Source organism: Euprymna scolopes, chromosome 12 (assembly GCF_053919585.1).
Source record: "Euprymna scolopes isolate OS-2025 chromosome 12, ASM5391958v1, whole genome shotgun sequence".
Lineage (NCBI taxonomy): Eukaryota > Metazoa > Mollusca > Cephalopoda > Sepiida > Sepiolidae > Euprymna > Euprymna scolopes.
In genome coordinates, this window is record NC_136493.1 from 146,571,448 (window position 1) to 146,693,343 (window position 121,896).

Here is a 121,896-nt window from a genome sequence, read left to right on the forward strand (position 1 = left end):
TCTTGTTTTTCGATATTCCTTTAACGTGCATTGCTATTAGCCTTTTATAAATTATCTATACAATTTTGTTGAGATGATATTGTTTTGATGCATATTTATAAAATTATTAGATGTAAATAACTCCCAAAACTTGCAGTATTTTAATACACAAGGATTTACTTAGAATTTGAAACCTTGACTTCCTATTTGAAAGTTTAAACACTTTTAAATTCTCTTCAAATTTCAAAAGGTCACAAAGTAATTTATTCTTTTTTTCAACTATTAACATGGTTGACTAGTTTATGAATACAAAAAAGTGGCATTCACCCTAGGTTGGTTGAACTGACATCTTTCAAAGGAGGAAGTTTCTAAAGAATATCAAATTCACAAGCAGTCTCCAGTATATCCTGATCAAAGGAGATGACGATGTTAGATTTTTGCAGTTCTTGCAGCAAAGTGTTGATGTTCTCCTACATACAGCGCCTGGTATTCCCATATGATCACCCAATCAATATTATTTAAATTTGGTGATTCAATGAGAACTGGTGTGTCAATGTGATTCAATGCCGTGTAATAAATGGAAAATACATTGTGATGAATTTAATTTCATATTGAAGTTATTTTTTTAAATAAGATTTTTAGTTTTCTTTAATTTAATATTTTTTATTTCAATATATATTGACCTTATTGTAAAATATAATGATTCAGTATGTAACTATAAAAGTTATTGTAGTGAAAATTGTAGTCTGCATGATTAGCGCGGGTGTCATTCGCTTAAGAAAAAGAGAAAAAGTCTTAAACTCAAAAGTTTGACCGACACGAGACAAAAACGTATCTTATGCAAATTGAGATGTAGTCGGGTTTGACAATTATAAAAAGCCAGCATTTCTTCAGTTGGGAATTTCTGTTTTAGTTGGCTTGATCTTGGTATGGTGTACTCTGCAATCTGGTGTCAATTGAAAAAAGCTTGTTTGTGATAACGTCGAAAAGGGAACGGGACTGATGTTTGTTACGTGTGCTTTGATGTTGCGAACTTAACAATCTGAAAATCATTCTTCTTTTTGTATAACTCGAACCTTCAACAACAACAATTAGAAGCTATTTTGGCATGTAGAAACAACGGAATATTATTGAGAAATACCGTTGTCAAATTACAGAGAAGAGTAAAGTACGATTTGAATCAGGTTTTAGAGAAATGGCAACGTCAAGTTTTGGCGAACAGTAAAGTACGATTCAAGTTGGATTTTTTTTTTTTTTTTTTAAAGTCGTTGTGTTTAAAAGAACTTAAAATGCAATTCGGTCAATTTGTATGTAAAAAGTTATCGCTTTTAAATGAAGAATTTGAAATGAAATTCTGTTGTAGTTACTAAAAAGAAAAAAGTTGTTGCTTTTAAACAAAGAAGTTAAAATGAGATTCGGTTGTTTTCTTTCTGAAAAAGTCATCGCTTTAAAATGAATTTAAAATGCAATTCAGTTGGATTTTCTGAAAAAGTCATTGTTTTAAACAAAGAATTTTAAATGCGATTAGGTTGGATCTTTTAGAAAAAAGACGTTGTTTTTAAATGAAGAATTTAAAATACGATTCGGTTGTATTTTCTAAAAAAGTTGTCACTTTTAAATGAGGAACTTAAAATCTAATTAGAGCCATATTTTTTTTTTTTTTACATCAGCATGTAATGAGGGCTAGCTGTGTCTAGCCGTGTGGCATGGGTTAGCTGTGTCTAGCCGTGTGGCATGGACTAGCTGTTTCTAGCTGTGTAGGTAGTTGTGTCTGGCTGTGTAACATGGGTTAGCTTTGTCTAGCCGTGTAGCATGGACTAGCTGTTTCTAGCTGTGTAGGTAGTTGTGTCTGGCCGTGTAACATGGGTTAGCTGTGTCTAGCCGTGTGGCATGGACTAGCTGTTTCTAGCTGTGTAGGTAGTTGTGTCTGGCCGTGTAATGGGTTAGCTTTGTCTAGCCATGTGGCATGGGCTAGCTGTTTCTAGCTGTGTAGGTAGTTGTGTCTGGCCGTGTAACATGGGATAGCTGTGTCTAGCCATGTGGCATGGACTAGCTGTTTCTAGCTGTGTAGGTAGTTGCGTCTGGCCGTGTAATGGGTTAGCTGTGTCCAGCCGTGTAGCATGGACTAGCTGTTTCTAGCTGTGTAGGTAGTTGTGTCTGGCCGTGTAACATGGGTTAGCTGTGTCTAGCCGTGTGGCATGGACTAGCTGTTTCTAGCTGTGTAGGTAGTTGTGTCTGGCCATGTAACATGGGTTAGCTGTGTCTAGCCGTGTGGCATGGACTAGCTGTTTCTAGCTGTGTAGGTAGTTGTGTCTGGCTGTGTAACATGGGTTAGCTGTGTCTAGCCATGTGGCATGGACTAGCTGTTTCTAGCTGTGTAGGTAGTTGTGTCTGGCCGTGTAACATGGGTTAGCTGTGTCTAGCCATGTGGCATGGACTAGCTGTTTCTAGCTGTGTAGGTAGTTGTGTCTGGCCGTGTAACATGGGTTAGCTGTGTCTAGCCGTGTGGCATGGACTAGCTGTTTCTAGCTGTGTAGGTAACTACCTACACAGCTAGAAACAGCTAGTCCATGCCACACGTGTCTGGCCGTGTAACATGGGTTAGCTGTCTCTAGCCATGTAGCGTGGATTAGCTGTGTCTGGTCATGTAGCATGGGTTAGCTGTGTCTGGCCATGTAGTGTAGGTTAACTGTGTCTGGTCATGTAACATGGGTTAGCTGTGTCTGGCCATGTAGCGTGGCTTAGCTGTGTCTTGCCATGTAACATGGGTTAGCTGTATCTAGCCATATAGCATGAGTTAACTGTATCTGGCTGTGTAGTGTGGGTTAGCGATGTCTGGTCATTTAGCATGGGTTAGCTGTATCTAGCTGTGGAGCTCCTACTTCTACTAAGGAGTACCCAACAAAGACGGATACTACCTAGCTGCCCTGTTTGTGATCATGAGATCAGGTAAGAATGTAGGGAAAATTGTAGTGTGCATGATTAGCATGGATGTCATTTGCTTAAGAAAAAGAGAAAAAGTCTTAAACTCAAAACCTGACCGACATGAGACAAAAACATGTCTTATGCAAATTGAGACGCAGTCAGGTTTGACAATATAAAAAGCCAGCATTTTTTCAGTTGGGAATTCCTGTAGTGGCCGGTTTGACATTGGTTTGAATCTGGTGTCAATTAAAGAAAGCTTGTTTGCGATAACATCATAAAGGGAACAGGACAGATGTTTATGTGTGTTTCGATGTGGTGAACTTGGCAATTTGAAAATCATTCTTCTTGTGTAACTCAAACCTTGAACAATTAGTTACGTTGTTGTGAGAAGTACATGTACACATGTAAAGTTGTCTCCTCATTTCAAATTACTAGCAGACTTATTACACTTTTCAGAATTTTTCAAGATTGTCAATATCCTATCAAATCAGCGCTGTTATTAATCGTTTGATTTTCCCAAGTTCAGGTGTCATTTGTTATAAACACATTATGTATATGAGAACCATTTGTATTTCAGGATGAAGAATTGCACTATGATAATATTAACCCTTGTTGCCCTTATTGTCAGCCCAAAAAGAGTAAGTATATATATATATATAACGTGATTTTTGGAATATGATGTTTTTCGTTTCATCATGAGTACATACATCATGCAGATTTTTCTTTAAGTTTTGTTTTTTAATATAGGTAAAATTCTGAACAAAACCAATAAATGCTTTTCCATCAGTCAAATATGGACAAATACATTCATTATATTTGCTTTTTTACACTAAGTAGAAAATGTATTATTTAACAATTTTAAACAAACTTCATTACATTGAAACACTAGTAGATATGAGAAAATAACACTAGATGGTTTCAAGAATTTTAATGTTTTATGTTGGTATTATTGTGTAGCATTTTTATGTTATTAACTAAAATTAGAGGCCCAACAATTAATCACAAAATCAGTCACAAATGTTTTAAATTTCTAGCATAATAATGATCACTAACAAATTATTAGATGTTATTATCATTTGAATTATGTGTGTGCATGTCATTATATATAAGACGTTTTTTTTTTTCTTTTTTCCTTATTGACCTGATGATGTGATAAAATTATATTTAACTTTGAATTGCCAGCCTTCATTCCTTATATATTTGAGATTTGACAAAAAAAGCTCTTATGAATCATCTTTAATAAATGACAAATTTGTATAAACAAAATGTGTTTGAAACGATGTTTAAGATACAAATATTTTTTTAAATTATTAGATTTTCTATTGTTATTTATGTTGGTAAAATATCCATTATCAGCATAAGTTTTTTTTTCTTTTGTAATTAGAAATGTCCTTGTCTTGTGATATTATCAAGGCATTGGTCAAATGTTGTTGCACGTTGTGAAGTGTGGAAAAGTTATAAATCTTTTTAATCTGAATCTGTTTTGATGTGCAGGATCATGGTAATGTAATGAGATTTGGCAACAAAAGATCTTAAAAGCATCTGAAGATGTGTTAAGATTGTATTTAACCATATGGGTTTAATTTCCTGATAAAATCTGAAACCATTAGTATAAATGGCTAATCAATATATAATTCTAGAATATTATAGATAAAAAATATATTATGCATTTACTTGTTTTTTAATATATATATTATATCATAACATGTATACGAGGGACATTCCAAAAGTTAATTCTCCTATTTTTTAACTCAAAAAGTTGAAGAGCTATGAAGACAGGAGTGGTGCCATAAAGCTGAGTGACCTTTTGTGCTCCAAAATTTAGTTTTCTACATAGTCACCAGCATTCTTGATGCACTGTTGCCAGGAATTCAATGATACATCTTTACTTCTGATGCATGTCAACAGGAGTTGATTTCTTAGATTCTCACACCGTTGATATCTGAAATAAAGAGATGAAACTTTCAGATCATGAATGCATAAGTTCAGTCATCATAACAAAGCAATTTGTAATCCATTTGAGCAAAATAAAAAAATAGGAAAGATTACTTTTGGAAAAGTTCTCAAATATATACACAATCATTGCTATTCAAATTTGAACACAGAATTGTTTATTGTCTATGTGAATTGGACAAATGGAAGAAGCAAATTAAATATGTGAAGAAGAAACACAAACAAATGATTGGTTTCATGCAGATCAATGAAAGTTATAGATCTGAATTTGTTAATTGGTTAATATTTGTTTGCTTTCTCACATTGTCTTTCACTAAGTTTACTCCTCACACACACATATATATATGTGTGTGTGTGTGTGTACATATATATATATATATGTATATATATATGTGTGTGTACATATATATATATATACACTTTTGAAATAAAATTTTCCAATTTTGTATTGAAATATAAATATTAACAAATTTCATTTAGATAGCTCGATAGTGCAATACTAAAGCTATAAATACTTTTATGTTATATCACTTTACTCAAGACAGTCATTTTCCATTATTGGTCGGCCATTGTATTTGTAATTTTAATAATACCGCATGGTCAAGTAATAAGGAAACAAAAGCAAATAAATAAAAATACATCAGAAATATGATCATCTAAGGTTAGTGCATTTCTTAAAATAATTGTACTGTAAATCATATAAAATATTTGCATTGATAATTCTGGATTATGTAGGTGGCGCTTAACGTATGATGATAGGATGTAAAAAAAAACCTTCCAAATTATAAATATATCGAACTGTCTGTGAGGAGGACTACATCTAGGTTGATGTAAGTTTTTGTTCTTTGGCTTTTACACTGATGAATGCCCCACTGATATAAAAATAATAAAAAGCATATATGCAAAGACTTATGTATTAAAATATCAGTATAGGGTCAAAAAATTGTATGCTAGTATAGTATAGTAAATAAATTGAACATATTTTTTTATGAGCATAAAATTGAGTGTCTGTTTTTAATAAAGTGGTACAATATAAAAAGTATCTCTCTCTCTCTCTCTCTCTCTCTCTCTATATATATATATATATATATATATATATATATATATATATAATTATTTACTATAATAATTATTAAATACCTACAGACTCTAGTATTACATCCTTTCAGGAATCATCAGTGTAGGGTGTCGTGATTAACACCAGTCGAGAGATTTGAACCTGGCAACGAAGCTATCTCTGACTCAATTAGCAAGGACCAAATCCATTCGGCCATCGTCAACCACAAGAAATATTGTTGAAATTTAAACATTTATTTTTAAATGTTTTTAACGTCTGTCGGAGTGATCTAATGATTATAATATGATCTACGCATGTGAGCTAAAGTGAGCAACTTTATTTTAACTGTAAAGTACTCAACGATAAGAAACGATTTTCTGAAAATGGCTGACATAATTATTTACTATAATAATTATTAAATACCTACAGACACTAGTGTTTCATCCTTCCGGGAATCGTCATATATATATATAGAGAGAGAGAGAGAGAAAGACACATACACCAAGATAAATGAACATTAAAAGTATCATTCACTAAATTTCTTTTTCTTTCAGATAATACATGTGAGTTACTGACTAAAAGTGACTACTTATATAATGCAACCAACAATTGCAGATCGATAGAAAAAGTCTCCATCAACTATTGTTCTGGTTCTTGTGGCGACAGTTTCACTACTCCTGTATTGTTAAGTAATTACGTTGAGTACGTTCAAAGTGAATGTAAGTGTTGTCAAGGAAAAATAGCAAAGATGCTTACTACTCCAGCGCTTTGTGGAGATAACCAAGAACTTAAAGCAAATCTTTATTATGCTGACATCTGCTCTTGTCATTGTCACATGTGCAAATAACTGAACACGAAGTATCGCAACACGAAATGACAAAACATCAAATATCAGAACACGAAATGATAGAATACAAAATAATCAAATATCAGCACATGAAAACAACAGAACACAAACATCAAACATCAGAACACGAAATAATCAAACATCAGAACACGAAATAACCAAACATCAGAACACGAAATAACCAAACATCAAACATCAGAACACGAAATAACCAAACATCAAACATCAGAACACGAAATAACTAAACATCAAACATCAGAACACGAAATAACCAAACATCAAATATCAGAACATGAAATGATACAGTATGAACTACTAGTAATTATCACAAATTTAAATCCAACCAACAAAACACTAATTTAAATTTACTCTGGCATTAATACATCAACGATTACTATTCTTTTGCACAAGACAGGTTCTGACAATTCACTTTTTTTATTGTGAATTTAATGTATGAGAAATTCATTATTTTTTCATAAATTTAAAAGGTATTTTTGTTTTAGGGTTTATTGTTTTGGCAGCAAAATTAAATATTTAAATAAGCAAAACCATAGATATTGTCTTTTTTCTGCAAAATATATGATTAAATACTTTGGCAAAGGGTATTTAAATATTTCAAAATATAGAACTATTAAAAACCTGTAAAATACTAATCTATAAATTATAACTATAAATTATTCCATGATTATAAATTTTATAAAAATTATTTAAAAAAATATTTCCAATTTTAAATTTCAATTTTTAGATTTCAGCATATGGATTTCATTTGGATTTACAAATAATAAATAATCAAACATCTATTTTTACTATGTTGCAAATAAGTAGTAAACATCTTAGTTGAATTATTGATTAAAAATGGAATACATTTTAATCCATATATTAAATATCATAACGGTTCATACAGAAAATAACAAACATTCAAAAAAATATGTGCAATTATTGCAAATTATTTAGACATAAATGAAAAATCTGTAGCTAGTAATCATTGTGCAACAGACTAAATATTTCCCTATGAAATATTTCCCTATGAAATATTTCCCTATGAAATATTTCCCTATAAAATGCATGAATAGTACTCTGTATAATGTCACTCACTTGTAGGATGACAACATTTTCCTGATAATTACTTAAAACGTTTTTTTTTCAAAATATTTTCTTTGTAACAATGTTTGTCAGTTCACTGAAAACTTTGAGTGTGATTAACATTCTACAAAATATCCTGTACATCTAATAAAGTCTATTTGAAATATTTATCATTTTGTTTTTTATATTCAATTCTGTTTGAATGCTTTATTCAATCCATTTGAATTGCTTTATGAAATTATTTATTGAGTTATTAATTTAAAAATTTTAGAAAACCAAATCTATCTATATTTCTATAAAAGTGAAAGTGTCTGTCTGTCTATGTGTGTATCTGTGTGTGTACATTTCCCTACGCAATAACTCTGTCAATTTTAAGTCTACAGACTCGAAACTTGATATACAGGGTACTGAGATTTTGGAAAATCGATGTGATCGGTTTTTGGCCAGAGATTTGGCGATTAAGGGGTCAAAGTTCAACGATTTGACCTTTGAGAACCCTACCAAACTCCTCCAACAATTTTCGGGCTAAACACTTGAAATTTTAGATATACGTTTATTGGACATGGATCTAACTTAATAACTTAATTTGAGCCCAAAACAATAAATTTTAAGGTGTCATAATAGGGGTCAAAGTTAAAAAAATTGACCTTTTTTTTTTCTTTTTTTTTTTTTTGCTCAGCATACACCTTCAAACACCCAGGCAACGCCGGGCACCCATGCTAGTAATGTTATAAAATATTTTATTAAGTGATTAAAATCATTTTTGTCTACTGAGACTTTCAGTGTAAGACATCTTTTTTCAAAGAAGACTGTTGTGTTTTTTCTCTCCTTTTTGCTGGTGGTATTAACTGAGGGGTCAGCCCCTTGCAGAGAGAGAAAAGGATATATCCAGTGTTATTGACAATATTTTTGTCACTCATGCATGCATGGTTGGCGCAAATTTTAAATAGGAGCTTGATCACATCTTTGAAAATATTTTTTCATAAGGTTAATTTGAAAATTTTAGAAAAAAATATTCTTTTTACAAAAATTTAAGTCATTTAATAATATATTTTATAAGACTATTTGGTTTTCTAAAATGTTTAAATTAACCTTACAAAATAACATTTTCAAAGATGTGACTAAACTTCCTTATTTACTCAGTTGTTTGAAAATACACTTCAATTATTGTAGTGATGTAAGTTTTGAATTCCTCAATGCCAATGTTGTCGCCTTGTGTAGCAGAGTTCCGGGCGATGCCAGAAGCCTTGCTCAGATAGATGAAGATGAGAGAGAATGAGGTATGGTTAAGGGGAATTATGCTCAAACTTGGTCAAGAAAAACAGATGTCTGTAAAATTCTGTCCATCAGGAAAATATCTGTTTCAATGAAAAGAAACTATAAACTTGATTATGGAATTTCTTTAGAACAAGGGAACTAGGGAAGGAGATTGTTTTTCAAGTTGGATTTAGTAAAAATGGATTTTAAATAACAAATGAAATCACAGTTACAAGGAATCTAGATTTAAAAACTACACTTTTGTCATCAAATGTAGAGAAAAAACTATAAATCAAGAGAGGATTATCTATTTAAGATGTTATATATATATATAAAATGCCTGACCACCCAGCAAGTGACTGATAAGCCAGTTTATTTTAAAAATGAGTTAGAAATGAAGAAAAATAGGAAAGAGAATTGAAGAAGGACATGGTTAAGATAGAGAAGGAAAAGAGATTCAGAGGAAAAGAGAAAGGCTAATCTTCAAATGACAGGAAAACAGAATGATCTCAAAGATCAAAGTTTTTAGAAATAGAGGACATCGCTTGCTGGCCATGAAGCCAGACACATCAGCTGGCAGCCCTCAAAAGAGTAAAGTGAAAAGAACAACTTTCCTCCTCCAGCCAAGAAAGTTAATTGAAGAGTTTCATTTCAGTTGGAGTATTCTGCATCCAGAAACATTTTGTTTTTCTTAAATCCAGGAGAAGAGGGAATTTAACTAATACTTTTTTTTATGTATGAACTGTATCCAAAATGATTTTCTGCAATAATTATTTTTGTTCATAAGAAATGATCTCCAGAGTTATTATTGATTGCATATTGGTTTGAAAGTAACCCAGTTGATTTTAGATCTACCCTGAACCTGACACCAAGTTTCAGCTGAGGAAAGCAACATGCCAACCATTCACCAGAGCACCTATCAGGGATGAACTCAACCGCAGTATCTGACGACGAACGGCCAGCTGAAAATAAAAGTATTGCTATATAGACTTTTGGTTGTGCATGTTTCGCATGCCCAGAGTATCGAAGCGGTAGTTTCCAATGACCAGTAAGCATCTGGTTACATTTTGATGGGTCCACCACTAGACAGAGCTAAGAGTGTAGCCACCAGAACTTAGGGTTAGTATGCATTTTCTTGCCCTTGTGTACACCCTAACCCTGCTGCGCTGCATCTATGGTACTGTGAGCCGGGATCAACGAACATACCCCCGGGTTATATTACATTTATGGTGCCGTGACCAGGATGTTCCATTTCAATGAGAAATGCATGAATGAGTAACAATGAACACATTTTTTAAGTGTCTGGAACTCTGTTTTTTTTTTGTTTTTTTTTTTCAAAAAACGATTAAGAGAAAAAAAAAAGGACAGAAAATTTGTTAAAAAAGATTGAAAGAAAAAGGATTTGGAAATAAATAAAATTGAAAAAGAAAAAGGATTCAAATTGAACTTTTAGGGCATAGCTTAGACCCTTCGGTCAGAAGCCAGCCCATCAGTTGCAGAAAGAAAGGGTGCAGCAGGAAAGAGGTAGGACAATTTATTTTTGGTTCCCTATTACTTTGCTTATTGTTCTTTTGTGTGTGCTTGTTGTCAGTGTAGTTTTCTAGATTAAATCTTCCGTAACGAATGTTTTCTCTTAATATGCAAAGTATTGTTGATTTTTCTCCCATCTCTCAAAAGAAATGTGAAAATACTCAAATGGTAGCCGAGAAATGTGTGTTTGTTTGAATCGTGTGTCTGAAGACAGTTGTATCTATAGGGATAGATATGGAAAGAGAAAGAGGAGATATAGAGAGAAGAAATAGGTTGATATGTCGCTGTACAAGAATGTACGAGTGCATAAGTTGGCATGAGTGAGTAAACGAAATGGGAAAGAGAAAAGGAAATAAAAACAGGAAGCCTCAAGGCATAGCAAGACCAGTATGGAGCAAGGGAGGAGATATGGATTGGCAAAGGGAGGTCAATCCTGGGAGCACACATAGGTTTTGGTGATCAACAATGAGTGAATGGACGGGGCATAAGAGTGTTCTTCACCCATCATGAATAGCAGTAAACTGTCAGGTTAGATAGAGATGCAGGCGAAAGTCGCATAACAAGGATATCAAAGAATAGTAATTGAAACCCCGAGCATCAGCCTCGTTTTGAAATTTTAAAAGAAAAAGAAAATCGTTTTAAAAAGGAAAGGAAAAAATAAACAGAAACGAGAACGACACACAAACAGGTTTTGAGAAAGGAAAAAAGCCAGAAAGTAGAAATGAGTAAAGAAAAAGAAATAAGAAAGAGGGTGATTTTATTTTTCCAAGAATTTCTTAAATGTGGTCAGTTTAGAAGATGAAGAAAAGGGGGCGACAGTCTAGAAAAAAAATTACTTTTTTCGTATATCTATATAATTATAAAACTCAAATGACCTTGTAACAGGCGTTGTAACCCAACATCCGGTTTACGACTTACAGTTGTGCATGCGTACACAAACATAAATTCATAACAGCGTAAATAAATAATCAACTCGACAATAAAACATATTCTTTTACAGTGTTCATTTTCAGCACCCAATTGTTGTTTTTTCTGTCGCATTTAAATTATCAAAATAAACAATTGTTAATATATTCTGCTTTTTTTACATTGTTCATTTCCGCTTTGTTTTAATTACTTTTATTGGCCTTATTATTAGCATGTAAATTAAATATTTGACCCAATAAGTCATGAATGGTTGTTTAAAACAAATGAAAAAAAGTTATATTTTATTTTCATTTTTTATTTAGAAGTATGGTTAAAAACACACTCCATGGCATTCTTGACATGGGGAACATGTTTTTAACTATTCTGTACTTTCAACTAACAATTTCATTTAAAAAAGATATATCAAAATTTGAATTTAACTTGAAGTATTATGGTATCTGGTCAGTGAACATTTACCTATAAATTATTTTCCAAACGAACAATAATAAACAGAACGACTCATAGAAATCTATCTATATATTTTTTTTATTTTAATATACTTTCATAGAAATGTTTCTGTTATGTCACAAAAAGCTATTTTCTTTACATCACAAGTGTCACGCTCATACATTAATTCCATAGCTAATATAACATACTGACCCAACGGGTCATGGGTAGTCTAGTATTTTCTTAAAATCGTGGTCGTTGTTGAATTATGATCTGATCCATTGTGTAATTGTGTATGGGTTGTCAAGAGATAGAGAGAAAAAATAAGGAATTTCACGAAGTTCCCAGACATTTGGGGAATGTTGTGGTCGGTGATCATCATATGTTGACGAACTGAGATGCAAAGAAAGTTATGTTTGGAGACGTGGAAGTGTGATGTGCACTGGCCGTAGAGTCATGAAGAATTAAGTGGTCAAAGGTTTGATGGAACATTAGGCATGTCGCCATGATATGTGAAGAAAAATGCACCTGCAAATGCAAATATGAAAGAGATGTAATCCCCGCAGAGGGGTGTAAAAACTGCAATGGGCACTGTTTGTATACGTCATGAAGTTTGACTAAAGAATTTAACGGGACACAGAGTGTGTCTCCGTGAGATGCCAGAGAAAAAAGGCATGCGAGAATACAAATATTATAGGGATGTAATGCAGATTTGTTCTCCATCCAATCCGCGATGCATGGCCAACCCCACAACCAACTGATGGACGGAGAATTTCTGAAAATAATGCACCATGAGAAAGAGAGGTCAAACCAGTGAGAAAAAGAAACTTTTGCCGAGATAACCTGAAGAATGATTGCGAAAAGAAAATTTGATGGAGTGATGATTTACCTGAGATTAATTGTTGTAAGACATTTAAACCATCAAATTAGAATTTAATTCTAATATTGTCTTGGCACATAGTTGTTATGCCGTTGTAGAGCGGAGTTTCTAAAGAAGTAAGAACAAATTATTTGAAGGGAATTTTAAAACACTTAAACTGTCGAATAGTAGGTCATTTCGCCTAAGAATTTTCATAAAAGATGAAATCAATCGCATGGAAAATAGCTTAGAAGCATTTAAACTGTCGAATAGAAAGTCTTTAAAAAAATGATGGTACTCATGTTGCTCTGATTTTTATGTTTATAGATAAAGGTATTGCATTTTCAGTTTTTAGGTATTTTTGTAAATGAGCACTCCACTGGAGTTGTAACCAAATGTTAATGTGCTCACCACACCGTTTGGATTCAAAATCGATGGTACTGATGGCAATTTGATCGTTGAGAACTCTGACCAAAAAGAAACAGTTTATTTGAAGACTAAATTTGGAAAAGAGGAATATCAGAAAAAAGGGAAATGTGGATCTGAATTTTTGTTTTACCCAATGAAATGTGGATCTGAATTTTTGTTTTACCCAATGAGACGTGAGAATATTAAAATTATTGTTTTTTTGTTTTTTTTTGGAATAGCGGATGAAAGAATTCCCCAGTGTTAGATGTGATTAGAAATCAGGTAACCACAAACCACTGACAGCAACACACCTGAGCGGAGCAGGGATGCCAATGAGTGCTGTCTACCAAAACCTAGATAGCATGCATGAGCTGCAACCATCGACAGAACTCAGAGTGACATTGGGAACCTCAAAATTTGTCTCTAAAATCACAATTGGTAAAAAAAAAAATAAAGGAAAAACAAACAAAATTGTAGCTGAACTAAAAGTCTAGAAAACTAAAATTAAAAAAGTGAAAAGAAAATGTTTTGCTTGCACATGGCCTAATGGGTTGCAGTTGTAGAGAAGGACAAAAAAGAAAAAAAAAGAGAAAAGAAATACTGTTTTGCATGTATGTGGTTTAGTCACTTTAAAAGGATTAGTAAAAAAAAAAAACAAAAAAAAAACACGATAGCGTTATGAGTGCATACTTAATTATTAAATGAATGCCATTTTCTCTGATGATAGGAACTATGAACTACATACAAGCTTATATCCAAATATATACACTGGTATCACCAGAACATTCTTTGTATGCAAAATGGACTATTAATACAAGAAAATTTTTGTGTGCCTTATTGGTTTTTTTTGTATAAACTTTATTCTCGGGTCAGGTTTCTGGTGCAGGTCGCATATTTGCCAATTATGATTTACTGACAAGGGAAAGGATAGGGCGGATGTAGCCAGGTTCCGAGCGATGCCAAGAACCTTGCTCAGGTAGATGAGGATGAGAGAAGATGAGGTATGGTGAATGGAGGTTATGCTGACGCTTGGCCAAGAAAAACAGATATCAATAAAATTCTGTCCATCAGAAAAATATCTGTTTCAAAGCAAGGAAAAAATAAACCTGATAATGGAATTTATTTGGAACAAGGGAAGGAGGTTGTTTTTCAAGTTGGATTTGGTAAAACTGTATTTTAAATAACAAATGAAATCACAGTTACAAGGAACTTAGATTCAAAACCAGACTTTTGTCATCAAATGTTTAGAAAAAACTATAAATCGTGGGAGGATTATCTATTTAAGATGTTATGTATTCAAATGCTGGACCATCCGGCAAGTGACTGATAAGCCAGTTTATTTGGGAAATGAAGAAAAATGGAAAAGAGAATTGAAGAAGCATATGGTTAAGATAGAGAAGGAAAAGAGATTCAGAGGAAAAGAGATTCAAAGGAAAAGAGAAAGGCTAATGACAGAGAAGAAAACAGAATGATCTCAAAGAGTTGGGTGGTTGGAATTAGAGTTTAATAAAAATCATTGTATTTTTAGAAATAGAGGACTCTGATTGCTGGCCTCAAAGCAAGACAAATCAGCTTTTTGGGCTGCCAGTCTCAAAAGAGTAAAGTGAAAAGTCAATTTTCATCCTCCAGTGTTAGAATTATTTGTACTCAAACTTTGTAAGGTAATTTGCATAAAGCCACTTATGCAAATTACCCACTATTACTTGGAGTTGCTTGCAACAATAAAAAAGAAAAAAAAGATTAACAGCGAGCACTTCTCAGAAATTACTCTCTTTTTCTGCAACAAACAGAAACTCCTCCAGAACAACTGTTTTGGAAACTTTAAGCTTTACTTGTAAATATACGTTATTTTAAATACAAGAATTTTATTGTGTTATTCTTTCTCAAAATTAACCAAGTTGTTCGGATAACAAGGAACCAAGAAAAGAGAGGTGCGTTAGAAATAAAAAAAATTTCTAACACCAGCCAAGAAAGTTAATTAAAGAGCTTCATTTCAGTTGAAGGATTTTGCATCCAGAAATATTTTGCTTTTTTTAAAATCCAAAAGAAACCCGAATAATACCTATTTTTTGTGTACGAACTGTATCCAAAAGTATTTTCTACAATAATTATATAAGAAATGATCTCCTGACTTATTATTGATTGCATATTAGTTTGAGAGTAACCCAGTTGATTCAAATCTACCCTGAACCCAACGCCAAATTGCAGCTGAGGAAAGCAGCATGCCAGCCATTCACCAGAGCACCTAGCAAGGATGAACTCAACCGCAGTATCTGACAACAAACGGTCAGCCAAAAATAAGTGTTGCCACACAGACTTAGGGTTGTGCAAGTCTTGCATGCCCAGAGTATTGAAGCGGTAGTTTCCAATAATCAGTAAGCGTATTGTTGCATTTTGAGGAGTCCACCACTAGACAGAGATAAAAGTGTAGCTATCGGGACTTAGGGTTGGTATGCATTTTTTGCCCTCGTGTACACCCTAGCCTTGCTGAGTTGCATCTATGGTACCATGAGCCGCGATCAACGAACACGCCCCGAGGTTATTTTACACTTGCTGCCATTAAGGTAGACACAATAGTATGATTAACAAAAAGTACATTAGCAAAAATATGTTGCAGAAATACACATCCTGATTCTGAGGCCATAACTGCTACAAATCGCTACCCAATAACATGTTAAATGTAACTATATTTATAGTCTCTGGGCAAGTTCATAATTACCAAAATAGGATAGGTATATCAACTAACCTATCACAATTACTTCAGAAGAAAAAACAAAAACCGCTGTTGACTGATTAATATCAACTGCTATTATTAAACAGAAGAACATTGCCGCTATCGACCAAGAGAAGTCTATAAGGTGTATTTGCGCAGTGTGGTGATGTACAGAAGTGAAAACTGGCCAATGAGAATTGAGGACATATGTTGCATGGAGTGAAATGATAGAAGAATGGTGTAATAGACATGTAATGAGTCTTAGACAGGGTAGGATCTGATGAGTTTTGAGGAAAATTAAATCTGAACTATATAGAGAGATTTGTGTAGAACAGGAGATTTTGTTGATTTGGTCACATTGAAAGAATGGAAACCAAAATGCATAATCACATCTTAGTCGAGTGCAAAATGAAGAAATGGTGGCTCAGACCGTTTGTACATGTGGTGAGAGTTGATGATGACATCGTCATGAAATTTACTTTTGCATTAGAAGTCACTGGGAAACAGCTGAAAATGAAATGGGCCCTGCTCAATGATCTCTGTAAAACCAGCCTTCATCTGGATCAAGTCTTTGATCATGTCACATGAAGATGAAAATCCATTGCAGACCCTGCCATGTATCAGGATTTACTGCGTAAAGAAAAAGAAGAATGGAAAAGTATTCTTAGTTGTAGAACAGTTGGGGTAGTAAGGTAAATTGACAGGGGAAAACCAAGGAAAATATGGGAGGAAGTGATAAGGATAGAACCTAGATTCCAGTAAAGCAACTGGCCCTGATGGCATCCCAATTATAGTGTTAAAAAAGCTTCAACCAGAACTCGCTCCTATACTTACGAAACTATTTAAGCACTGCCTTAAGGAGAAGTGCTTTCCGACTCCCTGGAAGACCTCATCAGTATGCCCTGTATTTAAGAATTCAGGTTATAAGTCATCTCCCTCTCAGTACAGACCAATAAGTCTCCTGTGTGTTATGAGTAAGTTGCTGGAATCCATATTAAATAGAGAAATAGTCAACCACCTCAGCAGGAACAACCTTCTTAGTGACACACAATATGGTTTCTGCTCTGCAAGATCTACCGCAGATGTGCTGACGGTTATATCCCACAGGATTAGTGAATCTCTTGACAAAGGCTTCCTTTCTAGGGCAATTGCTCTTGACATATGAAAGGCCTTCGACAAGGTATGGCATAAGGGTCTACTTCACAAGATTTCCAGCTACGGTATAACTGGAAATGTTTTTTCAATCATTAAATCATTTCTCTCCGATAGGTTCATAAGAGTAGTGGTAAATGGACAAAAATCGGAGGCCTGCAATATAAATGCTGGAGTCCCTCAGGGGTCAATCCTGGGCCCAACTCTCTTCCTGATCTACATCAATGACCTCCCTAAACACATACTTAAATCGTTCGTTGACATCTATGCTGATGACACGACCATCTACGGCAACACATCAAAGGCTGTAAATGACAAAGTTCTCTCTGATTCTCTCTCCTCTGATCTCGAGCGCGTGGTTTAGTGGGGGAAGGCGTGGCTGGTTACCTTTAATGCATCCAAAACCAAACTCCTATCCTTACATCATCAACGCTCTGATCCCCATCTGGCATCAATTGTGATGGATGGCTCTCGTCTGGGTGAGTTTTGACAAGCTTCTGGGCTTGACCTTTACTCCTGATCTGAAATGGAACACGTACATCAAGTCTGTTGCCAAGGTCGCTGGAAAGATGGTAGGATCCTTCTACCGCTCCAGAAGATATCTCACTACTGATGCAATTCTCTATCTATATAAAAGCCAAGTACATCCAAGGATGGAATACTGTTGCCATATCTGGGCAGGAGCTGCTAAAAACAGCCTATCCTGCCTTGACAGAGTACAAAATAGACTTTGTGGCTTAGTGGGGGATGCCCTTTTCTCTACCCTGCAACCTCTCTCCCACAGAAGAGACGTTGCGAGCCTATCCTTGTTTTATCATTATTTCCATGGCAGGTGCTCATCTGAACTCCAATCTCTGGTCCCCCCTTGCCAATCTTTCACAAAAAACACCCGTCTAGCTGAATCCACTGTGAAAAATTTCCCCCACTCTTTATCTGTGCCTAAATCAAAACGTGGATTCCATGAACAAGGCTTCTTTCTTAGAACTGCACGCCTGTTCCGTTTGCCTGCTTCCCACCGGACTACAACTTGGATGTGTTCAAGTCCAACGTTAACAAATTCCTAATGAACCACCCCCTTAAGTAAGCACTTCAACAAATCTCCACACTAACGTAATGTACTTGCAATAACCCTTATCCCTGAGTGGCTTCTGGGCCTTGATAAGTGGTGATCACTGTGTAAAAAAAAAAAATTAAAAAAAAAAGGTTTGGGAGAAAGATGGGTAAATAAAGACCTGGCCAGAGATAGGTTAGTCTGGAAATCAATTTCTCAAAGCAGTGCAATACATGCCAACATGTAAAACAAATGTTAAGCTGAATATAATGATGATGATGATTATTTAAATGAATCAAGATTTCAATGAAGCTGCTTTATTTTTACCAAAAAAATTACTTTTATTGCTTCTACTACTAACTATTTGATATCTTGTCAATTAATTATTAGGTGCTTATGCAGAATAAGGATCACACTCTTATCTGATTTTTTTGTCAGTTTACATAAAATGTCGAAAGGTGCCGAGTCAATAAAATTGCAGCAGCCAAGATCATTGCTTATTTGCTATTATTATTTATTAAAAACAATTTTTATCTTGATTTGAGCCGAGAAAAAAATGATAAAAAAATCCAAATTCTTTTTTATTTGCCATCAGTTGTTTGTTATTCAAATAAAAAGTATTTATTCATAAAACTTACCTTACAATGATTGTTTTTTTTTTATTATTTGAATTTTAAAAATTGTCCAACAATTATTCATTGTATTTTCTTCATAATAACAAAAAAAAAAAATTCATTTTTCAATTAAGTTTTTGTTGTATTACTAGCAGGGAGACCTGATGTTGCTTGGGATTAAATGAGGATCAACGAATGTTCTACACTTCCAATATTTTTATCGTCATTGAAATCAGTGAAATCGATCCTTCATCAATCAAATCAATCATTTGCTTGCTCTAATCAAGAACCAACCACAGTGCAGCAGGAGAAAGCTTCACATGCCTTTCTGTGGTAACCTTATCTCAAATTCATTCTAGTCTACATAGCACTTTAGAGAATTTACTGTTGATTTTATGAAATTATTTTTATATAATGATTTGATTTAAAATTCAGAAGTCAAGTACAATGATTCATTTGTGTTCTAAACATTTATTTTGTCTTATCAAATTATTTATTGATTTTATATGCCAGGTCCTTCTGTTTGTGATAAAACTCTTCAAATGCATTTGCGATATTAGGCTGTATTAATTTTGGTAAAAATTGAACTGTTCTTTCTTTAATGGAATTTCTTCGATTATTGATTTTTTATACTTATCGGAGTTATTCCGATATAAAACCTATCTAAGAACACTTCCAGGCACATGAGATATACGTGTGTGAAATTTCAAAAAAATCGGCCCAACCTTTTTGGAGTCCATAGGGAACTCACACACACACACACACACACACACACACACACACACACACACACACACAAAGTGCCTCTCATATATAAGTACAGATCTATGTAATAAACAGAAATGATATACCATACTTTGGGGTAATTGCGCCAAGTTTGGGGTAATTGCACCAACTTTTGGCAAGCACGCATATAAAGAGCACTATTTTTTACTTGGCACAATTACCCCCGGATTTGGCACAATTACCCCAAAGTATGGTATTTTTAATCAAAAAGTTGGCCAGCTTTGCGAAAAAAAAAAATCCTTCCAGTATTTTCCATAAACAGGAAAATGACAAATTTAATCAAATGAAGTGTTGATATTTGAGTAACATACATGTATTTATATATGAATTATTCGGAAGTTGGAGTAAGACCATCTGTTATATTCTCCTTCATCCTTACAATGTTGAATGTTGATATTGTAGAAAGAAAGATTAACTATGTTTTCAATTTTTAGTTTTTTTTTTATTGCAGTTATAAATCTATGTGATGATGTGCAATGCTGTTTCTATGGTCATTTTCTCTTTCGTCTTCTATTCTGGCCATGTTGTTGTCTTCTGCAGTGCTGACTGCCGAGGGGGCGAACACAGTGACACACGAGTAAAAAAAAAAAATAATGCAATGCAAAAGAAAACACAGACTTCAATGCATTCCATAGATATCAGTTGGGTATGTGACACTATTGCGGGAAAATGCTCTCTCAGCGTTAATGTCCACATCTTAGTCATTTGTCGAGGTCTCTTTGTTGTCTGTTGACATCAGATCGTCTCAATCTGCTCCATCCACTTTTCCAAACTGAAAACTGCCCTCAACTGTCACAAACTCAAAACTGTCCATAAATTGTCCTTAACTGTCATAAACTTTCTACTGACATCACTTCTTATATCTGCGCGAGCCTTTTCTAGTCTCACACAAAACACACGTTCACATTTTAAGCTATATTAATTGTTGCATACATACGCGCACACAAACATACGCGCCCACGTCCACACACGTACATATATTCACGTTCGCGTACATACACTCACATTCACGTGTATATACACACACGCTAACGTACACACATGTACTCACACACGCACACATGGACGACGGCACTTCCTCTTTCAAAGGAAATCCACACATGCGCAAAAGACACTCCGGAAACGAGTAGAAAAGAAAGAGCAATAAGCGGCTCCTCCTTTTCGGCCCAGCTTTCGACCGCGCGTACCTCACGCCATTTATTACTATGTGGGACAAAAAGCTAACAGACCGTATGTACACCTTTACATTCTTTCTCTCTCTATCTACTACTGGTCCCTGAGAACACCTTCACGTAGCTGACTGCTAACTGGCGTCAAACCTTTATGCTTTTCTTTGTCTACACGATGGACTGCCATTTCTCGTTCTATTACATTACTCACTTCTTTTCCCACGCGCGAACAAACGATAGTGATCCGAATGTCAGATGAAAACACATTTCCTTTTTCCTTCTACAATACCAGTCCTCTACAAACGATGGTTACACCTGCGCGGACATGAACACATGTTATATCTAAAACATTCTTTCAACAGTAAATAAACAACGTTTATCTTATCCATCTATTGAGTTTTTGTTTCCTTCAATTCCATTCATTTCATTATTTTTCTTAGTTAGGGTATTATTATATCCTGGTCCGCAATATGGATGGTGACCCCGTTATTTAAAAATGAAATGGATGATTTTGAACGAAGCACTCATACACACACAGACTCTCTCTCTCTACAACAATAAACCAGCTAACAACGAGAGACGCACGGCAAACTATAGACTCTTTCTCACCAGTTAACAGCGAGAGACGCACGCCAAACTAAACACGTGTGGTACCCTTTTCTTTCATTTGTTTCTTTCACGAAAGAAATTCCTGTTCGTTTAATTCAATTTAACACGTCGTTCGTTTCTTCCTCGAGATAATTCATTTTCCCTATTTTGCACCACCACCACAAAAATGTGACCGAATGCGAGACGAACAAGCATTGCCTCCTATGCCACAAGTCCACAACAAACTGGCGCCCGACTGACGCGAAACGAACAAGCATGGCGACCCTACCTTTTTGAAATTGTTTTGAGCGACACGCGCGTTTTATTTGATAAAGAAAAAAACGAACTTTTCAACAAAAAAAAACAAGAGAACTGCTACTGACAAGGACCTCAACGAACTACAATGACGAAACCCTTCGTCAAACTTGGCAGAAAATAAACACGGAGCTGTCGACTTCATAGCGAATTTAAAAAAAAATTCGAGCTTGAAAAACATTTTTCACGGTTTCCTGACATTACCCTGCAACAAACGCGAGGAGCAAAATCACATAGGCCTATGCATATTCTCTCCCGTACAGCAGACACAACAACAAAGAAACAATTACAGGACATCCCTATCAACAATACGAGTTGAGATGCACCATGCACGCTGATAAACTCACAATTTCGTTGATAGCCGGCAACCGGACACTATCGTTCAACCACGAACGAATGCACAACAAACACCTGTACAGACAATGTACACACACTACCACAGACTCACATGTGAAGACAACGGCAACCAAATTTATTGTTCAACAAGAACGAATGCGCAACTAGCGCCCGTCCAAACAATGCACACACTACCGCAGACTCACATGCAAAGACAATGGCAACTGGACACATGACATCACCACGAAACAAAAAAATTTTCCTTCCAAACAAACAATTCACTTCTCTGTCCAAACAACTCGTTCCACATGTCAGCACACAACAAAAACCAAACAAACAAACAAATGTCAGCCTAAAAAAAGAGAACACCTTCGCGTAGCTGACTGCTAACTGGCGTCAACCCTTTATGCTTTTCTTTGTCTACACGATGGACTGCCATTTCTCGTTCTATTACATTACTCACTTCTTTTCCGACGTGCGAACAAACGATAGTGACCCGAATGTCAGATGAAAACACATTTCCTTTTTCCTTCTACAATACCAGTCCTCTACAAACGATGGTTACACCTGCGCGGACATGAACACATGTTATATCTAAAACATTCTTTCAACAGTAAATAAACAACGTTTATCTTATCCATCAATTGAGTTTTTGTTTCCTTCAATTCCATTCGTTTCATTATTTTTCTTGTGGCGAGTTAGGGTATTATTATATCCTGGTCCGCAACATATCTTTGTTCTGCTTATCAACATATTTCCTCTTTTTTATTACTTCCTCACACTTTGGGGAGGGGGGTTGTGGTGGCCAAACAATCTGTAGACGGTGTTTGAACGTCGATGTGTCATCTCTTGTGGTAATCGGCAACGTGTAGACAGTGGGTCATCATTTGTGGGAGAATAGAGTTATTGATCTGTAGAGATGACGTTTAATATTTCGTAGAGACTTATGTTGAAGGTTGCCACGTGTTGAGGATCTGTATTTTGCATGTTGCAAAAAACAGTCAACAATAAAGACCAAGTTTACTGAGTAAATCTGAAGAAAATTGAAAGAAAGAACGTTAAAACACAGTTAGAATATATACAAATCAGATGTCTTATTTAACTTGAAATATGCGAGAATAATAAGAGCGTGTTTGTATGCATGTGTGTGTGTGTGTGTTTGTATACATGTGTGTGTGTGTGTGTTTGTATACATGTGTGTGTGTGTATGTAAGAAAGAGCATGCATGAAGTTGAAAGTGTTTATTGTGCTGATAAGTTCAGTGTCTGGTTGTATACGAGAGTTTGTTAATATAAACACATGTATTTACATTGTATTTTTTTTAGTTCTTACTAAACACATTATATTTTTTTTAGTTTTTACTAAACACATTATATTTTTTTTAGTTCTTACTAAACACATTATATTTTTTTTAGTTCTTACTAAACACATTATATTTTTTTAGTTTTTACTAAACACATTATATTTTTTTAGTTCTTACTAAACACATTATATTTTTTTTAGTTTTTACTAAACACATTATATTTTTTTAGTTCTTACTAAACACATTATATTTTTTTTAGTTTTTACCAAACACATTATATTTTTTTAGTTTTTACTAAACACATTATATTTTTTTTAGTTCTTACTAAACACATTATATTTTTTTTAGTTCTTACTAAACACATTATATTTTTTTTCATATTACAGTGGGGTAAACATTTATTCTAGTTTTGTAAAACTCCAGTCAAGTTTTTTTTTCTATTTCTAAATTGTAAAAATATTAGTAATCATAAAATAAAACTGGAGACACTTAGTATTTTCAGCCGAGAATCGATCCTTGAACAGCTCAAATATCAAATTACAAGAATATAAATGTGCTATCAATATAATCAACGGGAATTTAAATCTACTTTTCGAGAAATTTTTATCCCAGCACCACCATTTTCCGCGAAAATCCTGCAAAAAAGATGACCTCCCACATAATAGTAACATTCTCTGATAATGTTTCTGCTTCCTGGAACAATCTACCAAAGGGGGTTATAATAATGCCAACCATATCCAGGTTTAAAGTGCCGTAGACAAACATTCAGATTTTATTTTTACATGGCTTGTTGCAGTTTACTATTTTAGTAAATTTGAATTTTTTCCCCTCATATTCAAGACTGCTTGCCATTGAGACATAAGGGACTACTGTGAATTAGCGACTATATCTACAGGAACACTCTAAGTAGGAAGTTGAGCAGCAAGATGTCTGTTCACATTACACTTAAAGTTTTGCATGTTAGTACACTTTCGGGAGCAGTATACCGGGAGGGAATTTCGAAATCTAGCAGTTTGAGAGAAGAAACTTTCAGGAATCAGTGGACAGTGAAGACGTGGGATTTTGCTGTTGGTCAGAGAAGTTGAGGTATTTACGTTGAGGAAGTACCAGTGCTATGAGTTTGTTGGAGTATGTTCTATTAAAATACCTGCAAAACAAGCAGAGGGATGTAACCTTGCAGCAATGAGGCAGGGGTTGGAGCTTGTGTGCCTAATGTGACCCAACCCCTGTGAGAATGATTTAACAGTAATACTTGCTATAACAAAGCTTAGTTAAAGCTTTTGTTATGTGAAAGAATACCAGGCAATTCCCGATTGCCTTGCTGGCTTCCCCTTGTTAGTTGGTGACACAACTCAAAACACAAGGGAAAAATAGCTGCAGCTGAACGGATGTGAGTTGATAATAACAATTAAATAGTAATACTATTTTGCCAATGAATCAATAATATACTGGGGAATGGTATCAGATTATTGTTTTTGTTTGGGTTTTGGGTGATGATGACCTCTGGGTCACCCATCACAGGACCTGCTGGCATGAGAAATTCCTTGATGGAAAATTACCCATGGGAAATGCGTACATAAAATTGGCAATTGACTAATAGGAACAAGCCTAAGCATGATGGGGGATATCCCATTGGCTGACGTGTATGCACCAAGAATGTCCGACCCTCTCTGTTACCAAATATAAAATGATGTACATGAGAAATTTTGAAAGAAGAAGTTCGGGACAGTCAAGTAAGAAATAGTCGAGAGTGTTCTCTCACTGCCAACAAAAAAGAACTCCCCAGATTGAGGCACATCAACTGCGTTTCTAAGCAAGAAGAACTCCCATCTTACCAACACCCAACGACCACTTGCACTCCGTAACCATAGCTAACTGCAAACTTCTCCAAAAGAAAAAAGAAAAAAAGTGTATCTCAGAAAGAGACAGGGGAAGCACAATCTGACATGCGCTGATAATTTTCAATGAGACTGTTATCCGATATTCAAAACAAAAGGGTTTTTTTTTTTTAGGGGCGAGTAATGGACGCGTTCCCAGTATATGGAAAAAAAAAGAGTATTTCTCTAATAGACCGTTGGGTTGACACTATACAAATATTTATCTATCTTTTGTTGCCAGGGCATTGTATATTTGTACAGCTTTTTTTTTTACTTTGTAATTATTTAGTTTTGACAGTATAATTCTTGTATAGAGTTATATAGGAGTTGGTCCTCGTTTTCTTTTTTTTTTTTTTTTTTTTTTTTTTTTTTTGCATGACTTTCGGAGTTAACATGCTTTAATTTACAAGACCACCAACATCAAGTCTGGGGATCATCTCGTAGGCTCCTTGTGCAGAGAGTGAAGGTCCTAGAAGTGATCAGCTAATCCTGTCCTTGCGCGGATCAATCATGGCCAAACTATTGAGTGTGTGAACTATTTGGGTGACTAGATAGCTGTTGAACCCTGTCCAGGTGTTCTGTAAATTCGGATACACCTAGATTCAAACTTTTATACCAGTGAACACCTGTTAGGGTTTCCGTTGGCTTATACTACCATATCCAGGGTTTTTTTGGGTTTTTTTTTATTCACGTTCACCCCTAACAAGGCATATTGCCACTTAGACATAAGGGTCTACTATTTGGGACCATACCTAGGAAAGATTAACAAGATGTTGGTTTATATTACATTTTTTTTTTACAAGGAAGTCACCACTTATCAAGGCCCGGAAGCCACTCAGGGATAAAGGTTATTGCGAGTACAGTAATCAATGGGACAATATCGTAGTAATCGTTAGTAATGGAGACTTGATAAAGTGTCATTACTTAAGGGGGCGGTTTATCAGGAACTTGTTTATGTTGGACTTGAAGATATCCAAGTTGTAGTCAGGTGGGAAACAGGCAAACGGAAGAGAGTTCCACAGGCATGCACTTGTAAGAAAGAAGCTTTGTTCATGGAATCTACGTTTTAATTTAGGCACAGATAAAGAGTGGGGAAAATTACTGACAGTGGTTTCAGCTAGACGGGTGTTTTTCGTGAAAGATTTGCGAGGAGGGGACCAAAAATTGGAGCTCAGACGAGCACTAATAATGATAAAACAACGACAGGCTCACAACGTCCCTTCTGTGGGAGAGAGGTTGCAGGGAAGAGTAAAGAGCATCCCCTACTAGGCTACGAAGTCTATTTTGTACTCTGTCAAGGCAGGATAGGTTATTTTTAGCAGCTCCTACCCAGATATGGTAGCAGTACTCCATCCTTGGACGTACTTGGCTTTTATATGGATAGAGATTTGCATCAGCAGTGTTGGTGATGTAAAGATAGGAGCTTGGTTTTAGATGCATTAAAAGTAACCAGCTACCTCTTCCCCCATTGTACCACATGCTCAAGATCAGAGGAGAGAGAATCAGAGAGAACTTTGTCATTTAAAGCCTTTGATGTGTTGCCATAGATGGTCTTGTCATCAGCATAGATGTCAACAAATGATTTAAGTATGTGTTTTATATTTAAACTTCTGCATATCAATAGAGTTAGGGAAGCAGGTAGCAGGACGGAGATTCCAAAGTCTAGCTGTTCAAGGAAAGAAACTATTAGCGTAGAAAGCTTTCTGGCATTTAGTGACCTCAACAGTGAAGGGGTGTGATTTTGTTGCTAAGCAGGTTTGTCGGGGATATGTACATTAAGAGGGCACAAATGCAACGAGTTCATCAGAACATATTCTGTTAAAATACTTGTAAAACAGGCACAGAGATGCAACATTGTGGCGATGGGACAGGGGTTTGAGCTTAGTTGACAAAGTGAGACCTATTAGATTAAAGACTCTTTTTTAGATCCTATCCAAGAGGTATGGTGAGCTACGATGTTCACTCTTTCGCTGCCGGAAGTTCAAGTGCCTCGAAACGTTTTCTGCCATTTTAGTTTTCCTTTTTTTTATACACACTTTTGCTGTGTGTTGTCTTTTATAATTTTGTTATGAAGATAGGTTTTTATGTTAAAAAAAAATATATTTTTTTTTTTTTTGTGAAAATATGTTTTTGTTTCAAAAGAATAATTTTTTTTTTTTGTTTGAAATATTTTGTTTGTTTTCAAGAAGAAAAGGAATATATTTGTAGGATTGTATTTTTGTTAGAAAATAAAAATTTTTTTTTTTTTTTGAAAAGTAGATTTTTATATTCAGAAGGATTTGTTTTATCGTTTTCATAAAAAAAAAAATTTTTTCCTTTTTATTTTTGTTGTTGAGTTTCCGTAGTTTTTCGCGACCTTGGTGAAATTGTTTCTTGAGTTTTTATTTACTTTTGTTGAAATTCACATCAAAAGTTGGTTATTTGAAGTATTAGAAGGCAGTTTTTTTGTTTGTTTGTTTGTTTGTTGTTGGTCCGTGGTGAATTTGTAGTGAAATTATTTCTTGGGTTGTTTTCATTTTGTTTAGTTTCGTTGAAATTCACATCAAAAGATTGGTTACTTGAAGCATCAGAAGGTAGCCTTTTTTTTTTTTTAAATAGAATTGTTTGCGTGTTCAAAATAATCACGTCGGTGGGTCGCCAGTTTGGCCTATTCCTATTTTTTTTATGTTGTTTATGTATTATTAATTAATGTTATTATTGTGGGGAAAAGAAGTAAAGAGAGCGAGACAGAGAGTCGAATTTACGAGGTTCTTTCGTAGAAAATATATCAACATAACAAACAAGGTTAACTCTCAATTTATAAAAGGAAAAAGATTTATTACATTTTAGGAAATATTTTCATTGAAAATAATAGTTCATTTATGAGTGAACAAAAGGGGGAAATTAGTTTGAGATTTCGAGGAAGTTTGAGTTGATAATTCAAGAGCCGTGATTAGTTCATGGGTCTGTAAATCGAAAAGAAAACTTCCTCACTCAACTATATAAAATAATTTTCACTGAAAGTTTTTGAGTAGAGTTAATTAATCACTCTGGAAGGTTCATTGAAAAATGTGAGAAGTTTTAAAATAATTATTTTCATAAACTTAATTTCAAGTGAGCATACGATAATAAAAGGGGGAATGCACAAGTAAGTTACTGTTTCTGTGTCTGTGTGTTCGCCTACATTGTCTGATTAGCTGACTGTTATGTTCAAAGTGTTGTCGTGTTAGAGTTGAGTTGCAGACAGTAGTGATATATGCCTTTCAACACTATCTCTGAATTTTTGTTAACTGTTTTTTTTGGAAAATACAGAGCTCTTTTAAAGATTCTCATCGGCTCCCACAGACACCGAATTTCCGACAGCTTGGAAAATTCTCTGATTGGTCAGAAAATCAAAACATTGAATTTTTAAAGTAATTTAGTAAAAAGGCGCCTCTAGCCGCATGCGCAGAAAACGTTTCGGGGTACTTGAACTTCCGGCAGCGAAAGAATGAACATCGTAGCTCACCATAGAGGGAGAGACTAGTGGTAGATGCACCAGCCCATTTTAATACCAATAATGATGCTCAGAGCATGGTAGGTATGTGACAAGGACTGTGAACTGGACGACGTCGGGTTGTCTTGCTTGTTGCAGATCAGTCTCCTGGGTGGTCCTTTTAACACGATTTCAGGAGATTTCGTGTTGTTGGATGTAACAGTGATGATGATGGTGATGATGATAAAAAGAATAAATTTGGCAATTGGGGTTTATTTGAGGGACCACCAGAAAATCAAGTCAAGTAGGTAAACTGCTGAGTGCGTTTAATTATTGGATTGACCATAAAATCACTTTGGAAAGAGGGTTAACTATGATGACCGATTCACTTATCCTACCTTATCCATATTGTCTTTGGGAAACCCCTCCCACGAGTGATGGTAAAGGGCACAGAGAGAGACAGAGAGGGAGAGAGACAGACAGATAGAGGTAGAGACAGAGAGAGAGAGAAAGAAAGGCAAAGCCCCAAATAGAAAGGGGGCATAAACTAGAAGTTATAGATATAATATAAAGACATGTTTTTTAGGGAGTAGAGGAGAATTCATTGCTGAGGATAGTTCGTTGACAACCCAGCCGTATCCGACGTCTGACGGTCTGGGTGAAAAGAATTAATTTAAACCATTAAAATCCTGCACCCAGAAGTCAGTCTGATTTACCAAGCTTATGAAAGCTAGCTCATGTCCTTACTGAGACTATACCTGTAACAACGTTGAATAATTAATGTTACTAAAAAGACTTTGTGATTTCTTTTGTTGTTTGCCTGGGGTTGTGAAATGAATTCTTCTCTAGACCGATGTTTCAAGATGCAGCAGAGAAGAACGATGCACCTGCCTGTGAAAGAGGACCTCCTCCCCAACGTCCAAAGTCAGACGACCAGCTGAAGTATCCTCGTGGTAATGTTACCGACCAGCCATCCTGAGAGCAGGGCTGCCACATGAACTTAGGGTTATGCACGAGTTGCATGTTCAAGTAGAGAATCGATGAGTTCCAGCAACCAGCGAGCGTCTGGCATAGATATTAAGGTCCTAACCACTAGACGAAGAAAAGATGAAGACAAAGATAAAAACTAGACGATCAAGCCACAACAAGATGTTATTCATAAGTTTTCGCCAGTTTAAAGACTTTTAATTCGCAAGGAGTTGGAGAGTTAAATACTCTTCAAAGCTTTTGAAAAGTTTTGAAAACGATTAAAAGTCGGAAACTTGAAGGGTCCAGACGCACAGTTCATTGAATTTTATTTTATTTTTAAAAATGTAACCCCAAGCCGTTGGGAGTGGGGTTACCTTTAAGGTGTGGCCCAACTCTGCTCCCGGTGACGGGCGACACAGCCAATAGGGTTATAGGTATAGCTGCTGCCAAGCTAGTCTTGCCCATGCCATGACATGCTATATGAAATAATGCAGCAACCCCATGACATCATCCATTAATGATGTTGGATATCATTTTTTAAAATTAATAAAATTAACAAAAAATATGCATGTTACATTGTAGATGGATGTATGTGGGATGGTGGTTACATGGGCTAGTATGAATCTTTGAATCAGGCAAATTCTGACTGGATGTAAAATTAAGAAAATGGTTGTAGAGATGACCAGTAATGGTGGATAGAGTCCTAATCTGATCTTGCATATGGATGTGTGGAAAAAAAAGTCCTAGGATTGCTTATTCCTGATTATGGAAGAAGGTATATTGTGGATGGGCATAGGTCGGAGAGCAGTTACATGAGCTAGTATGAATCTTTGAGTCAATGGAATAGTGCCAAAGCAAAGTGACAGAAAAGTTTGCAAAAACAAACCAGTTCCCAGGGAAAGTGACAGGCAGAAATAACCTGTGGGATAAAATTCAATGTATGAGGTCAAAATAGGTTAACGCCAAATAGATCTGAGGAGACATGAAGTAATGAGGTCATGCACGTCGATTTGACAGATAATGAAGGTTTTAGAATTAGTTCCGTGTCGAAGTCTAAGCTAATAAAACGATGTAATATGAACAAAGCCTCATGTGTTCACTCTACTGCCCGTAACGCCCCCCCCCTTACTTGTTGTACTTCCAAAGATACTGTCCAATATACTCAGCCCTGCAACAAAAGAATTTTCCTTCCAAAACAAAAATCACAAACCCACTTTATAAACAAATAATAATGTTTATGGTTTGGGATGTTATAAATGGTACTCCCCTTCGCAACGTTGAATGGCAGACTTGCAAACCGATGAAACACAAAAGTCCCATTACACAAAAAAACATGCCTGCTTCTAAATCATCATCATCAGTTTAACATTTGTTTCACAAATTTTCCCTCCTCCTCTTCCTGCTGCTGCTGGTTACACATACTTGATAGAGTTATAGTGTTAGAATCTCATTCATCACCCCAGAAGAGTTCAAGTGAAAGAGTGTTGCAATTTTCGACATGAGTGAAACAACTTCAGCATCTTCCTGGAAAGGGTAGCACATGAATATAGCAATAGCTCGAGTCATGCAAAGTTTTGAAAGTTTCAAACTCTAACAGACAAGTGCCAATTTTCTTTATGTAGCGAGCACTGTCATGTTGCGTGCATGACTGCTCATGTCTCCAGCTCTGCCACAAGGTTCTGAAAGTTTGCCAGCACCAACGTCTTTTTTTTAATATCATGCGATCTACCCACCATGTCTCTGTGATCGACGTAATGGGCACCCCTGCTCTAATAGTATCACCAAGGTAACAAAACTGCCTCATCCTCAGACACTTTCCTCACATTCGTTTCTATCTGTCTCCATTGTCTTAAACACAAACGGATTATCATCTCTCAACTTAATGGTAATTCCACTGCACTTCTTGTGAACCGAATGCTTATAAGGAGGACCACAAAGAATTCAGTTGCTCGCTTCCCAGAAACTCTTTCTGGATGTTTTCCAACACTACAACTTCTGATCATAACTTTAGTTTTGGTAACATTCATTACAACATTCATTAACATTCATTACAACATTCATTAACATTCATTACAACATTCATTAACATTCATTAGCAGAAACTTATAGAGAAACTATCTCGTGTTCAATGTGATTTTTATAAGATTGACTCCTGTGTCATGAAATTTGGTCTCCTTTAGAGAGTATATTTAACAGAATGATTTTTTGTTGTCAACAGGAACTTTTTACTTTTTTCTTACTCTTCTTCACCTCAAACAAAACACTTGGGCATAAGGTGCTACTAGTTGGAACTAAAGGCACTGTGTATGGAATTAAGCAGTAAGATCTTTTTGCACATTACATTTAACTTTCTGCATGTTAGTTCAGTAAAGGAAGCAGGCAACAGGGAGAGAATTCAATCTAACAGTTTGAGAGAAAAAAACTATTAGAGTAGAAAACTTTGTGGCATCTGGGGAGCTACACAGTAAATGGGTGGGATTTTGCCACTCGTCAGGTTAGTCGGTGATGGGACAGGGATTAAAGGTTGGTCAACAGTGCTGCACCTATTATTTTGGAGACCGTTTTTTTTTTACCGTTTCTAAGAGTGAGAGATTAGTGATTAATGCACCAGTCCAAATATGGTAACAATCATGCAACTCAAGGCATGAGTGAATGGAAGCTTTATAGGATATATATCTCTCAACTTATTTAAGAACCGAAAAATGTAGGCAGCTATTACCATCAAGCTAGCCAGAAAGAAATACCTTTTTCAAATCTAATAAATATCTTTCATCAGGAAAAAAAAACCAACATGTCAAACAGCGTTAAAGAAGTTAATTCGATTGGTTGCTCTTGAAGAATGTAACTCACAAACTGTTGCATATTAGGGACCCTACATCATGTAAATTTTTACCAGGGTCAAACTGTGCATGTTAACTCAGATCTGTAAAACAGAATTGTTCCCATGGTTGAACAAAAGAGTGGAAGACTAGTGGTGGATGCACCAGCCCAGATGTGGCAACAATACACCATGCGTAAATGGTGGCTTTATATTATAGTCAAGTGTGAGTAAAAATATAAACAACTTTATTGAATCGATTTAGTTTTTATAAATTAAAATATGATTTAAACTTAAGTTTAATTAAATAAATTTACATTGAGTAAAGAAAAATATAGAATTTTTTTCTGAAAAAGTAAAGTCTATGATTACAAAAAAAAAAAAAGAAGGATAACTTAACTTTTTTTTAACTCTGCTGAAACTTTTGATTATAGATTCAGAATAGATAGCACAGTGTTCATCTTACAGCTCAATCATTTGAAGATATTGATCCAAGCCAAATACTAACAGGCTGAGTTTTATTTTTTCCAGAAAATGGAGAGTAGAATATGGACTATGAGTTTATTTTGCTTCTTTTAGTCCTCACATTCCATGAATGATGTTTCTGACAAAGGGGGAAGAATTGCTGTTTTCTGGATTGACCTTTGTCTTAAATTGATATTAGATTGAAATTTTTAATCCACTCATAGTATTCTGCATCATTGAACTATCGATCAATTAATCAAGCACTTTTTTTTCATAAATGGAAATCTAATTTATAAAACTCACTATGTCTATCTGTCTGTCTCCATATTTTCAAACTTTATCTCTTCCGAAACTAAAAGTCACAGAGCGGCGCTAGGGGCCTCAAATGATTTGATTTTTATGGACGGTTCTCTTATGGGTTGTTAGTTGGTTAAAATAGGTTCAAAGGGGTCAAAAATGAAAAAAATCATTATAAATTTTGTACATTCATTTTAGTTTAATTTTAATCAGTTCATATGCGTGTCACGTTGGTACAATGGTAACGTCACCAGCTTTGAATGATTCTAGCTGATGGCACCCAAATATGTTTTTTTTTACTTTTGAAATCACGACTCTATAAAAATATATACAAAATCTGGAAAAATTAAAATATCATATTTAAGCATATTTTACGACCGGGCAAAACTCCCTCCCTGCTAGTTCTTCAATAAAACAAACAAAAACACATAACTTGTCAAAAAACATTTCATTAGCATTTTCCATTTTTAGACTCACAATACACGAGCAAATAATTAAAATAGTGAATTTTATTCATCATTAATTTTAACATTATATGATTTGTTGGATGAAGAGAGTTGTGAAATCTTTGGCTGAACTCCTCATTTCTGTTTCATTTATGGCTTGACCAAGTCGGAAAATGCTGGGTCATACTTGGGCCAATATTCAGGATCCATTAATGAAGCCTTTGTTTGAAAGATGTCCAAAAGTCTACGATTGACTGTTTTGAATCTAAAAGAAAACAAAGAACAAAAAAAAAAATTGATATTAGTGATGTGTAAAAATGAAAAACAAAAAGTCGGGGTAAAGAAGAAAATGGCCATTATTGCATTCTTAGTTGAAATTTTTTTTTCATTTATGTTTTTTTTATTGCATCAAATAAAAATAATCTAATTTACAAATAGATTAGCTTTTTCATTGGTAATTATGGTTGATTGTTGGGTTCTTGTATAAAATTTACCTTATATTAAAAAAAAAAAAAAAATGCAGAAACATCTGTATGATGTACACACTTGTGATGGAGTGAAAACATCATATTACAAAAATCATGTAAACTCATCAAATAGTTTTTCTTAACTAAGAAAATCAAATTTTATGAGTTAACAAAAAAACCCTCTCTTATGCTGCCATCTGGAAAAAATAAATGCAGATAACTCCACAATAATTAAAACTTGCAAAATCAGTCTTGTAATACTTATGATTGACTATTAATTGCTTAGATCGTTTAAAAATGATTTTCGTCATAAAAATAAAACTACTTGATTAATTTATATGATTTTCGGACATGATGTTTTCATGTATGTACATCATAAATGTATTTTTGTTTTTTTAATATAGAGGGAATTCTGGTCAACCACTGATTATTGTTCTACACAGGCTGAAATGCAATCAACTTTTGTTGAAAGTCATTTTCTTAATTGAAGCAAAATTTTTATAGATTGGATACCCTTCCATTAGCCACACCACAGAAATGATAACCAGAGTTTTTTTTTTATTAAGACACCATTTTTAGGTGATTGCCGATCAAAGCTAAAGAGCGTTTCACTTGTCTTTTTGGGTTTCTTGAAATTTGTTTTCCAATTAAAAAAAAAAAATGATAGAATTATTCACTAGTTCTGTGCTCTGGCACCTACTGCAGAGTTCAGCTTCTGTTTGCAATATACCAAGAGTGAATTCCAATCACATTGATTAATAGTGATATGCAACCAGTAAACTCGCACCAAATACAGTTTTCAGTTCTCATTCATTTCTTTGATATGATCCCCCCCCCCATCCACTAATATCTTGAACTTCTACATTTCACAAACATATTAACCAGGTAGAATGCCAACGGAGAGTGAGAATACATTTTTATTTCTTCATTTCAGTTTGTGAACGAACAACAGATAAATGATTTCAAGTGAGCAAAATAACTAATGATTAACAAATATTGGATTTCGACTACAGTGATGATATCACCATTTTAGGTGAAAACTTTGCCGACATTTAATCAGCCATTGATGTAATTACAGAGCATCTAATGAAGGAATGACAAAAGTCTATATTCCAAAGTTCATGATGTTGACCATCTTACAATTTATTCCTTTAATTCAATTGACACTTACAATTCTTGTCAGTAACTGTTTTGTAGCACAAAATCAATCACTTAATTATTATATCAATCAGTGAATCTATTTTGCCCTTAACTCATCAGAAGAAATAGCAACAATCAAGCCACCAAAAGGAAATAAAATACGTTTGAACATGATTTAAAAATCCGAAAATTGGAAGAGAAGTTGCAAATACCTTATAGAAATAACCAGAAGATATATTTGAAAATGGTATGATAATGCAATAATAATCAAGCCATATGCTTAAAATAACAAATTGACTCTCTCTCTCCTCCAATCTCTTTGAATTTACAGATGATTGTATGAACATGTCTAATAAATCATTTGTCTTTGAAGATCCTGTGTTGAATTTAATTAATGGATTGTTAAATGATGTTTTAGAAGTAAATGATGACAGGGTCTCTCGATGACGACCCCTACCCCCTTGGGTTATGTAACAAATGTGTACATACTTGTTGCCAGTGATTCGAAGCAAAAATTTCCAGTAAGCAGGTCGAATTGATTGTGGTTCAAAAATGGCCTTGAAAGAAAAAAATATTTGAACAAAAATCAAATTATTTTAAAAAATGAAATAAAATCAATATTTGATTTAAAATAAAAAAGAAAGTTAAATGATTTTCAAATAAAGATTTTTTTTTTTGTTATAAGTTAAAACAACAGCAAAAAATGGCAGCATTGAACCAATCAGAGTTTTTCCAGGTAAAGATTAATCTAGTCAGGATCAACCAGTTGTACTGGTTACAAAGTCAACTGAATTTCCTATTTACATGATAAGAAAAACAGTTATTCTTTTTCAAATTAAATTGCAAGTTTTGTTTCACATCAACCTTTTCATTCAACAATATTGTCACAATAATTGTGAATAACATGATTAATTTTTTACCCCCCAACAAAAAAATTAACCCGCACACATTATTAAATAAAAGGTTTGGTTCAAAATTCTGTACAGCTTCCGGAGTTTGACTATTATGTATGCTAACCCTTTGTGCAGTTTATCTGCTCACCTGCTTATAAACCAAGGGCCAATCAAATTCTGGCCTTATTTCAGACAATGCAACTACATTAACATTGTACTGAGACAGTTCTAACAAAAGCAGAATCTGGAAAATCTAGATATTTTGGCATTCAATCTTTTTTATGTACAAATGCAGAATAAGATCCCTTCTCAATCATCAGAGAAAGAAAGCTCAAATTTTTCAGCCATATAATCAGGGCTGACAAACTAGAGAAACTGTTATGGAGTGGCAAAATATGCGGAAACAAGAGCAGGGGAAAGACAACGTACAACATTCACAGGCAGTTTAAACAACAACAAATAAAGAGGGCACCAAAAATGAGTTCATGAAAAAGACTGAAAACAAGGAAGAATGGAGAGTCAAAAAGCTGCTCAAGGATAAGGGTTAATGAATTTGTCAGGCAGATGATGAGACAACTTTATAAGAATTGATATGGATGGTTGAAACTTAGACGAATTTGGTTGTTTAAGAGGACAGCTCAACAAGAATTTGTTTACATTAGACTTGAAAATTATCATGTGGTAGTCAGCTAAGAAACGGCCCCTGTAGTATTTTTTTTTCATAGACAAATAATTCTTGGAAAAAACTTTACTTATGGAAGTTATGTTTAGTTTTAGAAACACACAGAAAGGAAAACTATTTAAAGTGGTTGCAGCTAGACAAGTTCTTTTTTACAGGGAGGGAACGATAGATTGGAACTCAGTTGAGCATGAAAGTAGAGTCGTGTTTCTTCATTTAATCATCATTTGCATTTTTTTTTTTTTTTTTTTTTACACAGTAGTCACTACTTATCAAGGCCCGGAAGCCACTCAGGGATAAGGGTTATTGCAAGTACATTACGTTAGTGTGGAGATTTGATGAAGTGTTTACTTAAGGGGGCGGTTCATTAGGAATTTGTTAACGTTGGACTTGAACACATCCAAGTTGTAGTCAGGTGGGAGGCAGGCAGAGGAACAGAGTTCCACAGGCGTGCAGTTCTAAGAAAGAAGCTTTGTTCATGAAATCTACGTTTTGATTTAGGCACAGATAAAGAGTGGGAAAATATTTTGACAGTGGTTTCAGCTTGACGGGTATTTATCGTGAAAGATTTGCGGGGGGGGGGGGACCAGAGATTGGAGCACAGATGAACACTTGCCATGGAAGTAACAATAAAACAAAGGCTTGCAACGTCTCTTCTGTGGGAGAGAGGTGGCAGGGAAGAGAAAAGGGCATCCCCCACTAAGCCACAAAGTCTATTTTGTACTCTGTCAAGGCAGGATAGAAGGTTTTTAGCAACTCCTGCCCAGATGTGGCAGCAGTATTCCATCTTTAATTTACTTGGTTTTTATATGGATAGAGAATTGCATCAGCAGTGAGATATCTTCTGAAGTGGTAGAAGGATCCTACCATTTTTCCAGCGACTTTGGCAACAGACTTGATGTACATGTTCCATTTCAGATCAGGAGTAAAGGTCAATCCCAGAAGCTTGTCAAAACATGGAGTCTTCCCAAGACGAGAGCCATCCATTTCAATTGATGCCAGATGGGGATCAGACCGTTGATGATGTAAAGATAGGGGCTTGATTTTAGATGCATTAAAAGTAACCAGCCACCTCTTCCCCCATTGTACCACACGCTCAAGATCAGAGGAGAGAGAATAAGAGAACTTTGTCATTTACAGTCTTTGATGTGTTGCCATAGATGGTCGTGTCATAAGCATAGATGTCAATGAATGATTTAAGTATGTGTTTTGGGAGGACATTGATGTAGATCAGGAAGAGAGTTGGGCCCAGGATGGACTCCTGAGGGATTCCAGTATTAATACTGTGGGCCTCTGATTTCTGCCAATCAACCACTACTCTTATGAGCCTATCAGAGAGAAATGATTTAATGATTGAGAAAACATTTCCAGTTTACCGTAGCTGGAAATCTTGTGAAATAGGCCTTTATGCCATACCTTGTCAAAGGCCTTTGATATGTCAAGAGCAATTGCCCTAGAAAGGAAACCTTTGTCAAGAGATTCACTAATCCTATGAGATATAACCATTAGCACATCTGCTGTAGATCTAGCAGAACGGAAACCATATTGCATGTCACTAAGAAGGTTATTTTTGCTGAGGTGGTTGACTATTTCTCTATTTAATATGGATTCCAGCAACTTACTCATAACACACAGGAGACTTATTGGTCTGTACTGAGAAGGAGATGACTTATCACCTGAATTCTTAAATACAGGGCATACTGATGAGGTTTTCCGGAGAGTTGGGAAGCACTTCTCCTTAAGGCAAGGCTTAAACAGTTTTGTAAGTATGGGAGCAAGTTCTGATTGAAGCTTTTTCAACACTATAATTGGAATGCCGTCAGGGCCAGTTGCTTTACTGAAATCAAGTTTCTTGATTAGCTTGGCGACCTCATCACAGATATTTGTATGTTGCATAGCGTGTTCTGTGTTATAGGAGAAAATACGGGGAGTTGATGGCCTTCGTCGCACAGCATAGAATTAGCTGCAAAGTTCTTTTTATTGATTAAAAAGAATTAACTGAAATTATTGAATGTCTGAAATCTGCTGACTCAAAGGAGATGAAAAAAGAAGAGAAATGAGAGAAAACATCTTGTGATTTGTAAACCGCATTATTTTTGACTGAAGCAACAAGTTGATTATTGTTTTATTCAATGAAATTGAGCTTTAATGATTCGATTTGAGTCAGAGTGTAAATGCTTTTCTGATCAAGTTTCAAACCTTTCTTATTGTTCAAATAGTCATGGGAACATGTCACAAATGTAACATGTATAAAATACTGGTTTGGTTGCTTGTGGCAGATGTGATGATCCCTGAACTCAGATCGACAATGGAAGTGGCCTCGACTTACCTTATTCTCACGATGAAGAGGGCTTTCTTTTTGACTAGCGTGAAGTTTGAAAATTAAAGAAATGTTGAGATCGAATGTGAAGACTAAAACATCTAGTTATTTGTAAGCCATACTATTTTTGACTGAGGCAACAAAGTCAATTGTTATTTTCATATTAATTCAATGAAATTGAGTTTTAATGATGACATTGAAATCAAAGTGTAAATGGTTCCTTGCAATATGTTATAAGTCAATTCACCTTAATAAGAAAATAAAGATGAGTCAGCGAATTATCCGTATTTTTCATTGGTTAAACAGAATTAAATGAAATTATTTAATATCTGTAATTTGCTGACTTAAAGAAGATGAAGAAAAAAAAAGTGAGAGAAAAAGTCAAGTGATTTGTGAATTATTCTTGAGCCAATAAATCGATTATTATTTTCATGTTAATTTCAATGAAATTCAACTCTCGTGGTCCAATTGAAGTCATAGGGTAAACGGTTCTGTGATCAAGTTTCAAACCTTTTTTGGTGCAACTTTACTATAGTGTGTTGTCCGACCCAATCATGTATTTTTGAACAAAGGTATTTCAGGGGAAAACATTACATGCTTATGTGTCATGTCGAAATTTGTATAAATTCCAAAAATTACAAAAAATGGTCTAGTCGTAGATGTGCCAGAGCTGACTTTTTGAAAAAGCAGTGCAGTTTCTTAAGAAAAAGCAAGATGGCCACCCTGAAAAGTAGTGTATCGATTATCTCCCTTTGATTTCGAGTTACTGAAGGGTTAATTTATACTGGAAAATCACAAATTTGAAAAAAATCTGTTTTTACTTATAATTATTTTTCTACCATTTTTCATAATTTTTGGAATTCATTAATTTCGGCATGACACAATGTTTTTCTTGGAAATGTGTTTTTTCAAGACACTATAGTAAAGTTGCACCTCTTTTTTTTAAGTTCAAATAGTCTAATAGTTTGTAATGCAGGTAAAATATAGAAAACTCTGTTTTTACTGAGGTAAAAAAATACAATAATTATTATTTATCTGTACGAAATATCTTAGCATATTAATTGCTAATTTAACTAGAATATAGAGATAACCTTTCTTCTTAGTGACTGAAAATTTGCTTAAATGAGGAAATAGTTTTATAAAAAGCAAACAACTCACTGCATGAAAGAGGACGGCGGTTGATAGCATATACAGAATTTTGTCTGCACTTGGTATATGTGGCAACATATTGATTTCAATTCCTTTAAAGTAGAGAACCTGTAAAAGATAGAAAAATCATTTGCATTTAAATATAAGTTCATATTCATGCTTTCGTATGCAGCCATTTTCCAGTGAGATGGTTACAAAGGTGTGCAGATATCTGGTGATGGCTAGGGCAAACTCCATGTTGCGAAGAAGGTGGGCTCTCTCTCTACCTTGCTAGAAAGCTATTTACGCCCGAAAGTATCTTGTACCTCTATAATGCCATCATTCGCCCATGTATGGAGTATTGTTGTCACATTTGGGCTGGTGCATCTGCTGCTTGTCTCTCGCTCCTGGACAAGGTTCAAAAGAGAATTGCCAACCTGATAGGTCCTGAACTGTCATCTAAGCTTCAACCTCTGTCCCATCGACAAAATGTTGTATCCCTCTGCCTGTTCTACAAGTACTTTAATGGTGAATACACTGATGAACTACAAGCACTTGTACCCCCCTCGACGTAAATACCCCCAACAAACCCGACAAGCAGCAAAATCCCACCCCTACACAGTAGAGATCTCTAGATGTAAGAAAGCCTTCTACTTCAATAGTTTATTACCCAGGACTGCTAGACTAACTCCCTTCCGGGATTTTACTTCCGTAACTGTACTGACATGCAGAAGTTCAAGTGTAATGTGAACAGACATCTTTTTTTATTTATTTATTTTTTATTACATTTTCATCCCAAAACAAGGCACTTTGCCACTTTGGTGTAGGGGGCTACTATCAGGGGCAACAACTACTGGGGTACTATGTAGGGATTTCTTGCTGCTCATCTCCCTTCATAATATCCCTGCAACTTATGTCCCTGACAGTAACCCCCTACTTCAAAGTGGCACTGTTTCTTGTTTAGAGTGAAAATGGAATAAAAAAATTAAAAAAAAAAATCCTAATATTAAAGAATTTAAAGGAAACAAAGAGAGAATTTGAATATAATTGAATATTCCTCCTCTCCTCTATCTACACACCATTTGATGGTTACGTAGTGATCTTGAATGTGAGTGAACAAAAATAACATTTAAAAAAAGTAGAAATTTCTATGAAAGATTAGAATAAGAAAATGGAATTTTTTATTAGAGGGTGAAGTTGAATTAGAATTAAAGCTGTGTGTACAGGAAATCTAAAGTGAAAAGAAATGTCTTCCTCTTTGACTGGTGAGCTGATAAGGTTCTAACACCTTTTTTTTTGATGCTCTGTCTTCATTCAAACTTCCAGGAAACGCATAAGGTGAATCTGGTATAGCGCGTAAAAAATAAACTTTCAAAGCACACGACGCCATTGAATAAAGATGTTGTTGATGTTTTTCTTTTATTCTGTAATATTATTACCATTAAAAAGAGAAAAGAAAACAGAAACGTCAGCGGCTTCATCACCATTACAACTACTTTAACAACTAAACATCACTATCTAATGAGCCAACTATTTATGAATCATGGAGACAAACATCTGTTTCTGTTGACAAAGAAAATGATTGACAATCCCTGCAGATTGAAGAAATCACAGACACCATGCTACAAGTACTGCTATTGAGATAAAAATAAGACAATGTTTAGTTTTGTTAAAAAGCTCTTTCTACACTTCCTAATTCTGGGAAGTAAACCAGAGGAAGCTCACATCATGTGTAAAAAAATAAAACATAAAAAAACATGATGCGATTGAGTAAAAATGTGTTGGTATTTTGTTTTCTTTTGCTACTTGGAACATTCCACATAAGGTTAATTTAAGCAAGGAAATTGAAATTTCCATTAGAAGTCAAGTTAGAGTTAAAGCTACATGCCAGGATATGACGTCATGAATTGGAAATCTAAAAGGAGATATGGTGAAGAAGAAAAATCTGTTTCAGTCTATAAGCTGACTTTTTTCAAAACTCTTCTTTCCAGAGAGTGAGTGATAGGAAACTCACAAATTGTGTAAAAAATAAAACATCAAAGTTCATGATGTCACTAAGCAAAGATATTGATGTTTTTCTTTTATTTTATTACTGTTCTACTATAGCTATTTTAACAGTAATCTCTGATCACATATCATGCACTGGATAAATTGGGTGAAGTCAAGGCTGTAGCCCTTGATATATTCAAAGCCTTTCACAAAATCAGGCATGAAGGGTTCTTAATAAAAATCAAATCATACAGTATTACAGAATGAATGCTAAATATAATCAGATCATTCTTAGACAAAAGAAAATCCAAATTGCATGTTAATGTGCCTTGGATTTCTATTATTTATGATATTCATAAATTACCTCCTTGATAAAATTGTGTTTGAGATGGATATATTTGCCAATGATCAAATTCTCATTTGGCCAAGCAAGACAGACGCAAAACAGTGTCTAAAATGAATGATAAATAATAATTTTTTAAATTCATCTCAATTCCTGAAATGTATACATGCTACCTCGCTAAATTTTGTTTCTCTTGTTTTTCTCTTTGTTTCATTTATATTTATTTATTGTGCCTTATTTTTCTTGTTTTTGCAAACTTTCTCTAGTCGTAAGATGAAATTTGTTACCCCCCCCTCCCTTGTATGAGTTAAACAGCTTCACTCCTGCTATACTCCAAGTAAACTAGCGATAAAAGAAAAGCCTGGCAAAATGTATTTCAGAATCTTCCACAAACTGGGATTTTTTTTTTTTCATTAGAAGAAGATAGGAGTTTATTTAAGTAATAAACTTAATATCTACAATTACTATGAGCTCGTTTGTATTGAAAACTGTGGCGTTCCTGCTAGCTATACCAAACCACTGAATAAAATTTGTCTTATTTTCAATTAATTAATTGTAACTGAAATTCAGTGTCCTTAGTTATGTCACTAGGACCATTTCTCAATAGATACACAATGATTAGAGCCTGACCTAATTGACTGTCTTTAACTATGAAATCCGACGCACCATGTATTAAGTCTCTCTAATTACGGTACAAACACTCCTGCTGGTTTGCTACGTATATCCAATGTACATTTTTCCTCCAAGACGACTGCCTCTGTCTGATCTGCATGTTAAGAAAAAAAAAATTCTCTCTCTAACAAAACTATTTGACACTCGAAATTTTAACAATTAATTTTACTGTATTCTGTCAGGTTAATCCTCTCTTGAAAACTAACAATCAGCTCTACTCCCCAAGGTGCCACTAACACTCATACATTACACACTTCTTGGGGGATTCTTAGCTTTCAGCCCTTAACCTTCGCATGCTGACGGATTGGAAGTCATTATCACTAAACATCTATACATTTCTACCTCTAAGGCATGCATTAGCTTATTCTTATCCAGGTAGATACTTACTAGCTACAATCTGTACATAGATTTACGGATATCTACATTACATAGCAACAGCTGTCTCTTCCTTAGCTTTGCAATATTAAATACAAAACTGAACCAATACTCTGTAATGCAAAATACAACTTCCTGATTTTTTTAAACGAAAGCTGAAGATATCTTCATTAGAAGAGGAAACATACTTAATACCTACAACTTCCATATATTCGCATCTGCTGGAAATCTGCCCATATATCTATTTACTTTATTATACATACTGAACAGGCCATAGCTTATAATTTACTTCCAATTATACCTGTACTGTATTGTACTTCATATAAAAAATGACGTTACTTGTATCTACATTGAAGATACATCTTAACTGTCCTGCCATCTGAAATATCCAGAGCTTGGGCAACAAAATGTTTAGTGAATTCTTAATATCAAGCATTCTGTAACGTGTTATCCTATTCCTAAGCCATAAATATAGCTGCTTCCACTGCATGAACTCTTATTCACCCCCTCCTCCAGTAACAATGAAATAGCAATGTCCCTTAATCACTTTGAGGAGTATTATTTTACAGTAGATAACCTTTACAAACTAACCCTCCCACCGGGGTCGCAGAAATACCTGGATTAGGACCCAGGTGCTGGGCAAACCCTCTCTAGGAGAAGGAAAACTCTGAAACTAAACCGAAGGGAAGGGAAGCCCCTTCAGTCTTGAATGACAACCTTCCTAGAGCTGGTGACTCAAACAAATTACCGGTCTGCAAACTTACTGCTTAAGGAGTAGATAGGCACTGTCTATTGCCCGGCTTCCATACTCCTTCTTTGCCTATTAGCCAGGCGTAGAGGTCACATTTTTTTTACCAATTACAAGAAGCCTTCTCAACCACCGATAGCCATGATTAATAATACTCTACCTGAGAAGTCGTCCTTCAAACTCCTCGTCTCAATATTCACAGGCAACATGAGTTGGAACAAACACATTGAGGACATGCAAAGGCTGCTGCAAAGAAGGTAAGTTCTCTCTACCGTGCTAGAAAATTACTCCTGAGAGTATCTTTATAAAGTCACCATTCACCAATGCAAGGAGGATTGTTGCCACATCTGGACTAGTGCATCTATCACTAGTCTTGGACAGTGTCCAAAAAAGAGTCTTCAATCTAATAGGTCGTACACTGTCAACTAAGCCCTATCACTGCAATGTTGCATCCCTGCGCCTGTTTTACAAGTATTTTAATGGAATGGGCTCTGATGAACTCGTTGCACTTGTGCCCCCTTGATATCCATATGATCTCGACAAACCCATTTAGCCCCAAAGTTTCACCTCTTAACTGTAGAGGTTCCTAGATGCTGGAAAGCCTTCTACTTCAATAGATTATTCTCTTGAATTCCCTCCCTGTTACTTACTTCCTTGACTTTACTGACAAACAAATGTTTAAATGTAAACCAACATCTCACCCATCTCCTCTAAACATGGTCACAGATAGTTGCCCCTTACGTCCACGTGGTAATATGCTTTGTTTGAGGTAAACATGACTTTCAAAAAATGCATAGAAACTTCAGCTGCTCTATCATCACCACAACTATTTTTATAATCAAACATCACTATCCATTGTGTCAACTACTTACAGCGTGTCCATGAGAAATTTGGTTGCTTTCTGTTGATCATCTGATGGGAAGTGAAGAACTCCCATGCAATGTTACACTTACATGTATTGAGTGTGAAAATGTATTTGAATTAAACCATTAAACCAAAAAAAACAGTTGGTAAAAGTAAAAACATAAAAAAAAAAAACTCACATAATTCATATAAAAGGCATCAACCTAGTTTTAATGTGTGGAAAAAATTTCTAAGATTTTTTTTACAGCCGAAAATAATCTTACAACTCATTTGCACATATTAAACTTGTTTTTTTATTCGCTAATTTTTGAGTGTTAATTATGATCTACTTTTACCGTTTAAAAGCAATTAACAAATAATCACTTCAAAAATCATGTATAACACGGAATACAAATGGAAAAAAAGGATAATGATGAAGAAAGTATAATGATACAGTTATTTATATATGTACACACACACACAAATTTTCATGTGTTAAAACTAAGAAGCTTTCATTCATTTTATATAAATTATGTGTTGTTTGTGATGCTGTTTTTTGATAATATGCAAAAACTTAGTAATTATCTGTATTTTTGAAATGAGGTGTTTTTTTTTATTGAGATTGTCGGACTGACTTCCTCATCTTGGTTGTTATTGTCACAACGTTTCGGCCGTTTTGCCCTCCGGCCTTCGTCAGGTGTTTTGTATCGAACTGGGGAACCGTTTGTTAGGAGTCTCGAACCCAACCCTTTATTATTATTACGGGGGTACCGTGTTCGGACTCCAGCTAGGCTTTGGGACATAGTTGCTGATTTTCTGTTTTGAATGTTACTTTTTCACTGCCTTCATTCAGGATTGAACTCAGCACCTTTGGGTAACTGTAAACTTTGATACAACGTCTAGGACCACTCGGCCATATGTCACTAGGACAATTCTTAGTTGGTTTTTGTTAATGTTAAACCTATGTTGTTATTCAAGGTTTTCTCTCTCTATCAGAGGTGTCCAAATTGCATTCAGCTCTATGCTTGGTTTGCTCAGTAGGTTGTTATGTCCGAACATGTGAGCTATTTCTTTAAGTTTTCTCACTTTCCAGTGGGTTTATATTTTTACTGAAAATGAAAAATCTAAGGCAGAGTAAAAAAAATGTAGTGTGCTAAAAACTTACTTCAATCAGTTTGGAAGAAAGATAAAGAGCAACAGTTGTGCTCTTGTACCACAACATTGACCATCCAGCCACAAATCCGGCAATCAATCCATTAAATCCGCTGTCTTTCTTTCGGATCCATCGTAATGCACAGTTGATACTCTAAAATGATTGCAAAAGAATAAACTTGGGAAATTTATTCAAACTTTAATTATTTTTAATTATAAAATTAGAATATTTGAAATTTTGGATTATTCAGGATAACATACTCATCTGGGATGTCATCCTCATAATGTTTTGAATCCCAGCCATCTGCATTTTGTCCAACCCAGGAATAAATAGAGAATTTCAAAACTGAACTAAACTCAACCATTTATAATTTAATTGGGGTACAGGGGAGCGGAAAAAAGGCAGATGACCCCCCCCCCCGCTTTCCAAATAAATAAACTTTCCCTTGCACAGACAAAATTTTGCATATATAAAATAAATATATAATTAAACATTTAATAAATATTAATTAATTATTTATTAATATTAATAACAATATTTAATTAAAAATATTTAACAAAATATGATTTAAATTTAAAATCTTTTTCAATCATTAAATTTTAAAAGTTTTATATATTTAGAGCATCAGGAAGTTTCGCTGTCAAGCCGTATGAAATTAGAATGGTCATGAAATAGAAGCCAACAGTTAGGATATATTGTACTCACCCTGAAAGCTGCACAGAAAGAAGCAAGAAAAGCACCAAAGCTGAAATTATCGGAATGTATAACAGATTTGACTAAAATGTTTGGTTGTAGAAAATTGTGAAAGAGTGCTGGTAATAATTTAATGGCCATTTGGAGTGAATAACCGATTCCAAACATGTGAATGAATCCCTGAAAGAACAGAAAAATAAACATTAATTGATTGAAAAATATAGTCAGTCAAATGTTCGGTTCCCATCCAGAATACCCCTCTATTAAAATTCAAAAATAAAGAAAAATCTGTATGATGCATGTACTCGATGAAACCAAAGTATCATATTCTAAAAATCAAGTAAATTGAAAAAATCAAATTTTATGAGCATTGAAGAAATGACTTTGTCATCTACCATTTTGAAAAAAAATACCTAAAAAGCAAGAGATAGCATTACAATAATTCAAAACTGGCGAGATTTCTGGTATAATACTTATGAATGTCCAATAATCGCTTAAAAATGATTTTCTTTATAAAAATAAAACTGCTTGATCAATTTACATGATTTTTGGAATATGATATTTTCATTTTGTCATGGATATGTACATCATAAAGATTTTTCTTTATTTTTGTTTTTAATATAAGGAGGAATTCTGGACAAATGTTCAAGTGATACCTATACTTCATACGTATTTACCATTTCATACTTGAATGAAAAAAGACAAATTGTTTAAAAAAGAAAAAAAATGAAACAAACTAAATGGATTGTAGCCAGAAGGGAGAAGGCAATGAACAATAATGAAAAGAATCAATTTCTTTCATGAAGTGCAATCAACTGAGCTTCAATTTATGGTTCCTCCCCTTAAAACATTCACAACAAAAACTCGTCTAGCTACAACCATTGTCAATAGTTTCCTTTTCTCTTTCTCTCTTCCTAAAACTAAACAAAACATCCATCAGTGAAGTAAAAAAAGTTTCTTTCCTAGAACTGCCCATCTGTGGAACACAATACTGTGGGGCTACTTCCCAACTGACTATAACATGGTCATTTTCAAATCCAATATAAACAAATTCTTGTTGAGCTGTCTTATTTAATAATGAAATTCTGCTCAATCACCAACATTGTTACCAATCATCATGGTGTTGTCTAACCATCTTCCTTACATTCATTTAATCTTCATCCTTAAGTGGTATTTAGGCCTTGATTTTTGGTGACACCTTAGAAAAATAAATAATAATAGAGCTAATGATCTGATCTGTACTGGAGCAAAAAAAAAAAAAAAAAAAAAAAAAAAAGAGAATAGCAGGAAAATCCGAGAATATAGTTTCTGTAACAACCTCCTATTGGTCTTATATATTATTTTTATTTTTTTGGAATCCTTTGAGACAAGGCTTCATAATTTGCGCATTCATTTTTTTTGGTGGACTGTAATCTTCATAGTAGTTGTTGCTTCACCACATTTCATATATTTAATACCATTCGGTATGGACCCGTCTGAGCTCCATTCTCTGGTCCCCCCTCGCCAATCTTTTTCAAAAAAACACCCGACTAGCTGAAACCACCGTCAATAATTTTCCCCACTCCTTATCTGTGCCTAAATCAAAACGTAGATTCCATGAACAAAGCTTCTTTCTTAGAACTGCACGCCTGTGGAACTCTGTTCCACTTGCCTGTTTCCCTCCTGACTTCAACCTGGATGTCTTCAAGTCCAACGCAAACAAATTCCTGATGAACCGCCCCCCCCCTAAGTAATGACACCTTATCAATTCTCCAATAATATTGCTACACTATCCCTTTGATTACTGTACACACAATAACCCTTATCCCTGAGTGGCCATTGGGCCTTGGTAAGTGGTGAACTCCATGTAAAAAAAACAAAAAACAAAAACAACAATGGAAGACCAGATAAGAACACAAAAGGATTTATAAGACTACAAAATCCAATCTTGATCGCCCTTTGGGGCCCGTGGCATAGTGGATAGAGGTGTTGAGTCTCTACGGTTCAAGATGAGCATTGTCTGAAGATAGCGGTTTCAACTCTACCCAAAGCCGGCCAGAGGTTTAGTTGGTCAAAACGTGGTGAGACGACAACAACAACTACGGAAGGCAGTAATTACTGAGGATACAGTTACAAAACTCAGCATTCCTATCCCATCATGGTTAATCATCTGAAGAAGGCCAAAGGATGAGTTGGCCAAAATATACTGAAACAACAACAATGAAGATGAGGATAACAGTCTGTAAATACACTCCTATTGGTCGAATTTCTCTCAAAGGCTGAACCTACAATTCCTAAATACCATCCTCTTTTCCAGAATTTTTTTTTTAACAAGATAGCACATAATTAAATTATCACACAGTGTAAAGACCCAGGAAACGACAATTCTTCACCCTTTGTCAGAAATATTTATTAGTTCATCTGATTTAAGTACACAAAGAACATTATTATCACCATTTATGAAATTTTAAAATCAAGAAAAAATAATTATCATTGTTTATTTTTTACTCATGAGTCACCATTCAGGGCCAGAAACCATTCGAGGATAAAAGTTAATCAGATGGATATGTAGATTTTAACAGATGAAACTTGATGAATACTATGAGAGGATTGAAAACCTCCACATATCACCCAACTAAGAACAACAGCTGACCCAGTAAATAGCAATTCTTTCTCTGCTGTCAGAAACATCCATAATATCATCTGATTTAAGTACATAAAGATGATGATGATGATGAGCAACAACAACAATCATCATCATCATCATCATATTGAAATACACAAAAGACATCACCGTAAAGAAGAAGGGCAGAGTAATCATAGGTCGAAACATATACAAGATGGAACGATAAAGTTGTCGCCTTAAGGAAAACACTACAGCTTTATTTTAAAACTTTTATTGAAAAAATCAATTCAGGTAACTTGATTATGTAGTAAAGCTGACATCTATTCAATGTAGCCGCCTTCAGCCTCCATCGTCGCCTTGATACGGGTCTGGAACTGGAAGCATGCCTTTTCCACAAGCGCTGGCGGGAGCACGGCAAATACTCAGCATATGGCTGTGATCAGGCTGGTTTTGGTGCTGTGGGAGGTCATGTTGGTGATGTTCTCGATGTATGACTAAATGAAGTAGTCCAGCGGGTTCAGGATTGAGGAGGAGGGGGGGCAGCGAAAGAAGGGTACAAAGTTGTAGCACTCTTTCTGATGCATACCTGGATCTCTTTGAACTTGTGGGCGGGCGCTGAGTCCTTCTGATTTTCAATATGGTTACTAGTTGTACCAAATTTTTTAAATTGTTTTTAGTTGCACAAAATTTTTTAAATTGTTTTTAGTTGCACAAAATTTTTTAAATTGTTTTTAGTTGCACAAAATTTTTTAAATTGTTTTTAGTTGCACAAAATTTTTTAAATTGTTTTTAGTTGCACAAAATTTTTTAAATTGTTTTTAGTTGAACAAAATTTTTTAAATTGTTTTTAGTTGAACAAAATTTTTTAAATTGTTTTTAGTTGTACAAAATTTTTTAAATTGTTTTTAGTTGAACAAAATTTTTTAAATTGTTTTTAGTTGCACAATAATCAACTTACTTTGATGACATAATGAAAGCATCCAAAACTATGTTTGCAGAGTTGGTGTTTTGAGCCCTGCCGAATGTTCTGTTGAAATTGGTTGATAATGTTCACGTACTTGTTGGTGCTAAGTCTCTGCGTACTGCTTTGGTCTAGTTCTTCGGCGGGATCATTATCCCCACTAGAATCAGCATGTTCCTCAGGACCTACAAAAAATCTTAAAATCAAAATTACTAAAAATTTCAAATTCTAACATTTCAAAACTAAAATGAAAAAATATTTATCAGGTTGACAAGTTCTCGCGGTTTTTAACTTTGAAATTTCGGCTCAAACAAAAATTGATTGATCAAAATAAGCACCATCAAAATCAACGCAAAACAAGCAGTAACAAACATTTTGCATTCTAGTGGCAATGAAGTTGCTGAATGCGTTTTTGATATCACTTAGGTTTTTGAAGCATTTCTCATACTGAAAGTTGTCGAGATGCCTGAAAAAGTGGTAGTTGGTAGGTGAGAAGTCTGGAAAGTATGGTGGATGAGGCGGAGTTTCGGAGCTCAATTCGTTCAACTTCTGCAGGGTCGATTTAACAATATGCAGTTTGGCATTGTTGTGGAGGAGAATTGGGCCTTTTCTGTTGACTAATGCTGGGTATTGTTGTCGAAGTTTCTGATGCATTTCATCCATTTGTTGACAGTACTTCACCGCCATAATGGTTTCGCCTTTATTGAAAGGACTGTAATGGATAAGACCGGTCGCAGGCCACCCAACAGTCAGCATGACCTTCTTTTGGTGCAACTCTGGCTTCAGGAAGTGTAGTGGAACTTTGTCGGCATCTCTGAGCATCGCCGGTTGTCATAAAGAACCCACTTTTCATCGCAATTCACAACCTGGTCAAGAAACGGGTCGTTCTTGTTGCGTAAAAAAAAATGACGTGTTTCTTTTGCTTGTAGTTCAATTTGTGAGGCACCCATTTATCATGTGTTTTTGTATTTCCAATCTCTCTCAAGTGGTTAGAAATTGTTGTATATGTTATGTCTAATTCAGAAGCAAGTTCTTGAACAATTGTGCATGGATTGGCTTTGACTAAGGCTCTTAATTGATCTTTCTCAACATCCATTGGCCAACCACTACACTAATCATTGCCACCACAAAATTTCTTAAATCACCATTGTGCTGTGCATTCAGTAGTGGTTCTTGGGCCAAATGCTCTGTTGATATCATGAGCTGTTTCAGCAGCTTTTCGGACTAGCTTGAATTGAAAAAAGAAAATTATGCGAATTTGCTTTTTTTCCATCTTGTATTCAACGTTCTGAAAAGAAGACATAATTGCTTTGAAACGGTTGTCATTTAAACGATTAGAAAGAGTGAAAAACGCTCCATAAAATGATATATAAAGTAAAGGTATTATAACGAAAACTTATTTGAAAACGCATCATTTGAAATTAAAATTAAAAATTCCGCAAGGATCTTTCTTGTCCACCTAATAGAAACTAAGGGGCAGCCCCACAAAAGTCGCAGCTCCAAATGGGGTCTTACTACTTGATGTCTTTTAAGGTCACATCCAGGGCCGTTGTATTTGAAAGGAAAATTCATTGGAATGCAATTGAATACAGTTGGAAATGATTAAATAGAGTGAAAAAGTCTCTTTAAAATGATATATAAAGTAAAAGTATTATGATGAAAACTTATTAAAAAATACATCATTTGAAATCAAAATTAAAAATTTCGCAAGAACTTTCTAATCAATAGTTATTTGTGCATCTTTTTTAAGATATTTTGTTAAGTAACTAAATTTAAACATTCCAGGGGGCTAGGAGAAATTTGTTTGAAGAGAGGCCTTGCCACCCAGACCTAGGGTTAGAGATTGGACAAAAAAGTTTTGTCGTAGCAGTGGTGGGGGCTTGCACTTAAACTTAGGGTTGGGGTAGTGCAAGTAATTATTATTATTATTTTTACTAAATTTTAAGCATGCCATCCCTACACACGCATTAAAAACCATACAGAATTTGTTTCACATAGCAAAAAAAAAAAAAAAAAAAATGGAGTTAATAACATTGACCAGGAAATGAGGGATCATTTTACATTAAATTTCTATGCAAAATAATGGTTATTTTTTTTTCTTCTGAGTATTCACACATAATCACCTAAAAAACAGTAGAATATTATTTGTGGAGTGGCGTGTAATTTACAAATTTACCAAATATTTATTTAATAAATGTTCTTAACTTCTAAAAGTTAAAAAATAGATCAGAGACAGGTACTTCAGTTAGTATATATATATCTACTGTGTGTGTGTTTTTCTCTATGGACTCCAAAATGGCTATTTTTATGAAATTTCACACAAATGTGCTTTATGTATCTGGTAGTGTTCTTAGATAACTTTTGTATTGGAATGTTTTCAATAAGTATCGATAATTGATAATTGAAATAATTTGATTAAAGAAGGAACAGTCGATTTTGACCAAAATTAACACCTTATACAACCTAACATAACAAGTGCATTTGAGAAGTTTTATTGACACACAAGCAGAAAGGCTCGGCATATAAAATCAACAGTTGGTTCTTTGACATGACAGGAGTGCGTTTGAAATGAATGTTTCTAAAGCACAATTGAAGCATGATACTTGACTTTTTCATTTAAAACTTAAATTCAAGCCATTACCACTACACAAGCAGAAAGTCTCAGCATATAAAATCAACAGTAGTTTCTTTGATATGACGGGTGCGTTTAAAACTTTAATTCAAGCCGTTGAATCAACAGTAAGTTCTCTTCAGTGCAATGTAGACTATAATGTATTGTGGACTAAGTCACTGGGGGAGAGGCATGTGAAGCTTCTTTCCGATGCACCACGATGGATCCCCAACAAAAGTAGGCAATCGATCGATTTGATTAAAAAAATGGACGATTTCACTGATTTCGATGACAATAAAAATATGGGATTGAATGATGATCAATAAATGTTTCACACCCAAGTGCTTCAATTATACTTGAAACGGAATCATTCATTTCAAATGCACCCCAGTCATATCAAAGAACCTACTGTTAATTTTATATGCATGACATTACTGGTTATACAGAGGTAACGGCTTGAAGTTTAAAATGAAAAAAGTCAAGTATCATGGTGCAATTGTGCTTTAAACAGAAACATTCATATCAAACATGCCCCTGTCATATCAAAGTACCTACTGTTGATTTTATGTGTTGGTCCTTTTGGCTTGCGGTGTAATAAAACTTCTCAAATGGACTTGTGATGTTAGGATGAGCAAACCACCTATTCTCTTTTCATCGGATTATTTCGATTATTGATACTTATTGAAGACATTCTGACACAAAACCTATCTAAGAACACTGTCAGGAACATAAAGTACCTTCGTTTCAATTTTCATAAAAACTGGCTTAGCCGTTTTTGAGTCCATAGGAAACGAACTCGCACACATGCGCAGACAAAGTTCTTTTTATAGATACATACATACCAGTAGACTGTCCTGTGTTGCCCGGTCATAAAATACACTTGATATTTTATTTTATGCACACTTTGTACTTATTGCTATAGAGCAATCCTTTACTGATGATTATAATTAGTGTTGGGACGATTCCTAAATTTTTCCTGATTCCAAATCTAGGAAAATGTTGATTAACAATTCCGATACCAAGTACGATTCCGATTCCTGTGGAATTGTTGTTTTGAAATATACCATTATATAATCGAAAGTTTTTGTGTAGCGAAAAAATTTGATACAGCGAAAAAGTGGAAATACAATTAAGGGGATTTTGAAAATGATTTGATTTTTTTCGTAGAATTTCTTCCATTGAAGATAAAAGTCCAAACAAATATTTTAACCATGAATCAAACATGCACCATGAAATTAATAACAATCAATTTCAGGAGTTATTTTATATATTAAAAAATATAAAGAAAAAGGGCGGACGTATACGAATGCTACACCTGTAGTGAAATACGCATCGGCTCCAATGTTGTACATTGTTTGACTGAGGGAGAAATTATTTTTACAAGGAAAGAATTTTTGCGTGTGTGACCTAATTTTTTTTTTTTTTTTTTTAAATTTATTTTGGCTTGAAATTTGCGCATGATTTTTGTTATTATGATTTTATCTGTATTTTTTTTTAATGTCCCCCCCCCCTCCCGTAGTTTATATAATTATTAACAGGAAAATTGATGAAAGTCAAAATGGAATCCGCGCTATTTTTAAATATTATTTTCAAGTTTAATTATGTTCACGGGACTGTAAACCATTCATAAAATTTTGTGGATCCGCTTACTGGTGTTTGCACCAACAATATAGAAGCCGACTGTTCTCGCATTAAAAGAAGACTGAAATACATATCGGGATCAGTAGGAGAAATGAAATGGTCTGATATCTATGAGACCATGTATAGAGAGGCTTATAACATGAAAAGTGAAAAAAATAGATAATTTTGAAACACTTTTAGAACATGAAAAATATGGTAATTAAAAAAATAATCCCAATAAGCTTTGGGTAAAAACATGTTTTGAACAATTGAATTTTTTTTTTTATTTTTGAATGAAAAATAATTATTAAACAAAAATAGTAGTGTACTCGTTGAGTAGTTTTTATTTTATTCAAGAAAATAAAAGGTACTCATGCACTTATTGAGCCGTGCTGAAATAATGACATTATTTAGAAAGCCATTCTTAACATGGGGACGGGAGGGTGTTGTGTACATATTCTGTACTTTCACCTAAAAATTTAATAAAAACAGGTATCTTAAAACTTGAATTAAACTTGAAAATACTATTCAAAAATAGTGCAGGTACTTTCACCTAACAATTTAATAAGAACAGGTATCGTAAAACTTTAATTAAACTTGAAAGTACTATTTAAAAATAGTGGGGATCAATAAGTGCACTAGCACCAAAGAAAATTTCACTGTGTTTCGATCTACGACATTCCATGAGAGGTACGTGCATGCTAAAACTTTTTGTTTATCGTCACAAGTGCTAATTTGGACTTTTAACAATTTTCCTTTTAAAAACAATTAGAAACTCTTCAAACATTGGGCAAGGCACTTAAACCATTAAAAAAAAAATAAATAAATAGCGGTAACATAAGTGCATATGCACCAATTTTTTTTTTTTTTTTTACTTTGCTCTCATTTTGTTTGTTTGTTAAATCCGGCAAAAACAAAAAATAAATAAATAAAAATAACAAAAGAATACAAAAACAATAATAAGAAAAGGGTATTGTAAAACTTTAATTAAACTTGAAAATAATATTTAAAAATAGCACGGATTCCATTTTGACTTTCACCAATTTTCCCGTTAATAATTACATAAACTCTGGCAAAAAAAAAAATATCCATCCAACCCCCCCCCCCCAAAAAAAACGATAAAATCATAATAACAAAAATCGGTGAAGCTTAGATAAATAGGTCCCGCAGACGAGCCTCGTTTTGACATTCAGAAAATTTAGTTTAACAACCGGTGAAGCTACCGAAAAGTAAGCTTTTTGAATGAAGATAGATATAAACAATATTTTTAAAATTAATTTCTTAATTTTACTTAAAAACAAAATGTAAACATATATAAACAAAATATTTTAGAAAATAATTTCTTAATTTTGAATAAAAATTGATTATAAAGAATCTTTTTTAAATAATTATTGAAAAATATTGCAAAGTGTTTACATAGCTGGTTCTTTGAGATAATAGGGGCGCCTGACACCCCCCTTCCAAAAGGAAAAATGCTTTAGTGTTTTTACTATTTTAAAGCTCTTTCTTTTTCTTTTTTTTTTTTTTTTTTTAAAAACGTTTGAAACATAAGTAGTGGCTAGTTAACTTAGAACAAGTGCAAATGGCGGAAATTCTTCAGGGTTTAAATGTATTGTAATGCTTTTATGGTGGTCGAAAAACGTTTTTCGGCTGCCATATTACTTCCTATTTACTTGCCTCCCCACGAGGGCAGAGTTAGACACAAGGTCGGTTTTTAATGTAGAGAAACATTTATTGCTAAAAAACGAAATGGTGAAATACAAAAGCAAGTTAAGTTAAAAAAAAAATTGTTAATTCAAAGAATTAAAGAAAGAAAAAATTCAAAGAAATTTCGAAACCCATTAAGATAAATAAAGATTACTTTTAAAGCAGTTAATAAAATTCTTGTACATCATATTAAATTATTCTGAAAAGTTCTATGACGTTTTTATAAATTTTTGACAGCATTAATCTTCAAACAAACAGTTCAACTTAAAAATATAAGAGAATCGTAATGAAAGACTCATAAACCTAAGGTATTTTTTAACGATGCGATTCCAATTCCCTCCAAAATATATGATTCTTATGATTAACAATTCCGAATAATCGTCCCACCACTAATTATAATGCTTATTTTTCCTTAGTTAATGCTTCAAAAGTGTAAAAAAAAAGTTTGGGTGCCATCAGCTAAAATCAAAACCAAAACATTTAGTGCTCCCGCCTTAATCATTACTGTTTGAGCTATCGACAGATGATAAGAAAACGTAAAAAACTTAAGAAACTTTAACATATAAATGTATATTTGCGCATGCGTAGAAATAATCAACTTTCCCCTGCCAAGTTCATTTTTTTCATTTTTGACCCTTTAGCAGTTATTTTTACTGGCTAAAAAATAATTGAATTTGTTTCCTAGGACCAAGCCCCCTAAAATATATTATTTTAAGTCTGTAGGCCAAAAATTGAGAGAGGAGTTTCCGCAGACAATAAAGTTACTTATGTGCATTTCCTAGAACTTTTTCATCCTAAATGCTATGCAATTATACACTGAATGCTATGCAATTATACACTAAATGCTATGCAATTATACACTAAATGCTATGCAATTATACACTAAATGCTATGCAATTATACACTAAATGCTATGCAATTATGCAACTTGTAGAAAATATGCATAAATAGAACTGAGTGTAAAAGTTAAATGAAACCAATTATCCAATAAGAAACCATAAAAAATGAATAATTGATTAATGAAAGTTTGTTTTTTAAAGGAACATGCAAATGAGTTCACATTTATGAAATCGCTTACATATCACTGAGTATATATAAGAGTTTGTGTTAATAATTTTTAATAGAAAAAAATTTTTAATATCAATGTCAGTGTGACAAAAACTCTCTCTCTCTCTCTCTATATATATATATATATATATATATATATATATATATATATATATATATATATGGTTAAGTGGCAGTTTTAGTCATTTCAAACTGCTTTAAAGCTTCACCGTTCACTCATTTTTCTACCAAATTTCAAACAATTGTTACAGTTTATAGATTACCTTCTCGGTTATATTGTGAAAAAAATTTCAATTTTCGTTCAAAAGTTATGATGAATTTTCTGGTGTTCGAAATCGTAAAAAAAAGTAAGGAGGTGAGCGACGTTTTTATGACTGGTTTCCATAGCAACCATGTTGCTTCTGTGACTACTGTTTCTAACAATTCACTGCACTCGTGAAAAGAGAACAAGTGAAACAGAGAGAATGAAAGGGAGACAATTGGGGGAATTTTATTGAAAGCAGACGAGTGCCGTACATTGTTATTACATATGTATGTTATGATACTTTTAGCCTTCTAGACCTTTTTCTCACAACTTCCCCTGAGCTATGTTCATGTTTCGTTCTGTCCCCTCTGGGATCCTCCGACCACTCGGTTGTATCAGTTAAGATAAAAACGAAATGCAATAAGTCTTCAGACATACCTCTCCACCGTACGGTATATCGATACTCCAGGACTGACTGGGATAGCTTCTGTACATTTATATCTGATCTACCCCTTCATTCCATGTTTAAAAAGGATGTGTCCTCCATAGTATCAGACCTGAACCTGGTTAATTGTAGGCATAGACCGATTAATACCATCGAAAAAATTCCAACAAAAACCTAACAGCCAGCCATGGTTCTCCCCAGAATGTGCTGCTGCCATCGCACACAGAAATCACTTTTTCCATAGCTACCAACATAATAGATGCACTGTGACTAAAGCTGCTTTCAAGACTGCCAGAAACCACTGTAAAAGAGTAATAAAACATGCAAGAGAACTATATGCTCAGTCTGTTAAATCCAAAGTAGCTGAGCAGCAGCTTGGTTCCCACCAGTTTTGGCAAATAGCAAACAGGATCCTGAACAGAAGCGTGCGTTCTATCCCAACCATCATCAATGGATCTGAGGTCATCTCGTCAGCATCAGACAAGGCCAAACTATTTAGCAAGAACTTTGCAGCTAATTCTACCCTATGCGACGAAGGCCATCAACTCCCCGTATTTCCTCCTATAACACAGAACACGCTAGGTAACATACAAATATCTGTGCATGAGGTAGCCAAGCTAATCAAGAACCTTGATTTCAGTAAAGCAACTGGCCCTGACGGCATCCCAATTATAGTGCTGAAAAAGCTTCAACCAGAACTTGCCCCCATACTTACAAAACTGTTTAAGCCTTGCCTTAAGGAGAAGTGCTTTCCAACACCCTGGAAAACCTCATCAGTATTTAAGATAAGTCGTCCTCCTCTCAGTAAGTCTCCTGTGTGTCATGAGTAAGTTGCTGGAATCCATATTAAATAGAGAAATAGTGAACCACCTCAGCAGAAATAACCTACTTAGTGACATACAAGATGGTTTCTATTCTGCTAGATCTACAGCAGATGTGCTAACGGTTATGTCTCATAGGATTAGCAAATCTCTTGACAAAGGGTTCCTCTCTAGGGCAATTGCTCTTGACATATCAAAAGCCTTCGATAAAGTATGGCATAAAGGCCTACTTCACAAGATTTCCAGCTACGGTATAACTGGAAATGTTTTCTTGATCATTAAATCATTTCTCTCTGATAGGCTCATAAGAGTAGTGGTTGATGGGCAGAAATCAGAGGCTCTCAGTATTAATGCTGGAGTCCCTCAGGGGGTCCATCGGCTCAACTCTCTTGCTGATCTACATCAATGATCTCCCAAAACACATACTTAAATTATTCGTTGACATCTATGCTGATGACACGACCATCTTTGGCAACACATCAAATGACAAAGTTCTCTCTGATTCTCTCTCCTCTAATCTTGAGCGTGTGGTACAGTGGAGGAAGAGGTGGCTGGTTAATTTTAATGCATCTAAAACCAAGCTCCTATCTTTACATCATCAACACTCTGATCCCCATCTGGCATCAATTGAAATGGATGGCTCTCAACTAAGGGAAGCTCCATGCTTTGATAAGCTTCTGGGCTTAACCTTTACTCCTGACCTGAAATGGAACACGTACATCAAGTCTATTGCCAAGGTCGCTGGAAAAATGATAGGATCCTTCTACCGCTCCAGAAGATATCTCACTGCTGATGCAATTCTCTATCTATATAAAAGCCAAGTACGTCCAAGGATGTAGTACAGTTTCCACATTTAGGCAGGAGCTTCTAAAAACCTTCTATCCTGCCTTGACAGAGTACAAAATAGGCTTCGTGGCTTAGTGGGGGATGCCTTTTTCTCTTCCCTGCAACCTCTCTCCCACAAGAGAGATGTTGCAAGCCTGTCTTTGTTTTATTGTTACTTCCATGGCAGATGCTCGTCTGAGCTCTAATCCTTGGTCCCCCCTCGCTGATTTTTGCGAAAAACACCCGTCTAGCTGAAACCACTGTCAAAAATTTTCCCCACTCTTTATCTGTGCCAAAACCAAAACGTAGATTCCATGAACAAAGTTTCTTTCTTAGAAGTGCACGACGAACTCGGTTCCGTCTGCCTGTTTCCCATCTGACTACAACTTGGATGTCTTTAAGTCCAATATAAACAAATTCCTGATGAACCGCCCCCTTAAGTAGACACTTTATTAAATCTCAATATTAACATACTGTACACGCAATAACCCTTATCCCCAAGTGGCTTCCGGGCCTTGATAAGTGGTGACCACCTTGTAAAAAAAAATGTTTATGAGGGCAAAAATAATAAGCCTGAAATTAAACAAAGAACAAGTGAATTTACTGGAAGCCTGGAAAAATTATGGATTACAATAGAAAAATGCAAGCATGAAAAGTAATATGGTTAAAGGACTAGTTGTTAAAACTGGAAAAGAAAATGACAAGATTTTCTAGTAAAAAATATAATAAATTTATAACTTAAAATATTGCAGCATTAAGAATTCCTTTTAAAAATTCAATTTATAACATGATATAATCAATTCTTAATGCTACAATATTTTAAGTTATGAATTTATTATATATTTTACTAAAATATCTTGTCCTTTTCTATTCCAATTTTAACAACTAGTCCTTTACTTTTCCATGTTTAAGCTTAACCATATTACTTTTTTATGCTCACATTTTTCTATTATAATATATATATATATATATATATAAAAAGAGGCTAATTTTGGATATTGTTTTTTATTTTTTTTAAATATATTTTATATATTTAAGTGGTTTGACAAACTCACTTTTCCCCTATTCAAACAATTTAACTAGAGCTTCTGTTTTTCTATAAAATTTTGATGAAGATGATATAAGAGAAATAGGCTTTGAAAATATAAAATTCATCTTAACAGAAACTTACCTAATTCCGGAAGCAACTGATGATGATAGTCCACCCTTAGTCCTAAAACAAATAAAAAAATAAAATGCCAAAAATTCAAAAGAAATTAATTTATAAATCAATACCAAAGATGAAAATTTGTTATTAATAGAACTACTTGGCATCACCAAGGATAATAATTTCCATAAATTACTTGGATTGTTAAATGTAATGAACATATCCAGAATCGGGTTTATCTATCTATCCATTTATTTGTTTAACTGAAGAATAACAATCATAAAAAACAGGTTAGCGAACTTTGCAATGAAAGGTCAGGCTGTCATAATTTAACATAGATCAAACTTTATAACCGATCTGACCTTGCACTGGAAATTAGGTAGATGGAGCCGGATCTGACGTGTCAAAAGTTCTGGTTTGGGGAAATTTAGTTAATTTTAGTTGAGTTGGTTTCTGGATACGCAAGCGACAAGATGTGAGGACCAGGGGCTCCTCAAAAAGGGGCATTGGTATGTCTGCATGCCAAGATCACCAGTCCATTCCAGTCTGCTAAGATAATACATATGGAATGGAATAAAAAGAACAATCATCATCGTGTGTTCATTTGTCTTCGGTTGGCAGAATCAACTCCCAAGATGATCGATGAAGAGTCCTCCACAGCCAAGCAGAGCCAGGTATGTCGTTACATCATGTGTATTATTAGATGCAATCCACACAATAACATTTCTAGACAGTCACTGCTTGATAGGTACGGCCTTTAAATAAGACAGATAAATAAAAGAAGTTAGAGAACACACCCAGCTAGATAAGAACAGACCATTCTTCACAATCATAATATAACAATATGTGTAAATATTGTTATAGATATAGTCATTTATATCTGTGTATGGATATGCATATGTTTGTGGCCCTGTATATATTTATATTTGGGTATATGCATTTGTGTTAAGAAGTAAATAAATTGACATCGACACACTATGATTTTAAAATTTGATTCTCTGAAATCTCTACCTCTGACTCTTTGGGATGAATTGTTTTCAGTAGAAACTATGAGCGCTGATAAAGTCCAGCAGTAATGAACTATAGTTGCATTTATGTAGACCATTTTAAATGTTTATATATATATATATATATATAATAGATCAATATTTCTATATTTAAAAGAACTGGATAGTAAAATCATAAGAAAACATTTTAAAAACCAATTTAGAAGTTAAGAGATTTTCATATTCAATAAATGAAAGCATAAATCAATATTTCAGTTGATTTCAAACTATCTTCAGTGAATTAAAGATTTTTTTTCTTCATTGTCAATCTGTAACAACAAATGCCGATAACAATCTCCATTTAACAACAGGGGAGTTGGATATTATTGGCATTCATCGTTAAAGATCGACAATGAAGAGAAAAAAAGAAATTCTTTAATTCACTGAAGATGGTTAGGAACCAACTGAAATATTTGATTTATGTTTTTATTTATTGTGTCTCCTAGCATCTAAATTGGCTTTAAAAATATTTTATATATATATATATATATATATATATATATACACACACACAGGCGGCAAAAAGAAAGTCTGTACTTGTAATTTTTTCAAAAACTGCAAATTTAAGCTAAATTTAATGTAACTGTCTAAACAAACTAAACCTTATTTGATTGGCCTTTTATTCTTCTATAAGTTTATCTGTTCATATTGACTTTTGATTGAAATATTTTAGTGTTCACGTTAATTTAAAAAAATAACTTCAAATTGAGGAGGCAAAAAGGAAGTCCACAACAACAAATTCACTTAAAACCAGTTTAAATTATCGCCCCTAAATCAGTTTAAAATATCCACCAACAGGCAACAAAGCATCTCTAATCGTAATTGTTGTTGTTCCAGATTATACAACGTAACATTTAGTTCATATGCCACGATTTCTCTTAGTGATCGCCAGGAAAAAATAAAAATAGACAAAGAAATAAAATAAATAATTAAAATAAAAGCGTTACTCCCCCCCTCCCCAACATCCCCACACAACGTCCACCATATCGTTATGTACCTAAAATTTTGCTAGCCCCCATTTCCGATATGACCTAAAGATGGGTAGGTTGCATTTTCCAAGCTCTTAAGCTAAGGTTAAAAAATGTTTCTATCTAACTTTTGAAATCTATTTTGTGCTAATTACCGCTGTTTCCTTATTGCATCTTTGACTTAAAAACTCGTAACTTAATTTTACCTATCTTGTCATGTTTTTTTTGTTTTTTTTTCTTTATTGTCCTGAATTCTTTTTTGTCAAATATGCTATTAACTGTCTTGTTACATGTAAAACGAAAAGAAAAAAAAGTCACCAAATTAAAACCTTAATCTATTATCTAAACTCAAATGTAAATTACCAAAAATTAAGCCGACTTCACAAACTGATAAAAGTTCATTCTTGGATTTTAATTATAAGGTGAAGCTCGAATGATTCAAACTCGAGATAGATAACGCCAAAACATCCCCTCATGGAGGGGAGATTATCTTCAAACAGCGTCCTGAATTGATAATTTAGCACCGGACTTATACTAAGTAGATATTAATAAGTCCCTCGTACCTATTCCCTTTTTTTTTTTTAAATGGAGAGTAGATAATGCAGTGGATGTGTTATTGGCAGCTCCAGTAATTCTCGCTTCTCCTTTTTTGTCCCTCAGTCCTCATTTCCAATGAGTGATTTTTCTGACAAAGGGTGAAGAAAAAGCTGCTTCCCAGGTCGGTAGTACTTCGTGAACAGTAGTCTGAGATGTTGGAAATTTTTCTGTCTCTATGTCTATCATTGTGGCCATGTCACTAGTAAGGGTGCTGGAGGTAAACGTTTCGTCTGGGCTGATATTATCTGCCTGATAGTCAGGGACCCGAACCTTAGATTAATCACTAAGGCTGTCCTATCAGCAGGTGCAAAGTACTGGGGATGCTATATTGCCATTTGGTGAATGGATTCTGGACCATGCAGTAGTCTCTGGTAGGGCCTCTCGATGCCATACTAGTGGGTAATTGTTATGGCTTTACCTTATCATGTGCTACATAAAAAAAATTTCCTGTCCTTTGCTCTCTTACTTTCCCTCTCTATCCTGCTCTAACCAAGTATGCCGACCTGTTCCACAAATCCCAAAACCTCAACATGAAATATCTCCAGAAAAAAAACTCGAATAAACCTAGAACCCCATCTTCCAATATAGACCCCTACTACCATGTCTCCTTCTCCAACATCAGGGGTCTATGTTCCAACCTTCCAAAGGTTGAAACCCAATTACAGGAGACAAAACCGGACATATTCTTTCTAAGCGAAACTGGAATAGGGCCGACCACTTCCCTAAATGAGTTCATAATTAACGGATACTCTAACTTAACATCTAAATCTGACCCCCAAGACCGCTATGGGCATGGAATATGTGCCTACATTAAATATGGCTTCCCATGTGGCAGGGATATCTCTAGAGAAGATCCTAATTTACCTTATATGTGCTTCCGGGTTGCACTTGCTTACACCACTGCATTTATTTCCCCTCTATCGGCCCCATAACAGCAGAGTTACTATCTTTAAGAGTATATCTGAGAAAATAGACCACATCCTGTCTGCACATCCCTTGGCTAACATGCACATCTGTGGTGACTTCAACATCCATAACGTGGAATGGCTGAACCACTCAAATAAGACAGATGATGAGGGGAGGTTCTGTCATGATTTTGCCATTGCTTATGACCTCACTCAGATTGTTCGCGAGCCCGCCCGTGTGCCCGATACTACAGGTCAGTATGCAAGCCTTCTAGACCTTTTTCTCACAACTTCCCCTGAGCTATGTTCATGTTCCATTCTTTCTCCTCTAGGATCCTCTGACCACTCCGTCGTATCAGTTAAGATAAAAATGAAATGTAATAAGTCCCCAGACATACCCCTCCACTGTACTGTATACAGATATTCCATGGCTGACTGGGATAGCTTCTGTACATTCATATCTGATCTACCTCTACATTCCATGTTTAAAAAGGATGTGTCCTCTATAGTATCAGACCTGACCGAATGGTTAATTGTAGGCATTAAAAAATTCCAACAAAAACCTAACAGCCAGCCATGGTTCTCCCCAGAATGTGCTGCTGTCATCGCACACAGAAATCACTTTTTCCATAGCTACCAATGTAATAGATGCACTGAGACTAAAGCTGCTTTCAGGACCGCCAGCAACCACAGTAAAAGAGTAATAAAAAATGCAACAGAGCTATATGCTCAGTCTGTTAAATCCAAAGTAGCTGAACAGCGACTTGTTCCCCACCAGTTTTGGCAAATAGCAAACAGGATCCTGAACAGAAGTGTGCATTCTATCCCAACCATCATCAATGGACCTGAAGTCATCTCGCCAGCATCAGACAAGGCCAAACTATTTAGCAAGAACTTTGCAGCTAATTCTACCCTATGCGACGAAGGCCATCAACTCCCCGTATTTCCTCCTATAACACAGAACACGCTAGGTAACATACAAATATCTGTGCATGAGGTAGCCAAGCTAATCAAGAACCTTGATTTCAGTAAAGCAACTGGCCCTGACGGCATCCCAATTATAGTGCTGAAAAAGCTTCAACCAGAACTTGCTCCTATACTTGTGAAACTGTTTCAGCGCTGCCTTAAGGAGAAGTGCTTTCCAACACCCTGGAAAACCTCATCAGTATGCCCTGTATTTAAGAATTTAGGTGATAAGTCATCTCCCTCTCAGTGCAGACAAATAAGTCTCCTGTGTGTTATGAGTAAGTTGCTGGAATCCATATAAAATAAAGAAATAGTCAATCACCTCAGCAAAAATAACCTTCTTAGTGACACGCAATATGGTTTCTGCTCTGCAAGATCTACTGCAGATGTGCTAACGGTTATACCTCATAGGATTAGTGAATCTCTTGACAAAGGTTTCCTTTCTAGGGCAATTGCTCTTGACATAACAAAGGCCTTTGGCAAGGTATGGCATAAAGGCCTATTTCACAAGATCTCCAGCTACGGTATAACTGGAAATATTTTCTCTATCATTAAATCATTTCTCTCTGATAGGCTCATAAGAGTACTGGTCGATGGACAAAAATCAGAAGCCTGCAGTATTAATACTTGAGTCCCTCAGGGGTCCATCCTGGGCCCAACTCTTTTCCTGATCAACATCAATGATCTCCTTAAATACATACTTAAATCATTCGTTGACATCTATGCTGATGACACGACCATCTACGGCAACACATCAAAAGCTGTAAATGACAAAGTTCTCTCTGATTCTCTCTCCTCTGATCTCCAGCGCGTGGTTCAGTGGGGGAAGACGTGGCTGGTTACCTTTAATGCATCTAAAAACAAGCTGCTATTGTTACATCATCAATGCTCTGATCCCCATCTGGCATCAATTGAAATAGATGGCTCTCGTCTAGGAGAAGCCCCATATTTTGACAAGCTTCTGGGCTTAACCTTTACTCCTGACCTGAAATGGAACACGTACATCAAGTCTATTGCCAAGGTTGCTGGAAAAATGGGAGGATCCTTCTACCGCTCCAGAAGATATCTCACTACTGATGCAATTCTCTGTCTATATAAAAGCCAAGGATGGAATACTGCTGCCATATCTGGGCAGGAGCTGCTAAAAACAGCCTATCCTGCCTTGACAGAGTACAAAATAAACTTTGTGGCTTAGTGGGGGATGCCCTTTTCTCTTCCCTGCAACCTCTCTCCCACAGAAGAGACGTTGTGAGCCTATCTTTGTTTTATCGTTATTTCCATGGCAGGTGCTCGTCTGAGCTCCAATCTCTAGTCCCCCCCTTGCTAATCTTTTACGAAAAACACCTGTCTAGCTGAAACCACTGTCCAAAATTTTCCCCACTCTTTATCTGTGCCTAAATCAAAACGTAGATTCCATGAACAAAGCTTCTTTCTTAAAACTGCATGCCTGTGGAACTGTTCCGTCTGCCTGCTTCCTACCTGACTACAACCTGGATGTCTTCAAGTCCAACGTAAACAAATTCTTGATGAACCGCCCCCTTAAGTAGACACTTTTATTAAATCCCCACACTAACGTACTGTACATGCAATAACCCTTACCCCTGAGTGGCTTCTGGGCCTTGATAAGTGGTGATCACCGTGTGAAAGAAAAAAAAAAAAAAAGAAGAAAACTCTCCACCTGTCGAATCAAATGAGGTATAGGTTGTTTAAACAGTTACATTAAATTTAACTTAAATTTGCAGTTTTTGAAAAAATTACAAGTGTGGACTTTCTTTTTGCTGGCACTGTATATGGGTGTGTGTGTCCGTGCGTGTATATATATATATATATATATATATATGGAATTTCTTCATCAGGAAAACCAAACAAACATTCAAACCTTCAACAATATCTAAAGACATTCGAAGGATTATCACCGCCATAGGACATAAAAATTAAAAAAAAAAAAAAAAAAAAAAACTGATGATGAATTTGTTATGATTCAAAATATTGAATTTGTTTTAATAAATAAATATGTTTTTATTTATTAAAAAAAATAGTTTTGGTCTTAAAGTTTGAATTTTATATTTCATACTAGACTACCCATGACCTGTTTATAATGAATATACAGAATTAATGTATAAACGCGCAAAATTTGAATGCATGTGCGCATGAAAACAAGCATGGCGACCAGTGAAAACAATGCACAATACATTGGATAATAAAGGTCTAACCATCATTGACCTTAGATTAAATGAAAAATCATGTATATAAGAGGGGTGTAATCCATTGAAAAAAAAAAAAATGAAAAGAAAAAAGTATACAAGGAGGGCGTGTGGATTGTACAGATGCACCCTAGTTTTTTTATTTGTTTTTTTTTGTGTGTTAACAGTCTTAAAAATATCAGGAAATAATAATTAACTAATTATATTAAGTTATATTTAACTGGACCTTTTCAAAGCAAATCTTAAAAAAAAAAAATGAAAAATCTACACACACACGTTTTTGAAGTATTTCTACGTATTTTTAAAAATGTTTGGAACTTAGGACCCCACCCCATTTTCCCTTTCTGTCCCCACCCCCACCACCAAACTTGAAAAAAATGATAACGACTATATATCTCACTATATCAATAAGAAGTTGGGTATCATTTTACGTTAAATTTATATAGGAAAGTGATCCCTCACGCTAAAATGCTAAATTTTAATTATTTTTAAAAAAATTCCCTTTTTTATATTATTTTTAAAGGCCGTTGAAATGTATTAGCAAAAAAAAACAAAACAAACATTTTTATTGCTTTTTAGGTTGGTTGGTTGGTTGTTTTGTTTTACGGCATATCAACCCTTTTCAGGTTATTTAATGCCGAATCTGGTAATTTTGAAGAACGATTTTTTAATATAGTATATTTGTTTTTTAAGTCGTATTCTATTTAACCCATAGTTGGGACCCTAACAGGTGCTATCACTCCGGGTCAGAGTGGACCTGGGAGCAATGGCAATTAAAAGGTGGCTCCACACTCCCTAAGGCCTGCAAGCTGGAGCCATCGGATATAGTTTAAGGTCATATCCAGGACCTTGCTTTTTAGGAGGCAAACTATGCTGGGTTGGGTTATAAAAAACCCAAATATTTTTTTAAATATGTAAATTGATCAAATAGTTTTTCTTGTTTTTTTTTTACATTAGAAAAACATATTTGCTTTGCTTTTTGTTTGATAACAATTCCAACTTGAAATGAAAATTACAAATAAAATAATCGTAAATAAATAATTTTAGACACGAAAAACAGTTTTTTTTTTTAATCAAGTTCTAATTTTAATCACACACAACTTGGGTAAAAAAAATTTTTTTTTTTAAATATGTAGGTGCACCTGAGCAATTGGGACCCCTTACAATTTTTTCCTTTTCGACTTTTTTCAACTATTTCTGCAGATTATTGGACACTAAGCTACCAGATTATAAAAATAATTGAAAAAAGTCAATATTTAAAGATTTAGAAGGGGGTTCAGTTTCACATACAACGTTCTAGTAAATCGATCCCCCATTTTCAAAACGATTTACAGTCCCAATTTCATGTTGGCTCCATCAGCCCTCACCTGCCATTATTATTATTTTGTTTTCTTTTTTTTTAATGACTTTTCACTTTGAGAACTCCCCCTCCCCCAATCATTTTTTATTTATTTATTTACGATTTTTTAAAAGGTGTTTTTGCATTTAATGATGCTATTTATATAGTATAGTATTTTCAATTTAAATTCAAGTTTTACAATATCTTTTCTTAGTAAATTGTTAGGTGAAAGTACAGAATAGTTACAAAACACCCTATCCTACCCATGTTAAATAATAGGTTTCTAAATAATAACATTATTTCAGCATAGGTCGTTAATACAAAAGTACCCTTTTTTTTTAAAGTAATTACATGTGAATTTATGTAAATAAATGGAAAGGGGCTGAAAATCCTTTATAGAAGAGGGAGTGTAATCCATTGAAAAAAATAAAAAGACAAAATACGGTGTGCATTGTACAATCAACACTAGTTTTTGTTTTTTTGTGCGTATGTTAACAGCCTTAAAAATATTGGAAAATAATAATTAAGTAATATTTAACAATGAGACCATATAAATTATAAAAACTTCTATTTATATTCTTTAAAATTAAAGATTAAAGAACACCCATAACCCATTAGGTCAAATAAATATTTAACGTATATCTTAATAATAGGGTCAATTTAATCTTAAGACAATATTCTTCTTTTTACAACATTTTTTGTACAATTTAAGTGATTTAAAAACACTTTTATGTGAACCTTTCGCTTACTTTCTACTAAGTGCAACATATAGTTGTCCATGTTGAAAGACACGTTTGTCTAGATAAACTTAAACTTTCTGTAAAGACTGTCCTTGAAATTTATGAATGAATAGTCATAGAAAATGTTAACTGTATAGGAAACTGAACTCTAACAAACGGAATATTATCTCCTTGGTGGTAGCAGTGGTGAAGTTGGTAACAATAGTAGGGCTAGCAGTAAAAATCATCAATGAAAATGTATGCAAACGACTTTTAATAAATTGGAAGAAGAAGAAATATGTTTTAATCATGCACAAATATATATTCGTCAAAGAAAATATTTTTTAAATCACGTAAATTGATCACTTTTTCAAATTTATTTCTTTTACACACTTGTTTTATTGTTATTTGTTGTTAATTAATAAATCTCATCTATCATCAGCATGTATCAAGTGCTTGCACAAAACCGGAGATCCTAAACTGGACTCTTAAACTGGAACCAGGATGGTTTAAACACCAAAGCAAGCAAGCAAGACGATTTGATATATATATATGACTACTTCATTTAATCCCATAAATTAATAAACAAAGATATAATTTTACACGTCAATTTTCAGTATTTACTTCAGCAGTGCTCAATACATAGGTAGAGTTAAGTAGTAAGTTATGAAAATATATATATATTTTCATAACTTACTATATCATTTGAGAAAAGCAGTAACATTTTAAAATGTCTTGCATAGTTCGTAATGGACGGACTTTTTTAACAGTATCCACGAACTTGCTGATTTTAATACTCACATTTTTAATCGATCTACATTTTTGACTGACTTTTCATCGACTCTATATATTTTATAGATTTATTTATCATCGCCTAACGCCATTTACTGAATATTTTAGTTTTCACTTTTAATTCTCATTTTCGCTCCTTCGCACTTTTAATTCAACACCTGAAGATGATTCGTGGACGAATCGAAAGCGCTCGTGACAGCAACAATTATGGAACTTTTATTAATATTTTTGATTTTGATAGAAAAAAGATTATACGGAAAATCGAAAAATTAAAAAAAGAATCATAAAGCAAAGTGTCTCTGTGACATTTAATAATATTTGCTTGAATATATATATATATATATATATATATATATATATATATATATTTTACTTTTGGAAATAGATAAATGAATGTTCTATATATTAAGCAGACTTATAAATGTAGTCCTTTATATGAATAAAATAAGGTAAGATTACAATTTGCTATTCACTTAAAAATAATAAACAACTTACCTGTACAAATAAAGAAACACAGCACTAACAATACTGAACATGAGAACCTAAAAACAGAAGAATTCAGATAAAGATCCAAGTGCAAACAATACATAATTCTTAATTTACAGTGAATCAGATTACATATCTTAATATGAACTACTTTTATAGACATGTTGCATGGGCACTAGTCATTGTCAACATCATATTTGCTTTAACATCTAGATTTTGGAATTTCTTCCCTGTATCTTGCTTGCTTCTCTGACTGTACTAACATGCAGAAATTTAAGTGTAATATGAACAGACATCTTACTGCTCAACACCCTACTTAGAGTATCGCTGACATGTGTAAAATAGCTCTTAAAAATTGACTTCCAAATTAAAATAGTTCCTTCTGACCTTTTTCACAAGCTTACAACATTCAAATTGGACAACTTTTTTTTATTACTCATATTCACCCCAAACAAGGTAAATTAACGAAAACATAAGAGGATACTGTGAATTATAAACCATGCCTACAGGGATACTATAAGTAGAGTGTTGAGCAGCAAGATGTCTGTTCATATTACACTTAAATTTCTGCATGTTAGTACAGTCAGAGAAGCCAGCAAGATACAGAGAAGAAATTCCAAAATCTAGCATCGGGGGGAGGGGGGGCACCTCTACAAAAGGGGACTCCCAAACAGGTGGTCATGACTCCTCTGAAGGTCGCGACACATTGGCAGGGAAGCATATAGCCTTGTTAAAAGTAACTTAGGATAACGTTCTTCAAGCTCTTACATTTTCTTTTGTTTAGGTGCAAAAGAAAACTTGTTCAACGACTTTGGGTGATATGCAACATCAGGGTTGGATAGCTTTTCACACCTATATGATAATTTTATTTGAAAATTATGTTCTTTTTTTAAATTCAGGTTGGACTAATGTACTTTAATTTGGTAATAAATAATTACAGAATTTTAAAATATTTAAAAAAATATGTCTCCCTGTCCTTCACAGAAAATAAAAATAAAATTAAACTGCTGATATTAAACTCTAAGTAGGAGCTTGCATGGATTTCAAACTTACCAAAAGGTTGGGAACCCCTGCTCTATAGAAAAGGTGTAGGATTTTTCTACTTTGAAAGGAATTTAATAATTAAGTGAGACAATTTTCAATGAGGAATAAAACAAAGATTGTTGGACATTTATGAGTGAAACTTGGTGGACAAGTTAGCATAGATCAAAGTTTATTTATACCAAATATAGTTGAATTGCAAAAGGGATTGTTAATTTTATCAACAATTCCATGGGTAGTATTTTTGGAGAGTCACTTTGTATTAACGTATCACTCAATAAGTTTTAGGCCTGACATTTAAATAGATTCATTGATAAAAATCCATATGGTTTGTTTAAAGCACTAACCTTCAAATGGCATATGTAAAAATTTGAGCCTAATCGATTAGTTATTTAAGTGAAGCTACTGTTGCAAATTTTCAAAACAATAGAAAAATTTGAATTTTTACTCCACTAGAAACAATAGTTAAGAGATTGTATGCTGACTTTAAATGCAGTCGTACAGACACAAATGATGCTGAATGTTCAAGTCAGCAAATCTGGCAGTTATCACAGAAAACATCAAAAAAGTCCATAAATTTGTTTTGGCTGATAAAAAATTGAAGTTGCATAAGATAGCATAAGAGTTGAAGATGTCAGAAGACATTATCTTTATTTTGTACAAACATTTGTCTATAAGAAAGTCGTGTTCAAAACGTGTCCTGAATTTGCTTACAGGAGATCAAAAGCAACAATGTGTTGATGATTCAATGTCGTTTGCATCAAAATGTAATAATAGATTAAACATGGATTTGCAACTTCATTCTAGAATCAAATCAGCTGTATGGACAACAGCAGGCGAAAGCTGTCCAAAGTGACAAAAGGACACAAACATCAGCAGGTAAGGTTTTGGTCTTTATATTTTGGAATGGACAAACTATTTTGTTCATTCGTTATCTTTAGAATAATGATCAATAGTGAATCTTATTAATCATCAATGCAATTGAAGGAAGAAATCGTCCCAAAAGAAGAAAAAATGCTCTTTCATGAAGACAATGCGTCATGTCACAAATTGATTGCAACAATAGCAAACCTACATAAATTTCACTTCAAATTACTTGCACACCCACCTTATTCTCCAGATAATCCCCCCACCCCTGTCAATTACTGTTTGTTTACAGACTTCAAAAGAATGCTCTAGGGAAAAACTGGGTTTCTATGATATTGGAAACGAAGGTGTATTTTGATGCCAAAGACAAATCATTCAACAAAAAATGGCATTGAATTATTAAAGAAACATTGGAATCAGTTGATCACACTAGAAGGAGACTTTGTTGATGAATAAAGTTTAATTTTGCCTTAAAGTTGTATTATTAGCTTTGAACTTAATGCAAGATGTGTTACAGATTTAAAAAGGAAAAGACAAAGCTTGTATCATAAGCACTCATAATTTTTATCATTTATATTTTACTAGTGGGGGGTACCCGACGTTACCCGGGTGTTTGGAGGTGCGTGTGTTTTTGGGTAAATGAAAACATAAATCGTTGGCCGGGTGTTTGTTTTAAAAAAAAAAAAAATGAAGCCTTGACGTGCAGTTGGAAAATAATAAAGTGTGAAAAAAAAAAACGTGTGGCGTTTAATGGCAGGTGCCCGTTTTTGACAACTTATTTACCGCGAGTCTGTTCACTTCTTTTTTATATGAAAAAGCTTAATGCACATGCGGTGATCGAAAAATGTTGAATATTTATCTTTTGAAAGTCAGGTAAATTAAATAGACAGGCGACCCCGGTTGTTAACTCGTAGATATTATCATTTAGGTGTGATATAAAAAGTTTTAAGAAGTGAGTTGACCGATTGCTTCTCGGAAAAAAGCCTTTCTTGGACATACGCAAAAAGCGAACATACATACATACATTTTTGCTTTTATATTTATAGATGATTTATATTTGATAATTTATATTTTATATATTATATTTGATGATTTATATTTGATAATTTATATTTTCTGATTTAAATTCATTATAACAAAATCATTTATATTTTATAATTTTTAATTTACATTTATTCTCGCAAAATCATTTATATTTCATCATTCATATGAGGATATGTTCTCTCTGTCCAAATCATTGTTAAACGAAAATTAAAAAGGAAGTTTAGTAAACCAATTCAACACAGATTAAAAAAATAAACATACATTTATTCGTTTATAAATCAAAGTATTTTTAATCTTGTCATCATCAGGATAGACACAGTTTGTTTTTTAATTTTAATTTTCTTACTAAACTTATATTTTGAATTTTATCATTTATATTTATTCTGGCAAAATCTCAAAATTAAGCCTAACACAGTTAATTGAATAAACAAATATGTTTAATAAAGTATTAAAAATAAAGCAATCAGATAAAATGCTAAAACAATGAATCGGGTACATACTTCACCATACTTCAAAGGACGAAGGTAATTTCTCGACAAGGCCATTCGGTAAAAGGTCTCTATTGCCTGAAGAAAAGGAAGTTGTTTTTTAAATATGAATATCACTTACTTTCATATATAAATCTATATTTCAAAACAAGGTGTTAGATATCTTGAAAAAGTTTATGAATGCATTATTGTATAATACCTACATTGATATGAATTGATATGAATTGTATAATACCTACATTGATATGAATTGTATAATACCTACATTGATATGAATTGTATAATACCTACATTGATATGAATTGTATAATACCTACATTGATATGAATTGATATGAATTGTATAATATATGAATTGATATGAATTGTATAATACCTACATTGATATGAATTGTATAATACCTACATTGATATGAATTGATATGAATTGTATAATACCTACATTGATATGAATTGTATAATACCTACATTGATATGAATTGATATGAATTGTATAATACCTACATTGATATGAATTGTATAATATATGAATTGATATGAATTGTATAATACCTACATTGATATGAATTGTATAATGCCTACATTGATATGAATTGATATGAATTGTATAATACCTACATTGATATGAATTGAGTCATTCATGCTTTATTTATCAAAAGATTTTCAACTAAGTAACAAGATATTTTCCAATCTATCACCCATATAAAACATCTATATTGACATGCGTAATTAAAGTTTAATATTTTTTGGATTTTTTTCAACAATTAACAGCTAGGAATAAGATGTTTCAAAGAAGCAGCATGTTGAGCAACAATGGCCTCTTAGATTGACCTGGTACAGAATTGAAGACATTGAGAATTGTGGTGACTCATGAAGAAAGTAATAAACTCCCAACCAAATGTTAAGACTAATGGTAAATATATCATCATCATCATCATGACGGGCTCCTTGCTCGGACCAATGTGACTCTTCCTCTCCAGAGTTTCCTGTCTTCCATCAGTTGCCTCAGATCTTCAGATTCACAGTTGGCGTCGTGTGCTATTTGCTGGATGTACGTGGATTTAGGTTGTCCTCTGCTTGCGCGTCCGTGTCGTGAAGTCCATAGCAATACATCACTCACCAATTCATGCTTGCTCAGACAATGACTGGCAAATCGTAGGCGTCTCTCTCTGATGGTATTAGATATGGCAGGTAGATTGCCATAAAGTTGCTGCTTCGTGGGATGATTTTGCCAAGATATATTTAATATTGTTCTTAGCATACGGGTGTATGTGCCATCTAGTTTTCTTTCCAATCTTTTGGAGAGTGTCCAGATTGTAGCACCGTAAACAAGGACAGACTCTACCACTGCCCTGAAGAACTATCTTTTCAGTTTGTCAGCCAGTCCCGAAGTCCATACTGAATGTAGCCCATCCAATGTGGTCCATGCTTTTGAGATGCGAATTTCGATATCTCTCTCTGTGGAAACTATGTTGCTGCCCAGATACGTAAACTCAGCGACTTCTTTCAGTGTTGATCCAACCAAAGCCCATTGATCTACTATTTCAATCACTTTAACTGAAGGATCTTTTTAAAATTCTAACCGTTCTTTTGGGTACAATTGTTTGTATTTCTTTTGCACTTGGTTCACTAAGTATATTCACTAGGTAGTTTTTGAAATTCTTTTTCATGAGTCCAGTTGCTCCTATAATTATTGGGATGATGGAGATCTTAAGATTCCAGTTTCTTTTCATATGGTACATAAGACTTTGGTATTTTGTTATCTTCTTCCTCTCAGCTCTGTTATGACTGGCATCATTAGGAACACTTACTTCAACTAGGGTTGCTACTTTCTGCCTCTGGCCCAATACTACTATGTCAGGCTTAACAGCTCCGTTTTCTAAGTACATAGCTGTATGAATTTCATAGTCATAATGGATGGTGTATGACTTATTTCCAACTGTTCTTTCTGGTAAACATGTTCCCAACACTTGCTGCTATACTGGATATTCAGCTTTTTACAGACTTTCCATTCTATCAGATTGTATAATAGCCGCCATCCCAGCAGAACTTAACAACTGGATGTCAGGTGGCTCACACTCTACTTCTGTGTGACAGAAATTGTACTTGTTCTTATTACTGAGACCGCTCATCTTTTTTTCTTTCATTATAAATATTTATATGAATTGATAATCAAAGATATATATATTCCAAAGTATTATTGCATATATATATTCCAAAGGAATATTGCATATATATATTTCTTCTTATATATATAGAAGGGAAATTTAAATTTTGTAAATTAGAATTTACAACATTTATTATTCGACACAAGAGATACAAGTTGAAAATGAAAATCTCCTTATTCCATGGAGTTTCAAAGAATGGTTGTTATCCTCAGAGGAAAAATAATTAGTAAAATGATATTTATAGGTTGGGTATAATTTTGCTGGTTAGCACATAGATTGAAAACTTGAAAATGTGAGAGAAGTCATTTTTTTTTAAATAATCTAAAAATATATAGATCAAAAGGATAATCCATGTATGCAGAAGATATTTACACACTCCATTGTGTCGCATTGTATAATAGCCGTCCCCCAACAGGACTTTACAACTGGATGTCAGGTAGCTCACACTTTCTACTTCCGTGTGGCAGAACCTGCACTTGCTGTCATTGCTGAGACCACTCATCTTAAAAGCCATGGCCATCAAGCCTTGATGTTGGGCAGCCATTATCACGCTGCTTCTGAGCATAGTGAAGCAATCTTTTTTCAGCCAGTTTATAGAGTTTTTTTTTTTTAATTTATATATTCCTGTGATAGTTCATCCAGGAAATACTTGCCATGTTGTTGGTTGGCCCATTCTTTCAGTTTTCTGTAATGGAAAGTCTTTGTGCATTTTTGCCAACTCTCCTGGGATATTTCTGTTGCAGGCTTGTTTTCTGTTTCTGTTTCATTTGTAATACAGTCTTATGCAAATTATTTGGTCAGTTTTGTGATTGAGGTAGTTCTACTGACTCTTATTTCTTGGTATTCATGTACCATCTTAAGGTTTGGATTCAGAGAGATTATCAAATATTGCCTGGTGCTTATAATAGTGGCATGGCATTGGTGTTAATTTCTGAAAGCCGCATACCACCTGCTCCTCTAGGCAAACACAGCCTCGGTAAATTCTGGTTTTAATACATTACGCTGTACAATGTCATCATTTTTTGTTTTGGTGTCTAATCTGTTAATGTCCTTTTGTGGCCAATCAATAACATCAAAGCTGGTTAATAGCAATTACTTTGTTTTGCAAATTTTTTGTACACAGTATGCATAGTCTTTACTTATTTTTTCTCTCATTCTGCCAAGTTGAATTGAGTTGTTTTCTTCATTGCCAAGGTATTTGTACTGTTCCTGTTCTTCTAAGTCTTTAATATCAGTACACCTATGAAGATGTCTATTTTCCATTTGGATCTTTTTCCCAGTTTTGAGTGAGCACTTGCCACATTTTTCTAAGCCAAATTTCATTCCAATATCATTTTTTATTTTTTATAAGTTGACTCATTCTAATACCGAGATGTTCACAAAATAAGATTTTATTGTATTTCATGAATATTATTGATTTTGGTTTGCAAGAACTTGTTAGTACTTACCAAATTTGCAACATACAAAGCAAGGAGTCCTCGTCTGAAAATAAAATATATATATATTAGTGCTGAGATGATTCCAATATTGTTCCTGATTCTGATACCAATTCTGTTCTAAATTCACAATTCTGATACAGTTACCAATTCCAATTCTTTATAAATCTCTAAATATTAATATAGAGTTGCTATTTTTCCCAATTACCGTAAAACAAACATGTTAAATGTACAGCTATTTTCTAAAACGCAAAAATACATTTGTGGGGTATGATCTATAGATTTTTAGTTTTACTGGTAGTTTAAAATCAATAAATATTTAATTGTTTTATCATTAGTACCAGCAGTGAAAGTTTTTGCTTTAAACAAAATCAAATAAGTAAAGGAATCGTTTTTGGCATTAGAAAATAGACACAAATTATTCCGATACCCCAAAAAGTTCCAGTTTTTCTGGTTCCTGATTCTGATTAATCGTCCCAACACTAATATTTATATACACTTAAGAATCAAATAAATGTTCAAAAAACTTATATAATGGCTTGGATAACACAGTGATTAGCATAATTAGGCTTTATTTCCTATAAGTTATCAATATACAATAATCCAACACTTTATTAGCATGTCTGCTAAGTGAGCCACATACTTTAAATATCAGGAATTTAAAAAATAAATAAATAATTGTATCAATTTAATCATGAATCGGGAGTTTAAATTTTTTTATTAAAAAATAAATAAATTATTAAAAAAATAATAAATGATTAAAAAATGATAAATAAATAAGTGTATCAATTTAATCATGAATCGGGAGTTTAACTTTTTTTAAAAAAAAAAAAGTTAAACTCCCGATTCATGATTAAATTGATACACTTTATACAAAAAAATTAATGAGTAAAAAATAATAAATGAATAAAAATAATAATAAATGATTAAAAATAATAAATAAATAATTGTATCAGTTTAATCATGAATCGGGAGTTTAATTTTTTTATTAAAAAAAAATAAATGAGTAAAAAATAATAAATGATTAAAAAAATAAATGATTAAGAAATAATAAATAAATAAATAAGTGTACCAATTTAATCATGAATCGGGAGTTTAATAATTTTTTTTAATAAAAAAATAATAAATGACTAAAAACATAATAAATGACCAAAAAAGATAATAAATGATTAAAAAAATGTATCAATTTAATCATGAATCGAGTTTTTTTAAATGATTAAAAAATAATAAATATTTAAAAAAATATATTTTATCAAAAAATAATGATTAAAAATATTAAAAATAATTTTAAAAAATGATTAAAAAATAATAAATGATAAAAATAATAGTAAATGATTTATTTAAAAAAATAAATGAGTAAAAAATTATAAATAAATAATTGTATCAATTTAATTAAAAATCAGGAGTTTAATTTTTTTATTAAAAAAATAATAAATGATTAAACAATACTAAATAATGAAAAAAATAAATAAATAAAAAATAATAAATGATTTAAAAAATAATGAATGAATAAGAACAATTATAAATGATTTTATTCATTTATAATTTTTTTATTCATTCATTATTTTTTAAATTATAAATCATGAAAATAATTATAAATGATTAAAAACTAATAAATGATATAAAATAATGAATAAAAAAATAATAAATGAATAAAGAATAATAAATGAGTAAAGAATAATAAATGATTAAAAAATAATAAATGATTAAAAAATAATAAATGATTAAAAAATAATAAATGATTAAAAAAATAATAAATGATTAAAAAAATAATAAATGATTAAAAAAATAATAAATGATTAAAAAATAATAAATGATTAAAAAATAATAAATGATTAAAAAATAATAAATGATTAAAAAATAATAAATGATTAAAAAAATAATAAATGATTAAAAAAATAATAAATGATTAAAAAATAATAAATGATTAAAAAATAATAAATGATTAAAAAATAATAAATGATTAAAAAAATAATAAATGATTAAAAAATAATAAATGATTGAAAAATAATAAATGATTAAAAAATAATAAATGAATAAAAATAATAAATGATTAAAAAAATAATAAATGATTAAAAAAATAATAAATGATTAAAAAATAATAAATGATTAAAAAATAATAAATGATTAAAAAATAATAAATGATTAAAAATAATAAATGATTAAAAAAATAATAAATGATTAAAAAATAATAAATGAATAAAAAATAATAAATGATTAAAAAAATAATAAATTATTAAAAAATAATAAATGATTAAAAAATAATAAATGAATAAAAATAATAAATGATTAAAAAATAATAAATGATTAAAAAATAATAAATGAATAAAAAATAATAAATGATTAAAAAAAATAATAAATGATTAAAAAATAATAAATGAATAAAAATAATAAATGATTAAAAAAATAATAAATGATTAAAAAATAATAAATGATTAAAAAATAATAAATGAATAAAAATAATAAATGATTAAAAAATAATAAATGAATAAAAATAATAAATGAATAAAAATTATTAAATGAATAAAAAAAATAATAAATGGTAAAAACATAATAAATGAATAAAAAATAATAAATGATTAAAAAATAATAAATGATTAAAAAATAATAAATGATTAAAAAATAATAAATGATTAAAAAATAATAAATGAATAAAAATAATAAATGAATAAAAAATAATAAATGATTAAAAAATAATAAATGATTAAAAAATAATAAATGAATAAAAATAATAAATGAATAAAAATTATTAAATGAATAAAAAAAATAATAAATGGTAAAAACATAATAAATGAATAAAAAATAATAAATGAATAAAAAATAATAAATGAATAAAAATAATAAATGAATAAAAATTATTAAATGAATATAAAAAATAATAAATGGTAAAAACATAATAAATGAATAAAACATAATAAATGAATAAAAACATAATAAATGAATAAAAAATAATAAATGATAAAAAAATAATAAACGAATAAAAATAATAAATGAACAAAAATAATAAATGTATAAAAAATAATAAATGATTAAAAAATAATAAATGATTAAAAAATAATAAATGATTAAAAAATAATAAATGATTAAAAAATAATAAATGATTAAAAATAATAAATGATTAAAAAATAATAAATGAATAAAAAATAATAAATGATTAAAAAATAATAAATGATTAAAAAATAATAAATGATTAAAAATAATAAATGATTAAAAAATAATAAATGATTAAAAAATAATAAATGATTAAAAAATAATAAATGATTAAAAAATAATAAATGATTAAAAAATAATAAATGATTTAAAATAATAAATGATTAAAAAATAATAAATGAATAAAAAATAATAAATGATAAAAAAATAATAAATGAATAAAAATAATAAATGAATAAAAATAATAAATGAATAAAAATAATAAATGAATAAAAATAATAAATGAATAAAAATAATAAATGAATAAAAATAATAAATGATTAAAAAATAATAAATGATTTAAAAATAATAAATGATTTAAAAATAATAAATCTGCCAATAAATCCAACTCCATGGATCAAATAAAAGGATTCAAATTGACATTCTATAGAGATTTCTAATTTCACCACAAAAATTCCTAAGTTTAACAAATTACACATAAAGCTTACATCAGGCGAAACATTGTGAACAATATAGATGCAAACAATAATCAGAAGAATTCAAATGTAAACTCCTAGTTAGTTCTTCATGTGGAGAAACTCCGGTTCCTTAAAAGAAACACTATGAATTAGGACAAAAATTAAAATTTCTTTAGTCTAGAAGGACTGACTAATTGAGGATCAAAATAATGAAGTGCAGTATCGGAAGAGATACTACACTTCTTCTACTATAAGATACTTCTTCTACTAAGAGATACTACTACATCTTAGCTAAAAGACATTATATGTTTCTAAAACTTATATTTTTAAAATCTGTCTTCAAATATATTACACACCATCCTGTAGATATTATATTGCAGACAAAATTTTGACCAAATTTGAAAGGAAAAGGGGAAAAGATACCTTGATTTTCTCTCAAGATTAATGCTTACGAAGGCGGCTGATGCGGCAGGCAGATAAGCGGTGCTAAGTAAGTAAAACTTTCGGCACACATACCTAAAAAGAAAAGCAAACTTTTTCAAATGAAGTCATTAACAAAAAATCGCAATCTTTTTTTGCAATTAAACCAAATATGGGGTAAATATGAACCTTGGGTGCATAAAAACCTTTTCTTTTTTTTTTTTTAGTTTTTATATAAAACACATTATTAGACACAAAAACTTAAATAAAACGCTTGATTTTTATTATTTTTTTACAATTTTTTATTAGACTCAATGGACAACAGTAAAACGTTTCATGCAATGGCGGCCATATTTTTTCTTTTCTAATTAATTCAAATAGAATGGAATCATTAATAAAAACTAGCAATCTTTTTTCTGCAATTCATCCAAATTTGGTACAGATAAATTTCACTTGATGTATGACTTGTTCACCAAGTTTCAATTATTAATTCCCAACAGCCTTTTTTTATCTGTTTTATTGCTGTTTAATCATATTCAGGGACAGTTTGATGATCATCTCATCAGTAGGTGTAATCCTAAATGAGTTCCATACTAACAGGAGCTCCGGTTTTTTATTTTATCTGTGTGGTTATCTCCAAGATAATGTCTATCGAAACAATTGCCAGATTATTCCAGAACTGAAGAGGGAATCAAGAGAAATTTGCATCAGAGTTATTGATAATTTTGCACATTTTATCCAGGTGTGCTTATTATTGAATGACAATAAAACAAAGACTGTTGGATATTCATGAATGGAACTTGGTGGACAAGTCAAGCATAGAGTGAAGTTTATTTGTACCAAAGATAATTGGATTGCATAAAGTATTATGAATTTATTAATGATTCCATGGGTGGAATTTTTGGAGAGGGGGTGTTACCTTATACAAAGTTCAACATAATTGCCTGCAAAAGGGAGCTAACAATAAAAGTAAAAAAAAAAAATTCAATTAAAGAAAAAATTAAAAATTTTTAAATTCTTTTTCACTACCAAACAGGGCATATTGCCACTTGAACGTAAGTGGATACTATTTGGAATCAAGTCCAACAGGAGACTGTATGGAGTTGAGCAGCAAGATGTCTATTCACATTACATTTAATTACTTGTGATGGACGAATCATGTTATGATCTCTGATGGCTTCCCAAGATTTTTACGTTACTGGCATAAATGCGCTTGTTTTTTGCGTTGGCAAAAGTGTGTTTATTCTGATGGTGCTTATTTTGATCAATAAATTTTTGTTCGTCTGAATTTAAAAGTTAAAAACCGCAAAAACTTTCTTGTCAACCTGATAACATAAAGCGAACAGATTAGGAATTTTAGTTGATAAATAATAAAATATGTGACAGACATCATGGTCATGTAGTGATAAATGTATTGATGACGTAATTTGGAAAGGAAAATAGTTTTTTTATACACATAGAGTTTAGTCAGTTAGTAGAGAGTTTTAGATAAACAATCAAGCGAATAAGTGAGCAACCGGTCGTAATGGCTCTGAGCACTGAGAAAGCTGTCGGGGCAATATTGATAGAATGTAGAACTCAGAACATACGTGCAAATTTCCAAACATTCTGGGAATAAAAGTTTCTTTGGGATGAATCTTCATTGTAGCTTTTGTGGATCTATCAAACAAGACCTAAAGATGGACAAGGTATGTTTCTCTATTGGCCAGATGTAAAACACAATCTGTTCTGACATAATTTTATCAGGGAAGTCATTTATGAATACCAAGAATAATAATGTATTGTCCATGTTTGTTATAGGTCCTGTTAAACACATGTTATACATGCTTTAACTAGACAGTCACAAACACTAAAGACTCTTGCATACAAGAACACTTATATACAACCATAACAAATAGTAGATAAATGCAACAAACATCGCTAGATGAACATAGACAATGTTGAGAAAGCTGTCGGGGCAATGTCGATAGAATGTAGAACTTAGAACAGCATGCAATTTTCCAAAGAGGGAAACATTATGAGAATAAGTTGCTTGAAAAAAAGAAAAACAAGACTTCTCGTTGTTTCTTTGGGATCAATCTTTATTGCACTTTTTGCAGATCTATCAAACAAGACTCAAAGATGGACAAGGTATGTTTCCCTTATTACTGTGTTCGGTTCTTTTGTATTGTTTGTGTTTGTTAGACGTCTTGTTTAACACGTGTTATACATGTATTAATTAGACAATCACAAATACTAAAGACTCTTGCATACATGAACACTTATATACGTCCAAAACTGTTAGATAAACACACTAGATGATCACAAACACATGACTATATATATACTCACTATATATATAGCCAGCATACAACACGTTAACACAGTAAATAGACTTATAGACATATATACAAATACTAAAGACTCTCGCATACATGAACACTTATATACGTCCAAAACGAACGGTAGATAAACACAACGCACATCACTAGACGATCACAAATACACTAATATATATACACTCACTATATATATATAGCCAGCATACAACACGTTTAACGCAGTAAATAGATTCATAGACATATATACATTCGTTAAATAGATCTTATTTATATACATGACTATAAAACACAGGTACTTACCGCCAGAAACAGAAAAAAGCCACAAAAGAAAAGGCATTGGTTGTGAGAAAGATTGTTGATTGAATGATTTCAGGAATTAATTTCTTCAAATAATACTTTTTACCACGTTTTCTAAGGATTGCCGCAAGCTGAAAGAAAACAGGAAAAAATTAAGGATTATAAGATTATTGAAATACATCTATTGAAATATATGAATGTTTTTTTTGTTTTTTTCATATCACGGAGATGTGAGTAGTGAACAGCAAAAAGTCTTATAGCAACTTGATAAACTTCCCAACTTGATAGAAGGAAGACATGGTCCCTTTGTGTATGTCTGTGTGTGTTTAGACAGATTGAGAAGTACAAAGCAACCCTTTTTCTAAATAACTCCAATACATTTCAACTAAGGAAGACAAAATTAAGAAAAACCATAAAGTTCACATGAAAGGGGGAAAGAGACAGGAAGTCATTATTTGATTAAAAAAAAGTCATCCACTTTTCCTAACTCCATCATGAATTGTTCGAAGTCGTCAGAACAAAATTAATAATTCAGAATTTTCCTGGGGATAAAAAGAAGGCAATGTTCAATTAAAAAGAGAAGAAAAATACAAGAAAAGAAATATAAATTAAGAGGAGAAAAAAGGAAAAAGAGAAATAAAATACCGCCAAATATCACAAAAAAAAGAGAAGAAGGTAAGGTCAAGGGTGCGAGTTCCATAATTTGAATAAAATAAAATATGCATCAAATATGCTTAAAAACCAAATCACAATATAAAGAAAATAAACAAATATTTTACTTGTTTGAAATTTATAACATAAATATATTTCGGAATTATATTCCATCCTCAGTATGTTGTTTTCTTTCTTTCTTTTTTCTTCTTCCTTGCCATGTTTAAAGTTGGAGAAAGAAAAACGTTTGTAAAGATCCATGCGTTTTGTATCTCAGCGGTTGTATTTTGTCTTTCTTTCTCCAACATTACAACATTACAACATTACAACATTCCAACATTACAACATTCCAACATTCCAACATTCCAACATTACAACATTCCAACATTCCAACATTACAACAGGAAGAAGAAAAGACTAAAACAACTGAGGATGAGTATAGCTCCAAAATATATTCATGTTATAAATTTCAAACAATATTTGTTGATTTTCCTAATATGTGGTTTGTCTTTTAAGCGCACTTGATGTGTATTTTATTTTAAGAAGGTAGGGCTCGAACAATTTCTCAGAAATTAGCTCTTTTTTATATAGACATGGCCAAAACGAAAGGAGGGAGTAAACATTTTTTGACAGAGTTTCTATTTAAAAATCTACCAAAAATCAAATAATTATCCAATCAATATGAATTATTATTAAGTGAAGAACGAAATATTATTAAGTGAAGAACGAATTATTATTAAGTGAAGAACAAAATATTATTAAGTGAAGAATGAAATATTATTAAGTGAAGAATGAAATATTATTAAGTGAAGAATGAAATATTATTAAGTGAAGAATGAAATATTATTAAGTGAAGAATGAAATATTATTAAGTGAAGAATGAAATATTATTAAGTGAAGAACGAAATATTATTAAGTGAAGAATGAACTTTATAAATGTGTATCTTTTACTCAGTTGTTTATAGTGATAGAGTCTGCGAATCACCAAAAACATATTTTTACTCTTTGTTCAAAATAAACTTAGACATTTCAAATTACAATCAAGTAATCAGATTGTTTGGTTTTACTTTTTTCTGTAATCAATGTATATTTACGAAAATTAGAACCTTGGACGATGCTGGGTAGCTCTACTAGTTTTACACCCTTAACTTAAATATTCAGTTTTTTCTTTTAAATACAGAATGGGAGATAAAGAAATGTATATGTTTTGAAATGAATGCTAATGGATTAAATAGAAGGCCAAGGTTCACACAATGTTTGTAAATCTTATCTAAACGGACATTGTTTTCGGATTCTGATAATCAATACAAGTTGGCCTCCACATGTTAACCAATAAAAAATACATTTTTTAAAGCTTCTTTTGTATAGGAAAATTTCATAAAGTTTTTTTTTTAATTTTTTTTATTACATTTTCACCCCAAACAAGGCACATTGCCACTTTGGTGTAGGGGGCTACTATCAGGGGCAGCAACTACTGGGGCACTATGTTGGGATTTGGGCAGCAAGATGTCGGTTCATGTTACACTTGAACTTCTGCATGTCAGTACAGTTGGGGAAGCAGGGACCTGGAATGGAATTTCAAAGTCTAGCGGTTCTGGGGAAGAAACTACTGGAGTAGAAAGATCTTTTACATCTAGGGATCTCTACTGTGTGGGGGTGGGATTTAGCTGCCTGTCGGGTTTGTCAAGGGTGTCTACGTCGTGGGGGCACAAGTGTCTGCAGTTCGTCAGAGCATTCACAATTGAACTACTTGTAGAACAGGCAGAGGGATGCAACGTTTCATTGATGGGACAGAGACTGAAGCTTAGATGCCAGTTCAGGGCCTATCAGATTGGCGACTGTTTTTTGAACCTTGTCAAGGAGTGAGAGACTAGTAGCAGATGCACCAGCCCAAATATGACAACAATACTCCATACATGGGCGAATGGTGGCCTTATACTTTCAGGTGTCAGTAGTTTTCTAGCACTGTAGAGAGAGAGCCTACCTTTTTCGCAGCGGCCCTGGCAATGTTTTCAATATAATTGTTCCAACTCATGTTTCCTGTGAACGTTACGCCAAGCAGTTTGAAAGATGTACTCTCAGACAGGGAGTCACTGGCCATTGCTATTGGTGGCAGAGAAGGTTTCTTGTAGTTATTGAAGGAAACCAGTTTAGTCTTGGTGGCATTGAATGTGACCATCCATTTATGTCCCCATTGCACTACAGATTGGAGGTCATCCTCTAGTGTTTTTGCCATTTCTTTAGATATGTGTTCATTTGTTTTCCTGTCATGCCTGTTATAGAATGTAGTGTCATCAGCATATATACCCATCTCAGAGGCAGTCGGGGAGGTCATTAATAAATATTAGGAACAATAGAGGTCCAAGAATAGACCCCTGAGGCACTCCCGCATTTATATCACACTGTTTAAATGTACGACCATCGAGGACAACCTGGATTTTCTCTTATCTAAGGGTTTAATTATGTTAAGTATTCTACCAGTGATACCGTATGATTTAATGTTCCTGAGGAGACCCTTGTGCCATACCCTGTCAAAAGCCTTAGATATATCTAGAGCTACCACTCTGCCCTCCCCCCGCTTTGTCCAGTGAATGGTATATACATTCAGAGATTACAGTGAGGATGTCTGCTGTGGAACGGGCTTGTCTAAATCCATATTGTTTGTCAGTCAGAAGTTTAGCATCTGTAAGGTGCCGGACTAGAGCATGGTTAATTATGGTCTCAAATATTTTAGCGAAAAGTGGGAGGAGGCTAATGAGGCGATAATTTTATGGGTCAGTTCTTTCGCCAGAATTCTTGCATATTGGTATCACAGAAGCAGTTTTCCAACAGCCCGGAAAGTATGATTCATTAAGGCATTTGTTGTAGAGTTTGGAAAGAACTGGAGTTTCTTGTTTATAAACACACTCACACACACAGGCACCTGCGTTTATATGTATAGTGTTATGATTTGTTCAGAGCAAGTATGAATATTGGGATCAAGTAAAGGTTAGATACCCCGTAGCAGAAGACAAAGATTGGTGAACATTTCAAGTGACACCGGTTGTTCGACCTTGACATTGCCAGCGGTTGTTTGTAAACACGTCAAATAGCAGACATGGTCGAATGTTCGCAAGCAAGATTTTTTAAAAAATATATTTACAAAACTTTTAAAGATTTAAAAGAAAAAATATATATTTACAAAACATTTTCTTTAATATTAAATATTTACAAAACTTTTAAGGATTAAAAAAACAACTTTTTTCTATTTACACAAAACAACTTTTTAGTGTAAGTAACGAAACGAACGTAAATTTAACAAAATATATTTAAATAAATGGGTGTCTTTCTGAGTGTGTTTTTTTAAATATATTTACAGAACTTTAATAAAACTAATAATAATAATAATTATAATAAAAATTTAAAAAAAAATAAAAAGAATGAACTATATTAATTACAAAACATTAGAAACTGAAATTTTCGAACTCTAAACTTACTTGTACTGAATTTGTCTTTATGGAGAAGGAAACAAATAGCAAGTTTTTTTTGCTTTTTTTAAAATAAAAATGAAAATTATAAAAAGATTTGTATCTTGTAATACTACACTTCATCTTTATAAAAATGTTGATTGTTTTGCTTATACTTGTGATTTTATTATGCATAAAAACTGCCTCGGTCTAGAAGGATTTCTCCTTCACTGACCACCTACATACATCACACTTAAAATAAATATTGCATTGTATTAAAAACGCACAAAGAAAGATTAAAAAAAACAACAAACAAAAAAACACATTGTACATAAAAATTAATCTTGGTCGCAAAAATCCGAACAAGTCAGTTATTTTATATTTGTTTCTGCCATTAAAAAGTTTGGTTATAATAGTTTTATTTAAATTGTTTTTACATTATGTATTTTTTAATTGATATCATCCGAAATTCTCAGTTATAACGTTGGTTTATTTACTTATTTGGTATTATTTTACGACCTGCCCCGGCGTAGTATAAACACCCCCAACCACCTCATGTTAAGAACGGCTTTCAGAATAAACATCTCCCAACCTCCCCACATTAAGAACGGCTTTTGAAGTTGGGGGTGTTTATTCCAAAAAGCTGTTCTTAACATAGGGAGGTTGGAGTGTTTATAATATGCTGGGGCACATCATAAAAATTTACCATTTATTTATTTATATTATTATTATTATTAGTTTTATTAAAAAATTCTGTAAATATATAAAAAGGATGCACTGAGAAAGACACCCATTTATTTAAATATATTTTGTTTAAATATGTTTGTTTTATTACTTACATTAAAAAGTTTTGCGTAAATAGAAAAAAGTCTTTTTTTTTTAATCCTTAAAAGTTTTGTAAATATTTAATATTAAAGAAAATGTTTTGTAAATATATATTTTTTCTTTTAAATCTTTAAAAGTTTTGTAAATATATTTTTTAAAAATCAGGAACAAACTGCAAGACCGAGCGAAAACGTAAACAAACAACTTGTTTCACTATGGATATATCAAAATTCTTAGATGAGTTTGTTTTTGTTTATTTAAAAGTTATAGAAAGTTATTGTTTAAAATAATATTTTAGTGCATCAATAAAAGAAATGAAAATTTACAATTTAAAAATTTTGTTTATTTTCTATATCTTCTTTCAAACTTTCATATGTTCTTTGCTTTATCTTCTTTCGGTTGGATAAACTTCAGCATTGTTAAATTATCTTTTAAAAATTAAACTGGGTACATTTTAAACCAAAAACCATTTTTAGTTGCATATTTTAAAAAATGTGCCTCACTTTTTTTGTTTACTTATTTAATTCTCTTATATTCTGTTGGGCGTTTTTGATATATCTAACATTTAAAAAAAATTTTTTTATTAAACTATACATTTACATTACTTTAAAAAAAAAAATTAACAAATTTTTGATATATCTAACATTTTTTTAAATTATTTTTTTATTATTAAACTATACATTTACATTACTTTAAAAAAAATTAACAAATTTTTGATATATCTAACATTTTTTTAAATTTTTTTTATTAAACTATACATTTACATTACTTTAAAAAAAAATTAACAAATTTTTGATACATCTAACATTTTTTTTAATTATTTTTTTTTAACTATACATTTACATTACTTTAAAAAAAAAATTAACAAATTTTTGATATATCTAACATTTTAAAAAAAATTTTTTTTTTATTATTAAACTATACATTTACATTACTTTAAAAAAAAAATTAACAAATTTTTGATATATCTAACATTTTTTTTAATTATTTTTTTTTAACTATACATTTACATTACTTTAAAAAAAAAATTAACAAATGTTTGATATATCTAACATTTAAAAAAAATTTTTTTATTATTAAAACTATACATTTACATTACTTTAAAAAAAAAATTAACAAATTTTTGATATATCTAACATTTTTTTTATTTTTTTTATATTATTAAACTATACATTTACATTACTTTAAAAAAAATTAACAAATTTTTGATATATCTAACATTTTTTTAAATTTTTTTATATTATTAAACTATACATTTACATTACTTTAAAAAAAATTAACAAATTTTTGATATATCTAACATTTTTTTTAATTTTTTTTATTAAACTATACATTTACATTATTTTTAAAAAAATTAACAAATTTTTGATATATCTAACATTTTTTTAAATTTTTTTTATTAAACTATACATTTACATTACTTTTAAAAAAATTAACAAATTTTTGATATATCTAACATTTTTTTAAATTATTTTTATATTATTAAACTATACATTTACATTACTTTAAAAAAAAAATTAACAAATTTTTGATATATCTAACATTTAAAAAAATTTTTTTTTATTATTAAACTATACATTTACATTACTTTAAAAAAAAATTAACAAATTTTTGATATATCTAACATTTAAAAAAAATTTTTTTTTATTATTAAACTATACATTTACATTACTTTAAAAAAAAAATTAACAAATTTTTGATATATCTAACATTTAAAAAAATTTTTTTTATTATTAAACTATACATTTACATTACTTTAAAAAAAAATTAACAAATTTTTGATATATCTAACATTTAAAAAAAAAATTCTTTTATTATTAAACTATACATTTACATTACTTTAAAAAAAAAATTAACAAATTTTTGATATATCTAACATTTAAAAAAAATTTTTTTTTATTATTAAACTATACATTTACATTACTTTAAAAAAAAATTAACAAATTTTTGATATATCTAACATTTAAAAAAATTTTTTTTTTATTATTAAACTATACATTTACATTACTTTAAAAAAAAATAACAAATTTTTGATATATCTAACATATTTTTAAATTTTTTTTTATTATTAAACTATACATTTACATTACTTTAAAAAAAAAAATGAACAAATTTTTGATATATCTAACATTTTTTAAATTTTTTTTTATTATTAAACTATACATTTACATTACTTTAAAAAAAAATTAACAAATTTTTGATATATCTAACATTTTAAAAAATTTTTTTTATTAAACTATACATTTACATTACTTTTAAAAAAAATTAACAAATTTTTGATTATTAAACTATACATTTACATTACTTTAAAAAAAATTAACAAATTTTTGATATATCTAACATATTTTTAAATTTTTTTAAATGTATAGTTTAATAAAAAAAAATTAACAAATTTTTTTTTATTAAACTATACATTTACATTACTTTAAAAAAAAATTAACAAATTTTTTATTATAAAACTATACATTTACATTACTTTAAAAAAAAATAAATAAAATATAGCTAAGTTTAAGTTACGTGCAACAAGTCATGTGTAAATAAAAAAATTAATTTCACGTAAAAATGTGCATTTTTTTTGTTTATGTTCTATCGGGTGTTTTTGATAAATTTGAAGATTTTGTTAAATTATTTTTTGATTACTTTGTACATAACTTAATTTTTTCAGTCCTTATTTTTTAAGTAATGTGCACGTGGTGCGAGGTGCGTAAATGAAAAAATTAATTTCACTGTAAAAATCTTTTTTTTGTTTGTTTATTTAATAATTCCCGAGATGGTACTTCTACAGTTTATCGCCGAAAATGGAGACGCCATTATTTTTTGCACACGTGATTAAAATCCGAGGGAGAAATCAGTATCTTAAACTATGACCGAAGTAAGAAATAAATAAAAAAAAAAAATTATATATATATAATATATTATATATCAATTACTTCCAGAAGGAACTATGAAAAAAGTAAATAAAGAAAGTGAAAGAGAACATATATCCGTAATTGTTTAATTGGAAATGTTTCGCTTTAATTAATTAAAATGGGAATGTTTTTCATAAAACGTATATATATTTTTATTATTAAAAACAGAAAATGAAAATGACATATTTATAATTGTCTAAACTGGGCGAGCCGCGAGTGCTATTTGAAAACCAAAACATTTACTGTATAAAAATTTATCAAAATATAATTGTAAAAACATTTATTGAAAAGTTTGTGTAAGAAAATATAATTTTAATAAAACAATTTTATAATGAAAGCAACATTAGATTTTTATAAAATAATTTTTTTTTTTCCGAACAAATAAATAATTTTATTGAACCTTTTTTTTTTAATTAAAGCAACTTTAAAGGGTTAACAAAAAATTAATTTAAATGAAACCGAAAAATCAATATCCAGTTTAATTTTTTTGTTATTTATTTCATGCTTCAGTCATAGTTTAAAATACTGATTTTTCCCTCGCATTTTAATGACAGGTGTGCAAAAAAAAATGGCGCCTGTATTTTCGGCGATAAACTGTAGAAGTACACCCGAGACCTATATGTCTTATCAGGTGTTTTTGATAAACTTGAACTAAGATATCTTAAGATTGTGTTAGGTGCAAAATCAACACCAGTGGAAATAAAGTTCAACTGGAAGCTGCTTTCTCTGACTACGCTGAGCAAGCAACCTCGTGATTTTTGGTTAGTGGGGGAATTGTTGATTGCCCATTATTTACTACACTGTTGTAGATTTTCCAGAAGTCACGAGTTCCTAGTTTTTGTGCTTCGATGCAATCTTTAGTGGTTTCTGTAAATTCTCTCTTAACTGTCGGTATTTCTTTCTTAACGTTACTTCTAGCTTCTATGTACTTCTGTTTGTTTGAACTGGACTTATGTCAGTTAAATCTGCAGTATGTATGCTACCTTTGAGCAATGGCAGTTGAGCAAGTCGACGTAAACCATTGGGGAGAGTGGGGCTTGCTATAAAATTTCCACATGGGAACACGCGCTTCGATTGCAGTTTTGAACCATTCAGTGGTCTTGTTTGCACACTGTTCAGCAGGAAGAGAAAAAATATTTCGCCATGGAGCATCTCTGATGGCTTCCCAGTCAGCCTTTTTATAATATCTCGTTGTTTTGAGCACTGGGTCTTCAGTTTGGGCTCTAGAGTTTAGGGCGATTTCAACCATTATCACTGCATGATCAGTGTTCCCGAGTGGGCTGTCGGCATTCGTTATACAATCATCCGGAACTGTGGTCAAAAACAGATCTAGAAGTGATGCATGTTGTTCTTCCTGGTCAAGGAAACGGGTTGGAAACGTAACAATTTGTGATAGGGAGTGAGATATAGAGAAGCTATGAGTTGTGTTACCCGCTGCATCTGTGTAAGTAGAGAATCCAAGCCAGATTTTGTGGTGGACATTAAAGTCACCAAATACATGTACTTGTGCGCTAGTGTTGAGAGAGAGTGCTGTATCTATGCTGTCAGAGACTTTGTTTATTATGGTGCAGTCCTGGGTCGAGGGAGAGCGGTAGAGAAAGTAAAAGTAGCTAATGTTGTGTTGCAAGTTTAGTCTAAAGCACATAAAGGCTTGATCATCCGATTCTAGATTTGTTTCTCAAAGTCAAGGAAGGGTATTACGAATATAAACTCCAAGTCCATCCATGTGTCTGTCAGAGTCCTTACGGCAAAATGGGAGATATCCAGGCTTGTTAAAGTAGTTAGAGGGGATTGAGGAGTGTAGGTTAGTCTCACTTAGTGCTAAGATATCCAGGGTATTTGTTAGGAGAAATGCTTCAACATCAACTAAATTAGTTCTAAGCCCATGGATATTTCATCACATTTTTTAAAGAGTTTCAGTTTAGGTAAGGGGGAGCTGAACAAGAGGTTATGCAGAGCATAAGACATGCATCACAAGTAGACCATCAGCTGACCTTTCTTCAATTAGGATTGTGGCCTCAGGAAAGTCCACTGGGGATGAGTGCAGGGTCCCTTTCTATGCGCAACATGGCACTACAAATATCCCAATATTTTACAACTGTTGATGGAGCAACCGTTCTAAGTGCTACCAAAGAGTTAGGGCTCCTGTACTAAGTCGGAAACAGCAGCCAGGAACTGTCAATCTGGTACCCTCAACCCATCAGAGGACGGTCAACCCAATCTAATTGCTCAGACATATATGGTACTCAAGCACTCTCAAGTGGCCAGTTTTAGGGGTGGGGTGTGTTGGGAGTGGGGAAAATCGCGTTCGTTGCCCAAGACAAGAAACAAGAACTACCACTGAGTGTTTCTGTCGAATCACTGTGATAGCATCTCTGCGCCTGACTAATAGGCAAAGAAGGAGTATGGAAGCCAGGCGATAGATAGAGCCTATCTACTCCTTAAGCAGTTTAGGTTTGCAAACCGGTAATTTGTTTCAGTCACCAGCTCTAGGAAGGTTGTCATCCAAGACTGAAGAGGCCTCCCTCCCCTTTGGTTTAGTTTCCGAGTTTTCCTTCTCCTAGACGGATGATCTGGGAAGATCTACTGGGTCCGTCAGCACTGAGAGGGTTTGCTTCGTGCCTAGGTTCTAATCCAGGTATTTCTGCAACCCTGCATGGTTAGTTAATGTTACTGGGTTAGTTTGTAGAGGTTATATATCTGCTGAATAGTTACACTCCTCAAAGTGATTTAGGGACATTGCTATTTCATTGTTACTGGATAAAGGGGGTGAGTAGAGCTCATGCAGTGTAAGCAACTAAGATTGTAAGAAAAGAGATAATGTGGTTTGAGGCTTTCCCTTTATATTTTTTTTATTTTATTTATGTTAGCTTAGGTCTAGGATAACGTTACAGTATGAGTAGGTATTAAGAATGGAACTACGAGTTGTGCCCAAACTATATTTTAGATGACAGGAGGGTTGAAATGTGAGTGCAATACAGTACGGATAAAACAGTAAGTTTTGAGTCATGTATAATTAGGTAAATAGATAGATGGGCAAGTTTTCAGTAGATGCGAATGAAGTTAAAGTTGTAGGTACAAAGTGTGTTTCTATTATTGAGGGAAGATAATTTTAGCTTTCAAGTAAGAGTCATGGACATTTAGCATAACAAGGAGCATTGGTTCAGTTTCGTATTAATCGTTGCAAAACTATCTATGGAAGAGACAGTTATGTAATGCAGATCACTTTGCTTCAGAGTACATATTTTGGCTGTTAAATTCTAATGCATGTCTAAGAGGTAGAAATGTATAGATGTTTAGTGATGACTAAGCAGTTAGCATGTGAGGGTTAGGGGCTGGAAATTAAAGATTCCACTACAAATGCTGTGCAATATAGGAGTTAAGTGGCGGCTTGGTGGGAAGGAGTAGATTGTTAGTGTTCAAGAGACAGGGGTTATTTACTTACAAATAACAGTAGATCTCCATTAGGATTGGAGTTTCAGGTAAGGTTTAGTTTGAAGAAAAAAAAACATTTTTTTTTTTGGCATGCAGGTTAGACAGAGGTAGTCGTTTTGAAGGTAAGGGGTATATTGGGATTTCATAGCTAGCCATTAGGTGTTCTTTTTTTTCAGTTATAAGAACAACTAGTTCATGGTGATTCGGAATTCGTATTCTGTATTTATAGGCAGACATTAAGGTCAGGCACAGAGCATTGCATCTACTCAGAAAAATAGCCCTAGTATCACAGCTAAGATACTGTATATTTCAGTTACAGATATAGTGAAAGTTAAATTATAAGCTATGTTCAGTGGTTTGGTATGCATATCATGGAGGCCACTTTTTTAATACAAGCAAGCATATGGTAATTGCAGATATTAAGTATATTACTTAATAAAGTTCTTCTGTCTTCTACAGTAAAAAAAAAAAATAAAATAAATCCTCACTTCTGTTAGGTTAAGAATTCTCTCTTGCCTAAGCTTTCAATTTTTCGAGTCGAATTTTAAGAACTACACACGGCTTGCAGACCTCATGCCAGAATGCTTGACCGTTCCAGCTCCACCCCATAATAAATGCTATAATGGGACTTTTATCAAATTGGAAAGTCTGGTTATTTTCAACTCGTAAAAAAAAAAAAAAAAAAAGCCGCGTGTTTTGGAGTTCAGATAATATGCAAATATAATTTGGGAAATGTTCAATTTCGTGGGAGACTTTTTTTTTAAATATAAGAAAAGTATTGGTTAATAATAGTATATTTGACAAAAAGATTTAGGAAAAAGATAAATAAGAAAACAAAACAAATATTCACGATTAAAGTCAATGCTGACTAATAGGGCCCCTCTTCTTGGTGTTTCGATGAAGTAACGGATCAAAAGCAAGGAAAACACATCTGGAATAGGTGTCCAGAAAGGAGATCGCAATATGCAGGGGGGGGGGGCACTTTCTTATTTATTAAATTTTCTAATTATTTTATTAAAATTCTTTCTTTTTTGTTTTGCGTCTTACCATGGCTGTTAATACTAAGTATTGTACTTGAATAAAGTTTTTCTGTCATCTAAATAAGCTAATATATAAGGATTCCCCTCCCCCTACCACCTCGATGTGACATGGTAAAAAAAAGAAGAAATAATTTAGTCAGGAAATTGTTTTAAAATAAGTGAATTAAGAATGGTCAAGACGTGGCTGAGAAATAAAAATAAAATAAAACTAAATAGAATGATATGAGCACACACGAAAAAAGATTTGATTGACTTTTTTTAAAAAAGTGTGCAAAAAAGAAATGTACTTAGCTAAAGTTACATCTTCGAGGTATGTGTCCCTTCGGTCAGCATCCAAATGACGTTAAGAAATTCTACCCTCACTATTGGAGGTCATAGGAGTGGGGGAGGGGGCTCACTTAACATTTGAGGTCGACCAGTATAAGGTTTTCTCTTCTTTTTTAAGGAGAAGGAGAGAAACCAATATTCTTCTTATATATTTTAAAGATAAGATTTTAAACGTCGTCGAATTTAGATTTTACATTTACTTAGCCAGGCATGAATTAAATTTAAAAATGTGTAGTGCCGATTAGGCTGAAAAGAAAGATTAGGAGCAATACGTAATCTGAAATCAAGACAGTTTCATGGCTGTAATATTTATCGGCCCTTGCGTCTTTTTCTTTTATCCACTATGAAGCATTTTAAGTGACATATGGTTAAAGATTCAGGTTTTTATATTTCAAGCGGTCAAGTTCATATTTAAAATAATCTATTGCACAGCAACCGAGAAGGCTAACATGCTTGCCAATCGGTTTGCCTCAAACTCCACATTGGACCCTTCCAACCAACCCCTACCTGAATTTCACATGCGGACAGACACCACGCTAGACGATCTGAAAATCATCCCTGCTCAGGTACATACTATTATAAAAACCCTTGACACTTCAAAAGCATGTGGACCCGATCTCATCTCAGCTGTGCTATTAAAAAAGTGCTCAGCCGAAGTAGCTTCAGTTCTCTCCAAACTCTACAACAAATGCCTTAATGAATCTTGCTTTCCGGGCTGTTGGAAAACTGCTTCTGTGGTACCAGTATTCAAGAATTCTGGCGAAAGAACTGACCCATTAAATTATCGCCCCATTAACCTCCTCCCACTTTTTACCAAAATATTTGAGACCTTAATTAACCATGCTCTAGTCAATCACCTTACAGATGCTAAACTTCTGACTGACCAACAATATGGATTTAGACAAGCCCATTCCACAGCAGACATCCTCACTGTAATCTCTGAACGTATATACCATTCACTGGACAAAGCGGGGGAGGGCAGAGCAGTAGCTCTAGATATATCTAAGGCTTTTGACAGGGTATGGCATGAGGGTCTCCTCAGGAAAATTAGATCATACGGTATGACTGGTAGAATACTTAACATAATTAAATCCTTAGATAAGAGAAAAATCCAGGTTTTCCTCGACGGTTGTACATCGAAACAATATGATATAAATGCGGGAGTGCCCCAGGGACCTCTACTGTTCCTGATATTCATAAATGACCTCTCCGACAAAATTGCCTCTGAGATGGGTATATATGCTGATGACACCACACTCTATAACAGGCATGACAGGAAAACAAATGAACACATATCTAAAGAAATGGCAGAAACACTAGAGGATGACCTCCAATCTGTAGTGGAATGAGGACAAAAATGGATGGTCACGTTCAATGCCGCCAAGACTAAACTAGTTTCCTTCAATAATTACAAGAAACCTTCTCTTCCACCTATGGCAACTGCCAATGACTCTTTATCTGAGAGTACATCGTTCAAACTGCTTGGCCTAACGTTCACAGGAAACATGAGTTGGAACAATTACATTGAAGGCATTGCCAGGGCCGCTGCAAGGAAGGTGGGCTCTCTCTACTGTGTTAGAAAACTACTAACACCCAAAAGTATCCTGTACTTCTATAAGGCCATCATTCGCCCATGTATGGAGTATTGTTGTCACATCTGGGCTGGTGCATCTGCTACTAGTCTCTCACTTCTTAACAAGGTTCAAGAGAAAGTCGCAAATCTGATAGACCCTTAACTGGCATCTAAGCTTCAGCCTCTGTCCCATCAATGAAACGTTGCATCCCTCTGCCTGTTCTACAAAGTATTTCAATTGTGAATGCTCTGACGAACTGCAAGCACTTGTGCCCCCACGACGTGAGCACCCTTAACAAACCCGACAGGCTGCTAAATCCCACCCCCAACACTGTAGAGATCCCTAGATGTAAAAGATTTTTCTACTCCAGTAGTTTCTTCCCCAGAACCGCTAGACTTTGGAATTCCATTCCAGGTCCCTGCTTCCCCAACTGTACTGACGTGCAGAAGTTCAAGTGCAACGTGAACCGACATCTTGCTACCCAAATCCCTACATAGTACCCCAGTAGTTGCTGCCCCCGATAGTAGCCCCCTACACCAAAATGGCAATGTGCCTTGTTTGGGGTGAAAATGTAATAAAAAAAAAAATAAAAATAAAATCCAGTTGATTCATTTCCACCTCTAAAGCAACAAAAAAAATCCCTTAGTGAATCTGCTGAACATTCAGATAACTCCTGCAGTTGTGATGAAGAACCATCTCAGGATATCTTCAGTTATGAGCATCAAGTACAATGGGTTGCTGTCTACTATGACACCAACTTTTACATTGGCCAAGTCATGGAGGTTATATATGCATCCAGTGCTGTAATAAAATTTTTATCGCAAACCAAAGGTAGAAAAGATTTTTTTTCGATGGCCTTTGTCAGATGAGATTGCACAGGTAGAGTCAGCATTTGTTTACAAATGGGGTTTTGAGGTGATGCCAGTTTCAAGTGATGGTAGGATTTGGAGTGTTCTTGATATGTCTACCATAGCAGAAGCCTATGAAAGAATTCTGTGAGAAAATCAATAAGGAAAGGAATTGTAGTAAGACCTCTGCCTATAAAATATCTTGTTTGTCTTTTAAGTTGAAAGTTTTTCAATGTTTGAAAAAAATGACGTGTGACTTTTTGTCTAACAAATTTTTAAATCTTATTGTTGTCGGTCCTTTTTTGGCGAGTTTAAATTCGCCAAAGTAAAAATATTTCTGTGGCAAAAAGTTTTGTTATTAGAAACAAGGCAAACATTTTTTTTAATTCCTCACCCAAAAATTAGTAAAGTTGCACAGTTTTAAGCTTCTAACTTCCATGGTTACATTTTTACAGCAATTTCAGTAACGTAAACATTTGACTCATTTTTTTTAACTCATTTTTGCCCTTTTTACCAAATTGTCTGTTCGACTGCTTTTACATGGTCCACAATTGAGTGGTTTCATCAATTTATAATTAAAAGAAAAAATTATCTTCATCTCTAATGTGTTATGACTCATACTAAGAAGATTCAATACATTAGCTATTGAAATGAAATTGATATGAACAGTCAAAGTTGCATTTCCGTGTCATATTCGCACTTTTTCCCCATTGGTAGTGGGATTTTGCCTAGTGTTTAGGTTGGTTTCATCTAATAAGTATTGCTTTCATTAGTATAAATTTTCATTTACCACAAGATGAAATCACATTTATAAGGATTTTTCACTTGTTAATAGCTTACATTTTTAGTTATATACTATGAAATTTGGCTTCTGGAACATGATAGCAAATTTTCAACTTTCCGACAAAGTTTGAACGACCATAACTTGATGGCTAATTGAGCTACCAAAATAAATTTGGTACTTTTGTTTATGGTTTACAAAAATCTATATGACCACATTAATTTTTTTTTGATATAATGAAAATAAAATTTTGGTTTGGGATACCTATGCTAAGTTGAGTTCAATCGACCAAATAAAATGGTATCTTTTGTTTCATCCTATATAGTCTACCCTTCTAATTAAACTTTATCTTTTCCTATGTATAAATTGTGTATATATGTGTGTGCATAATAAATTGTGTATATATGTGTGTGCATAATAAATTATGTATATATGTGTGTGCATAATAAATTGTGTATATATGTGTGTGCATAATAAATTATGTATATATGTGTGTGCATAATAAATTGTGTATATATGTGTGTGCATAATAGATTATGTATATATGTGTGTGCATAATAGATTATGTATATATGTGTGTGCATAATAAATTGTGTATATATGTGTGTGCATAATAAATTATGTATATATGTGTGTGCATAATAAATTATGTATATATGTGTGTGCATAATAAATTGTGTATATATGTGTGTGCATAATAAATTGTGTATATATGTGTGTGCATAATAAATTGTGTATATATGTGTGTGCATAATAAATTGTGTATATATGTGTGTGCATAATAAATTATGTATATATGTGTGTGCATAATAAATTATGTATATATGTGTGTGCATAATAAATTGTGTATATATGTGTGTGCATAATAAATTGTGTATATATGTGTGTGCATAATAAATTGTGTATATATGTGTGTGCATAATAAATTGTGTATATATGTGTGTGCATAATAAATTATGTATATATGTGTGTGCATAATAAATTGTGTATATATGTGTGTGCATAATAAATTGTGTATATATGTGTGTGCATAATAAATTGTGTATATATGTGTGCATAATAAATTATGTATATATGTGTGTGCATAATAAATTGTGTATATATGTGTGTGCATAATAAATTGTGTATATATGTGTGTGCATAATAAATTGTGTATATATGTGTGTGCATAATAAATTATGTATATATGTTTGTGCATAATAGATTATGTATATATGTGTGTGCATAATAAATTATGTATATATGTTTGTGCACAATAGAGGGCAGAGCGGTAGCTCTAGATATATCTAAGGCTTTTGACAGGGTATGGCATGAGGGTCTCCTCAGGAAGATTAGATCTTACGGTATCACTGGTAGAATACTTAACATAATTAAATCCTTCTTAGATAAGAGAAAAATCCAGGTTGTCCTCGACGGTCGTACGTCTAAACAATATAATATAAATGCGGGAGTGCCCCAGGGATCTATCCTTGGTCCTCTGCTGTTCCTGATATTCATAAATGACCTCCCCGACAAAATTGCCTCTGAGATGGGTATATATGCTGATGACACCACACTCTATAGCAGGCACGACAGGAAAACAAATGAACATATATCTAAAGTAATGGCAGAAACACTAGAGGATGACCTCAAATCAGTAGTGGAATGGGGACAAAAATGGATGGTAACGTTCAATGCCACCAAGACAAAACTGGTTTCATTCAATAATTACAAGAAACCTTCTCTACCACCTATAGCAATGGCCAACAACTCTTTAGCTGAGAGTACGTCTTTCAAGCTCCTTGGCCTAACGTTCACAGGAAACATGAGCTGGAACAATTACATCGAGGGCATTGCCAGGGCCGCTGCGAGGAAGGTGGGCTCTCTCTACCGTGCTAGAAAACTTCTAACACCCGAAAGTATCCTGTACCTCTATAAGGCCACTATTCGCCCATGTATGGAGTATTGCTGTCACATTTGGGCCGGTGCATCGGCTACTAGTCTCTCGCTCCTTGACAGGGTTCAAAAGAGAGTCGCAAATCTGATAGGCCCTAAACTGGCATCAAAACTTCAGCCTCTGTCCCATCGTCGAAACGTTGCATCCCTCTGCCTGTTCTACAAGTATTATAATGGTGAATGCTCTGAAGAACTGCAAGCACTTGTGCCCCCACGACGTGAACACCCTCGACAGACCCGACAAGCTACAAAATCCCACCCCCACACTGTAGAGATCCCTAGATGTAAAAGATCTTTCTACTCCAGTAGTTTCTTCCCCAGAACTGCTAGACTTTGGAATTTCATTCCAGGTCACTGCTTCCCCAACTGTACTGACATGCAGAAGTTCAAGTGCAACGTGAACCAACATCTCGCTGCCCTAATCCCTACATAGTACCCCAGTAGATGTTTCCCCTGATAGTAGCCCCCTTCATTAAAGTGGCAATGTGCCTTGTTTGGGGTGAAAATGTAATACAAAAATAAAAAAAAAAAAAAAATATATGTGTGCATAATAAATTATGTATATATGTGTGTGCATAATAAATTATGTATATATGTGTGTGCATAATAAATTATGTATATATGTGTGTGCATAATAAATTATGTATATATGTGTGTGTATAATAAATTATGTATATATGTGTGTGCATAATAAATTGTGTATATATGTGTGTGCATAATAAATTGTGTATATATGTGTGTGCATAATAAATTGTGTATATATGTGTGCATAATAAATTATGTATATATGTGTGTGCATAATAAATTATGTATATATGTGTGTGCATAATAAATTATGTATATATGTGTGTGTATAATAAATTATGTATATATGTGTGTGCATAATAAATTATGTATATATGTGTGTGCATAATAAATTATGTATATATGTGTGTGCATAATAAATTATGTATATATGTGTGTGCATAATAAATTGTGTATATATGTGTGTGCATAATAAATTATGTATATATGTGTGTGCATAATAAATTATGTATATATGTGTGTGCATAATAAATTATGTATATATGTGTGTGTATAATAAATTATGTATATATGTGTGTGCATAATAAATTGTGTATATATGTGTGTGCATAATAAATTGTGTATATATGTGTGTGCATAATAAATTGTGTATATATGTGTGCATAATAAATTATGTATATATGTGTGTGCATAATAAATTGTGTATATATGTGTGTGCATAATAAATTGTGTATATATGTGTGTGCATAATAAATTGTGTATATATGTGTGTGCATAATAAATTATGTATATATGTTTGTGCATAATAGATTATGTATATATGTGTGTGCATAATAAATTATGTATATATGTGTGTGCATAATAAATTATGTATATATGTGTGTGCATAATAAATTATGTATATATGTGTGTGTATAATAAATTATGTATATATGTGTGTGCATAATAAATTATGTATATATGTGTGTGTATAATAAATTGTGTATATATGTGTGTGCATAATAAATTATGTATATATGTGTGTTCATAATAAATTATGTATATATGTGTGTGCATAATAAATTATGTATATATGTGTGTGCATAATAAATTATGTATATATGTTTGTGTATAATAAATTATGTATATATGTGTGTGCATAATAAATTATGTATATATGTGTGTGCATAATAAATTATGTATATATGTGTGTGCATAATAAATTATGTATATATGTGTGTGCATAATAAATTATGTATATATGTGTGTGCATAATAAATTATGTATATATGTGTGTGTATAATAAATTATGTATATATGCGTGTGTATAATAAATTGTGTATATATGTGTGTGCATAATAAATTATGTATATATGTGTGTGTATAATAAATTATGTATATATGTGTGTGTATAATAAATTATGTATATATGTGTGTGCATAATAATGTATATATGTGTGTGTATAATAAATTGTGTATATATGTGTGTGCATAATAAATTGTGTATATATGTGTGTGCATAATAAATTATGTATATATGTGTGTGCATAATAAATTATGTATATATGTGTGTGTATAATTAATTGTGTATATATGTGTGTGCATAATAAATTGTGTATATATGTTTGTGTATAATAAATTATGTATATATGTGTGTGTATAATAAATTGTGTACATATGTGTGTGCATAATAAATTATGTATATATGTGTGTGTATAATAAATTATGTATATATGTGTGTGCATAATAAATTATGTATATATGTGTGTGCATAATAAATTATGTATATATGTGTGTGTATAATAAATTGTGTATATACGTGTGTGCATTATAAATTATGTATACACGTGTGTGCATAATAAATTATGTATATACGTGTGTGCATAATAAATTGTGTATATATGTGTGTGCATAATAAGTTATGTATATATGTGTGTGCATAATAAATTGTGTATATATGTGTGTGCATAATAAATTATGTATATATGTGTGTGTGCATAATAAATTATGTATATATGTGTGTGTGCATAATAAATTATGTATATATGTGTGTGCATAATAAATTATGTATATATGTGTGTGCATAATAAATTGTGTATTTTTTTATTTTTTTACTCAGTGATCACCACTTTTCAAGGCCCGGAAGCCACTCAGGGATAAGGGTTATTGCAAGTACATTACGTTAGTGTGGAGATTTGATGAAGTGTTTACTTAAGGGGGCGGTTCATTAGGAATTTGTTAACATTGGACTTGAAGACATCCAAGTTGTAGTCCGGTGGGAAGCAGACAGACGGATCAGACTTCCACAGGCGTGCAGTTCTAAGAAAGAAGCTTTGTTCATGGAATCCGCGTTTTGATTTAGGCACAGATATAGAGTGGGGGAACTTTTTCACAGTGGATTCAGCTAGACGGGTGTTTTTCGTGAAAGATTGGCGAGGGGGGACCAGAGATTGGAGTTCAGACGAGCACCTGCCATGGAAATAACGATAAAACAAGGACAGGCTCGCAACGTCTCTTCTGTGGGAGAGAGGTTGCAGGGTAGAGAAAAGGGCATCCCCCACTAAGCCTGGGTCCTAATCCAGGTATTTCTGCGACCCCGCATGGGTAGTTAATATTTATTGGTTATTTAGGTTAATATCTCCTGGAAAAATCGGGCATTTAGGTTAGCTTCTACAGAAGATTTTCACTCCTCAAGTGTGGTTTAAAAAGGGCATTATTATGCTGTCCATTTTCATGAAACAAGAAACAAGAAACCTTCTCTACCACCAATGAAACAAGAAACAAGAAACCTTCTCTACCACCAATAGCAATGGCCAAGAACACATTGCCTGAAAGTATTTCTTTAAAACTCCTCGGCCTAACGTTTACAGGGAATATGAACTGGAATAGATACATTGAGAGCATTGCCAAGGCTGCTGCAAGGAAGGTTGGCTCCCTCTACCGTGCTAGAAAACTACTTACGCCTGCCAGTATCCTATACCTCTATAAGGCAACCATTCGCCCATGTATGGAGTACTGTTGTCACATCTGGGCTGGTGCATCTGCTGCTTGTCTCTCGCTCCTGGACAGGGTTCAAAAAAGAGTCGCCAACCTGATAGGTCCTGAACTGTCATCTAGGCTTCAACCTCTGTCCCATCGACGAGATGTTGCATCCCTCTGCCTGTTCTACAAATACTTTAATGGTGAATGCTCTGACGAACTGCAAACACTTGTACCTCCCCAACGTAACTACCCCCGACAAACCCGACAAGCTACTAAGTCTCATCCCTTTACAGTGGAGATCCCTAGGTGCAAGAAAGCCTTTTACTCCAATAGTTTCTTCCCCAGAACTGCGGGTCTTTGGAACTCCCTTCCGGGATTCTGCTTTCCCAACTGCAATGATATGCAGAAGTTCAAGTGTAATGTTAACAAACATCTTTCTACTCTTCTCCCTTCATAATGACCCCGCTAATTAATTCCCTAATAGTAGCCCCCTGCTTCAAAGTGGTACTGTGCCTTGTTTGGGGTGAAAATTGAATAAAAAAAAAAAAAAATAAAATAAAATAAAGCCACGAAGTCTATTTTGTACTCTGTCAAGGCAGGATAGGCTATTTTTAGCAACTCCTGCCCAGATATGGCAACAGTATTCCATCCTTGGACATACATGGCTTTTATATAGATAGAGAATTGCATCAGTAGTTAGATATCTTGTGGAGCGGTAGAAGGATCCCACCATCTTTCCAGCGACCCTGGCAACAGACTTGATGTACGTGTTCCATTTCAGATCAGGAGTAAAGGTCAAACCCAGAAGCTTGTCAAAACACGGGGCCTCACCCAGAGGAGAGCCATTCATCACAATATGTGTGTGCATAATAAATTGTGTATATACGTGTGTGCATAATAAATTATGTATATACGTGTGTGCATAATAAATTATGTATACACGTGTGTGCATAATAAATTATGTATACATGTGTGTGCATAATAAATTATGTATATGTGTGTGCATAATAAATTATGTATACATGTGTGTGCATAATAAATTATGTATACATGTGTGTGTATAATAAATTATGTATACATGTGTGTGCATAATAAATTATGTATACATGTGTGTGCATAATAAATTATGTATACACGTGTGTGCATAATAAATTATGTATACATGTGTGTGCATAATAAATTATGTATACATGTGTGTGCATAATAAATTATGTATATGTGTGTGCATAATAAATTATGTATACATGTGTGTGCATAATAAATTATGTATACATGTGTGTGCATAATAAATTATGTATACACGTGTGTGCATAATAAATTATGTATATACGTGTGTGCATAATAAATTATGTATACATGTGTGTGCATAATAAATTATGTATATGTGTGTGCATAATAAATTATGTATACATGTGTGTGTATAATAAATTATGTATACATGTGTGTGCATAATAAATTATGTATACATGTGTGTGCATAATAAATTATGTATACATGTGTGTGCATAATAAATTATGTATACACGTGTGTGCATAATAAATTGTGTATATATGTGTGTGCATAATAAATTGTGTATACACGTGTGTGCATAATAAATTGTGTATATATGTGTGTGCAGAATAAATTGTGTATATATGTGTGTGCATAATAAATTGTGTATATATGTGTGTGCATAATAAATTGTATACATATGTGTGTGTGTGCATAATATTAAGAATGTGTGTATATGACTAGAAATTATGTGCCGATTTCAATTGACCAATCAAAATCATATCCACCCTCACCTATAAAGTGTCAAATATAAAACACACATCCCACTTCCCCTCCCCACGACATGTTACCATACCAAGGTCTGACCAATTTTTGAAATCAATTTACAATACACATTACATTATTATTTGAATTTAGTGAAATGATTTTTTTTTAATTAAGAATCTTTTTTTTATAAATTTAAAAATGTACATTGATTCTGATTCTAGAAAATGTCAAAAATGGAAGACTTAAGCGTAAGCAGTCTAAAGAAGAAATTGGAATTCAGGGTATCTTGCTTAATTGGTGTCTAATGACTATGGATCAAATTCATTCCTAATCTGAAATATTTGAATTTTCTAATTGTTCTATAGTCCACTTAAAATACTCTAAAGACACTTAAATTTATGAAATACTAACAGAGAGACCCAACGTTGTCTGGGATTTCACCCTCCCATATTTTTATTGTCATCGAAATTGATTAAATTATACATTTTTTTAAATCAAATCAATTGTCTGTTCCACTTGCGGACCCACTGCTGCGCACTGGGAGGAAGCTTAGATTGCACTGTAGAGAACCTATTGTTGATTTTATAAAATCATTTTTGAATTAAAGTTTAAAATGTAAAAATCAAGTATCATGGTTCAATTGTGTTTTAAACAGAAACATTAATTTTGAATGCGCCTCTGTCATATCAAAAACCCTACTGTTGATTTTATATGCCGGGTCTTTCTGCTTGTGCAGTAATAAAACTTCTCAAATGCACTTGTTAGGTTATATAAGGGGTTAACTTTAGTCAAAATTGCCTGTTCCTTTTTACATCAGATTTTTTTGATTATGGATTATCAATACTTATCATAGACATTCCGGCTACAAAACTTATCTAAGGACACTGCCAGCCACATAAAGTACATTTGTGTGAAATCTTTTTAAAAATTGGCACAGTCATTGAGGAATCCATAGGAAACAAACTCACACACACACACACACACACACACACACACACACACACACAAAGTTCCTTTTATATAATAGTAGAGATTTAATAACTAATGTCTAATACATATTGCTTAAACTTCACAAAATTAAGACGATTTGAATTTTCACAAAGGCCTTTCACCTTCGCTTTACATGAAACTAAAACTAAATATAGCCAAGATTAATCTACCTTTATATCTAACAGACGCATGTCCTAAAATTCATAATAATTGTTCAATTAATTAAGAGTGAATCCTGTACTTACAAATATATAAACCTATACACGTACCTAAGTATGTATAGAGAGATTAGAAGCAAATCTGCACAAATAATGGATTGATTATACAATATTTAAGATCAACTTGGTAGATAAACATTTATGGACGAGAGAAAAAAAAAAAAAAGCTAGCATTTAATACAACAGAAATACATAAATTAAATACTGAAATAAAATGTAGTTATTAATATTTGAATCTAAAAATAAAAAGTGCGAATTAGTAGAGAAAATCACTTATCACAACAACACTTCCGTCTCCAAACTGCAAACTAGTGAAGAATTTAACTTTTAATAGCGTTCAGAAGATTTTTTTTTTTTTAAATTAACCGTTAAGAGAAAGCGTGATTTTATTCTGAACTTTAACTAGTCACGTTTTAAGAAACTTATGATATAAAAGAAAAGCAGATGGGGGGGGGGTTCTTCCGAAGTTAGTTGGTGACGTTATAAGTAATTGCGAGATAAGATGGGAGCCAGAAATTAGGGGTGGGGGACTGAAAATGATAATATAATGGATTGATTATACAATATTTAAGATCAACTTGGTAGATAAACATTTATGGACGAGAAAAAAAAAAAGCTAGCATTTAATACAACAGAAATACATAAATTAAATACTGAAATAAAATCAAGGAACAAAAAAACTAACTTATTGTTTGTTTACTTGTTATGTAGTCGTTCATTTTTATCCTTATCATATTTGGTTTAATGTCCTTTTTACATTCTGGATCGCTTTAAGAAATTGACTTCATAACTAACCTATCTCTGGCCAGGTCTTTATTTATTTCTCTTAAATTAATTTTTGTCACTTTCTACCATGTTTTTCTTGTCCTTTCTCTGTGAACTGTTGTTGTCTCCCTTTGTATTAAGATAAGGAGAGTTCTGTTTTTAGAGTGATCTCCCTTGCTTTTTGTTGTGTCTTATTGATTGGGAAAACAAAGATGGAAGTTTGATAAATGGCCATGCATATGTGATTGGAATAAAAAGTAAACTAACATTAGAATTCTACATTTATTGACCGAACTCTGATCCTTTCTTCTAATCTTCTGTACACATCTTTCTATACTGTCCAGATTCAATCTTTCTCCGACATCTCATATTCTAAGTCTGTGTTCAAAGTTTACATTGCACATTTATTATATCATTCTCCTGTCTTTTCTTTCCATGCAATGCATATCTTCAACCTTCACTGGCCAGGTTTCACTTCCATTCATCATTATCATCATAAATATGCCTGATAGAGTCTTCTCTTGGTTGACAGTGCTAATGCTCTGTTAGGTTAATAAAAGCAGAAATTCCCTGAACTTTTCATTAACGATTTTACTGTTAAATTAGTTGTTTGAAGCAAGTTTTTTAAAAACATTTGTTTTAGTACTTTGCATTATTAGTTGTTTGAAGTAAGTTTTTTTAAAACATTTGTGTCAGAACATTACATTATTAGTTGTTTGAAGTAAGTTTTTTAAAAACATTTGTTTTAGTACATTACATTATTGTTTGAAGCAAGTTTTTTTAAAAACATTTGTTTTAGTACTTTGCATTATTAGTAGTTTGAAGTAAGTTTTTTAAAACATTCGCTTTAGTTGCATTATTAGTTGTTTGAAGTAAGTTTTTAAAACATTTTCGTAAGAACATTATATTATTAGTTGTTTGAAGTAAGTTTTTTAAAAACATTTGTTTTAGTACTTTGCATTATTAGTTGTTTTATGTAAGTTTTTTAAAAACATTTGTTTTAGTACTTTGCATTATTAGTTGTTTTATGTAAGTTTTTTAAAAACATTTGTTTTATTTTTTTGCATTTTAGTAGTTTGAAGTAAGTTTTTTTAAAACATTCGCTTTAGTACTTGGCATTATTAGTTGTTTGAAGTAAGTTTTTTAAAACATTTGTTTTAGTACTTTACATTATTTAGTTGTTTGAAGTAAGTTTTTTAAAACATTTGTGCTAATACATTACATTATTAGTTGTTTGAAGTTTTTTAACATTTGTTTTAGTACATTACATTATTGTTTGAAGCAAGTTTTTTAAAAACATTTGTTTTAGTACTTTGCATTATTAGTAGTTTGAAGTAAGTTTTTTAAAACATTTGTGTCAGAACATTATTAGTTGTTTGAAGTAAGTTTTTTTTTTAATTGCGTAAATACTTTGCATTATTAGTTGTTTGAAGGAAGTTTTTAAAAACAGTCGCTTTAGTACTTTGCATTATTAGTTGTTTTTGAAGTTTTTTAAAAACATTTGCGTAAATACTTTGCATTATTAGTTGTTTTCTGTAAGTTTTTTAAAAACATTTGTCTTTGTACTTTGTTTTAAAAAAACTTACTTCAAACTACTAATAATTTAGTAGTTTGAAGTAAGTTTTTTAAAAACATTTGTGTTAGTACATTACATTATTAGTTGTTTGAAATAAGTTTTTTTTTAAACATTTGTGTTAGTACTTTACATTATTAGTTGTTTGAAGTAAGTTTTTTAAAAACGGTCGCTTTAGTACTTTGAATTATTAGTTGTTTGAAGTTTTTTAAAAACATTTGTGTACTTTGTATTATTAGTTGTTTGAAATAAGTTTTTTTAAAACATTTCCGTAAATATTTTGCCTTAGTTGTTTGAAGTTTTTTAAAAACATTTGTTTTAGTACTTTGCATTATTAGTTGTTTGAAGTAAGTTTTTAAAAACAGTTGCTTTAGTACTTTGTATTATTAGTTTTTTGAAGTAAGTTTTTTTAAAACATTTTCATAAATACTTTGCATTATTTTATGTAAGTTTTTTAATACATTTGTGTAAATACATTGTATTATTAGTTGTTTGAAGTAAGTTATTTTAATACATTTGTGTAAATACATTGTATTATTAGTTGTTTGAAGTAATTTTTTTTAAACATTTGCATTAGTACATTACATTATTTGTATTTTTATTCTCTAAAAGATATGTAAACAAATATGTTCAAAGTTCAGATTATCCAATCTGTTATTTTTATCTGTTTTTTATTTTTATTTTTTTTTTATCTAATGTGTTATTTTTATTTTTACTTTTTTATCTAATGTGTTTTTTTTATTTTTACTTTTAAAAGTAAAATGTAATCTTGAGTAATGGTTTCAAGGTTCACTACTGTCTGTGGAATCTTTGAGATTACTAACAAATGGAGAAGTAGCACTTTTAACAAACAGAAAGTCTAACAGGAATAGGTGCACAGTATGATAAAGTATGGAAATGAAACCTGACAATAAGAACTAAGGATATGCATTGCATGGAGAGAGATGATATGAGAATGATACAATGGATGTCTGTTGTGAGTTTTAACGACAGGCTTTGATCTGATGACCTCAGAGGAAGATCAAATCTGGACAGTATAGGGAGATGTGTGAAAAACAGGAGACTCTGTTGGTTTGGTCATATTGAAATAACGGATGAGTGTTTAGGTAAATCGATGTAGAACAGTTGAGGTAGCAGGGTCTATCAGCAAGAAAAGGCCAAAGGAAAACACGAGAAAAACTGATAAGGATGGGCTTGAGAGAAAGAAGGATAAATAAAGATATGGTCAGAGATTGGTTAGTTTATGATATCTCTTATGAAAAGTATATATATATATATATATATATATATATATATATATATATATATATATATATATGTGTGTGTGTGTGTGTGTGTGTGTGTGTGTATGTGTGTATGTATTGTTCGAAGTAGCTTCGAATAATTATATGGTAAGTTGTCTTACTGAATGAGTGTCCATAGTTAAAATTAGTAACATCCTTTAATAGGTTTTCAGCATACCTAGGTTTTTAGCTAGGCAGTTCTATTAATTGATATTCATGCCTTAACCATAATCTTACAAGGAAGTAGGAATTGGGTGTACTTATATTCATTACCGAGTTAATATTTTCTCTTTTTGGGTCTGGAAAATTCTATCAGCTTTTTTAAAAATCTTTTTTTACTTAATCCTCCTTGCAGTGGTGACACTGGTATCACTGGCCTTATGTTTGGAGATCCCTCCATTAGAGATTGTTGAGTTATATGGACAGGAATTTCAAATGCATCATACAGGACTTCCATTAGAATCTCTTTAGTATTTTCTGTGACCATTGCAATTGATTAGGATCGCAATTGATTCCAAAATCCTTTGCACAGAAATTTGTTTCCTTTTATGTCATATATGGCCTGTCCCATTCTTTTGATTACTATAACTTCTTCCCAATACATTCTTCCAACCCTAAAGTTATTGAAAAGAAAACTTTGTCACCTGGTCTATAGACTTTAATCATCTGTTTTTCTTTTTATTTAGGTTTCTTTGTTGAAATAGGCAACAGCCTATCAAACACAGACCATATTTTTCTGGCAAACAGTAATTCTGCATAAGTTGTATTCAGATTTGGCATGATTCTGAAAACTGCCAAATATTTTCCAATACTTCTTTCATTTGTATTCTTGATTCTTTTTCAGAACTCAAATGTGTCCACAATTTTTTTGCCTGTTCAATATTGGGTAGTATACAAGAATGGTCACATGATCAATGGAAAATGATTTACAGAATTTCTTAAATTTTCTTCTCGTAAACTGGCCTCCATTTTCACTGACTAAAATTTTGATAGTCCAAAACGACTAAAAATTTCATTAAATGCGTTGATTGTATTTGTTGCAGTCAGATGTCTGCTCTTAAAATTTCTGGACACTTAGTGAAACTGTCCATAATGATAAAGTAATAAGAAACTGTCCATAATGATAAAGTAATAAGAAACTGCCCATAATGATAAAGTAATATAAACCATCATGGGCCCTCTCTGGTTGATACATAATCAAGTCCATAGGACATCTGTCTTTGACCATGGTTGAATCTTTTACAACTAGACCCTCTGCTTTGTTTCACCAAATTTTTAGTCTTAGCCTCGGACAATAAGTATTAAAGATTTTAGTTTTGAACTTCCTAGATGGCCCATGTGAAATTCTATGAGGATTTTATTTTGCAGAGTAGCCAGCAATACTACTCTATCTGCATATAAAAACGGGTGATACACTATTTTCTTTTTAGTTCTCTTGTTCAACCCAACTTGATTTTCCATTTTTCTAATGAAATTATTCTTCTCTGCTGCTTTCTTCACATCTAGCATAACCGGAAATTGTCTAACAGTATTGCATAACAGACCCAACAATTCACTTTTATCTCTTAGCACCGCTATTATTGCTTCTTTGACTGGTTCCACATATTTAGGCATCAATCTAAATAATCCATCGGCGTAACATATCTTCTTTGAAGGTAAATATTCTATTTTTAAATTATTATTCAATAGAATTACACATTGTAGTCAATTTGCCATGTGAGTTAGTATATCTTTTTTAACCAAATATTGTTATCAGCAATTTTTGTTTTTTCTGAAAAAACTTCCGTTGGTAGGGCCCTTTTGCCCTTTAATTAACGCAGAGTGAAACAAACTATGAACTCGTCATTATTAATAGAAAAACCTTCTGAGTTCTCATGAAAAAATCTCTTTCCTTCCAGTGATAGGAATTGCATGGGGACAACCAATACCTTGTTAGTTTTCTTCTTTTAAGGCTGGTTAATAAATTGAATTTCTGTAACTCTTACAGAAATAGTATCAACATAAACACAATCCGTTTTCATGGTGGTTTTCTGAAAACCAATAATTCCCTCATGTTGGTAGGACGTTTTTGCTTTGTAATTAACGAAGAATAAAAATTACGTTTTAAAGTGTGTCAACAATCAAAGGATGGAGCCCCCAAAAACATCTTTCTCTAAAGGGCCGGAACTGATGAAAGTGGGCAAAACTCTCCCTACTCACCTTCCTCTTTCTCTTCTGTTAAGACTGCTATGGGAGCAAAGAGGGAGACAGTGATCATAGCAGATAACTCATACTACAAAAGCCGCAGGCAAAAGGGACTGAACTCTTACCACCTTCTTTGCACCACTTGATGGCTGAGAGGGTTAAAAATAAAATTCTGGTGCTTATGCACTTATGTTACCGTACTATTTTTAAAATCATAATTTCAAGTTAAATTTGAGGTTTACAATACCTTTTTTCTTAAATTGTTAAGTGAAAGTATAAAATAATTACAAAACTCCCTCCCCTCCCCATGTTAAGAATGGCTTTCTAAATAATATTATTACTTTAACATGGTAACATAAGAGCATAAGTACCAAAATTCTCAAAGATGTCAGTTCAAAGTATTAACGGAGAATCTCGAATCCGCCCCAGAAATGATCGAAGCAATTAAAACGTGAAAACTGGAAAAAAAAAAAAAAAAATGTAAAAAAGCAGACGATAATAAAGAAATAGTTTTTGGGTTTTGTTCTTTTTAAATCAATGAAAAAAAGTGGCATTCCAGCATATTCCTTGAGAAATTTCATTGTTGCATTACCTCCCCTGTTTTTTAGACGATGATAGATGATTTGGCATCCCCGACGAAACATCTTTCAATAGATATTTTGTATTATAATATATATATTTTTTTATTATTTATTATTAACATTTTATATGAAAACAATATGAACAATTTTTACTTTTATTTAAAAAATATGTAATATTTAATTCTTTTAACTGTTAACTTCCTTTTTCATGTGAAACATTCTTAAAAGTAAATATACATATTTTTTTACAGAAAAGTATCATTTTTATGCTAAACTACTACTACTACTACTAATAATAATAATAATAATAACAATAAAGGATAATAATATTAATAATTTGTCTAAGAATGTGATAAATTTCTTCAGTTAAAATATCTGTTGGAAGATGTTTCGTTGGAGATGCCAAATCATCTATCACCATCTAGAAAACAGGGGAGGTAATACAATAATGAAATATCTTGAAAAATATGCCAGAATGCAAAAAAAAAGTTTGCAAAAAAGTTTTTAAAGGAAAAAAATAAAAAGGTGGGCACTTTTGCAGTATTTGGGCGAGTGCCATGTTTTTTTGGTGTGTTTCACTAAACTGTTGCCAGGTGGCGCTTTTCAGTTTCATTTAAATTATTAATTTGTTGCATTCAATGTTGCTTTAATTCAAAAAATGTTTCATGAAAATTATTTATTTGTTCGAAAAAAAAAAAAAATTAAAAAAAACTTATTTATTTTATAAAACTCCAATGTTGCTTTAATTACAAAATTGTTTTACTGAAATTATATTTTCTTATGCAAACTTTTCAATCAACAGATGCCACAATTATATTTCAAGTCAAAAATTATTTTGGAAAAAAAAAATCCATGCTTTAATTCGGAAAAATGGGTTCTACTACAGTTTATCACCAAAAATGGAGACGCCATTTCTGGGGCACTTATCGTCAGGTATAAAACTTAGTAGAGGGAAAGAAGTATGTGCATCTATTTCTTTTGAGGAAAAGGACTTCTCTGCTGTGTTTGACAACAAAGAAAGGGCCTGGACTGCGAGGTGGAAATGGACCACAATCGAATCACCAGATTGGTTATGCAATACCATTCCAGAGTATGCAGTTTCTACCAAGAATCGGGCTGCATATGAAGAAGATTGATAACGGTTGGTTAATACCATACCCACAAGAACGTCTAGGACCACCCAAAAGATTAATTCCACTCATGACTATTGAGCAATCGACAAAACACAAAATTCGATCCATGATGGATTATCAAGAATTGAATCAGCATGTTGATGCCTTTACCAGGAATGCAGATGTGTGCGCTGCTAAACTACAAGAGTGACGTCAGAAAAGGAGTAATATAGCACTGCTGGATTTGAAGAGAGCCTACCTACAAATATGGGTCCATGAGTCACTGTGGCCATTTCAGACAGTAAACATCAAGAGTCAATGATACTGTTTGACATGCTTAGGTTTTGGTCTAAACGTAGCACCCTTAATAATGACAGCTATCATTAAAACTGTTTTGATGTAAGATGAGACCACAGTGAAAGATACTTCAGCTTACATTGATGACATCTACGTTAATGAAGACATAATGTCTGCAGATGCGATTCAAATGAAACTGGAATCTTTCGGTTTAATAAGCAAGGATTCTATGTGCTTAAAGGATGGGGTGCTCGTGTTAGGCCTTGAGGCCCAGGAGGAATGTAATACTTTACAATAGAAGTGAGGGAACCAGTTTCCAAATGTATCTAGTGTATTAATGCAGCACATCATGTTTTCTATTTGCGGTAAATTAGTAGGACATACATATTTTCCTGACGGTAACAGCATAGTGGAGCAGTGTCACCACAGCGTCAAAAGAATTGTAGCGAGGACACAGTGTTCGAATCAAAAAGCTGTGTACTGGTATAATGTAACACCCAAGGATGATGCAACACTATCAACTATGCCAGTCTATGGGATTTACTGCTACGAACAGCGTATAAAAGGGATAGATATCACACCATCAGTGGTTAGAGTTGTCAACACACCGTATAAAGTGGGAAATCGTGTTTGGGTAAAACCACCAAATGCTCAGTGCACTACAAGGTTTGGCAGTGGACGAATAGAAAAAATAATGTCCTCAGACTATGTTGGTCGATGGTATCCCACGTCATGTGAAAGATGTCCACTTTTGTTGTGCCTCCTCTACCTCGGAGGATGATGAGGAAGAAAACATACAATTTTAGAATAATCCTGTTCCTCTACTGCCCCTTCAGATGAGCTCAGAAATGCTGTCTATGAAACAAGAACGTGCTGGTGGCGATGACGGTAGTGGTGAGGAAGATGGGAACGAGGAAGCGATACCTCCAATTCTATGTAGAAGCACACATTGAAGGCGATCACCATCTCCCTGCTATTTAAGTGATTGTGATGCGAGAAGGAGGTGTAATAGAAATCAATCTCGCAAACGACCCCGTGTTTGCTTAGCCTGTAAAATGACGGCAGAAAATTTAGAAAAGAAGACAAGCATAATTTTGTAGGTCGCTCAGTGGTGAACATTGTATGCCATTAATTTGCATATGTGCTCAATTGGTAACTGTTGAATGGGATGAATTCTGAGTGGAGTTTTTTGTTGGACAGCTTAGAACAAACACGAAAACGAACAGTGGAAGATAATATCGAATACATGAGGAGTTATTGCAAGCTGAGGAAAGAAAGGAAAAAAGACTTTCGTGCGTTGTATCGACAAGAGGATGGTTTGACACTGCCATTTTTGTTTTTGTTTTGTTCCCTTTCCGTTTTAGAAATGTAAAAAAATACCAGAAAAACTATTTATTTTATAAAAATCCAATATTGCTTTTAATTACAAAATTATTTTATTAAAATTATATTTTCTTATGCAGACTTTTCAATAAATGTTTTTTACAATTATATTTGGATACATTTTTATACAATAAATGTTTTGGTTTTCAAATATTTTTGTGTTTGGAAAAAAATCTTGTTCATTATTTGACTAAGAAGAAATTGCAGTTTTCACCTCCTAACAACGGTGCTCGGCTGCATAATGCAGAAACTGTTATATCATCTCAGAGACAGACTCAGGATTCTCCGTCAATACTCGGAATTGACTCCATAAGAACTAATATCGTCTTGATGCGCATTCTTTAGGAGCTGTCTGCTTCAAACAAGCGAAATATGGTACGATCCCTATAAGTAATCAATCATACAAAAATAAACATTAAAACCTCGTGGATGTGTTTCATTGAATACGTCTGAATAAAGTTTATTCAAATTCGAAAGAGAGTTACCAACCTGGTAGGCCTTGAACTGTTGCATCCCTCTGCTTGTTCTACAAGTATTTTAACTACAAGCACTTGTACTCCCTCGATGTAAATTCCCCTGACAAACCCGACAAGCAACAAAGTCCCACCTCGAGACAATAGAGATCCCTAGATGTAAGAAAGCCTTCTACTCTAATAGTTTCTTCCTCGGAACTGCTAGACTTTGGAATTCCCTTCTGGGTTCCTACTTCCTCAACTGTACTGACATACAGAAGTTCAAGTGTAATGTGAACAGACATCTTGCTACTCAACTCCCTACATAGTATCCCTGCAACTTATGTCCCTGATAGTAGCCCCCTACATCGGCACTCTTTTACAATTTGTCATTGTTCTGGAGGAGACAACTCTCTTTTACTAAGAGATTTGTTCATTTTTTGATAATTTCGGATGCTGCTGTCAGTAAGTTTACACGAGCGGTTTATAAAAACATACTTTTGTTTTTCGTTCTATTTTTTTTTTTTTTTTTGAGGAGGGTATTCAATTTTTTTTTTTTTTTTTTTACAAGGTAGTCACCACTTATGAAGGCCCGGAAGCCACTCGGGGATAAGGGTTATTGTGTGTACAGTACGTTAGTGTTGGATATTTGATAAAGTGTCTTACTTAAGGAGGCGGTTCATCAGGAATTTGCTCACATTGGGCTTGAAGATAGTTTTAACAGGTGTTTCTGCAGTTTAATTAACCATTTTTCCGTAAGTAACGCGCCGACGTTAACCGAGCAGAAGAACCATTTAATATTTCACAAACATCCTGTTTATATGCCCCCCCCCCCATGTAAACAATGACAAATTGTAAAACAGTGCCTCTACATCAAAGTGGCACTGTGCTTTTGTTTGAGGTGAAAATGTAAAAAAAAAAAAAAAAAAAATTGTAAAGCATTATTTACTTGCCCCTCCCACTGCAGCAAGGTTAGGTACAAGGTCAGTTTAACGCAAAGGAATTTATCCCTGTCCTTTAATAGGTGGAAATTCACGTTGACAGTTCAATTGTTTCTCTCAAAACAAAAGTAATACCTGGGATGATGACCGATCATATTCTTATTTACTTATCTCCCCACGAGGGGGGGGGGAAATAAAATAAAATAAATATTGCCTCCAATCGAGAATGATTTTTTCTTCTTATCGAGACCAAAACAGATAGATGTTATCGTGACATACTGGGTGGGTTTCTAACAGTATTTTGTATAATTTTTTATTTTTAAGTCATTATCAACATTTAGGGGTCAATTCGCAGATATTTTTCTTGTTTTCACCTAACGCTCGAGTCGAGCGTCGTTCGACAGTTTTTTTTTTCTAATTGAATGAACGTTTTAAAGTGAATAAAACCACTACAAACTTTTCCAGATAGGTAGAAGAGTAACTTATATTGCCTTTCATATTTTTACCACATTTTCGTACCTTTGTGGAATGTAAAACAAATCCGATACTACACTTTGATCCTAACTCGGGACAGGGAAACATCACAAATACAACCGAACAATGATAATATTCACAAATTTCAAATTGTTTCATAATTTTACATCCAAACTAATTGAAAATATCCATACTTACCAAATATAAGGAGGTGTATATCTTAAGGGATTCTTTAAATCCTACTTTTGCGATATCTTTGACCGCGTGGCCACAATACGGGGTCCAAGTGTGGCCGATTTCATAGCAACTGTAGGGGACCGAGACAGGCCGACTGTATGCCGCCATTTCTCAATCGTTGATTTCTTTCAACTAATGATAAAACTACTTTGTAGTTAGTTCGTCGTAAACCTGTCGAGATAAGACGGGCATCGCTAGGTTTGGCTTCGTCTTCTTCTTGCAAAACAAAGTGATGAAGATAATATTACGTAACATTCGACTTCGTTCAATTGTGTAATTTTATTTATTTTTTTTAGAAATGAGTTTTTTTGATGCTGTTTCTTTTTACAGACATAGACTAATATATATATATATTTTTTACATTTGACATCACCTTTAACGAAAACTACAGATAAGCGGAGATTATTTTTGCAAAGCAAAACAAACGGTGTTTCTTATTCAATCACAGCCTGTAAATATGCGTAAAAATAGTTTAAAGATATTGTTAAACTTCAAAATAAAATAACAAATGTAAAGAGATTTAATGGTTAAATTGTATTTAGTTAAACAAAATATAAATATTAGTTTATTATAGAATACGAGCTCTTCGATTCGGTGAAATAAAAAAAGTCTTTCACGGTGAACCATGAATTTTTATCCGCTGAAATAAAAAAAATTAAAAAAAACGTTATACATTTTGTACATTAATCTTTTTTTTTTTTTTTTTTTTTATTACATTTTCACCCCAAACAAGGCAAATTGCCACTTTGGTGTAGGGGGCTACTATCAGGGGCAACAACTACTGGGGTACTATGTAGGGATTTGGGCAGCAAGGTGTCGGTTCACGTTACACTTGAACTTCTGCACGTCAGTACTGTTGGGGAAGCAGGGACCTGGAATGGAATTCCAGAGTCTTGCGGTTCTGGGGAAGAAACTATTGGAGTAAAAAGATCTTTTACATCTAGGGACCTCCACAGTGTGGGGGTGGGATCTAGTAGCCTGTCGGGTTTGTCGAGGGTGCTCGCGTCGTGGGGGCACAAGTGATTGCAGTTCATCAGAGCATTCACCACTAAAATACTTGCAGAACAGGCAGAGGGATGCAACATTTCGTCGATGGGACAGAGGCTGAAGCTTAGATGCCAGTTCAGGGCCTATCAGATTTGCGACTCTCTTTTGAACCTTGTCAAGGAGCGAGAGACTAGTAGCAGATGCACCAGCCCAGATGTGGCAGCAATACTCCATACATGGGCGAATGGTGGCCTTATAGAGGTACAGGATACTTTCGGGTGTTAGTAGTTTTCTAGCACGGTAGAGAGAGCCTACCTTTCTTGCAGCGGCCCTGGCAATGCCTTCAATGTAATTGTTCCAACTCATGTTTCCTGTGAACGTTAGGCCAAGGAGTTTGAAAGATGGACTCTCAGATAAAGGGTCGTTGGCCATTGCTATTGGTGGTAGAGAGGGTTTCTTGTAATTATTGAATGAAACTAGTTTAGTCTTGGCAGCATTGAACGCGACCAACCACTTTTGTCCCCATTCCACTACAGATTGGAGGTCTTCCTCTAGTGTTTCTGCCATTTCTTTAGAAATGTGTTCATTCGTC

At 32.9% G+C, this 121,896-nt stretch overlaps 2 protein-coding genes across 2 annotated transcripts in view; one reads left to right on the forward strand and one right to left on the reverse strand.

Annotated features, from left to right (window-relative positions):
* Positions 1-7,287, forward strand: part of LOC145291527 (uncharacterized) — a 1,250,821-nt gene extending 1,243,534 nt beyond the window's left edge. Inside the window, exons 118-119 of the mRNA XM_080137518.1 lie at positions 3,482-3,542; positions 6,469-7,287. Coding sequence (XP_079993644.1) covers positions 3,482-3,542; positions 6,469-6,761 — 354 coding nt within the window. The 3' untranslated portion in view covers positions 6,762-7,287. The remainder of the gene's footprint in view (positions 1-3,481; positions 3,543-6,468) is intronic.
* A 26,360-nt stretch (positions 7,288-33,647) lies between these two features.
* Positions 33,648-120,913, reverse strand: LOC145291529 (transmembrane protein 135-like). Its single transcript, XM_080137519.1, has 13 exons — positions 120,279-120,913; positions 84,816-84,943; positions 82,198-82,290; positions 78,179-78,212; positions 74,576-74,641; positions 71,133-71,179; positions 61,126-61,167; positions 50,611-50,809; positions 47,060-47,227; positions 46,367-46,507; positions 40,262-40,360; positions 35,701-35,768; positions 33,648-33,869 (listed from the first exon to the last, which is right to left on the reverse strand). The coding sequence occupies exons 1-13, from the start codon at positions 120,423-120,425 to the stop codon at positions 33,755-33,757; spliced, it is 1,347 nt and encodes a 448-aa protein (XP_079993645.1). The 5' UTR covers positions 120,426-120,913; the 3' UTR covers positions 33,648-33,754.
* Positions 120,914-121,896: the final 983 nt, after the last annotated feature.

Bases quoted from the DNA above. Each gene is read 5' to 3' on its own strand.
- LOC145291529 (XM_080137519.1), bottom strand. From the start codon at position 120,425: ATGGCGGCATACAGTCGGCCTGTCTCGGTCCCCTACAGTTGCTATGAA. The intron at 46,508-47,059 runs GTGAGTACAATA...CAATCATTTTAG, and splicing joins CTTTCTGTGCAGCTTTCAGG to AGTATCAACTGTGCATTACG. The intron at 35,769-40,261 runs GTGAGTTGTTTG...TTTTCTTTCAAG, and splicing joins CCGCCGTCCTCTTTCATGCA to GCCATTTTTGAACCACAATC.